General features: G+C 45.4%; 5 protein-coding genes across 9 annotated transcripts; 1 reads left to right on the top strand and 4 right to left on the bottom strand.

Moving 5' to 3' along the window:
* Positions 1-29,566: 29,566 nt before the first annotated feature.
* On the bottom strand, positions 29,567-39,303 carry vrk1 (VRK serine/threonine kinase 1). Of its 2 annotated transcripts, none has more exons than XM_076978216.1 (13): positions 39,174-39,303; positions 38,227-38,386; positions 38,081-38,136; positions 36,503-36,572; positions 35,776-35,863; positions 35,573-35,681; positions 35,275-35,367; positions 34,568-34,700; positions 34,374-34,494; positions 34,072-34,130; positions 32,555-32,718; positions 30,299-30,425; positions 29,567-29,823 (listed from the first exon to the last, which is right to left on the bottom strand). In XM_076978216.1, exons 2-13 carry the CDS (start codon positions 38,384-38,386, stop codon positions 29,693-29,695), a joined length of 1,311 nt encoding a protein of 436 aa, XP_076834331.1. In that variant the 5' UTR covers positions 39,174-39,303; the 3' UTR covers positions 29,567-29,692. The 2 variants fall into 2 exon arrangements, with proteins under 2 accessions (XP_076834331.1, XP_076834332.1); XM_076978217.1 differs by having other exon boundaries at positions 29,568-29,823; positions 30,332-30,425.
* LOC143480489 (protein phosphatase 1 regulatory subunit 37) lies at positions 38,622-69,644 on the top strand. Of its 3 annotated transcripts, none has more exons than XM_076978215.1 (12): positions 38,622-38,737; positions 40,424-40,708; positions 41,555-41,652; positions 45,896-45,941; positions 47,769-47,869; positions 48,325-48,444; positions 49,553-49,700; positions 51,329-51,484; positions 51,627-51,739; positions 53,672-53,813; positions 54,243-54,409; positions 68,615-69,644. In XM_076978215.1, the coding sequence occupies exons 2-12, from the start codon at positions 40,576-40,578 to the stop codon at positions 68,804-68,806; spliced, it is 1,416 nt and encodes a 471-aa protein (XP_076834330.1). In that variant the 5' UTR covers positions 38,622-38,737; positions 40,424-40,575; the 3' UTR covers positions 68,807-69,644. The 3 variants fall into 3 exon arrangements, with proteins under 3 accessions (XP_076834330.1, XP_076834329.1, XP_076834328.1); XM_076978214.1 differs by lacking the exon at positions 38,622-38,737 and adding an exon at positions 39,397-39,956; XM_076978213.1 differs by lacking the exon at positions 38,622-38,737 and having other exon boundaries at positions 40,036-40,708.
* On the bottom strand, positions 56,600-80,527 carry ak7b (adenylate kinase 7b). 2 transcript variants are annotated; one of them, XR_013121837.1, is made up of 20 exons: positions 80,351-80,527; positions 80,102-80,263; positions 79,748-79,856; positions 79,547-79,641; positions 79,351-79,461; positions 78,922-79,005; positions 78,712-78,800; positions 78,532-78,622; positions 78,365-78,442; positions 78,062-78,211; positions 76,911-77,039; positions 76,530-76,629; positions 75,777-75,905; positions 75,626-75,691; positions 75,276-75,473; positions 74,465-74,685; positions 73,481-73,639; positions 73,265-73,344; positions 57,784-58,025; positions 56,600-56,616 (listed from the first exon to the last, which is right to left on the bottom strand). XR_013121837.1 is itself a non-coding variant. In XM_076978212.1 (19 exons), exons 1-18 carry the CDS (start codon positions 80,438-80,440, stop codon positions 73,309-73,311), a joined length of 2,097 nt encoding a protein of 698 aa, XP_076834327.1. In that variant the 5' UTR covers positions 80,441-80,527; the 3' UTR covers positions 69,464-71,122; positions 73,265-73,308. The 2 variants fall into 2 exon arrangements, 1 of the variants encoding a protein (XP_076834327.1); XM_076978212.1 differs by lacking the exons at positions 56,600-56,616; positions 57,784-58,025 and adding an exon at positions 69,464-71,122.
* Positions 80,528-81,271: 744 nt separating this feature from the next.
* Positions 81,272-86,853, bottom strand: galcb (galactosylceramidase b). Its single transcript, XM_076978762.1, has 17 exons — positions 86,654-86,853; positions 86,380-86,448; positions 86,185-86,248; positions 85,968-86,081; positions 85,689-85,828; positions 85,544-85,582; positions 84,912-85,042; positions 84,482-84,637; positions 84,179-84,303; positions 83,966-84,093; positions 83,784-83,873; positions 83,619-83,708; positions 83,217-83,361; positions 82,895-83,075; positions 82,539-82,699; positions 82,033-82,109; positions 81,272-81,916 (listed from the first exon to the last, which is right to left on the bottom strand). Exons 1-17 carry the CDS (start codon positions 86,792-86,794, stop codon positions 81,776-81,778), a joined length of 1,992 nt encoding a protein of 663 aa, XP_076834877.1. The 5' UTR covers positions 86,795-86,853; the 3' UTR covers positions 81,272-81,775.
* A 39,835-nt stretch (positions 86,854-126,688) lies between these two features.
* On the bottom strand, positions 126,689-132,321 carry LOC143480941 (leucine-rich repeat transmembrane protein FLRT2). Its single transcript, XM_076978807.1, has 2 exons — positions 131,793-132,321; positions 126,689-130,176 (listed from the first exon to the last, which is right to left on the bottom strand). The coding sequence occupies exon 2, from the start codon at positions 129,754-129,756 to the stop codon at positions 127,753-127,755; it is 2,004 nt and encodes a 667-aa protein (XP_076834922.1). The 5' UTR covers positions 129,757-130,176; positions 131,793-132,321; the 3' UTR covers positions 126,689-127,752.
* Positions 132,322-143,466: the final 11,145 nt, after the last annotated feature.

The raw sequence follows: 143,466 nt of genomic DNA, 5'->3' as shown, positions 1-143,466 counted from the left end.
TCCCGAAACGTTCTTAGCGCTAAGTACTTCTTAACCTCATACGTTTCATACGAGGTTACGAACGTTTCGGGAAACCCACACAAGATCTCCAACATAAGCAGTCTAACACCCCTGTTCTAATCCAATCCATTTTGTATTTTTTGTGCAAATTTCAGTACCATAACCTGTCGTGTAAGGTGCAAAATTTGTCTAAAGACAATGAAATGATAGGAATAGTCTTAACGTTGGCTAGAGCACAGCTCTCTTCCCCTTCTGTTCAAGGTGAGCTCAGAGACATTGTACTGGGTTTTTTTTCCCTGTCAACCTGGACATAGGCCAAGTCAGCCTGAAAAGAGGATATTTTGGAAACGGATCAGCAGTGGCCATTGAAAGTGGATCGATTTGGAGGATGAGAAATCCTACAGGCAGCAGAGCCACACTTACTCAGAACATTTCGCTAGACTTCTGCAGCAAACAACAACAAATGGCCGACCCTGACGAAGAATGGAGCGGCAGTACAAAATATGCAATACAATACAATTATTTGCATAAATAGGCGAAGCGTATGCAAAATGGGTATTTCACTCGCAGGACAGAACGCGTGTTTTTATCTGCCGACAAAACGCCGCTTGTCCACCGCTGCGGTGTTACAGGTTCGAAACGGCTCCTTCTGAACGTGCACGAGTTTGCCTCGCGGCCGCCGGCACCTTTCCACACCAACACGCGGGCCCTGCAAACCCGCCCCACTTCCCTGGGATCCGAGATCCAAGATTATCCTGAGGGCATTCAATTCCATGCCACTGACCTTAACCCGGCCCCTGTACGAGAGGCCGCCTGCCATTAGCGCGGGGGAAAGGCTTTTAAACGAAATCTAATCTCGTCTGCATCTGATCTGTCCACTTCAGAGCGGGGGGGTGGGGGTGGGGGGGGGGGGGGACCAAGGATGGGTATAACAGCAAACATCCTCTGCTGCTGTATCCTTTTCTTCATCGTTCAATATCCTCCTCCAATGAAAGGGCCATTTCTGTAACAAACTCCCCGCAACAGGTATGACGGGCGGCTGTAATTTCACTCAGAGCAGTTGCCCTCCTAACCCACTGTAGCGGTGTCGCCGTGCCGCACCCGTACACGCGCCGGTGCTTAACGCCAGCGCCAGTGTTTCAGAACGTTTCTCTTCACCACCCACGGTTTACTCCGTTTTTATTTTGGGTAATTGTGGGTGTAGCATATCTGTGACAGGTTGTGGGTTAGTTGTATCGTTTGCGGTCATTTCTCATTCCTACCACGTATGGATCAAAGTTTGGACAGAGGCAACTCACGGCGGTGTAGATGCTTAGACATGTAGTAAAGCCTAAAACACTTTGGCACCAGCATACAGTAAAATGGTCTTAGCCAGACACAATATGTATGTATCCCTTTGACTATTCGGGAGCCTATACCTTACATTTTGAGGAAGGACTCCTGATCGGTGTCCTAATTAAGAGTTATTAATTAAGACTGACCACAATCAGCAATCAGATGAGAGAGGGGCATGTAGACTGAGCACCTTGACAGAAGACACTGGTCACCTCTGGACTCAGAGTGGCCAGGAAGCTCCTGCTACACATCTCAATGTCTCAATAACGCTTTTGGCTTTTGCAGTTTCAGACAGCACAGAAATAGACTCTCATAGACATGCACGGTGCAGTTTTATATCCAAGAAACTGATGTTTTCAACCACGAGCATAAATACAGAGCGGTAGTCTCAGGATCAGTAAAGTAATCCCAGGAGAAGGACAGTAGCCCCAGGAGCAGTAAAATAATCCCAGGAGGACAGGAGTCCCAGGAGCAGTAAAATAATCCCAGAAGGAAAGTCCCTTAAGAAGCAACATAATCCCAGATAAACTAAGATACCTAAGACTTTCTGTGTAAACGTAATATAAATTGTAATTAGCATTCCAAATGCTATGTTGCTACATAAGTTGTATGTTGAGTGTTTTCTTGAGATTTTGAAATTGTGCCACCTACTCATTTGATAGATGATGGTTTGATGTTTTTTGAGGTTTAGCACTGGAATGTGAAAATGGTTTGGTCAACTGTCATTATGCAATACAGTAACATCTCTCTGTTTGTTTCTTTTTTGCAAGCTGCCAAAGATGGCAAGACAGCATCTCAGCCCGAGGCAGAGAAGCTGGTGGCGGTGTTCTCTGCCTGGTTTTTCCCCCCATCATTCCTGTTTCCAGACGGTTAGCTTGGGAATCGTTTATGTTGCCGGCTCCTTGTCCTGCAGACGGCTGTACCTTCACCTCAAAGCCCCTCCTGTGCCAACAGCCCTAATTTACAAGCCATTATTCAGTTCTGCTCAGATGAAGCATATCCATATATTCTTTAAGGCCTGGTTAAGCTTAATCATTAGGTTAGCAAGCTTGCTTCCTTCCAAATAATGATCCTCTGAATTTGGAGGATTTGCTCTGGGAGGTGAACCAATAACTGCTTGGGAACAATAAGAAAGAGCCTACAAATTAGCACAAAATAATCACCAAAAAATTGCTTTGCATATTCAATCACTTTGAAGGCTGCCAAAGTAAACAAATGTGCACACAAACACACTTTCACGCACACGCTGTGAGAGGAGAGAGAGAGAGAGAGAGAGAGAGAGAGAGAGAAACTTTTAAATGAACTTACATCTCATCAAATTTCTTATCAAGGAAACAATCAGCTGAATATGAAAACAGCCTGACATCATCAGAGCAAATGTTCCTGAGCCCTGACACTTGAACAAAACTCTCACCTTCACACCCCGAGTCCAGTTCACACCGGCACTTTACCGCCTGCCTCTTCACCACATTCTGACCAACAACAACAAAGGACAAAAGCCAAGCTAATTTGGCAATGTTTAATTAAAATGTTTTGGGTACTATATCAAGCACATACCTTTTAAGGTCTTTCTGTTCTTCCTGTATGACCTGCATCAAAATGCATGTTTAAGCTAATTAATGACAAAAACTGAAGAGGCAATTAAATGCCACTGTTTTCTCGAGTCAATGGCACTTGAGCACACTTCATTAGCTTTGATGTGTGAGGATGTGCTCGGATTCCATGAGCTGTCAATCCACATCTGTTCATACTGAGACTAGGGTTTAGCGTAGCACAGCGCCGACATCCACACTGTCAATGCTGCACTCTGTGCTGTGGTGTTTAAGACATTAGTGTCAACGGTCCTTCCCCACGAACCTTTACTACAGACTTGGGCAAACTACGGCCCGCGGGCCACATCTGGCCCGTTGTGCGTCCCTGTCCGGCCCGTGAGAGGCCAATCATAAATGAAACAAATATCTATGTCGTGCGTGCAAGACAACTGAGTCGATTTTATTTTGAAAGCGCTACGTTTGTGTTAATTCCGTGTGGACGTACCTGCGTGTATGTGAGCTGTGCGAGAAACACTGTAGGTGATCAGCGACAAGTTAAGGCTGAATTTATACTTGCGGGAGTGAACCTCGCGCGAACCTCCGCAAACGGCGGAAAATTTACGTGACGAATTTTAATTGTGCATTGTGTTCCAGGTTTGAAAAGTGCTGGAATTACTTGAAAATTCTTGAAGTGCTGGCAAAGTACTTGAAAATGCTTGAAATTGAAACTGTATTTCGATTCACAACAAATAGCTGACTGAACAGGGGGTATTCCAGAAAGCGGGTAAGTAAACTCAGAGTTAACGAAAGCTCAGGTTTTCCGTTCCAGAAACCGAGCTTAGAGAGAACCTGAGTCAGCTGGGAAATATTGAAATGGACCTTGAAAGTGCTGTAGAAGTGCTTTAAAGCTAGGTTTAAGCCAGGTTTATACCTGACGCGGTGCGAGGGTCCGCGCGGCGAAAATTATGTAATCGCGGTGGCGGAGGGCCTCACGCGCTGTTGATTCGCAAGGTCGTGCACCTCTCGAATTTTGTAACTTCGCGCGCGCGCCGCGCCGCGCCTCGGCGCAATGAACAAAGTCATGTTTGCAGGGTTCATACACCTTTACAAGGTGGAATTAAAGCACTTGTACGTCACTTTCAAGGTCCATTTCAATATTTCCCAGCACGTTAAACTTAATTAAGTTAAATATTTATACATATATTCTAAATGATCCGAAATAATTCGCTTTTTTATCACATTATTTAATTGTTGTTTATTTTCAAAACGCCCAATCTTAACGTCTTCACGTTATCTCATGTTTCGTCCTGGAATTACAAGAGGCTCGTATTTGTTAACGTAATACAAGAAAACTGTTCATTCAGATGGCTATTTGTTGTGAAACGAAGTAGTTACAAACATTTTCAAGTATTTAGCCTAAATTCCAGCACTTTTCAAATCTGAAACAAAAAGCAACATTAAAATTGGTCAGGTAAATGTTCCTTCCCCTGTTTTTGAGGGGTGTTTCTTTATACCAACACACATCGTTTCGGAGAACAATGCACAGAATGTGACGGCAAGTATAAACGCCTCCGCCGTTCGCGGAAGTTTGCGTGAGGTGGGCGGAGCCACTGTGATGACGTCATTATTGTTTGTGTGGCCCTCTGACACAATTCAGGTTTCTCATGTGGCCCCTTGTAAAAATTAATTGCCCACCCCTGCTTTACTAGATGGGACTGTCACAGGAACTGAACCATGCTGTGTCTGTAAGTGGACATTAGGAATGTGTTGCAAACATTATATTACAAGCAGTGATATTCGAATCTGTCCAGCTCTTTCAAGTTGTTTGTTAAATTTTTTTAAATATAAAACGGTTGTCATAAGGGAACTAAAATTAACAGCACGAGGTTCCCAGCAACATCATAGTGAACTTTAAATACAACCTGGCAATGTAAAAAAAAACGTTGAACTAAAATCTGTTGAAGTGATAGTAGCTCAGAAAGAACTTTCTGGCTCTATCGGACCATGTGATATAGCCTCTGTCTGCTCCACTAGTTGTTTAGGGCCCCAGAAGTGTATATGACTTTGTGTGATGTGTGTGTGTGTGTGTGTGTGATTGGATGCATGCGCAGGGTGAGCGCGGGCTTCAGAAAACACACAGACCTTCTGCTCCGTTATTTCCTTCGGTGACCGCGCAGCTGAATAAACAATGGCACATTTTAATGTGGTACCTTTCCTTCCCTGCATGCATATTCATGAGGTGGGCGACGTCTGCCACTGACACGGGGGTGCGGCGGGGATGAGGCGTGCTTGTCGGAGTGTGTCACGTTTCCAGACCAGCGAATTTTTTTGATTAAAGTCCCTTATCCGTTTTATCATGCATATCCTCTCCCTGATTAAAGTGATCTGAGGCTGACACTCACAATGTCAGAGAGCTGCGGTGGCGTCCCCCCTCCCAGACATGCTCGGAATCCCTAATCCCGGCCCCCACATGATTCCGGCCCATACATGCTAGAACTCTTTCCCCCGTTCAGCTATACGTACCCTTACGTCATCTGCGGACGCTAGCGCACGCACGCGCGCGCACCTAAGCACACCCGTTAGGGACCGTTTGTAGGATAGTGTTTATCTTTATGGGCTACAGTGTGAGATATTTGAAGTAAATTCTGCGGTTTCACCTGCCGTGGGCGAACCCCTGATCCATAGCACCGCTCGGCATTGTGGGAGCAGGGTGACGACTGGGCAGTAACGCAGTGCGTGCAAAAATACTGCACGTGCTCTGTAGCAGTTTCTGGGTCTGGCGCTTTGGGTTGGGGTGTGTGTGTGTGTGGGGGGGAGGGTGTTGTGGTTTGGGGGTTTGGGGTTGGGGGTGGGGGGGGGTATGATGGTGGAAAATAAGAGATGCATCGATAGTCACAGAAAGAGCAAGTGTCTCCCAGTGAAACACTGCCCTAATGAAACAGCTGGGCAAGACACAGTTGAAACTATCCAATTGGAAATGATAATTAATGACATTAGGACAGCCCACAGTTCAGAGCCAGCAAGGAACAGATTACTTTACACTCACTAAATTCTCAGACTTATCGGCCTCACGCGGCTCCCCCGAACCGTGCGTGCATTTGCGTGCGTCAGCCGCCTGGTCTTATTGCCGCCGAAGCACAGTTCCCATGACACAACAGAACCGTTGGTGAGCGAGCCGCCACGGGTCAACATTAAGAACATCTCTCCCCGTCTTCTTTTGGATTCCGATGAAATTTCAATGTCAATGTCTGTACTCGTGTTTATGAACAGACATGAATTATGTGCTAACTTCACATTAAAACCAACAATTTGTCCTGTTTCAGAGGCTGTGTGTGTGTGTGTGTGTGTGTGTGTGTGTGTGTGTGTGTGTGTGTGTGTGTGTGTGTGTGTGTTTTTAATCTCTAACACAGGCAGAAAACAGTGTCCAGAACACATCCAGTTGGAGGCTACAAAACCATGCTAGCAGGCTGAGTATAAGTTGTCAACCAATGATCAAATAGCACAGACACGGGGCGGCTACAGCGCGCCTTGCTGGCAAAGAAATATAAAGTCCAGATTTAATTCTGATACCAAGAAATAGAATTTCAAAGCTGGATGTCTTATCGTTGGCGTGTCCCTTTGCTGGACTGATTTCCCTAGCAAAAGCCTGTCACTGCTATTATGTTGAACATGGAACCAATTTACTGCAGCAGCTAAACAGGGTTACTGGTGCTCTTGTACCCCCTAAATGTTTGAAGTTATCACAGAACGAGTGGGGGGAAAAAATACCATTTTGAATGTTTGGGGGGAAGGGGGTTAGGTTGGAGAGACTGTAATTGAAAAGTATCAATCAAAAACAAGGCAAGGGGCCAGGGTGGAGGCTATTATGTTAACCCACTCCATGGAGCACAGAAACCAAAATGCATTTCCTTTGTATAGGTAATTCGTTTACCCTCTGCAGATCTTAAGCTTTAAAACCGGGCCCTGGGAAAATAAATAAAGAAGTAAGCGGAACCTATCTCCGGACAGGGCTCCGGAATTATCAGACGAACCATGTGGCCATTACGGGGAGAGGGGGGAGGGGGCTCTTTTCCGCGATGCTATCTGGCCGCAGAGATAAGGGGCGGGCGGTCATACGTTTACACTTTCTATACATGAGAAATGAAGACCTTGTCGTGCAGGTGCAACTCGTCCCTCCCGCCTTTTCACGGTTGCCTTTGGAGCGTCGCGCCCGCGCCGTATATTACAATCGCCCTTTCAGGAACTCTATATGCGCCGTGACCTCCCTCTGCGGCCGGCGTTCCCGAGCGCTCGGTGACTCCGCGCGCTCCTCGTTCGGGGGAGGAGGTGCAAGGCTGCTCATAAAACGCTCTCCTCTTAACCCTCGCCGACTCGCCGTACACGACTCACACACGTCCGTCCCTTCCGACCGACGCACAGACCAAGGCCAACTCCTCATCAATATTCCTGCGCTTAAAAAGGCTGTGGATTATAAATAAAGGAGGACAAATAATATTTTTAAAAGTTTCTTAAAAGGTCAAAGAAATCTGCCATTCTCTAACCTCTTAATGCTACGTGAATAACCACCAATCCCCAGCTACAGTTCATCTCCACCATCCACTTAAAGGCCAGTGTGTGTTGTGTTTCTTCTATTCACACAGCAGGAGTGTGTGATTCTGTCTGGGCCTTCCAATAAATTCAGAACGCATTAACATAAGGGTGAAATGGCACTGCACTGGTCCCTCAGTCTACAGGCACTCCTGCACCAAGGTCAAACCACCGGCCTCCAAATTATGCAGGCTCAGACACTCCAAGAGGCTGAGGACCTCCATACATTAAAATAAACTGTTGGGAGTTTTTATTCAACTGGAAATTGGCCACAACTGAGAGTTGTTAAGCAATTCCCTTTGATATACAGTAGTGATTATACACCATATGGAAAATCAATGGGGTTTTTCAGAATTCCATTAGGAAACAAAATTCACAAACTGTGTGTGCAGTAAAACGCTCAAACACACTGCAGCACAGGATGATAGAGTGAAAGGATAAAAACAGAGTTTGAAACACCGTGACCATGACATGAGAGTTTAAAGTCATTTGGACGTAGTAAGAAAAAAAAAAAGGAGGAAGTGACATATCGGGAAATGTTACAGCTAGCTTAGCGGTTAGCGTTAGCCTCATCGGGAGACCTGCTGTTCGTCTACACAAATCCCCGACATGCTCCTGACGGGAGACCCCAGGTCTGGACCGGAGGATGCGACTCATCGCTGCCTCGTTCTTGTTAGGACGCACCGCGTGACTCCGCCGAAGCCGTGCGGCCCCTTTACGGGACGCGGCGGGAGTCCGACGCTCCCCTCTGTCCACTCATTCATGTCCCTGTCCCCGCAGCCCAGCTATCTGTCTCCCTGCCCAGTGCATCCACACCTCAACCCCCACCCCTGCCCCTAAAAGCCCCACTGCCCCCCCCCCCCCCCCCCCCCACCCACCACATTGCACATGAGAAAAACAGCACAGGCAAGGTTTTTAATTCAAATTTCATCTCCAGCTCTGCGGCCCGTAAGCTCACTCAGCAGTCACTGGAGTCTAAAGTGGCTCTGGGGAGGCCTCTCACAGTTCTATATGCAAATAGCTCCGCACCTGGGCAGTGGAGCAGGCCTGCTGAGAGCTTACTTATGCAAATCTGATTGAGTGAGAGCGCAGTGCCACAGCGCAAGCACACGGGCCTCAGACGCCGCACGTTATATTTCACCACGGCTGCAGCCACCATGTTCCGACGGGGTGGGTGGGGGAGAGAGAGAGAGAGAGAGAGAGAGAGAGAGAGAGAGAGAGGGGGGGGGGGGGGGGGGGGAGAAATAAGAGAAAGGCAGGGGAAAACCAAAGGGAACGAGTGAAAAAGGGAGAGATGCCAGGCATTTTAAGAACGGTAGGCAGCCAGACTGGTGATGAACATTCTCTCTCTCTTTCTCTCTCGGTTTCCTCGGCCGAATTCCCCCACGCGCCCGATTTTATAGCGTCAGGGGGCAGATGGAGTATAAATGACACAGGACCTCTGTAATTTCCTATGCACACTTTGCAAATGGGTTGAAATCTCAATGTGTCCAGCCTACCACTTCTTCCATGAGAATGGCATTAACCCTGTGATTAAGTGGTGAAGGTTGGCTGCAGTTCCACCTCCATGATGCAGGACCTTGATAGAGACAAATGGGAAGGACAAAATCAACCAAATGACATATTAGACTACGTAAGTAATTGAATAAAAGCAGCTGATTTAATGCATTATTATGATTAAGACTATTACTGTAAATTTATTTTTACATCTGCATTGTAAATTCAGGACGTATAAAATCGTGGGAAAGGAACGAAGAGCGCTGAGAAGTTGCGAAGAACCATTTAAAAACTGACAAGACTAGGCACAACGGCAGTGTTTGCTGGCCCGCTGTTTATATAAACCGTAAATATGGACTAATAAAATTGTGATAGTTCGCACTCGTGTTAAAAAATCACATTTGCATTCACACAGAGATTCATTCAAATATATATTGGTTCCATAAAGTGCATTAGAGGAGAGAACTGTCTTACCAGTGTACTCCCAACACGAAATACACCGACAGAGTATCTCTGTCATCTATGACAGAGGCTCTAAACATCTCTGTTGAGTGAACATGAATATGCTTGTGTTTTCATATGGCCAAATATGGATAGATTCTCATGTTGATTTACGAGCCTACAGAGATCTAATATCTCTGTAACTACAGCTAACCTGCGGTGGCCAATGACCACACTTGTCATCAGTGCTCCAATATCACTGTAAACACAACACAGAATATATCAGGGAACTGCCACTCCCATTAGAACCACTAGAGTTTATCCATCCACAGCGCTCATTCAGATTCAATTCTGAATTGACGACTTCTGAATACTGTTTCGTTGGTTAAAGGTTAAAGTTTGGACGTTGATTGAAAAAGTTCTGTTTAGGATTTCTGTAATATTATTTTCTAATGGCAATTTTAAAACCATAATGTATTTAATGTTATGTAATATAATTAATGAAAATGATACAAGTGTATACACAAAAGTCAAATGGACCAGGTTCTGCAGCTAGCAGTAATACCAGTATACACAGGTATGGTTCCCATAGGCAGTATACTGGCAGCACTGGAAACAGCACACTTGCATTTATCTCCATGTTAATATAGTGCTGTCACATGGTGGCTCAGACTTACTTGTGCTTGAGCTAATTCGAGTAGTGCATGTCATTATGGATGGCATTAGACTGTAATTGCACAAAAATGTAGTGGTGTGCAGCTATCTGCTGAATAAACATGTGCGCTAACCTGTCATCCCCGTCTTTAGAACTGTATGCCGTGCTGGATCAAATACCAAATTTGGACAAATGATTTAATTTGATATGCTGTAATTATTTGGGATTAAACTCAAGCGCGGTTGCTCTCAGAAGCGTATTATGAGTCCTACGTAATAAATTCATTAGTGGGAACGGACTCAGGGGACGGCAGGTTGTCCAGCCTTGACTGCAGAGACTGGGAGATCATGGCAGGGGAACAGTGTCATGGGAAGAGAAGGTGTGTGGTTTGCTTGGCTTGTGTTGAACTATGGGCCTTGCTACAACATCACCATGCATGATACGTGCGGCCCGCAAAAAAGTTCGGTTGCTCTACCAAAGCCAAAGATGCAGAGGAATCAAAGTGAAACGAACGAGCTTTTCTCAAAATAAGATACTCTCGACATTTATCTCTGCCCCCCCCCCCCCCCACCGCACTTCTAATGGCCCAATTAAGGAAGGAAAACACCTGCTTTCGTTAGGTGTGTCATAAATTGATTATCTCACCATGTGCAGACACCCCAATGCTCTAAGATTATTGGCGCTACGCAAAAAATCAGAGCCTTTCTTCACACCGTTGAGGACTCTCTGGCTCTAAAATGACTCTAATAAGTGATCATTTTCACACTTGTTTAGCTTTTAAAGTGCGTATGCACAATACAATAAAAGGCAGCGTGCGGGGCGTTGGGGTGGAGTTCTGGGCCGAGGCTGTGGAGAGTTTGCAGCTGTTCTTTTTAATAAGGCCGCGCGTGTCATTCATGACAGTCGTGTCTCTGAGGGGGTTCTGTTCACACGTGCCCATACAGGCCCGCCACTGCTTTCATATCAGTTATAGAGATATCAGTTATAGAGATTAGCAGATGTGTCTCTCACCGCCACCTCGTGACGCGACAGCTGACCCCAGTCCTCTAACGACGGGAATACGCGAGATAGGGCAAGGGGGGGGTGGGGTGGGGGGGGGGGGGGGGGGGGGATTATGGCATAGCCGAAGGGTCACATGTGCATGACCCTGGGGCAGGTCACGTCTAATCCCACCCTGTTCTGCCCCGCCCTGCACCACAGCCAGTGACAGCTGAGAGGCAAAAGGATCTGTGGCTCTGTGACCTGACCAGCTTCTCTAATTGCATCCACTCATTCATGACAATTTGATTAAAATATTACGGCAAAGTCTCGCCCCCTGTTTGTTCCATTGCTCCAAATCTAATTCTGATTTAAAAAGAGAGACTTTCCTTCACAAGCATGACTGAGGATGCCATTACTTCCACTTAATCTTTATTACCGCTCTGGTTTTAACATATGTATAGCTTTCCGTTTCGCTACTATTGTTTTTCCTCATGTTTTCACCAATGAAATGTTAACCGAGATATGGATTAAAAGAGCATAAATACATAAACAGTTATTATAAATACACACATCTCCCCGGGTTGGGTTTATATGTATTTTCTGGGATTTTGTTTCCTTTGGTTGCTCTCCAGAGGGAACGTGTCATTATGATCCGTGATGTATTGCTTTACATTAGCATATCGGGATTATGATCATACGGAGTCAATATATTGTCTGGGGACATTCGGCGGCAGTGACGTTTACCGAGGGTGTAACTAAAATATGAGCACCTGAATGATCTTTTATCTAGAAGATCTGAATAATCAAATGAGTAGTAATAATTAAAAAAAGAGAAACAGAAAAAGACCATTTGTCATAATCCCTCTCATCCACATCAGAAGTAATTAGGTTTATATAGATGTGATGTAGTAAATACGGAATATAACAGGAGCCCTGGAGCATCAAAGCCTGCGAGATCATTCACTCGACATTTCAAAGCTTCGCTTCGACCCCGAGCATTATCTGGTGAAACATCCAATGAAATACGGCACCCCGTCTTTTTTTTCGAGTTCCTACGATGATCATCAGTAAATCTGAGATCGCTTGTCCTTGTTTTAGGTCATCAATTCAATTAGTTCATCCACCTCAAAGACCACAATAAATCCGAGCGATTCAACCTCTTCCTCCGGCTGGAACACCTCCCGCCGCCACGCCTGAGACCCTCCTGGCTCCAGGCCTCGCCTAGAACGAAAAATAAATCCATTGTAATATGATAGCGGTGAGCAGATGGTGAGGTGGGGTGGGGGTGGGGTTTGGGGGGGGGGGGGGGGGCTCACAGCTCAGAGGATTTGAAAAAAAAAACATACATGTATCATTCACCTGATTTGAATTGTAGCTCCTTTTTTTTTGAACCCCTGCCAATTCATTTTGTACATTAAAAATTGGTCAGGGTTGATAAGATTCCATTTTCACGGTTGGCAATGCAGAACTGGCGAAGAATAACAATACAGACCCCAGAGTAAACTCTCCCGAATGTCAACTTGATGTAATGATCAAGAGTAGGGGCACAAAAGAACAGGCTTCAACTTCAACATCCCCCCCTCACCCCCCAGCTCTCTCTCTCTCTCTCTCTCTCCATCTCTCTCATCTCTCCTCCTCTCCATCTCTCTCTCTCTCTCTCTCTCTCTCTACACCTCTTTTGTGGAACCCTTTCACCTCAGTAAGCCTGCTCACAGCAGTCCGTTATGTAAACTGAAACTCTGGTGTCTACATTGGTGAAGAGGTTATCCGACTCCGCGTTTCTGAACTGGGCTGGATGTCTTCGTAAATGCCGCCCTGCCACACAAACCACACGCTCCCAATTCTCAGTGGCTTCAGCACCAACTCTTTCCTTGAAGCATGAGCTTCGGGGCATAAATCATCAGCACCATCGGACTGTTTTTGCGAGCAGATGTTCCACATCTGTCCATGATGTGTTGTAATGTATTTCGATCAAATATCCACACAATGTTACCATGCAGAGGTGAGTGTGACTTGTATAACCACTAGTCTTCTATATGATCACATCAGTACTTAGCTGAACCGTAGGACAATAAAACCAGCATGGATTTTTACAGTGGCTGCCTTTGGTAAGCTTTAATCACTTTAAGCCCAACAGCTGTGTCAAAGTAATGCATGCTCCCTGTGTGTCTTGCATTCTGGAAGAATAGAGTGAACGGCAAACCCCGGGTGTTGTGGGTAATATGCAAATATCCCCAGGCCTGTTAGGATTCAGATGTCAGCCCCTTTGGACTCCTGTGGAAATTAGTTGTTCTCAGTGGAGAAACCCGTGAGCCGTGTGTCCCGAACGGCGTCTCGCCCTCAGCCCAGACAGGACGCGTGGCGAGGCCCACCCGTAATCAGAGTGGCGTGATGGTGCCGCATCATCGGGTGATATACCCCCCCCCCCCCCCCCCCCCCCCCCCCCCCCCCCCACGCTCCGACGTCCGCTGCCCTCGTTACCCCTGGCACGTCTCGACGCCTCCAACTCCACGTGCGTCAGCGAACGGAGGGGCTAGTGGGAGAACAGGAAGAGAGAGGGAGGTGGGGGGGGATCACGGAGGCGAGGGTAGCTAGCGTTAGCAGAGGCGACAGGTCAGATTGAATGCATGCAAGAAAAGGGGAACAATGCATAAAGGTTCAGAGTCGCAGTCATAAGGTTAATAAGGCATATTGTTCATTGGAACACATTATACTATTTGTTGCTTTAAAGAAGGCATTCCGGATGTATAAAGGACATTCTGCATATGGCAAACCCGTTTACACTTATTTGTGTTGCAATTAGCTATTTACCCTTTAACAGCTATCTAATTATCCAGCCTATGCAATACAATTCGAGAGCGAAATAGACTTTTTCGCTATTTGCATTAAGAGTAGCCGTGTGGACACAAACAGCGTGTTGCGACGGCAAACAGGGTCGAGAATCCCCCTGCGGACGCGCCATCAAAGGCGCGGGGAAACTAGATTAGAGGGAGTAGATTCTGTATCTGTTCGAGTGCAGTACACGCGGCAGAGAGGGGAGATATACACGGCGAAAATGGGAATATGTGGAGGGCGGAGAGACAGCGGGAGCATGGTGTAAACACCGGCTCCCGCTCCCAGTTTCCGCCTTTCCCCCGCTGCGGTATCGCCGCATCGCAGTGGTGCTGGCGCCCCGTGCACCCTGCTCGCAGACGAAACGGAAAACGCCGCAATAGGAGATAAATCTTGTTCCCTGATGGGGATGTGTGTGTTGGGGGGGGGACGTGGGGGTGAGAGAGTGCGAAGCGTCTAGAGGCTTTTGCCCATGCAGAGGGGAGCACGGAGGCGCTCTGGCCGGCCGGCGGTCAAGCTCCACGCGAGCGCAACCGGATTAGCGACTCTGGGGCCCCCAGAGTACTTTCGACCTCCGCTTCGCAGATTCAGACGGCGGGAGAGTGTCACCTGAAAGAGCGTGATCAACTCAAACGGGGTGAGAGGGCTGTGCTGGGGAAAACGAATCCTAAACAAGCGGGAGGTTGTTGAGTGATGCAGTGCGCGCCTGCTCTTTGATGTGTTTTAAATGGGTTAACATTTTTCAAGCGTAACACCCTGCTTTCATGATGCTAAGAGTACATCAGTGTTTTATTCCGTCATGACCTGCCCCCGTCAAGTACGCGGAGGCTAATGGTGAGCGTTTTCCTCGCCGCGCCACCTGTTTACAGGATCCGGGCGCGTCGGCGGGATGTTTGTATCAGATCAGCGCCTGAACTCGGCCCTACAGCGCGGGTGTGGCATCTGCTCTGGAGGGGCACGGATGCGCACGGTATTGATGGGGGTCGTGGGTGGTGGTGTTGAGAGGTGGTGTTGGGGGGGGGACATCACGGAAACGGGAGCCGATGCCATTGGCAGACTCAAAACGAGGTCGCGAAATGAACCGGGCCGGGACGAACGCCAGAGAGCCCCTGATCTCTCGCCGTCCCCGCCGCCGTCCCCGATGACCTCGCGGTCGTCTCCGGGAGCCAAAGAAACGCGCACCGACAGCCGTGTGACGTGAGGGCTTGGGCCGCAGTGCAGCAGGGAGAAGGAAATGGATCGGAAGGGGTTACTTCATTATGCAGCAAATTAGAAAAATTCATAATTTATCATTACACCCAGCCGAAATGCCACCCAACAGAGCCTCACCCTGTGAAAAACATCACGCTGGAAAAAAAAAAAGTACTGTCAGAGGCCTGCAGCAGCCAACGGGCAAAATTAATATGCAAATGTATGCAAGAAATTAAAAAGCAGAATTACACAGGCAAATGAGGTAGCTACACTTGAATTGTTAGGATTATGAATAATTACTGCAAATTTCCTGCTCCTAATATAACTTGTTTTTTGATAAACAAAGACTTAATTATCGAGATGCGCTGGAGAATTTCCGCGGCACTCATTAATCTTGCAGAAAAAACAAGTCCCCGGTGGCCGGCGGTAATGAAGAGTGCGTGCCCTGAATCTGCAGAAAGATCAGAAGCACCAGGGTAGCAGGGTAGAAGGAACGCAGCGACAGTGCCACTGTCCCTCACGCATACCCAAGAGTGTCATAACTTCTTCCGCTAACTATCAAAGGGACTTATTTATGCTGGCAACCGAGCCATAAGTCCAATTTTACGAGTCCTGGAGCGCTTGAGGGATGATGTGTTGACGCGCTTCGGAAAATGCCACTTTCGTCGACCCACACCTCACCCCCCTCAGCGTGGGCCCCACTGATAGCAAGCAGTAATGGACCTGAAGGGGCCTGGCAGAGAGCAGGAGCTTGGCACAACGTGGTGCCAACCCACGGGGGGCCCGGCCCCTCGGGGACCCGCACCTTAGGTCCTGGGAAGAAGCCGGAGTCCAGCGATCCTCGCAGGGGTGGGGGCAGGTGGGGGCGGGTGGAGGCTCCCGACGGAGCAGAGAGCAGATAAACAAGGACGCATGCTACAGATGGCTTTAATGGGGCCTGCAGGTACCGTTAGTTCTACAGGGAAATCAGTAATCTTCCAACCTTTCCAACCAGCCGGAGACAGACAGGATGTCCACACCGAGTCTAGAGATGATAAACAATAGAGAGAAAGAGGGGGGAGAGAGAGAAAGACAGAGAGAGAGAGAGAGAGAGAGAGAGAGAGAGGTGGGGCACACACACAAAGGCCCATTGCCTTTTGGCTCAGAAGTGTCATCTGATCAGCAATGATGGTCTCAAAAGTGAAACATGAACCCTAAGAGGAACGACTGGGCCCTTCGCCATACAAATCAAACACTCACATCACTGGACATGATGAGAACAAAGACGGGGACTTAAGGCCAAAATTAATGAAACAAATATAAAAAGAGCAGCTATCGTATGCATGCGCCCACTATAAATAAATAAATCAAGAGGATTCTACTACAGCCAACCTATATCTACTTTACATGTGCTAATTTATTATTGAAATGTGAAATATTAGGGTTTCATCTACTCAGTACAGGAACAAGCATGTGGTTGGATGTTGGAAAAGGTCAGTTACAAGAGGTCAACGTGTTTCTACATATAATACAAATACTTTTTTCTTTTTGAAAGTAGAACACTGAGGGGTTTTTTTTCCCCAGTTATTATGGTGATATGTTGATGTAAATTTTAGGTCAAGAACATGCACTTTTCTCTTAATTAGACGAGCTGCCAGCTCCTGTCAGTTGCTTCACAAAACAAAACTCTGCGTTCCCCAACAATGTCTGCCTTTAAGCTGACAGGAGGCTTTGATGCTGAGATCAACTCTTCTGGGGGAGCGCGAGCCGTGGCCGCTCCCCTCTCCCGCGCCCCCCACGCCGTCTGAAGAGGGCCCAATCGACATGAAACGGCAGACTTTTAGGAAGCTTCTGCCGTGCGGGGCCCTTCCGCAGCCGAGACGCACAATAGGCTCGAGCGAGGGTGACCTGCTGACCTACACGGGCGTGGAGGAGAGCGAAGGTGGCGTGGCCATTACTCCACCACCTCTTCAATGCGCGCTCTAGCGCCGAGTGGTGCCGAAGAGAACGTCAACACACACGATCGAGAGCGGTGGACAATAAACGGACTCGATCGCCACGTGTCTCCCCCCCCGTCCCCGGTGAAAATAATGGCCATCAAGCCAGCAAAGGCCCTAACGCACACTGCAAGGAGAGCAAACGAATCCCTCTTGTTTTGCCCCGCCCGGTGTGCACTACCAGTTTAGTGCTTGCAAAGTGGCTGCAAAGTGGCCACAGGAGGTCACGGAGCCTCCGACATCAACAGGGCTACCAAGACCCAATTAAAGGCAGGTGACCCAGAGGAACCAGGTAAACCCCCTCCCCATCAGCCCTCTATGGGGATTCATTAAAGAGCAGATGCAGGAGACTGATCTCCGAGGACATCACGGACACAGCGGCAAACGGCCCTCCTGGCACACGCGCAGCCACACAAACACGACAATTATGGCGGGGACAACACAAACAGCGGGCGAAAAAAGGCCGGGCTGGAGAAACGGCGAGCGCGCGTGCAATTAAAGCCGAGAGCGGGAAAAACTACGGGCGGCGCGCTAAATCTGCCGCGACCCGGTCACGACACGAATACGGTGGAATCAGCACTGCCGGGCGGGACTGCATGAGGAGTCTAAATTAAGTGCTGACTTGCGGTGTCTGTGGGACTGCCCCTTACCGATCTGCTTTCCTTTAAACAAAGAAGCAAAAGAGGGACCCAGGAAGTCCAATTACCCTTAACGTGACAATATTTTGCGATAGTGTCTAAGCTACCTAGTCAGATGCTTTAGTACAGCAGTCGGGGTCGAGTGGGTTCGGGCTCCTGGACAAGTTGCTCATGCCCAGACTCTTTATTGTCCATTATTCCCTTGGCACTTGACAGAAAGGGTCTCCTTGGACCCCCTGAAGACATGCCTCTGGGTATCTTGGCACTGGTAGCCTATGGCAGTTAATGGGTCTGACCAAGGATTTGGGACTCACAAGCTGGGGGTAATGTAGTTTTAATTGAGGCCCGGCCCTCAGCAAAGCAGCAGGTTTTCAAACACATGGTCTGGGTACGTGGGAGATGCTCACTGAGTTATAATTGGGATTGATGGTGATCACGTGTCCCGCCTGACGGCTAAAGGCTGTGATCTGCAGTCACGGAGCAGTGATGGCCATCCATCTCCCGGGTTTGCTTCGAATATGATGCCAACGGCTCTGCTTCCTTCCTACTTTGCTTGGTTTTGTTTCGTTTTTTTTTTTCGGAAAAGGCGCATTCTGCTGGGTCTGAGCCAGGTTCCGGGTGCCTGGAGAGTCGAGCGTGGCTGCTACGGCGGATGTGATCACGCTGCCAGTCGAGCTAGGCGCACGCGCACACGTGTGAAGAGCTGATTAACAGATGTGGGAGATCACACGTGTACGTGTCATCAAGCAGAGCTGTTGATGTTAGCCCGGGGACCGCAGGGACTGGCTTCCGAGCTCGAAGAGCACGGGTGCACGTGCCCACTCGCATGTTCGCAACAGAGCCTGACAAAAGTAAAGAGAAAAGCGCCAATTCAGGCTAATTCTACATTCAACGCTAGGGGTTAGCTTGGAAGACACAGGCTTGCTTATGACCACCATAAACCTGCAAGGAAACATGCTTCCGGGCTTTAGACGATCCAAAGTGAATTAATGAACAGCGCCAAACAGAAAATGAGCGAATAAAGAAGTGATACTGTGCAGCAGACTGTCAGGTGTTCAGCGACACTTGGCCCTGATTGGCTGGTGCCGGGTGAAGAGGACGGGGAGACTCTCGTGGTCTCGTGTGAGACATCTTCCCTCAGGGCTGTCCACAGGCAAGCTTCGGGACGGCCTGGCACCGCTGCCATGCAGATGAACCCAACACCAACGCTACTCCTATCCACAGCCAGGAGTCTCCCTTATTGCAAATTTATGCCGCCATTAAAAGTTAACGTTACGCCCGTAATTATGACCATGCTGAGCACACGGCCTTGTTTTTCTGTCCTCCACGCAAACCGAAAGCGACCAACCACATTCTTCCTTCACCGTTTAACGTCAGCGCACCTTTTAATACTTGTTCTTCCTCGGGGGGGTGCCTCCCGGACCAGCCGGTGAGCAGTGGGTCTCTGTTTTCATACATACTCGTCACAAACGCGGCTCCCAGTCAAAATAAAGGCCGAGTGATTAGAGGCTGGGCCGGGCGACATGATTGCAGCACCTTTTATTCTGTGTGGCGGCGGCATTAAAAAAAATCAACTCCATTATCAAACGCTTTCACGCCAGTGTCTGCGTCTCTAAAATGAAAAGAGTTGCGAGTCACAAATTGTTATGTGCAGACCTCGGGGCTGATGAGTGAACTACAGCCCGCGCTCTGTCAGGGGGGTGGTGCGGGGTGGGGGCCGGGTGGAGACGGGCAGTGGGGTGGTGCGGGGTAGGGGGTAGGCGGAGATGGGCAGAGCATGCCCAGGCTACATTTCCATCCGCAGAGGGCAAATATGACATGCGTTTAACAGTGCAACACACATCCTCCACAGCTCAGTATGAATGTCATATCATTTGAAATGCATATTGATTCTACTAATTAATTCCAAATATTTCACAAGAGTGGAAAGGAAAACACACACACACACCACACACATTCACACCCACTGCGTGTAATTAACTTTTCTCTCCTTTAACTCTCCATGCCACAGCCCCTGCGTCTGGGCTCTGACACTGGGCTGTTGTCTTTGAGCATGTGTGTGTGTGTGTGTGTGTGTGTACCACTGTCCTCCCTCCCATAGGAAGCTCCTGGACTAGCCACTTAATGAAGTCCCACGGAAGGGGGGAAACCTGTCTTGTTTTTTTTTTTTTTTTGTTTTTTTAAGGTTGCCTTTTGGGCCAAGAACGTAATTGGGGCCTGAGTATCCAATTAATGTTGAACGATTGAGGGGCTCATGTGGAGAGCATAAGGTGACTCTACTAATATTGTTTGGCTGGTGCCTGGTAATGGAGGCGTGAGACTATGGGGAGGATTGCTAAGAGGAGGAACCATAAACGGAAGCATCGTTTAGCCCGGCGGCCGGAGGGACGTCCGTTACCGAGGGACGCCGTCCGTTTACTGCGAGTGGCCCCGCCTCCCCGGCCGCCCCTGTCCGGCCGCCCGCGCGATAAACACATTAGAGTGTTTATGAGCGAGGGAGCGGCGGCCCAGCCCGGAGCCCCGCCCCGACGAGGCCGGACGGCCCTTCCTGTACGAAGGCAACTAGGTCACAAACAAATACGGTGAGGAGAGGTGTCTACAGAGAGGCGAAATCACATTAATGCCACGGGGACGTGGAGTCCCTCAATCCCTTCTTCATTAAAACTAAATAAAAAAAACGGCGGGTCATTCATCTCTTTCCCTCTAAAGCCATAATCACAAATAGGTTCACTCTCCTATTTTTCTTTCACTCAGCACTACAGCATAGATCACTGGCAATAAAAGTCTAACCGTGATGATTCACTGTGCTAAATCGGAATGTAAAAGGAATAGGAGGTTAGGGATGTAATTGGAAGAAATATGGTGTGTATTACGTAATAATGCCAGCAGGGTTACCATCGCCGTGTCCCCTTTGAAAAGACACACACAGCACAGAAGAGAAGGCTGTCGGAAACGAGGATCAGGAAGCCGCTTGTCAATCTGTGGAGCCCTTACGTTTAGATAACAGCTACCTATGCATAGGACACACACTGATGATTAAATGATCACTCCATGGGATGGGGAGTGTGTTTGGGGAAGCCATGAGAAAGGGGGAGTGTATGTGTGTGTGTGTGTTTGGGGGAAGGGGGTGTGGAGAGGGGGGGGGGGGGGTTCTGAAAACAAGCAGGCGCTAGATCATTGTGTCTGTTATTAATTGGATTACAATTAGCCAGATTTAACCCTTATTAATGAAGTCCCCGTTAGGATGACACTGCGCTCTGTGGGCACGTGCCATCCGGAAAAGGGGGCGGAGCCTGGAGGGTGACAGTGACGGATCAGCCGTATATCACAATAAGCACCAGGCCAGGTAGAGAAGAACATGAGCACATCTGGAGGTTCCTGTCCCACAGAGGATCAGGGTGGGCTTTAAAGCCTGTTTATTGATGTAGTAGATGGATCAAGGGGTGGGGGTGGGGGGGGGGGGGGGGGGTGATAGGAGAAAATTACACAAATGGGAAAAAGAGAGATCATAGTGTGAAGAAAAAGTATATTAATGAGTACAAGAAAAGGCAGGATTCCCTGGGAACACCTTATAATTACTCAGTTAAAAAATGCTTATTCACACATTTACAATTGACTCTGAATACAAACCTAGAGGCCATGGGTCTCCTAATTTTATTAATAAACACAGACGTTTATTTCTTAGACAGAGCCTGAACAGCGAGATATCGGAGTGCTTTGCTGCCTTATTCAAGAATGGGATGATAATTTAAAGCGTGTATTTAAGGCTCTGTGTACATATCACCAAGGGGACAGTAACCAGGACGGTGTCACCAGGGCCAAGAGAGAGGGAACGTGATTATCATGGCTTCAGCTCTGCGCACCACAGGAGGCCAGCACACCACACGCAGGCAGACTTATCATCGTAAGCGTTTAAAATGTCTGCCATTACGTTCGGTGATGGGACTAGTCGATCAGGCAAACCAATTCTTCATTTTCACACCATGCAGAGCTGCCAGGCCATGTGACTAAGGACATGTGCGACATCTGAGCGGCTTCGTGCCATGAGCTTTCGATGCACTTTAGTCCCACGTCGCAATGGAAACCTCGGAATCTGCCGCTGTTCAATGACTCGGCGCACGCCCTAGAAGCAAGCTGACCCCCCGAGCCCCCCCACCCCCCTCTGTTGGCCACACGGTGCGTCTAAATGAGTCACCGTGGGAAACTCGGGCTGCGCTTCGTGCGTATTAGCGCCGCTTCTTACGCTGCTCGACCACCACGGTGACATCTACGTACCGCTGGGACGTCCCACTTGAATGACACCTCTGTTACAGCCACGGAGAGAGGGACGGCGCAGACCTTCGCTCCAACTTCAACTTGACCTCCGAGCCTGGATCGGATATCAAAACACGGTCCCATCTGGCCTCGGGCCTGCCCCAGTCTGGGCTCGGGAGCGCGAGGTTAATATCATACAGTTAGGCGGCGGAATAGAGACTGCAATTATCGTCAATTCCAGGACAGAAAATCCTATTATTTGATCCTCACTCTGACAGATGGAGGTACTGCCTCATCCTCTCCCATTCCTGAGCTAGCCAATCTGGTGGCTGGAGCTTCGGATACGTGGAAGTTACAGGATGGTGGGAGAGGTCAGGGGGCCGGCAAGGTTAGCTCTCTTTTTGTACTGGGGGTGCGGTGCGTCGTGAAACCTGAGCCCGGCCCGGTCGCTCCTTCTCCTCCCCGCCGCCCGGTCTCCACAATGGAACCTGCAGGGGCCGTTTGAAGCCCTCCTACCGCAGCCGATAGGGTGGGGCGACAGACGAAGACATCCCATGAGAACTAGTTTTCTTAGGGGCTAAATAGAGCTAACATGGGATAAGGGTAAATACAAAGGATTATACACAAAACAAGTCGAAATTAGACTAAATATGAGGCGCATGCCTGAGTAAACGCTCCATAAACATGATACAACAAGCTTCCAACAAGCTTCGGTTTCCATGCGCCGAGGGCGATACAATCGTGGGTTTCCCAGGCACCAAGAAGCTACTTACCAAAGTTCTGCACACCCGAGAGAGCAGCTTTACAAAGCAAGAACCAGACCAAGTTCATTTAAACACAGCACTTCAGATACACCAAACGTTGTTTTCAAAGCATGGGGGATGAATTAAGGGTGGAAAAATGAATACATGAAGCTAAATGGTGTGAGATTTCTTTTAAGAGTCTTTACTAAACTCAGTTAATCAGGACAGAATATTAAATCTGCCTTTATCTCCACATTCAGTGAACTAAGACAGTTGCAGGTACAAAAATATCCACCTTTGGAAAACATTCACTGAGCTTAATATATTCTGAAGACTTTATTGACTGCAGGAGTGAAGTGAACTAAAATATGATAATATATGCATGAACCAATCTTTTAACAGAAACCTTGATTGGTGTGTTTCTAGTATCCGAGCAGCCATGAATCTTTACTTTCACTTCAGGTGAGTTCAGTAGCTATGAACGCTAAACAAAAGACATTTGAATTCCCTTTACAAACCAATGGTAAAGTGACCTTAATGGTAGTGTTCTAGACCTCAAAAACCTCAATGTCACAGCAGGTTTGATGTGCCCAGGTCCATGTTGGGTAGGCGCTCCCCACCAGACAACTTCACCAATGGTTACAGTGTAACTTCAGAGGACCATTTTCCAAAATAGAATTTAGAGAGTTAGTAGGACAATTAAAATCAGGCCTGGGATTCCCTACAGTCTGTGTTCTGGCTAACCATAAACATCAGGTTCCATGAAATACCACGACTCCATCCTTGCAAGGGACTTGGTTGGCCAGAGCCCACGTTTGCCCTGGAGGACAAAGCAACAGACCTCTGCCCCATGGAAGCTCTCTAAGTAGCTATAGACACTGGGCCAGGAAAGAACCACACTGTCAGAACAGTGTTAAAAGCTCTTTATCAAAAACATAATTGATTCATGGCTCACTAAATTAGTTAATAAATATGTCCAGTTTTTTTTCCCCCTCCTTTCTTAATGGCACTCCCAGTATGAAGTCCATTAGACAGTGTGACCTCATTTAAGACCCATCGCTCACGGACGAAGCACCCAAGTCGAGCAGCGCCATTGTGATGTCACAAAGACAATGATCAAGGGGTAACGGGCTGGAACGAAAGTTTGAACATCCTCTTTAGGACCCCTTCAGAGTTCATTAGAACATCCACCAGCATACCACATTAGAAATCTTCGTGTGTGTAGAAGATACGTGTCAGTGTCACATTAATTAAGACCGCTGCCGCCTCTGCCGTCTCCAGGATGTTGCCGGGGTCGTGTTTGGCAGTCGTCACTTGTCCGAGAAACAGAGAGGTTGTCAGGGACGGGACAGGGCTTGGTGGGGGGATGAGACTGGCTTGCCAAGGGAAGCATGAGTGAATGGGATGTTGGCCGTGGACGTCTCAGAGTAAAAGAAGCTGTCTCACACTGATGAGCCCATCTTTTTGATGACCACCAAACCCTCTTCACGCTGCTGCCAAAGGCAAATCGAATCAAAGCCTTTCAATTTGGTCCTTAATCTCAAGTTTAGCACTTTCATAGAGTCCTACGCCTGAATCAGAAGGCATTAGAAGGCAAGACTCTTTCTCCCTTCCTGAAATTACACACACAAAACCTAACTGCGTACAATAAACTCTCACGGCACCCCGTGGGAGAAAAACCAAAGAATAAGAGTCTACCTTCTTATTTCTGTGGAGTTTCTCCATCGTTGCACCCAAAAACAGAAATTAAACGTGTATCTACATTTTATCATGTCTGGTATCGCCTTTGGAAATTGCAGGTAGTGGAGTGTTTAACATTCTCTTGTCAAGCATACCCCTGCTGAGACAATAAATGCTTGTCCAGTTTTGCTCACAGTGGCAGCAGCAGATTAGAAACAGCAGGAGGATGGTGTAGTGTGAACACAATACCGATAAGAACGCGTATCGTAGCCCCACTGCTACGCCTCGCTTCCACGAATGTGAGAACCTGCTGTTTTCTAATATTTACACACAACTAGAATCACAAATGTACCGTAACTGCATTGAAAGAGCGTTTTTCTCTCTACCACCTAAAATAAGTCTATATATTTTTCCATGCATGGGTGTTTTGGGATGGAGAACACAGGGGGACAACAATAAATAGGAATACAATGAGAGTGAAATTTATTTTCATCTAAAAGAGAGTGAGGAACAGAAGGGGGAAAAGAAGAAAATAGAAAGACAAGATGGCAGAGGGAAAGAATTTGGATGAGAAGGTATTACTTCTTCTCAGCACACAATGCAGATATAAGTTGGATTAATTCAGCTGAACATTTTTCAAAGATATAATTTTACACTGCAAATGGTAGAAAGTTACAAAAGCCAACCTGAGACGGCAGTCGAAAAACCCTCATATTCTGAAGGATTTTGTCCACCGTTCAGATTAGATTTGCTGTTGAGTTGAAACTGCCTGTGATCAGTGTGGCCACATGCTCCCATATCTGAACAAGTCAACGGCGTCGTTTATCACCGCCATACGTTTGAATGGGGAACCTGTGGTCCCACAAACCAGTGGCTGGAATAGCGTTACGTTGTGAAACCCATCTGGCTTTATGCGGTATCGTAGGCAATAGCTTCAGGGCTGCTGTGGAAACCGTTCTTCCATGCTGACCAGACCAGTTGTCATTGTTTTGTATCCATCAGAGGTTTTGCCCATGTTTTCAGGAGTCCCTCTGGAGTCTTTCAGATATTCTTGATTTCACACTGCTCCAGTGTCCCCCCCACACACACAATGTAATGTGTAATTACTAGTATGATGACACTTTCTCAGTCAGGTTTAAATAGGACTAAAGAAATGAGAGAGACTTCACATTGTCTTCATCACCCGTTACCTGTGGGCTGGACAGCTACAGTGGCGCCAGTGTGTGTGTGTGTGTGTGTCTGTGTTGGGGATAAATAAATGGCATTTTGTCTTATTCCTTGATTATTTAATTAATTAGACTCTCAAATTCCAATTTCTGTGCATCACCACTGAAATCAAGAGTGTGCATCTTTGATTCAATTCAATCTACTGTAACTGTGCAAAGTTATTAAAAGGGCATTTTCGGTATGGACACAAACAAATGTGTTCAGAGACTCCAAACACCCAATTACTGACCAAACACAAAAGAGCTGCAAATGTAACACCAAAAACAGAAACATTTTTCAGTAAATATCTGAGCAATCAGGCAGTAAACATACCAACATGCTAAGGTGTTTATTATACTGTTCAACCAAAAATGTGTTTAGTATGACAAGTACTTAGGACTTGTTTAATGTACTTGACATGTTCTTCTTGACTCCTTTAAGGAGCAGTCATTTTTACAAAGTATCAAACAGTATTCATGAAAGCGATTTTTTTTTTCTGTAAAGTGCAGCTCACATGACGAACTGGATTGCTCTGTAGTCTCTGAATGAACCAGTTAATGGTTCCGTTTTCCGGTGGACAAACTTTCTGCAGTGTTAGTCATAGTCGTGGTGCTCACAGCACGGATAGGTTAAAAAGGGCAACATTTCTAAAACACTAATTTTACAAAAAAGGAATGCAGCTCACAGGTCACCAAACACACACACAGCAGTAAACAACAGATTAGTAACATTAGCTAGCTACATTTACGAACACGATTGGAAATACGATTTTGGGGGCGGAGTTTGTTGGTGGATACTCACCTCCTCGCTTTAGGGCGCTACTGGACAACTGCAACACCTGCCTATATATGGACTCCAGTCACTATTCAGACACAGTGGTATTAATCTGCTCTTTGGGCGCTTATTTCCTTGGTGTGTAGATCTTGTGGTGCAGATCCGAGACTTCCTGTAGGGGCCCGTGCAGTTACACCAGACACACTGCCCTGCTGGACAGGCGCTCCTATTTCCAGTCTACCCACTGCTGTTTGTCGTAGTGACCTGCTCCTCCGGCTCTCTGGATCAGAGCGGCTTGGTGGCTTTGTAACCATCTGTGTGTGCTGCTCAGTTTCCTGATGCACTGATTACCAGCCGCCAATAACACTTGATGTAATTTTTTTCCATAAGCAGTAATCCAAGCAGCAGACTTGGATGTCTGTTAAGCTGCTTTGTGACAGTAGCTGGTGGGAAAAAGTGCTATTTACATAAATTTGACTTTGGCTTGTTTTCCATCGGTCATGACGTTCCTCACCAGCCTGAAGCAACGTCAGGTTTGGACGTACGACCTGCCTTAAGAAGGCCACCGTTCCCCATGGACTCCTCTTCTGTAGGATCGGATTCTCCCCTCAAAAGTTAGATTTATCACACGCAACTATGGTTCGTCTTCGGGACTTGACGTTAACTTCACTATCCTGAGCCGCTCAAAGGAACAGGAGGTTCCTCCCAGGGTTCTTTCCTCAGGCCATCCTCAGGCACTCTGGGCCAAGCAGGAGTCACGAGTTTCTCTAAAGCTTCCTTCTGACTATGTCCATTACAAAAAGTACCACACACTCACAAAGTTGAATGAACAGAGGAAAATATAATAAAGTGGATTATATATAAGACACTAAAGAATAAAAATCTAATACAAATAAGGAATAAAAACTGTTTACTTTGTTGTACCAGCAGTGTGGTTTGCTCACTCTAGGCAGAACAATATGATACAGCTACAAGCCAGGAGTGAAGCAGTCGGGTAGATCAGAAGGCCTGGGGTGTCTCGCTCCCTTATACAGCACATCAACCCGGCTATTCTACTGGTTCTCTTTACAGTTATGCATTAATACTAATTACCTATAAATCAGAAAGAAATTTGCAATAATTTTCTCTCCGAGCCACAAAAGGCTCAAAATTAGATGCAGAACACAAACTACAAAAGTAAAACTACAATCACTACACAATCCTTCTTCGGTCTTTCTTCAAAACGTATTCTTGCTGGTCTGAACTGAGACAGAGGCCTAACTAATGACATAATCTGCTTTTGCTACGCAAGATGTACTCGTGCATGCACATCTGTCATGGACTCCACTCCTCTGGTTTAAAAAACAAAACAAACCTAAACCTTTTGGCCTCTCCACTGGGAAACGTGTGCGACATACAGCTCAAGTTGGAAAACAAGATACTGTCACTGGACCGGACATGAGCGAAGCTGACATCCATATTACGGCGGGTACAAGGGGGTCCGATGCACAGTTTGAAACTCGTGCTGAGAGAGATTCAAGGTTCGGCATGTAACCCTCCTCCAAACCCCATGAGTATAGAGAAACAGAGGACCAGGGACTGGGTATAAATACAGGTCAATCAATGGCCACAGCCAGGCCCATCAAAGCTACGCCTCTCCTCCAGCGTGCAGCCGGTGGGGGGAACAGGTGGCAATGTTGTGTTTAAGCGCCGTGTCCCCCCCCCACCCTAACACACACACACACGAGCCACCCACCCCCCTGGCTGTGCCATCATTATGTGCTACTGCCCCCTACTGCGAAGCAATAGCTGTGCGCCCCCAAGGTCAGTGGCAAAGAAGGGGAAGAGAGCACACAGGGGTGCACTTGACTCCACACTGCTAGAGCGATCGATGGCAGCATCAACAGTGGGGTCCTGCAGCTCAGCTCCAAAAACAAACATCAGGAGGAACGTCTCGGCAGCCCCCACCCACCCCGCCACCACACCCCCACCTCTTTGCTGTGCTCACAGGCCCAACTTGGTGGCTAACCAGTTAACAAGGCAAGCAGGACAGTGGTTTCCTGCTGCTTCAAGACCACAAGTTCTGCAGAGCAGACCGGAGGATGGGATGGATACAGAGGTGAGGAGGAAACGGCAGAACTCCCGAAGCCATTTCTGAGACGACATCTACATCTGGCCAATGAGGGAGCGGCGGAGGGCGGGGCGCTTCACAAATAAACAATAAACATTTTCGCAGTTAATACATCATTTGAAACATTTACAGTTCAGGCTTGTCTTGCCAGTTTGCAGTCATTTTGTAATCCTGTTGATCATTCCGAACGACTTCCATCGGAGTGCAGGGGATGTGTGGCCACCCCTTAAGTCACTTTAATCCCATCACGCAGACAGCCATGACACAGAGACCCGTTCTCCACTTCATGTTCGACACCCCCTATCAGTGTCGCCGAATAAGTGGGCCTACCTATATTTATAAAGCAGTTTTACAAGTGTCTATACTTTCGAATAATTGTAATCTCAATACATAGTGACAAACTCTGGAGACGTACCCTCTTTGTAACCCTAGTACAGAGTATAGCACTTTTGCCTGGTGTACGGTTCATCTGTTCTCATCTATCTCCAAGTTATTCTTGCCCTCTCAATGTCACAGCACACAGCACAGGTAGGAAATGTCTAAGACGACGCCTGGACCTATAAATACGCCTGCAAAAGCTGTCTGCCTGCTATCAAGACCAATAACAAAGTTATAATACACGATAGCAAGTGTTACACCCGCAGCCAACTTTTAATGATAGCTCTGTGAAGCTGCTTCCTGGCGGAGAGGTGCCGGGCGAGGACGACTCCAGTTGGAGTGACACAAAGAGGGACCCGAGCGTTCGTTTTTTTTTTTTATGCTTTTTTTTTTTTGTCTTGCCCTGATCAAATGGCGTAAGAGCGGAGAGGTAAAGGCACACATCGGCGCGCGGAACCGTCCCGCACGGCGTCGGGATCAAAGACCAGCTCGCCTCTCCCGCAGACGAGAGAGAGAGAGAGAGAGAGAGAGAGAGACGTGCCACGCCTTTCATTGCACAACAAGAGAGGGAGGCGGGTGGGGAGCGAGTCGGGACTCTGTGAGCTCCTTCGGGGATTTCCTTATCGAGGGCAAAGCAATCCCCTCCGGACCTCATGCGCTCAGGCTCGATTATTCAAGCCATTACAAAGAGGATGAAAATAACCCACTACTCAAAGCAACCACACTTTTTTTTTTGTGTGTGCGCGCACACGTTATTTATTATTTTACCGACAATGTGCCCAACATTCTGCAAAAGTTTAAAAGAAAAAAAAAATGTACAGCCACGAAACAAATACAGACCATAGAAAAGGAGAAAAAAAAAAGGAAAAGTTAAAAAAGAAGTTATGCGATCTTCTTGGGCCTGCCGCGACCTCTCTTTCCTCTGGCTGCAGGGGACGTCGGAGTACCCGCGTCCACCAAGGGTTTCTTCAGGCTGGCCTTCCTCGCAGTGGTCTTCCTCGCCCCGTTCACTTCTGCACAGCGTTAAACACACAATTTTGAGAAGGCCCTTTAAAAGCCTGCCGCCCCTGTCGATATAAGCTACGTATCTGTATAGATGCAATTAGACACACCAAGCACAAGGGGCACAGAGGCTGAGAGTTCTTTTGCACGGATTACTGCTCCTCATGTCGGCACGTTGAAATAATCTGCCGATGACCTAAACGTGTAATCCTATAATGGGTAGTTACGGGATGACGGCGTGCTCTCTTTGCTGCTGTTACAGTTAAACAGCTTTTCACCACTCAGTTCCTATCTTCCCCCACAGTGCGATCTGTCTTCCACCAACTGCATGATTTCAGGACAACTGAACCAGGCCAAAGCGACACGAGTTCAGAACAAATAAAACGCTATGGCATCATTTCACAACAGCGCTTCTTAAAAACCCTCTTACGACGCGCCAAACTATGGATGCTAAAACGTGCAAATGTTCAAACGTTCCTGTCTTGCCTGCGGTCAGCGGGAGGAAGGGGTTACGCCTACCCTTCTTCGCCGGAAGACGACTCTTCTTTGCAGGGGAGCCGTCTAACTCGTCGTTAGATGGCAGCTTCGCCGGTGCTTTCTTCCGCTTAGCAGTCTGAGAGAGAGAGAGAGAGAGAGAGAGAGAGAGAGAGAACGAGAGAGAGAGAGAGAGACAGAGAGAGATGGTCAAATCACTGCCCTCCAGCAACCTTAGAGGGAGTTCAAATCAAATATTAAAAAGGGACCTTTCTCTGTCAAACACAAGGAGACGATTACATACGCCTTAAGCCTTTCGAGTGTGAGCGTGTAGTCTGAGCAAATCTAATTATGACTCTGAGATCCAGCAGGATTATAAATCCAGCACGGAGGGGAAAAAACTCTGAATTGTCATACACAATAGTTCTATTTTAACTCTGTTTGGAATAGTCCTGATTTTCAAGGCTATATCGAGATTCGACATTACGAGGCCAATTTAATGCCTACTAATGTCATACTTTATATTTGCAAACAATCGATATTTCGAGTTAATTTAATATAAATTTCAAATCCTAAGCCACGCCCCCCCCCCCCCCCCCCACACACACACACACACGTTAATTTGTGCACGGGATGAAGGAGAGAAGTGAATCCGGAAGAGATCGTCCAAACTAAACCTGGGGGTGTGGGGGTGTTACAAAGAAGATGCACTTAACGACAGCAATCAGGCCCCCCCTCCCTGTTACTCAGACTCCATAATGAATGCTCGCCCCTCTCTCGGACTTGAGCTATCACCCCCCCTCCCCCTGTCCTCACATTTCCCTTCCATTTTGCCAATTGCTGCCTCATGATTACCATCCAGACCCTGCTGGGCTGAACAGATTGGCTCCATAATTACATACAATAACGGCAGTGGGCAGGTAACCCTCAGCTGGCCCAGGCCAGCTCCCCGGTGACGCCCTCCATATGCAAACTGCATTGTGGGAAGCGAGGAGAGTCCGACGCCTAGACCCGAACGCGAGCGTGCACACGCGCCGGGCTCGCGCCCGCTCTGGGGTCGCGGAGTCGGGAGATCTGCGAGACATTAGCAGGGAATAAACCCAAGCACTCAGGGCCTGCCAGAGGGAGGGCAGAGGCTCTCGGGAGGAACCCCCACACGCTGGAGGGGCAGCCAGCCATCGCTGGGGCTGATTACGGACCGGACACGGCGGCTGCCGCCAAACAGAACATTTGCAGTCGGCTCAGAGCTACAGTTGTGTGCTGCTGGGCAGAGTTGTTTGGAGGATGGGGGGGGGGGGGGGGGGGGAGTGTTAGTAGTACCGAGAGCTTACAATGTTTTTGTTTCTTTATTTTTTTTGTTTGGGTTTTTTTTTATTTTTTATTTTTTTAGAACGACTAGACTTCAGGTTATTGGCAGTTACGCACGGTGATTGTATAATGCATAGCAGCAGGCTGATGCAATCTACAGGTTTGTGTGAAGCAAGATCTCCTGCCTGCTGACACCTGCAGGCCTCTGCTGTAATTTTAAAAGTACCACCACGATTTACTGCCAGAACCTCCATACGACATGCACACCAGCTCTAAGCCACGAGTTTACTATACAAAACAGAAAATTCTATATATATATATATATTTTTTTTCCTTCTCTTTCTCAAAATTGTAGTAAAGTACACAAGGATTCCAGAGAAACAGGACGATTCAGACAGAGGTCCAACTGTACAAGCCTTCAAACATACAGACATGCATGCATATATATATATTGTGTGTGTATGTATATGTGTATATATATATATATATATATATATATATATATTATATATATATATATATATATATATATATATATATATATATATATATAAATAAACACACATGCACACACAGACAGAGTGTATGGCAGAAACAGACTGACACTGGTGGGTCAGTGGTCTGCTGGGGGGTTGGGGGGTGTGTGGATTAGTCAAGCAGAGGCCGGGACTCATCTGGTCAACGCCGTCCCATCTTAATCTGATTAGGAGATCAATGTGCTCAGCAGCACGTCCCCGCTAACCTGCCCAATTACACCCTCATCCTGATCCAGCAGTCGTCCCCCCCCCCCCCCCCAATTTCTTTTTTTTTACTGGAAACCTCTTTCAACAGGTAAACAAATTACGGGAGGCTAAGATGGGCCAGGTCTCCACAGGCTTCGGAACCGTGGAGGCTCGAGAGGGTGGAGGACCACACCACGCAGCCCACCACGTCTTGTGACGCTCTGTAGCCGGTGCTCACCGTAGCGCCGGCCGCGCCGCTGCCCGCCGGCAGGAAGTCCAGCGAGTCTCCGTCGCCGCCCGCACCCTTCAGGCCCTGCTGCAAAAACCCTCGCAGCTTCTGGTAGTCAGGCTTATCCGTGTAGCCCAGTGACTTCACTTCCTCCATGAACTTTGTCATTTCCCCTGTCACACACACACACACACACACACAGCCAACGGTTATGATCCAGTACAAAGATCTTCTTGTAGCATATGTGAATGGGTTTGATTACTCCATCTGACGGCTCTCCTGCTGTCTTGTGGACAATCCGCCGCAAAACAAACTACAGGGGTGTCTGTGTGACGGAAGCAAAGACAAGATCTTTGTCCCCGCATACTCATTTACGCAGGGGGCTCGTCAGCCTCCTCCATAAATGTCCATGTGTAAATTCGTAGTCAAATAAGAAGAGATCCGTGTTCCTTTAAACCATTGCTGGCACCCTCCTCTCAGCAGACACCGACGCTCTGACCTTGAGGCGAAGTTTGGTGGGTGACGGGGGCGACAGCACATCACACGTCGTTTCTTTTACTTCGCTATTCACAAACTGTTGTTTACCGTCGGCTGCCGAAGGAGTCGCAACCAAACGGAATTAGCCATGATGGCCTCGCTAACCGCGCCTCCTCCCGTCACCTCGGCGACGGGACGCGTCGGGCGCGCACAAGACAACAGCCCGAGGACGGATCTCTCCGTCTGCCGCGCGCCTGTCACCAGCCTTCAGAAGTGCCATCACATCAGCCGGCAAGCAAAGGAGTCCTCTGACGTCTCTGATTCTTCAACGACAAAACGGGAGACGGGGCCCAGAAGTTGTGCAAAAGTACGACGTGCCACCCAGTGACTACCAAACTAGGCAACACAGAGGTCGACCATAAAAGGGGAAAAACACACACACACACACACACACACACACACACACACACACACACACACACACACACACACACACACACACACACACACACACACACACACACACACACACACACACACACACACACACACACACACACACAGCTCCACTTCCTATACCTAAATGACAGACACAGTAGGCCTGTAGAAACTATTGAAAGGCAGGATGCAACATTAGGTATGAGGCAGTGGTGCGGGTACACTGCTGTGATCTCCTCGTCCATCACTGGCCGGTCACGCTCCCTTTCAAAAGTTCGAGGGAGAGGTGGAGGTGAATTACCCCTGGTCTGATACATCAGTCCTCATTATGAAATCAGCAGGTCCACACTAGTTTCGGCGAGCACAGGCTCTAGTGCTCACGTTCATGCACGGGGAGCAGGAAGCGCTTCACACCAATTACGACTTGGCTGACACACAAAACCCCCGTTTTTCGTTTTTGCGGAATTCACAGGTGCTTTTAAGGACTTTGGCGTCGCAAACAGGGAGTTCTGGTCAGGTGACCGCGAGTTTGTCTTTAGATATCAAAGGCCATGAATGTTGGAGAATCGGCCGCATGTCGGGGGGGTTACATCACACAGATGCTCCCTCACCTGGTTCATTTTCTGGGGCGAAACAGCTCTTCATAAAATCTCTGATACTTTCGCGACATCTGTGGGGAGGTGGGAGAGAAGCCAACGTGAGCTTGAATGGTACTGAGCTTTTATTTCTTACATTCATTATCATTCATTATATTTAGTCATCCGGCCTGAACCTCGACGTCAGTGTAATTTGTTGAAAGTCAATTAGTCCTACAACAAAACATGAAAATGCTTAATTACTTATGCTGAACTAACAAGTGTGTTTGGTCTTGTCTGATGTGCTAACCCGTCTCTGGGGGAAAGCCCAGACGAACCTTAGCTTGGCGTCCCTGACGTAGAGCGGGTCCTGGAGCCGGTCCTCCCAGGGCAGGCGGCCGCACATCCACTGGATCATGCAGTAGCCCATGATTTCAAGGTCGGCCCGTCTCGACGGAGCTGTGAACGACTCGGTTAATGCGTAACAGCGCGACTCCTGTGAGAGTGTAACGGGCGTGTCCGATTTACTCACAAACTCCGTGGTGTGCGTCGATGCTGGTGAACTCGATGGTACCGTCGTGGCATCTCTTCGGGTCCTCTTTGTATTCCTTTGGAACACCGTCGGGCGAGTATCTATAGGCCAGCCCGTAATCCACCAAGTAAACCTGATAAACAAAGCCCCAACCTCATTCTCCTAATTCAAATAAACACAAAAATTCAATGAAATCTTCTGAGAGAAAAGCGGAGGGGAACGTATCTCAGTGCAGCCGCTAATCCCGAGAGGCCACTTTTGAAATCGCGAGTTTAAAAATAGCAGTTTAATAATACACCACTGATACATTATTAATCTCAAAATTAAATGTTTGTCCCTGCCTCAACCCCCACCTTATTTGCTTCAGACACATCTCTGAAGTCATCTAATCTCTCTTGTTTACAAGCCAAGCATGAAAAGCTTAAATTATATCTCATTAAGCGATGACACACACTCAGACACGGGAAAAGACGCAAGTAGTCTTTTTAAATTGATCTATAGCATTCCCATTTAAACATCAGAGGGGAATAAAGGTTCAAACATGCTGATGATTCTTTAGCATCGAATACGGCGTTCGCGTTCGGAGATTACGACTGCCGACCCCCCCCCCCCCCCCCCCCCCTCTAAAGCCCTTCCCACATATGCACGAGTGGCCATAGCAACAGTCGCCAGATTGACAGCAAACAAGAAGGAGTCGCAGCACCGACCTGATTGGGGTTCTTGTAGGAGAGCAGCAGGTTGGAGGCTTTGATGTCGGCGTGTACGTATTCGTGCTCGTGGATGTACTCGAGGATGTCGAGCTAGACGGGACAGAGGCACGCAGTGAGATTCAGGGATTCACACGGAGCAGCGGGAGTTCAGCGAGGCTCACAGCACAAGCGGGGACGGGAAAATCGCCAAGGCCGACGCTCTTGTGTGTGAAAACACAGACCTTGATGAACACGCTTCGGCTAACGCAGCGCAGCTAACTTATTTACTCCTCGTTTGCTCTTAGGCTGAACTCACAAGTTTCAAGCCGAGCTGAAGAACCAACTTCCTAGGAAATCTTCTACCTCCTTCTTCGAACTTCTTTTGTAGATCGCATCCCAGCCTGTCCATGACCATGAACCTGTACCTGAAGGGTCACACGCGTCACACACTTCAGTCGTCTGGCGTCTGCGACACCGTCTTCCCTGAAAGGCGGCGTGGTGCTGGCCCGATTAACTCACCTCTTTCCCCCTTTCTCATGAAGTCCTGAGCCCCAGTATTTGGGAACCCCTAGATACTTCAATTTCCGTGACTTTATCCAGGCTCCAACTGAAGCAAAGGTTTAAAAAAATAATAATTTTAAAGGCATTCGTTCATCACGTTATAACATATCTGAGATATTGTGCAAAACTGAGAGGGTATAAGGGTAAAAAAAAGGAAAAACAAGGAGAAACAAACAAATAAATAAATGTTGAGCAGAGAGGATTCAAATGAGACCATCATTCTGGGGTTACATTAAGGTATATTGCATACCAAAACAGATAATAATGCAGTAAATAAAGTCAGTGAATTATTCCAGACATATTTTCTTAAACTTGTTACTCAAAGTAATATAATAGTATAATTCCTGAGGGACAACAGTGTGGAAGCCGCAAGCTAATCTGCTGGTGGGACAAATATTTACCAACATCACGATATCCTAATGAATAAACCATGAGCATTCCTTAGTAATATAACAGTTAATTGTCAAGGGAGACTGACATTTGGATTGTTATTAAATAAAATGCATTCCTGTGGCCTTGGGGCAAGCACAGGAACAACCAAAGACCTCCAGTCAGTGTTTGTGTGACTCCATAATGCCCACGTGTTGAGTCCGGAACTTTCTTTAATTAAGGGAGTTGCTCTTCCCCTTATTCCAATGCAGATCACAAGGCGTACGAGGGCGTGTTTGTAGTCAGGAGAACGTACGTAGATCGGGTTTGGCGGCTCGCATGTAAAACTTCAGCTCTGAGAAGAGGGGGCCGTTATCACTCGGTTCCTGCACAGAGAGGAGAAAACACCCGTGACCTAACAATGGATGCAGTCAATGGCAAGAACCGGCTTCTGCTATTTCAGGATAAAACCTGAAGATACAAAAATGGAGGGGGGAAAAGGGGGGGGGGGGGGGAGAGGAGCCCAAATGGAACAGTGGAATTACTGCACCATTTTTTAGAGAAAATTAAAAAGCACTTTCTGCGTGTGCTGTCTGTTTCAGAGACACTTTCTGCTTGAGCAGGTGGTTCATTATTTTGTATCCTGTGTCTGTCTTTGTGAAGCTCTCACATCATTTTGTTTTCCACCAAATTTAGTCACCTACCAGTCATAATCCAGCAGGACTAATGTAAATTAGTCACCTACCAGTCATAATCCCTCAATTTGAACGGCAGGACTAATGATCTTCAAGGGGGAGACTCGTGAATGGGTCGAAAACAAAGAAATATCTCTTTTTGGACCATGAACCTGTATGCATCTGGAGGGCAATGCTACACAGATAACCTGTCAGGCTGAAAGAATTGTGTTAGCAACGCACTCTGGCCTGAGGACGACTCCATGGTCACAAACAGCCCCAATATTTTAAGATCTACCTACAGCATCATGGAAATCAGAATCTCATCTTTCAGTACGACCTGGATTACCACAATTCCTTGGTACTTTGCCCTGTCAGGTGGGATCACGTGGTTTACATAATACATTTTGGTTTTAGCACATTTAACAGTCCAAAAAAATAGGAAGACCTGTCTCAAATCACATTTCTAACAATCTCTACATATAGAATATGATCACATGATTATGTGTTTCCAGACAACATATGGCACAGCTGAGACTTAGTCCCAGGCCTCAGGGAGAGCTCGGCTATTCATACCATGTGCTAAACAGTTATATACAAAACTTAAATCTACCGATGATGCTCTCTATGTCATAAAAACAGAAGTGTCGTACTTCCTTCGTAGTTCTTCCTGCAGTTATTGTAGTTTAAATATACCCATCCAGCTTATTCCTTCAGAAACAGTCACTAGTAAATATTTAGTGAAATTTAATTGCAGTTCTAAACATTGCAGTTAAAATATTTTTTTGACTCCACACTAGACCTAAAAATATTAAGCGCTGCCCAACTATGATGAGCTTTTTCTGTTTAATATATGCAACTCTTTGCTCCTCATAACCCAGGACATCAAGGGGTGAAAAATTCATACCCACAGTAAAAATTCATACCCACACATGGACACAGTATGCATTCATAATTAATAATATATGGACAGTCTGAACTGTGCTACCAGAAATTACAGTTGCAATATCTGTCCAGAGCCTACTGATAGTAATATACCTGAAATGTTTTTGGCATCAGTGTCTATTTAAAAAGCCGGCACACAAAACGTTGTTGCTTAAACTTTAAAAGACTGCACTTTACACTTGCACAGAAGGAAAATAAAGAATCAGTGCAGATAAAGAGTCAACACTCCACTACAGATCTGGCAAAACGGGGAAAAAAAAACTGTCCTGGCTTACCACTTTGATGACATATGGTGCATCGGCTCCAACAGCTTTCGATATATCATCACTTGCTGAAGAGAGAAATTGCAAGGTAAATACTGGTGTCACATGGAGTAAAAAAAAAAAAAAAAAAAAAAGGTGAATATTTCACTGATTCTTACCGAGGTACAAGAGGCCAAACCCCCCCTGGCCAACAGGAGCTCCAATTTTCCAGCTTTTCTTTCCTGTGTCTGTCAGCACTTCTCCAGGTGGGAATTCCTCTGCCAGTTTCCTTTTAGCTGGCCCCTTTCCCTTTCCAGCTGACCTGGCCTTGGGAGGCATCTGATCAGCCAGTCAAAGCAGATTACATATTTGCGAGCATCATGATTCACTTTCAAAACAATTAGCTATGTAATATATCTATCATCTTTATGTCCCAATACAAAAACTACCAGTGAATAAGAAATCAAGAGTAAACTCACAAAGCAATATGAGATTTAATTTAGCAGCCAGTAATGCAGTTAAACAGGCTAACTAGATAACTAGTACTCAGGAAATGACATGGACTTGTGTGGGATGGGGGCCCTGCGTCAAAATGGATAAATATCGTGGGTAAAAAAGCATTAAGATTAACTAATTTTCATTAAAAAACTATTTTAGTGCCAGAACAACATTTCTGACTGTCCCAGTAAGGTTAGCTGCTCATCTCTTCTACCCCTGCACTAATACAGAGGTTACAGTAGACTAGTCTGTACTGAGGCGACTCACTGGCTACACTAGCCGTGTAGTTCTAGCACGTTAGCTCTGCTACACTACTGAGACAGAGGACAAACCCGGCGAGCTGAGAACAAGAAACCGTACTGGTGCAAAACCATGGCTACCTTGCTCTCTATTTCTGATATAAACGTTAAGGTAAAGGTTCGTCAGCTGGCTGTCTGACGTTTCTGCGCGGCTAGCTTAGCTTAGCTTAGCTTAGCTGGCTGACTTTCAGACGCTGGGGATTCTACAGGCTCGCGCGACAGGTCCAACATGACCGTTTAAAACGCGACTTTCGCGACAACGTTTTTGTCGTATAGACTTTAGTATTTTGCAGGTATGTACTGAGGGACAGCCACAAAATCTTACAGACCTCAATACGGAGGATGTTATGAAATCCAAAAACAAACGGTAGCTCAACACCTCCAAAGTTCCCGCAAAACTCTTTAACAGGAAGTACAGCGACGAACGTGATTGGCTAGGGCGGAAAACGCGGTCCTGCGATACCGCACAGACCCCTGGGATTAGGAGTTCTTTAGGCTTAATTTACAAAGACCTTGATTTAAAATAAAAAGTAGGACATATAAATGCTTCAACAAAGGCTTAATATGTTGTCAACGAAAATTCGGTTTAATTTACTAACGGCTAACCCTAGCTATAGTTTATTTCCTTTTATATTTTTCATTCGTATGTTTGTATAACTACATGGACCGGTGTAGGGTGACATGCAGTTTGCGAATGTTTTATGACATTATAGACAATTGATGTATTAGGTTGTATTCCCATTTCAAGTGTCGTCTTTTTATATGTCACGTATGTTTGCTATCCTCTTGATATTTCAGTGATATCTATTGCTATGACAGGTATCTAGACGAGACTAAGATGGAGGTAGGCTGCGGAAGGGATGTAGCTTCTGGCTGCAGTGTCGCTCTACCTCAGGACAGCATACACTGAAACCAAATCATGCTGCAAAATTATTTGTACTTTATATATTGTGTAAGTGTAGAGTATCTAAGACCTTGCAGCTGAAATGATGGCGTTAGGTCGTCTCATTTTGAAGACAAACACTACACACAGAGGAGTTTGGTTTTCCTCAGGGATGTGGCTTTTTATGTTGGTTTTTTGGAACACCACTTGCATATCTTGCTTATCAAAGGTGACAGAATCATACATTGTACAGGGTATGAACAGTGTAACTGATAAGACAGTCTTAATTTAAGAAGTATTGGCTATTATCCATGTTTTGGTTAGACTGTGTGTAAGTAAAAATTATTGTCTTTACAGGCTACCTTTCGCTCTGATTCTCTGTGATGCTTGTACATTCATTGTTACACAGAAACAGCTTTCAAAAATGTATTTTCATCAGAGTATTTTATTTCTTACACAGCATATCCTTGTGTGCATATTTGATGTTGAAATACATGGAGTTCCACTAGCGTGGAGAGGCACAGGTTTATTAATAATTGATGGTGTGGTATCCTGTAACTGCTTTGTAAAAGTGTTAAGCAGAGGGCTTGAGTTTCCAACTGCCATCTGACTATTTTCGACCTGCAACAGAACGGTTCATACAAGTGGATTCTGGAGTTTACGGGCTGGTTTGTTGTCTGCTGTTCTGAAAATCAGATGATGTTACCACACCTGCTGGCATGGGTAGAGCCGAGACAACCACCTGTTTCCTTCAGCGAGCGTTCTTGAATATCATCGACCGAGCTCCTGATCTTCATGATAGATGGCCTAAATAGCGTGAACCTTCCGAAAGCCTCTCCGCCTCACCGATGACGGGCCACCCAGAAGAAGAGACAGCATGGCCACTGGGGAAGAAGAGACGAGGGGAAAAGCGTGTGACCTTCCCTCCAGACGAGGAGATGGTGTCGGCCTTCTCAGAGAGCAGGAAGCCGGGGCAGGCAGGTGAGCTTCTCTTCTCTTCCTCACGCTTCTGCCGGACTTTCTTCTCCTCTGATAATGCTGTTCAACATTTAAACCTTCTGGACTTTCATTAGCTACAGTTAGAGCTTTCATGATTTTTGTGTTCATAGTATATACTGAGGAAACTCCTGCTTCAGATGGGATTGCTAGTCCCAGATGTCTATGTTTATTTGTCTTTTGTTTTGATTATCTCTTTGTTTGTTTCTGTATGATTTGTTCATTGTTTAATGAATCTTAATTCAGTTCTAAGTTTCTATTGCAAGTTCTTTTCTACTTTAAGTTCTATATATCTGGAGTTTATCCCAAACAAAACATCAACGTAATACATCAGCCGGCCCCCAATGGCCTATATCTTTTGAAAGTGATGACTTCATTACATTAATATTAATTAGATTAATATTCATTAATGACTGCTGTCATCATAGGGAGACTTTGGATGGTTTAATTTTATATCCTCATACTTGAGAGCTTTTATTATGCATATATGTTAAATAACTCTTTGTTTATGTATATAATTGGAGAGATCCTTATATACATTCTCCTGTTATATTATTTTGCTTTTTTATTGTTTGTCATTGTTCTATGAAAAGTGAAATATTTCACAAACTTGTACTTGTGATTGATGCCACTTCATGGCCCAAAATGCATTTACCTTGCTTTAATGAAGCAAAGCAGAGTGTATTAAGAAAAAGGGAGCATTTCTGGCATAATTTCCATCATTTCCAGAGCTAATTGTACACACAGTGTTAAGACCCAGTAAACACCAGATTAGTGGATAAGGAACGCAAGGTTTCTGTTGAGGCTTTTATTTGTGCTGTTCTATTTTAGGGAAAAATCTAACCTTGACAGACATCATTCTGGCCTACAAGCAGAGCTGCATCAAACATGAGGTGGAACCCAGTCCAAAGACCCTGGATCAAATACAGGTAACATACACACACATTGCTAACACACAACACACAAGCATTTCTTTATTGCTTTGAAGCTATAATATACAAATGTTGCTTAAAACATCTAATGCACAAACGCTGGATTAGAGGAATGATACACAAACACTGGATTAAAGGAATCATACATATTCTGGATTAGAGGTATAATGCACAAACATTACTGTAAAAATAACAGACAAGTATTGCTTTAAATCTATAATAAGCAAATGTTGCTCAAGACATCTAATAACACAAACACTGGTTTAGAGGAACACTACACAAACACTGGATTAGAGGAATGATATACACACTGGATTAGAGGAATGAGACACAATGGATTAGGGGAATGATACACAAACACTGGATTAGAGGAATGATATACACACTGGATTAGATGAATGATACACAAACACTGGATTACAGGAATGATACACACTGGATTAGAGGTAAAATGCACAAGCATTGCTTAAAAAAAATAACAGACAAGTATTGCTTTAAATATATAATATCCAAATGCTGCTTAAAACAACTAATACACAAACACTGGTTTAGAGGAATGATACACAAACACTGGATTAGAAGAACGATACACAAACACTGAGGTATAATGCACAAGCACAAGTATAATGCACTGTATTGTATTAAAGGTACAATACACTAACATTGCTTTAAAACACACTGTTTTGTTTGATTTATGGGCCTATTTTTCAAAGTCACACAAATTCAAAGCAAATGTTTGATTTAAGCATAGAGAAATCGTAGCTTAAATTGTATCACTTAAAAAACTAAAAAGAATGTGAAATTTAAAAATATGAAGAGGAGAAAGCCATTAAACCTGGCTGTGCAGCACAATAATTACTCTAATGCATTCTTATTGAACTAATACAACAAGGCAATAATAGTACTGAATAGTGAAAGTAAATGAGAATCAAATACACTTAGCAATGAACACAAACACACACACACACACACACACACACACACACACACACACACACACACTTTCACTAACAGACATACACACAGGCATGCATGCATAATTCAGACTGTGAACTCACTTATTTTACTTTGACCAGCAATGTTAAGAGCATCGGTTTCCCCTCTGCATAAATTTACGATTAGATCAAGGAGAATTATTTGTTGAAAATTAGAGACTTAGCAGTGCTTACATTACCCAGAATCTCAGTATTATCTCTGAGGTGCTAATGAGACCAATTGCATTTGAAGTAATGTAGGTGGTCCCCCCCCCCCCTAAAACAGTAAAATATGTATGGATAAGCATCAGCTTAAAGGAGAGATATTTAGTAGAAGACTGAATGTGAATTCATAATATGCAAAATGGAACTCACTCCTTAAGGAGCGTATTTATCAAATTAGGTATTTTCAGTCAGGGTAGTCCCTTGAGTGTGGCTGAGCAGGACTATTTAAAGCTTTTATTGTACCCATGGGCTTACAGTTTTCTTTGAAATGTTTTAAGTGGATAAAGCAGCATTGCTTTTAGTTACATCTTCATAAGATTGTGGTTATTAACAATGACTTCGTGCAATGCACCTTGGGTCTCTAAAGCTTAACACACAACATGTATATTTATTTATTTATTTATTTATTTATTATTTATTCACAACAGTGTGCTTACTCTCAGATTTTCCAGTTCATTTCTGAGGTTGACAATTTTTTTTATGAATAGTTGCCACATCAATATATTAGCTGGCTGTGTAAGAATCAGCTGTTTATTTTAGTCATTCTATGATGAATAAGAATAACATTGTAATATATTTAAATGAAATCCAGCGATGTGGTATTTTTGTATGCTCTGTGCTAAGTCCCTGTGTATTTTTGCAGTAGCATTCATGACCAGTTACTGCTACTGAGCTTTTAATTCCAGACAGTATCAGCACATAGCAGAGCAAACTCTAGACGGGCTGTTATTCATGAGGAAAGAAAACCATCACAAAGCAAAAGAACTAAGGAGTGGTTCTGCCGTACGACTGGTCCTCACAGAAGTTGCCAGCGCATCATCAGAAGTTTCAACAAGTGCTGAATGAGATGTAGGTTTTGTGAAGAGTTTGTATTTCAAACCGAGCAGATTTCCCACCGGACTAGAGCCGACTGCGGTTCCTCCCTCTTGAGGTGAAAACTCACCACGTTCCTGCTCTCTTCAGAAAGCCATTCCTCCTCTGATATGGAAGCCTTCCAGCGCGGAGGGTAAAGTCACTCATATCTAAATACCATCAAGTATAAATAACTTCCACACTTTTAAACTTTAATGTGCATCACACCCTCTGGACCGTACTGATTCACTGATTAAAGTTTTCTGCAGTATGGAGGAGACATGTTTATTTCTCATACCCATCCTTTTGCAAATAACTCATCTTTAGATTTTCTATTATATTAACATTATACTAAACAAATTTCTTTTCTAAATTGACATTTTGCTAAATTTTACACAGTTAAAGACAAAAAAGTCATGGGAAATATTTTTAAAAGTCAATTAAAATTTTGTGTATGTTTTAATTTTTTAATGACAAATTAAGTTACTAATTTTGTCCATGCTCTTGCTAGACACTGCAGGTTTAATTGCTAATTGTTAACTGGGAATGAATATATTTGCATATTAATTAGCACCTCAATTTACATTTTTAATTTGCTGCCTTCAAAGGGTGTGAGATAAAAGGTCGTGTTATTTTAAATAATTTATCCTTTATTGCAGAAAAGATGCTGAAAGGAAAATGTGTGGCTGATTTTAACCCCTGAGAGCTTTTCTCAGTATAAAATGTTCTGAAATAATTTTTTCCAACTAATTAAATGGGCAAAGAATGTTTTAAAACAGTCGTTAATACAAAGCCACCCAGACAGAGACGCATTGGAGTGGGTCTCCAGGACTCATTGAGGGATGAATGAGAAATGCACTGGAGATCTCTTCTGTCAAAGCTGAGTTTGTAAACCGGGCTCCGCTCTGCCTGAAGGAGGCATGCTTTTCTTTTTATCACTTCGTTTTGTCCGCTCCCTCATGACGCATCAATACCTTTGGCAGTTATTTGTCTCGTTCTGTGCAGTACACGGTGCAGAACATTGCTCGGGTGCAGAGGGTCTCAGAAATTTCCACATGCATTAAGATGAAAAAAAAACATCAAACAAAAGGGAAAAGGTTCCGTTATGTGGCCGCGAGTCATTGCTGTTAAGACTTTTCATGTGGTTGTGAAACTCTGGGCGTTCACGGGCTCTAGTGCCTAATTTGTTTTCTGTTAAACGCGCAGTCCCATTTGACATCTTGTTAATGTTTATAGCAGACTGATCAAGAACCTTGATCAGTCTGATACCTACTGTTATGTACCATCTGCTGTAGTCTGTGAGATTGTCATATTGGACATTACATATTTCTTAAGCAGTTTATTTTACCCAGCCTCAGTATAATTAGTGTTTATACTTTGTAAAATTATTTTAAATCTCTACTGCTGCTAAAATGAGTAGTAGTAGTAGTCATATCTAAAAGCAAACTATGGATTTTACGAAGCATTCCTTAATACACTGAGTTATTAAAATTGGCAATCACTCAGAAAATTCTTTTAGCTTGACTCTAATGTTCCTTAAAAAAAATACTTTAAATGTGAGGTATCTGAATAAATATGTAAATAAAAAATCAGGCAGTATTCAAAAAGATGCCAGTGTCCTCCTTACACACTGGTGTTTGCCCAAATGGAGCCAGTCTGACATCACATTTAAAGACACACGACAATCACATCCAAACTGGGATGAGGAGCTGGCTATAGATTCTGTCCCCCATGGTTGCTATAGGAGATGCTTGCCTCTTTCCACTCCGAGGTATTTATGTCACTACTCAGAGTGATGCAGTCAAATTATATCCATGTAAAGCAGGCAACAGACAAATTAATTCATCAACAGATGACCAGCTGTTTCTAATTAATATACCCGGGTTAATTAAAAGGGAACATTTGCAGCAACGGTAAACTGAGTGGAATCCATAATTCATAGTTTTAGTATAGGGGAAAATATCGACTGGATGCTTTATTTTATTTATGTGGAATAATGCCTCTCTCTTTTTATCTATCTATCTATCTATCTATCTATCTATCTATCTATCTATCTATCTATCTATCTATCTATCTATCTATCTATCTATCTATCTATCTATCTCTCTCTCTCTCTCTCTCTCTCTCTCTCTCTCTCTCTCTCTCTCTCTCTCTCTCTCTCTCTCTCTCTCTCTCTCTCTTCCCCACAGAAAATTACCTGCCTGAATAATAGAGCCAGGTGTCTTGATCTGAAGGGTGAGTAAACAGATATTTTTATGATGTGAACCTTGTACTTCCCAAAAAGCCTTAGGTGTTTTGATTTGAGGGCTTACCTCTTTAGCATCCTTCTGTCAGCTTCTTTTGTGTATTGAGTTTCTTTTGTCTATTTTGATCATACTCACGTTCCACAACCTAGCCAAACACATATTTCCTACCTCCAGTTTTATCACCTTCCTATGTGTAGTGACTCCTACAGTCATTCACAAGGATGTTTCCGCTGTTGTTATTAGCACTGAGCTAGTGTACTTAGCATTTCCTGTTTGTGCTTGGGCTGGGCTTTAACCTCACAAATCACTTTTTTTTAACAAACATACTTTCACTCAATGTCTACTTTAGTAGCTGTGTCTTATTAGCTGTGTCTTAGGCACATTTTACAGGTGCTTTACAGGTATTTTACAGTTTCTGTAAAATAACTGTAAACACTTGCTGTAAAATCAGTTGCCACAAACGATTAGTCAGTTGCTCCCTACTCCATTCGTGATTGGTCGGTTTCAGCCACCACTGTCCAGATATTATTCAGGTGGTGGGCCATTCTCAGCACAGCAGTAGCACTGACATGTGTTAGAAACCCAGCAACGCTGAGCTCGATACGCATGTTACAGCTTCACACCAGCCCTGCCACAAGCCTCCTGCTGCACTGCTGTGCTGAGAGTGGTCCACTAGCCACAACGTGTCCTTCCTGCTGTAGTGGCTAGACACAGACGATCGATGAAACATTAGTAGCTACCACAGATTGCGTACAGCCCCTGGTGAGTGTATATCAGCAGTGATTTTTTTCCCCACAAACAAAATTAATATTAAAAACAAGTACCAAGCTCTCAAGTATTAAGCCTTATAAAACCAGAATAAAGCTGGGGACATAAACCTTTATCTCTATGGTTTATCCCTATGGTTTACTATAACAAACTATGAACTAGATTTATTTGTTATGCTTATTCATCAAATTAAATGTTATTTCATTGGTAATTCTGGGATCTCCGGCATATGAAAGCTGATTTCAAATGTGGAACTTGACCCAAACATTGCAATCTTCCATACTGAGATAATATCTGAAACTTTGTCAAGCCTCTTAATTGAAATCTATGCCCAGATCCTCTGGGGTTTGGATTAAACTGCCGTCCCTTTGATGAGTAGAGCAGTTAGTTATTGATACGAGCGAAGAGGAGATTTAAATGCAGGTCAGCGACTTCCAGATAGCTGCTCCCTGTACATGCTGATGACATCAGACTCCAAGCTTCTCTGTCATTATCTGAGAATGGCAGAGGGGATTAGGAATATGGGGTTTTGTTGCCCTCCCCGATATAGTACAGTTAAGTGATTATTATAAAAAAAAAGAAGAAATTACAAATGATTATGCTAATGATGAATAAATTATCATCTCCAACACACGGCTGTGAGCGATCTGGCTTCTCCCCGAGCATGAAGATAAGAGTTTATGTGGAGAAGAGGTCATGTGCAACACAGGCCTAATAAAGACACACTGCTGTGGCCATCAAAGTGTTTCTCTAGGCTTTGTTTAAAAACTCGTCTGTTCCTGAATAATCACGGGCTCTTTGATTTTCCTCTCCGCGGAGGGAAGAGCGCCGGACGTGATCGCGTTCAAGCCCCATTCTTTCCCACTTTAATGAACGCCAACCACCGGGCCGCGTCTGCGGAGAGACGCGGAACTCAAAGTCGGTGCGGTTGGATTTGGGAGGGGTCTGTGCTGTCATGGCGCGGGGCTGATTTTGTGACTTTGATTCCTGCCCGCAGGACAGACCGTTTGGCGTCTAACGCTTCTGCCCGTTTTGATTTCTGTCCCAGGTATTCATTTAGATTACCGTTCCTGTGAATCTCTTGAAGAGATTCTGAAATCTGTGCAATTTAATCTGATCAACCTGCAGGGGGCAGAGTTGGAGGAAAATGTAAGTTCATATAGTATATATCAATATATATAAGAAAAGATTACAATAAGATTATTCACTGCTTTTCAGCAAAATATGTATTAGTAAAACTACAAATTGCTGTAGTTTGAGGGTTCTGCGGGCTCAAGGGTATCTTGAACTTTGACCTATCTACGCTAATATCTGCATTCTGTGAACAGAAGCACTTTGTGAGTCACTCTGTATAAGAGCGTCTGTGAAATGCCCTAAATGTAAATGTTAAAGAAGTATTTGTGAATGAAGCGAACTCTTAATTCAGAAAAAGTGAACAGAGCAAACACCTCCCCAGCATCTCATTCCACTTGAGCTGCTTTTATGAATTATTTCAAGTCATTATGAAGAATTATTATATAACTCAGTAATGTACAAATCCTATCGTGATTTTGTATTTGGTATTTTATACCTCTGCTCTCTGTAAGTTCTGCCTTCTTCTGCAGGGCGCTACGTCACTGATGGATATGATTTTGTACTACGAGTCCGCTACACACCTGGACGTCTCCGCCAACACGAGCATGGGCGTGTCTGGTTGGCAGGCCCTCTCCCGTTTGCTGAAACAGGTGGAGAGCAGACGTCTGAGACTGTGGCTTTGGGTTTACAGTTTCTGAAACTCGGTTTTGGCCATTTTAGGAGCAATAAGTTCCGCTTTTCCAGTTCTCTCACTGCTGGGCAGGTGACATACCACAGGTGCAATGGTTTGTCATGGCAGTCGAACGAGGTGCACGTTTGATTCATGGTAGATAAAAGAGGCATTTCCCATAATGCTGTGGGCTTCTTTGTCTATTCACATCTGACATTCCGTCCCCTGCTACATTTAACCTTTAACCCATGCTACATTTAACATTTCCATTTAATAAGTAATATTTATTTAGTAATGTTTATTTTTCTAAATATTTAATTACATTTTAAGGAAAATCTTTTACTTATTGCTCCATGAAATACAAGTCTACAAATGTAAAGACTTTGCATTCATTTATGAGATGGAGGCCACAGAACCAGTTTCTAGTACAGGATATGTCCCTCCTATCTTCTCAGGTTTGATCCACCTTTTGATTTGTATTCAAAGTGCACTGAAAGTAATGAATTATCATGCATCAGAGATGAAAATATTCACACCACAGGATATTGCTGTATTCACACTTTGATTTTAATGGATATCATTACAGTTCACTTAAGTCCCCGATGATATTATGTTCAATTAGCAGCATCTCCAGATGAAAGTCCGTCTAGTTGAACTACCCCTCATGGCTCTGTGGACTTCAATGGTCAAACCAAAGCCGTCGTCCTCTTAGGCGGCATTATGAGAGATCAATCACAGTCTCACTCGCAACAAGAGGAAGGAATAAAAAAAATAAATCTGGACACTTTTGAAGCTGGACGAGGGGTGGAAACCTAACAACAGCCTCCAGATCTATGACAGCCTCCCATCACAGTTGGGTTTTTGTTTCAGTTTTGACATCCAGGCTCCTACAGATAGGCTACTGTTTGATAGGAGATGAGAAGGTAGAGAGGCTAGATCCACAGTAAGGGCAGATTCAGGCCTCTCTCTCTCTCATTCTCTCTCCCTCTCGCCCCCTGTTTCTCTCTCTCTCTCCCTCTCTCTCTCTCTCTCCCGCTCTCTCCCACTCATTCATGTTAAACCTCTGCCTTGCTCTCCGTTCTCTTCAGAGCGAGTGCCTGTGGAGGCTGGATGCCAGTAACATTCCCCTGCAGGATTACCCTGCACAGGCCCTGTCCAAAGCCCTCCACACCAGCAGACTGACTGTGCTGCACCTGCAAAGCACCTGCCTGAGTGGCAGACCCCTCTTCACCCTCGGTAAGCTCCCCACTCTCCACAGCTGAAAGTGAAGGAGATGACCAGCAGCTGGATAACGCCATGCGCTTTAACATAGAGGCTTCAATGACCCATAATGCTCTTGGGTTTGCATGTTTTGTTGTTTCTTTTCTTCTTTCTACTCTTTGACATGAGGTATGCTCAGTCACTGCCCAATGTGCCTGCTGTTGTCTTTGAATCCTCACAGTGAAGGATAAAAATCCAACTATTATATATTTGCAATATTTGCAAAACAGAAACAGTTGTAAGAATCTAAGTGTTCAAATTACGATCAAACGAGTCTGTATTGTGTGTACTTTTGCCTATGTTGACTGAGAGCTGTGTGTGTGTGTGTGTGTGTGTGTGTGAGAGAGAGAGAGAGAGAGAGAGAGAGAGAGAGAGAGAGAGAGAGAGAGAGAGAGAGAGAGAGAGAGAGAGAGAGAGAATAAGCATTGTCCGTGCATGGCCCCGGCCAGCAGGAACAGATGACGAAGGACAGTGAGAGGAGTGGCAGATTTTGGCCCGGCGACCCTAACAGTCAGACTCGGCCAGGATTAGATGTCCTAATCTTCTGCCTGTCACTTTACACGCTGTTGCACCGATCCGTGAGAGACAGTGCGGCCAGCTCGCTGCGAGCGAGACTCGCCGTCGCCCTCCCCTGCGTGGCGTCTCCTCCGAGAGCACGACTCCTCAGCCGCCGCCCGGCTGGCCAAGCCCCCCAACATCACGGGGGGAGGCGTGGCTAATTAACGCAAGCGCATTAGTCAAATTGCGTTACTCCTCCCTGGCTCTCCGTCGCGCGAGGGGCTTCGTCGGGCCTCCGTCCGTCTGGTTTAACGTCCGGATTGAGCCGGGCTTCAGCTGTTTGACGGCGCTAATGTCCCGGCGGACGGGAGCGCGCGCCGGACCGGCCGCGGGCCATTAAGCGAGAGCAGCGCGAGAGGACCTTAAATGAGCGGGAGGACTCGAGTGGCACATCCAGCTCGCGCCGGGCTCTGTTCCTTTAAGCACCGCCTGGATCCGTTTGATATTTTGGGGCCGCGCGGGCAGCCCCCTATGCTTCTCGGCGGGACGCCCAGCTGCTGATCATTGCTATCGACCGGCAGGGCCCTGATTGCAGGACTTGCTAGCTCGCACAGTGGAGTCCCTCCAATCAATCCAACGACCTCCCCCTCCCCTCCCACCGCCCGGCTCCCAGCCGAGCGTGATGGTGATGTTGGCATTCGGCATGGAACCAAAAGGGTCTGATCAAATCTGCCGCATTGATCCAGACTGGCGGCTATGTGAGGCCACAGACAAACAGCCCATGAAAGGGTCCCCGTTCTGAAAGGACACGTAATGATGTTGTCGATTACAATGATGACCACAGTAATCACCATGATGTAAATAGTAAGGACCCTAATAATAAAGTTAGACCAATAAAACTTCTGGAGCTTGTGTTTGAAACGGCTGCCCACGAGGGTGCTTATATGCGAAGCTCGTATTTAGTTTTTTAATATTTTGCTTGTTTTTGAACGTTTTCTTTTTGACTCCCTATAATTTTATAATGATACGCTCTTGTCACTCTGCAGTGGAGTAATGTCAGCTAGCAGATCTGGGTGTTGAGATGACTTCTTCTTTGTTCTCCCAAGTTGGTGGCTTGAAGAAGAACACTGCTCTCCGGGAACTTTATCTGTGTGACAATGATCTCAACAGCTACCAGGACTCCATGCAGCTGGGACTCCTCCTCAAGTACAACCGCACACTCCAAACCCTCGACCTCAGCAATAACGCAATATCCGACTCTGGTGCGCTCGTGGTTTTGATCCTCCGTCCTCATCCCAAAGTGAACATATCCACTCACCCTGGTGCATATGCAGTTCTTTGCTTTGGTTTTTGGAGTTATTTTAAGTTTGACGGCCTGGTGGTGTCTCCTCTCTCGCTGCGCAGGCCTGGAGGAGCTCTGTGAGGGTCTGAGAGCTCAGAAGTATGGCTTGAAGGCGTTAGTGCTGCGTAACAACCAAATCACCTACCGAGGGATGACTCATCTAGAAAGTGTTCTGGTGAGTTGCGGTGCATATTCATTAACTCTGATGTAAAACGAGTGTAAGAGCACGGTTATGCGGCACTGTTTACTAATTAGTCTGATGACATTCGTAATATGGTAATACATTAAGACCCAATTTTCAAGACACGAAATGAAGACTAAAAAACAAACAAAAATATGCATTGGAGGGCAAGATCTGCAATAAAAGCTCCAGTGAAAAAATCAATGCCATTAAGTTCATAAGAAATATTAACAGTAAATGCTTTATAGTAAGACTGGCACGTGCCATTGCTTGAAGAGATTGAGTGACTGTGACATGGTCTAAACAATGACGGGCATAAGAATCCATGCAATGAAACATGCTCAGTAAATCTATATGACTTAATGCCTGGTTGTTGCAACTACTAGTTCGATCCAGTAGTCTTTGCCACTCGTATCACTGTAAGTGTAAAGTTTCTTTCATCCGATATTTATATGAACAACTTTGTGACCCCAAGGGTCGTTCTTCCGTCTGCTAATAATAGATCAGTTATTTTTGTAGCTGAAGTTGAGCGACCATAATAAGTTGAAATTGGGGCCCAAATGGGGCCCACAAACCATTCTTATAGAGGAAGTGTCTACACGTCTTCATGACAGCTGCTGGATTCTTTTGTCTCAATTGAGTTTGACAGACTAGGAGAAAAGAAAGAGAATACAAAAGACCCGTCTGTCTTATCCTTGGGTAGATAGCTTATATGTAATCCCTAATAATATCCATTCCTCTTTGGTAGCTCTGATTGTCAGAATAAACTGTACCTTTCTGTCATTTGAATGGCGATCTAAATCAAAAGGGTACAAATTAAAGGCCTGTTTTTTTGTCTCTGCTTGGCCGCTGGCATACAGACAGAGAATTCATCCAGGCCAGAAATAAAGCTAGCTCACCCCTTTTCGCCCGCACCAAATAAGAACAGTTTGATTAAATAATAGATATGTGTTTAGAGGGCTTTTTCATGCACTCTGTCATTAAGAAGGATAAGTAGACATCCATGCGGCCATAATGAATATAATTAGTGCAGTGGCTGGTCGTGTCGAATATGACACAGGAAGGGCTGTTATTAACCTCTCTGGTTTTTTTTTTTTTTTGTTGTATTTCTTTATTCTGGGGTGCCTTTCAAGGAAGGCAGGGGCAGGAGGGATGAATAGGTTATTCGGTCCGAGGAGGAAGCCCCCTCTTGTCAGAGGAAGCGAATTAAATCATGATATTCTTCATATTTGTTGTGGTGACGTTTGTGGAATTCCGCCGTGCATCAGGAGGACGTTCTGGGTGACGTCACGCTTGTGTTGACTGTGCACCAGTGTTTAACCGTGAACAGAACAGGTGTATGTAAAAGGCCGAGCTAAGTACGCCACGCGATGTCAGATGTCTCTGTCTCATTGCTTATTTTGTGTGTATTGTTATGTTTACAGTGGGTGCAGGGCCGTCATTTTACACACACCAACAAAGCAAGTAGAAGGTGCTAATGAGCTAGTACCCATGCGTAACCGACCACCATTGCTACATTACTGATGCGTACGTGGTGTGTCGTCCCTGTGTAGCAAGCGAAAAAACCATAATTGCACCGGGTTCACCGGTTTTTTGTCGTTCAGCCGAGTAAAAGGGTTTGACCACATGAGTGTAATGGGAGTAGAGAGAACTAGCGTGGTGTCCGTACTGTTCTGCAATGAGCCGCCTGCCTGGTGTGCACTGCTGTGAGCTGCTTCCTCCGGATGCTAATCGGGCTTCAGAAAACACGCTGCTGTTTGGAGACACGGTCTGCTGCGTCTGGGATTTGCAGGATCACACGTACATCGCCACCTGTAACTGCGTCCGCGGCTTCCAATAAGTCAGGAGAGGATCCTGCCGGTTTGCATGCGAGACGCTGAGATTGCGAGTCGTGTTTTGCTTGAGATCCCTTCGATTCCGTTGCAGCCCGTCTCACGGACCCTGGAGACGTTGGACCTCGGCAGGAACTACCTGGAGAACCAGGGCATCCACATTCTGAAGGAGGCGCTCATAAGCAACCGCTCCCTGACCCAGCTCATCCTGGCCTCGGTTGGGATTACGTGTGAGGGTAGGGATCGCCCGGCCCACTCCGCATCACCGACACTCCCTCCTCCCCTCTGTCCTCTTCCTCCTCTCCTCTGTCTCTCTGTCCTCCTCCCCTCTGTCTTTCTGTCCTCTTCCTCCTCCCCTCTGTCCCTCTGTCTCCTCCCCTGTCCCTCTGTCCTCTTCCTCCTCCCCTCTGTCTCTCTGTCCTCTTCCTCCTCCCCTCTGTCTCTCTGTCTCTCTGTCCTCTTCCTCCTCCTCTCTGTCCTCCTCCCCTCTGTCTTTCTGTCCTCTGTCTCCTCCCCTCTGTTTCTCTGTCCTCCTCCCCTCTGTCTCTCTGGCCTCCTCCCCTCTGTCTCTCTGTCCTCTTCCTCCTCCCCTCTGTCCTACTCGGCACCGCCCTCTTTTTTGACCTTCGCGTCAGGTCAAACACGGCGTCCGCTCCTCCCAACAGGTGCCGTGCTGTTGGCCGAGTTCCTCGCCGAGAGCCGCCTGCTCCAGACCCTGGACCTGAGGTACAACCACGTGCTCACCGGAGGCTTGATGGCGTTCGCCCTGGCCCTGAGGATCAATCGCTCTCTCCTCCAGCTGGACCTGGACCACAACCCCACAGAAGAGACGGTGAGTGAGCGCCCCCTACACTCCGTCTGCCGAACAGACACATGAAACACCTCTAACACTCTCTGCGTGCTTATTGGAGCCATTTCAGTGGAGTCTCATTTCACCCTCGCAATGCGTACCTGAGGAAATGAGGTTAATAAGATTTTTCTCCAGCTGCCTTTAAAAGAACAGTTAGCCAACGATTCTATTAAATGCTTATAGAAGAATGAACATGGGACTTAACAGCATTGTGCGGAAGGTTAAAGGAGCCTTACGATTGGTTGAGAGGCCTTTTCGATTGGGACCGGTCAAGCAAGCACGTTACTTACTCGAGTCGAACGCGCGATGCTCTGCAAACCAGAAAAGCATTAGTTCTTAAAGTACACCACCTGCACCAGCTCCAGGCAAATTCACCTGCTGCCAAAGTCTGCGAGCCAAACTTAGTACCAGAGAGACGCCCAGACATTCGAGCTGCTGCTGGATTTTCAAGGTGCCACTTCCAGCACAACTGCGAAAACCCCTGAAAAAAACACAGTGCGGCTGCCTTAGCGCAGTGCCCCTGCACGATTAGAGAGGGGGGAAAAATAATGAAGCTATGTTGCCATCTGTTTGTCGTGATTTTATCTTCTCGAACTTATTTGCATATTAAAGCATTAATTAAATTCTCTGAGGAAAGTAATGCTCATTTTAAAACGCTCTCCAGAGCTTCTCATGTTTGGAGCCGAAGTTTGATTTATTTTTGATTTTCCGACGCATTTGCTTCCCTCTTTTTTTATGCCTTCCTGTCCTGTCAGTCTGTCTGAAAATGTTTTATTTTCCAGTTTTCATTGATTAACATTCAACAAAGACCTTTTGAGAACACGCTGTATTTAAACACAGCTAAAACGCAAGGCCGTATTAACATGTCTCCTGTGCAAAAACGAGGTGATATTTAAACGATTCAAATAGGGGATGTTTCGCTGCAGCTATGCACAGACACTGTTGGGATTCATCTGGGCCAGTCACAATGTGGCAGAAGGAGTGACAATTGTATTAGAAAGAAAATCTTCCCATCAGAAATCAGCGGGTGGTCAGATCAAATGTTGAGATTCAGTCTTGTGGAATTCCCTGGGCCTGAAAAAAAGTGAAAATTTCTTTTTTTTTCTTTCAAAAAAAAGTGTGTGTGCATGCGTGCATGTGTGTGTGTGTTTTACAATTTGGCATGCGCATATTGAACAGGGAAGAAGGTAGCAGGGAGAAAATGTCAGTCCTTGGGTCTTTGTTTACAGCGCCTGACTTGGCATATCTGTTGATGCCGTTTCATTTGATCATTGGCCTATTTGCTGTTAATTATTAATTATTTACCCGTTTTAAATATTCATAGAAGGAGCCATACGCAACACAGGATTCCAAGGACGAGCTATCAGTGGTCGTAGCAAGGTAGCTATGTTGATTTTACTTATCAGAGTACTTTGTCAGTCTAACAAATAAGCAACATTCATCGCCAACATCCTGAACTTCAGATCAGTTTAAGGTTGTGATTTTTAGTTTTCCTGCATTGCACGTATTTTCTTGTTTGCTCCTTCAATATTGGCTCTAAGCTGGCCAATGTCAAATCCCGCCATGGAAAACATAGCGAACACAGATGCAATCGAAACCCTCCACCCCCAACGCGAATCTAACGGAGCAGTTCGCTTACAGACGTGGTCACTGGGCAGAACGCTATCGGGTTGCCGTGAGACCATCCTAAAGTGTCGGTAAATGCAGGTGGAACTATGGAAGCGCAGTGGGTCTTGTGGGAGAGGTGCTGTTTGGAGTTGAGAGATGTTTAGGGACTTTGAGGGAGTTTGAGCTCGGTCATGCTGTCTGGCTGTCTGATGGCGGGAGCTCGATGGTGTGCAGAGATAGAGAGAGGGAGAGAGAGAGGGAGGCAGAGGGAGAGAGGGGGAAGAGGGTGAGAGGGAGGGGAGAGAGAGGGAGGAAGAGAGAGGAGCTCCCTCAGTTCATGGCACTGATGACAGATCAGCTCAGCCAGGGCGAGTCAGAGGCTAAGACTCGTACACGTGCGGGCACACACACACACACACACACACACACACACACACACACACACACACACACACACACACACACACACAAATGGATTTACATGTACGCAAATATGTACTTACACAAACAGATCACTTGCTTGTATGCACATGATTATTGCCGATGATATGGACATCACATGCATATCACCTGGACATCTCCTGCAGAGAGCGTGGACAGTGAGTGCTTAATCTGGCCTTTCCCACACAAAAAGTTACAACTGAACGGTAGACATAAGACACACTATTGCTGATGACATCAGGTGGGTAGAATGTAGCTAAAATTACTGCTTATGCAAAACGCAAACCTGGAAACACGGCTTTTGATTTGTTTTATTTATTTATTTCCCCCCATTCCATGCCGGGCGTGCTCGGTTACAGGCACCATGTTTAGCGGGTATCAGCGGGCTGACAGCATGCACCATATCATAGTGATACTTTCACGAAACCTTCCCTTGTCACGTTCACAACGTTTTGGGGCATGAAGACAACGGCCCGATTTAGAAAACGGGCGTTCGGCTTCACACGAAGCGTTCATCAGAGCTAGCCCTCCATGGCTGCTGTCGCATCTTCTCCGCTGCTCGGCGTTCGTTAGCTTGCGGTGCGCGGACCCTCTACCTCGAGACGGCTGCCTGTCTGGGGGGGCCGACGTCTAGAACCTTCGAGCACCTAGACGCCGTTTCAGCCACTGACCGAGCGGATCGCTGGCCTTTTCTGGTATGACCAAATCGCAAACAGCCCCGCACGCTGAGATGCGGCCGTACGTTGGCGTCGGTGTTCGACAGCCGCCGCCCTAAAACTTCGAAATTTTGTCTTCTTTTTTGAAAGCTGTACGTACCTCTCAACCTCTCTCCACATCTCTCCATCCAAACAGTCTTGCTGGATTCCTGATGTATTTTCGAGGGCAAAACAGGCATATTTGCCAGCTGTGTAATTTACTGTGGCGCTCATTTGCATATTAAAGCATTAATTAGCCCCTCTGAGTGCCGGAGTGCATATAGTGCAGTGGTTGGACGTGCGGTCGCGAGGGACGGCGCGGTGTTTGGGTCTGGGGGGCCTGCCGGGGGGAGCGCGCCCGAGTCTCTGGGTGCTCGTGTTGACCATGCGACGCGAGCTTGTCGGCTTTGTCACCCCCACCCCCGCCCCGCCAGAGAGTGGGAGGAGGCGGGCTTGCGTCTTTCCGTTTTCTGTCTTTTCCCCGGCTCTTTGATGTGTCACACTCGATCTGTCTCCCTGTCATTTTAATAGTTTGACTTTCCAAACACCCCCACCACCACCACCACCCCACACACACACACACACACGAGTGCAGTAAGAGGTGTGACCTACCGTTTCGCAGGAAGGTGGTTCCTTTTCGTTCTTTCTTTTGGTTTTTCGTTTGATGGAGATGGAGGGCGGGCAACGGGGAATGAAGGGAGGAAAGGAAGGAGAGAGGGAGGTGTTGGGGAAAGGAGGTGGAGGAAATGGTGGAGTAAGAGTGGAGGCTCCAGCGTGCCGTCTCGGGTATACATGCCACAAAGGACATCAGTCTCCAGCAAATACTCCACAGAACACAGGCATATCTTGATAATCTAGAAATATCACAAAAGAGGATTTTTGACAATGCATTTCGATCCTCTGCACTTTGAATGTGATTATAAGAATAAACAGACAGTGTCTTCAAATACAGTATATGCAAGGAAAAGTAACCTAAACTCTTGCTTCAACAGTTACTGTTGGAGTGTTTCAGGAGGCTGAGGGTGGAATATGTTAGCTCAGATTTGATATAAGTGAATTCTGGCTTTCTCTTCCTCTCCACTGCTGGAAATGGCCCGTTGGATGAGCTGGCCCATCAGACTTTTTGCATTTCCCTTTGGGCATGTCCTCCAACGCCACGCTCAAGAGCTCCGAGTCGCCAGCCACCCGCACTCGGGCTCATCTGAATATCATGAAGCCCTTGAGTCAGTGCCTTTATCAGGGGGCTTCATCCACCAAGAAGCTTCCTTTCCCTTTCAAATGGCAGCGGTGGAGGCAGGCGGAGGCAGGCACACCGGCTCTCCGCTCGTCTTATGAATATGGATGTTTTATTAAGCGCTGGGCCGCCTCTGTCATCCGGGGGAGACGGGCGGGCACCTGCCTTCCCGGCCCGACGCTCCCGCTGCCGCGTTCGGGATGACTCGGACCGCGAGGAGCCCGGCCGGGGCCTCTCGCGTCCTCGCTCCGCATTTGCTGACGGCCCAGGAGATCCGCCGTGTCTTGAGTCGGGTGGAGGCGGTGGACGTTTGGTGTGGCTGAGAGGCGTTCCGGACCCGCGTCTCTCTCTGCCCCTCGGAGGTGAAGAAAGATTTCTAAACGCTGATAAATAATCAATACTGCATTAAATACATGCAGTTTAACCCCCCTCTCTCAGGCATCAGATACCAGCTCATTCGGTATGTGGAGATTAAACTGAATTATAGGTTAATCTATGGCGTGAGTGTGAGGTTTGCATTGCACATACATTAGGACAATATCTTTGCTAATAGCACATACAGTTTGCATACCAGGCTTACGAACGTGTAGAATGGTTTGTTTATTGGAAAAAGACCCTGATTTAGGAGTAATGCTACTCTTGATAAGATTTCTGCCTCTGCAGACATATAATTTTTCAAGGCTCAAACTTGCCTTGCGTCACAGTAAGGGAACAGATCGACGGTAGGGCAGAAGTTGAGCTCGAAGAATTTCAGAACCTCTCTTTCCCATTTCTCGCCAGAGCAGAGCACGCCTCTGGCTCGCCCGATTCAGAGGCCTAAACACTGTCTGGAAAGAGCACACCTGCTATGAATTAGCACCATCACCTTTCAGCAAACACCATTCTCAGTGTGACTTTGAAAGATTTTTTTTTTTTTCTGCTGTCAGGACTCTGCTCGCTGTCTCTCTCTCTCTCTCGCTCTCTCGCTCTGTGACTCTGACTGTGGAGCTCCGGAGTGCCCGTGTTTGTTCCACTGTCCCTCTGACTTCTCCAGCCGGCCGGTGGCGTGTGAGCGGGCCAGCGGAGGGGAGACGGGGAGGGGGGGGTGGGGGCGGTTGGTGAGGGCTGGGTAGGGCACTGCCTGTCTCCATCCCCGTCCCTGTCACACCGGCCCGGGCTGCCTGGGCACCATGGAGGGGAGATAATTGGATTTGTTGTCACCTCCAGTGGCTGCCAGGAGCGGGCGTCTGCTCTGGTTAGCGATGAAGACATCAGCGTGACAGGGACCCTGAGAGAGGATCAGCTGGTGCAGTGGGCACCACTAATAAATCCGCAGGCACGCCGTGGCCAGGAGCGGGCCAGCTGTTCAGGCGCCCGCGTCCCCGGGCCAGGCCGGCGAGCCAGCCAGGAGCCGCGCTCCAGACTCACGGAGGCGGGAGGGGTCGACCTCTGGCCCTCGTCCCCACACTAGCGGAGCCGGCTACCGCAGCCGGCCCATCGCGAGGTCCCCCCCCCTCCCCTCCCCCGGCGTCGGGGCCGGGGGCCCAGGCCGGGGCCGGGTGCCACCACAGACGAGCGTGGCGGACACGCGGGGGTGGCACCTGTTTGGCGGAGGGGCGGGCTAATGACGGGCTCACAGGTGAGCAGCCCCGGTGGTAATCAGTTGCTCGCTCTCCACCGCTCCATCACCGCGAGTCTGGAGCTGATCTCAGCACCGCGTGCCATGTCCTACAGCGAGGAGCTCGCTCGCCCTCCAAACACCACACACCCGCCTCCGCGCCTGCCTTCTCTTCCAGGAGTTCAGGGAGGACTGACATTCGTCACGCTGGAGGCGAGCGAGCGTTCCTCCTGCCTGCGAGGACTTCCGTGCTCCCCGCTCAACAAGAAGTGTCAAACTGTACCGATAATGGAGTTTTTTGATATAGTTTTTCAATTAAAGTCAAAATCAAGAGATAGGGAGCTTTAGCAAGAAACTGTCTGATCTGACATCAGCACCAAGGTGCTCATATTCACACGTTATCTACCGTAACCATGTAATGTGAAAAATCAACCCCAGATCTGACATCAGTGCACAAGGTGCACATATCTCATCGGGCAGCAAAACTGAACTTTCTGTTTGTTTGTTTCCCAACCTGAAATAGGTTGATGGTGACGTTTATAATTGTACTTTTTAAGCGGAATTCAAATTTTTCAAAATCAAATGTTTTTAGAATTCTTCTATATTGTATTTAGGTGACAGCAAATCAGTTTTACATGAATTATATATTACTTAAAAATGGCTATTACTCCACCTAAAACATTTACAGATATACATTCACAGGTGTGTGATTTTAGTCTATATATGCTCTCAGTAACACCCTCCTTCAGTGTCCAGCAGTAGTCTGACCACACAGAGAGGATCCACCATCATTGTTGCTGCCCATAATGACATATGAAAACACTGGAACAAAACCACGACTGATGGAGACATTCTGAAAACATGTCAGCATGCAGAAATACATAAGCAGGTTTGCAGGAAGCAAAACCCTCGCTGACCAGTGTAAACTATTGTAGAACACGGTAATGTGAACAGGGGAGGTAAATGTAACTCGTGCTCACTGATCTGGAGTCAGCGTGCGGGCGCGCTCTTCCCCGATACAGCACTGAACACCTGATCAGGGGACTGCTGCAGGTCAGCATCACTCAGGCTGTCGCCATGGCGCTGTGCCCTGCCTCCCCCTAGCAGAGGGGAGGGAGGGAGACCCAGCGTTGGTAATTGGGGGAAGCGTGTGGGTTTGCTGAGGCCTCGTTCTCCGGGGATCAATTCGAGAAGCATTCATTCAACTAGTTCATTCAAATGAACGCTGAAGTATGCACACCTGTGCACGACCCATAAAAGTGTGTGTGTTACAGGATAAGCACTAATCCAATAAGGATATCACCAGCAGTAACTTGTCCGCTTTTAACCAGACCATCAGATTTTGCCCTCTTATCCCTGATCTTTGCAGGGGTGAACACATGCAATCACGTAGCGTCAAAGATCCTCCCCTTCGTTCATAGCCCCTCTGGGTTTGGGAAGTGGTGACTGAAATAACGGGAGGATCTCCCGCGAGTTCGCCTGCAGGGTTAAGCCAAAGCTCGTGGCTGCGTCGCGAATAGGAAATGGACCAAAAATCGCGTCTCCGTCCGAGACCCACTTCCCACCACGTGCAACCCGAGCTCCGTTCACCGCAAGTCGCACGTGTTCCATTCACACGCTAACCGTTCAGGGCCTGCATCGGCCGTTAAGGCCGTATTTGCCCTTGTGAAGATAATGAGAAGAAGCAACATTTTTCACTGAACGATTCACTCTGTATAATTTGCTGCCAAACCCAAGGTGTGCTCCTAGCTTCGCAGTTTGGTTTGAGATATTTGACACCACTTGGCACCCGATAAACACCTCGATATGCACACCGAAGACGGTTCAGGTGCAAAAATCTTGTACGAGAATCCACAATGTGGCTAGAGAAACCAACGAATTTTTTGTCCGTCCGTGCTGTAATTTTTGATCGACTGTCCCCCCGTGCACCTCTGCAAAAAGTCTTGAGTGCAGAACGTTTCTGGCCAGGCTGCTCATTATGACATGAATCAGACTTGCAACCAGCAAATGCATCTCAGGCCAGCCCGTTCCACCAGAGATCGCCTTGTCGAAGTGCGGAAAGGTATTTTGGTGGTGCAGGTTTGCCTTCCGCGTGTCCCGCTGCTGCGGTGAGCCCCGCACCCACGGTGACCTTGCCATGCCACGGCTCCGGCGGCCAGCGGGGGGGGGAGGGGATTACTGTGACCGCTCGGCTACCTTACAGATGGTGCGTTGCCGTCACTCTCTCCTAATCTTCGTGGGGCGAGGCGAAGTGAGTCATTAAAATCAGAGCCAACCACGCGGCCAAGAGCACGGCCATCATTTCCTTATTCACCGTAGATGACATGCACTCTTTTTTTTCTCTCTCTCTCACGCTTCTTCATCATTCTGTGATTTTGTCTGTCTTTCCCCATTCTCTCTCTCTCTTCTCTGATACAGATACTTTCCTCTCTGATGATTTCAGTACTTCATCATTGAGTGATTGTGTGTTACTGTCAAATTAAAGCAAAAGAAAATGCATTCCAGATTACGTTTAGCATCACGTATGATTTTAGAAGCAGATCACATTGCACATTCCTGGGCCTGCACCTCGTCGGGCCTGTCATGCTGGATTTTTTAAAAAATTCAAGCTCTCAGAAAGCACCAAGCTCAACTGTGGCCACCTCACCTGCAAAGCTTGCCCTGTGCGTTCAGTTCCGAACACCAATAACGCCTTTGCGTTTAAAACCTACACGCACATTCACTTGCTGTAAGAAACAGTTGCTGCGTAAAGAGCTCAGAACTCAGGCTGGCGTTCACTAAATGGCGCGGGTCGCAAACAACAGCGCTTCACGAGGAGGAGCCGGGAGACCCATCGGGTCAGATCTGCACGGAGAATGAGCTCCCCTCGGAACAAAACGCCGAACCGCGGTGATATTCCGCCACAAAGCTGTGCAGATCAATTAAGTACACAGCGTCGACAGCCTGTAGTACTTCACTCTGCCCGAGAGGTCACAGCGGTGTGGTGTTCAGCCCTCGCGCCTGATAATCGCTGCAAATCAAGTCCTTTTTAAGCGCCAGGGCTCACCTTAATTACTGGTACGGGCGTGAGATTTCACACCACCTGTAAAGCGCAGATAAAAACAAAATTGATAATAAACGCTTGAAAGATACGTTTTGGAGTTAATCGGGGGGTGGAGGCGCACCCAACAGACCGCTGGCCGCTGCAGGTGAGGGAGCGTGCGGCGCTGGTGCACACGCGTTCACACGGTTCGTTCAGCGCGCGCGAGTGTGTGTGCGCGCGCCCGCGCGTGTGTCTCTAACCGTGAATGTATTGGTGTGTGTGTGTGTCTGTGTGTGAGTGTGAGAGAGAAAGAGTGTGTGTGTGTGTGTGTGTGTGTGAGTGTGAGTGTGAGAGAGAGTGTGTGTGAGTGTGTGAGAGAGAGAAAGAGTGTGTGTGTGTGTGTGTGTGTGTGTGTGTGTGTGTGTGTGTGTGTGTGTGTGAGAGAGAGAGAGAGAGAGAGAGAGAGAGAGAGAGAGTGAAAATATGCTGTGAAAATATGAGTAAGGTTGTTTTAGGAATGAAGTGGTTGTTTTCAGTGCAGTAACTTTATTTTGACATCATGTCACACTTCTCTGCCACTCTTCAAAAGAGTGTCCTCATTACGGTTATCAGACGGCGCTTCTGTTGTCTATGAACAATATGTTAATGTGCTAATTATTAAAAATCGTTGATGAAACACTGGAAAACTGAAATAATTATCCATCCGGTTCAACTAAATATTAAAAGCATTCTGTAGAAGCATCATATTGTTTTTTTTTTCTTTTCTTCTGAATATTTATAAAAATGTTTTGCCCCACAAAAGCAGTTGTACATCTGTGGAACTACTAGTTATTTAAACATTAAATCACACAGGTATATAATATATTATAAATATTTTTAGTAAGAAAACGTAATGTAAACTGGAAGAGTTTCTTAAACCGTTTTAACGAGCCTGCAGATCTCGTTTTGGGTTTTATATCTGACGAGAAGTCCCTGGCATACATTCTGAACGGCGAGCGCATCGCAAGAACCGGAGAGGGAGAGGATGGCAGGTCCATTTAGTATACAATAGTGACATCTACAGTTGAAGACGGAGGGGGAATCTCCAGAAACTCAGAGGAATTCGGTGTTGAGAGGCAGGTCGGGCTCGACGGATAGAGGTGACAGTGTGCTTACGAGGGGGACAGCATATATCAGGTGGGTAAAGTAGACGGATGGAGAGAGTTTGTAATTACAGCTAGTTGTGTTCAAATGTAATAGGACCACTTGCAGGTTAAGGCCGTTTATTTATATGTTTCAGTGTTAAAGTCGTTCTTGTAATAGCCAGAATAATGTTGGCAGCCACGAAACACACACAAAGCAGAAACACGTTTAATTGCAAAGTGTGTTGTGGGTGACAAATGCAGTCTGACTGTATGTGAGTGAAATATGCTCGACACAGGCAATGTCGGCATTTCACATTTTAGTGCCAAACCAAAATAAAGTCTATAAGAAATAAAGTCTATAAGAAATAACCAGTGGGTACTTTGGGGTGCAAGCTTAAATTGCTAAATTTATATTCGGCCATACTTTTGTTTCACTGAATAATACATTTTAATAACACAGTAGACATGTAAGATTTAGAATGGTAGCACTTGATAATGATACAATATATTCATGTAAGTGGAAATAAAATGGTATATGTGTATACTTGTTACTGGCATCTGAAATGTTTGGTCATTTACATATATTAGCATATAAAGTAATTGGCACAGATGCCAAGAAAACAGTGGAAAACAGATTAATTGTCATCCACCAGCCATGGTGACACAGTTAAAAATGAGCCTCTTTTAAGGAGCCAATTATCAGAGAGTTTCCAAAGTAGCCTTTTACATCAGTGGATTTTGTGCTACAATAAAATCCTCTCAGAGATTCATCTCTCTCTCTTTCACTGTCTCTTTTTCTATTTGTGACTCTCTCTCCGTCTGTGTACCTCGCTAACTCATAACACACAGCCGCACAAATTTAGATTTAGACACACACTGAGCATAGCAGATCGGTACATGACAGAGCAGTACGTTCAGCATTGTATGTGTTTAAGAGACGGATGTATACGTTTTGATTCGTCTAAATACGAGAGCTTTAAAGCTTATAAGGTCAAGCTTGCGTATACACACGTGGCTAATTGCTCTGCGTCCTGAACCTAGGTAGCTCCTCTTCTAGCTTCATTTGCACACAAAATTCACAACCGTGCCATAAAGCGTGAGTGAGGGAAATGTTCAGTGTGGTGTGACAGGTCCACCTGACTCTCATTCTGTGTCCTGTGCTTGCACAAGGCAGAGGAGTAGTACTGAACACTCATGATCTCAGCCACTGTTATACGTCATCATTCCTGGACTGTTCAAGGGAATGTGTTTGAGACAGCACTGCTTCTCTCTCTCACACACACACACACACACACACACATACAGACACACTGGTAATAGATTGTGCTATGGCTTGCCCGAGCTCTAGTTTTAGCCCTTGTAATAATTGGATAGTGCCTCCATTTATAAGGCTGTCTAAGCGAATGTAGAGCTAACAAATGAGCTAGTTTAGTTGCCAAGCGCAGGGATCTGTGCGAGAGACTTAAACCACTCCTATTCTCTCTGCCATTGTGTCTCGGATACCTTAAATAACGCAGAGATTACACGTGAGATTACAGATCTCCCGGGGACGACGAGATACCGAAGATCAGCTGTGCAGATTAAAAGGAAGACAGAATGAGGGGGGAAAAAATATGAAAAAATCATAAGGAAATTCATTTTCATAACTAAATGACGTGCACAGTATGACAGTCGGTGGTGTGGGGGGGGGGGGGGGAATACTCTGACGCCAGAGTGAATAACTTAGGTTTATCGTTTTTTTTTTTTTGCAGGAATAAATATATATGGTTCATAATGGCCCAGTGTGCGCACACAATCAGGGCCAGCGGTGTTTGATTGGCGCTGGCTGGGCTGTTTATGCGAAGTAGAAGGGGACTTGTTCAGGCCCCGACGACCACCGCCAGGGGCCTCTCTCGGAAACGGGCCGGGCCAGGCCGGGATCGTCTGGGCGCTCTAGGCCTACACGCACCGCCTTATTTGTATTCGTTAATGACTTTATAATTCGGGGCCAGCAGGAACCTGCTTTTATCTCTATTAGTTTAGTAGTCTGGCAAACACAGAGAGTCTGGGTTTGGCAGGCACGGTGCCAGAAGAAACCCACTCCGTGAAGCTTCTCGTCCATCTGCGACGGTGCGGTGTTCCTCCGCGTGGCACTTCCTCTCCCACCGCCGCCGCGTTCACTCGCCTCCTCCTCCTCCTCCCGCATCGTACCGAAGAAAGTCGTCTTCCCCTCCGCCGACGGTCCTCTCCACGCAACCGGTGTTGAGCCCCGCAAAGCTCGGCTAGGTGCGTAAAGGAAGGAAACGACAGCAAAATCCCCCACCGCTCCTGTCTGAGGAAGCACACATCTTAAACCACTGTAGGCATCCGGGGTCACGTTTTAAACAGATGTTTCCCACTCTGGCCTGAGTCTGTATTAAGTAGTGGAGCGGAGGTCTGATTGCCGGCCGTGAACACCTTAAGACGCTCCGTTCTGAAAGTCCAACATCGTCTGCGCGCTGCCTGCATTGTCCTCCGCGCCTCCATTCACAGATTAAACACGTCTTTCTCTGAATCCTCTGCAGAGGTTCTCTCTCACTCTCAGCGTATCACCGATAGGTAAAGATCTGTTCAGCCGGGCTTTAATTTGACATTTGTAACGTGCGTAAGACATGGCATGAATGCATTCATAAGGCCCAGAGACGTCTCTCGGAGCGGCACGGTGCAAACTGCGCCCTCTCTCCCTCTCCCGTTCTCCTCGTCTCTGTCGTTCTCTCCAACATGTCAGGGAGACGGCTCCCCCCTCTAAGCTGTGATGCTGGACAGATCAGGAGACCCTTCCTTGTATATTTTACCTGAAAGTTGTTTTGATCTTGCTCAAGACGTGGCATGGCGGGGTTTTTTTTTTTGTCTTGTTTTTTTTTTTGTTCTTCTCTCCCCCAATCACTACTGCCCCCCCCCCATCCATGTCTTTTGCATGCATTGTCTTTGAACGATGCACTGTTTGAACAATGCGTTCACAGGAAACAGCCATGCTCGGCGAATCCCTTTTATCACCTGTTTCTCCCGGTGACGCGATTAACACTTAGGTTTCATTAAAATAAAGAAAGGGGGGGGGGGGGGTGTGGGGTGGGGGGGTTGCGTGGCCAACAGATACGAGTGTCACCGCGGAGACAGACGAGCGTGACTTCAAACAAAGTGAACCAGCATGCCACCATGGTTCGCAGTCAGCTTCGCAGTCTAGGGGACAGGAGACCAGTGCAAACACAAAAGTGTGTGCGTGTGTGCATGCACAAGTGTGTACCTGTGAGGTGTTAAATCATTAATTAGGAGGATTTTAAACACCTCCCTACCATTTTTATTTCTTTATTATGTACTGCTGCTAATCCATATGGTCCCACAGCCCAGCAATCCAGGAGACTCCTTCTTTTCAGCTGAATGTGTGAATAAAGGTCAGAAAACATCAGACATTCAAAAACTGTTAAATAAATCAGTCCTCACAACAGTGCTACATTTCCCAGGAAAAAAAGTTCAGCTCTCAACATTCCTCCTTTCAGGAACCGACTCCAGACGATGATGATTCGCTGTGAAAAGCAGACAGGGCCTGCCCCAAACCCGAGACGGGTGTGTGAGCGTGTGTGTCTATTTTTAAGTGAACTCCACACTCAGCATCAGAGACGAGCTACAGCGCTGGCGAACTCTGACCCCGTCCACTGCGGCGTGTTCGGTCGGGAGGGGCTTGTTCCGTTCCAGACGGCGGTGGCTGGGCTCATGGCGGGGCCCCTCCCCTTTCGCCTGCTCCGCCCCCCTGGCCCCTCCCCCCGCAGCCTTGCTGGCAGCGCGGGGGTGCCGGTGGCACGGGCGCTCTTGGCTGCTGTGAGCCGAGCGTGCCCCCTGTCACTCACGGGGAGCGGCCCTGTCCAACTGTCACTTCCTGACAGGCTGATAATCAATCTCTTTATTAACTGCTCTGCTGCAGACGGCCCGCGCGGCGGGGAGGGCGGGCAGCCCGCACGCCTCGCATCGCCTTGGCGGCAGCCGCGCCGCTCCGCCGGGGTCGGGAGGTTGGCACCGTGGGACAGCACCACTTCCAGGCGGGGTCCATCCCCGCCGCCGACCGAAATCACACCGGTGGATCCCAAGGCCTCATCTTCCCTAGCGATAATTTATGAGGAAGGAGCAGTGTGTTGCTAATGCTGTCCGCACGCCAGCTACCCGCCCACCTTCTTCCCCACAGTTTTTTATTTTTTATTTTTTTATAGCAACCCCCCCCCCCCACCCACCCCGCCCTCTCCTGTTCAAATTGAACAAGCATGCCAGAAGCATCTGTGTTTGTGCTCTTGTACTCTGCGTTCACGTATGAATCCCCCCCCCCCCCCCCCCCCCCCGAGGTGTAGTCAGAGAAGAACGTCGGTGAATAGACGAGGGAAAACGAACAGAACGGTTATGGAGAGGAGACGGCGTTTAAACGTGTTTGTTCTTCCTCTGCCCCCTTTGCTCGCCGACAGGACGAGTTCCTCATGGAGACACAGAAGAGTCTTCTGGGCAGGATCTCGGATTTGTGTGTGGCGAACTCCATGGCGACCTCTGAGATGGACCTCCGGCCCGCCTCCCCTCCGCCGAACGACGATGACGACGACGACGACGACGACTCGGCGACGGTCCCCCTCATCCCTGCTCCCGCCCATACGGCTGACTAGCGGATATATAAGCACGATAATTCTACTGCAAATAACCATAACCATAAAGCTCCCCGGATCGGCGTGATAACGCGGGAGCTTCTCTCCCTAATGAACCGCCGGCCTCCCCGCTGCTTCCAGACTAATGCGCCCGCCGAGACTTTCAACCCTTTCCGTAAAGCAATTTTGCGAGCCTGCTCCAAACATGAATCACCTAGAAACGAAGAGAACTGTTTCAAAACCATCTCATTTCTGTCCCTCTTTCCCTCCGTGTATCGCTCCAGACACCCCCCCCCCTTCCTGAGGGTGACGCGGGGCTAAATCTGTGTTGATACTGTGGCGTGTGGTAAATCCTGTTTGCCCGGGCGACGGCTTCCCGTCACACTTCGAGGCCTTCTCCCTACGCCCCTCGTGCCTCCGCGCGCTAATGTAGCGGAACGCCGCCCCGGCCGACGGAGCCGCGTTCCGGAGCGCCTCCGAGCTCTGCTCGCGCGACCGAGGCGGGAAAACACGATGCGTGGGAAGAGGGAACATATGGGAAGACGAACGGGGCGAGATTTACCTCTGTTCACTCGACTCGTATCTGATGCTGCAGTTAGCGTATTGCACTGTACATTTAAGCCCACGTTCAACTTATATTGCAATGTTACATTTAGGGTATAATGTGAAGCATATGGGTGCATTTAAGAGCCATTTATTAGTACAGAGAATAACAGTTGCTGTACCACCATTTAAATGCGCAGGAAGTAACAATACAGGTGTTGCAGGTCTTCCCTGAACCTTTCAAAAGGAGGGCAGAGTATGTCTAGATCCTGCCATAAAACTCTCGCTTATTGCACAACAGAGTCATGTTTACAACGTATAGGAGGGAAAAAAAATGTTACTTCCGTATAAAAAGGGGGCAAAGAGGTTATACGTTTAATTTAAATCATTGGCCTTTAACAGACAATATTAATTACTGTGCTTTTTTTTTCCATTCTCTCAAAACATATGCTATTAAATTAGTATGACTAAGTGTCATCTTCCCTATATTTATTTAGTTACTAATTGAAGACATTGAATTTGTTGCTGAGCAACACACATTTCTTAATAGATCTTTAATTATTTGGAAATAAAATCAAAGCCAGAGCAGAACGCAGTGGTGAACCTTTGCCGTCGTCTCCCACCCGAGGTCCTGCACACCATGCACATTAGCACCCGGCTCTCTCCAGTTCCACGCTCAAACACTCTCCTTTGATGAAGCCCAAATTGCTCAGACGCGTCCTGATTGACAGCGGAGAGGAGAGACGCTGTGTTGAGTGGGAGACGATCTCTCCCTTTCGTTCGTCTGGTGTGATTTGGGTTTCACGCAGGATTGCGCCCCTGGTATCCCCCCCCTCCACACACACACACACACACACACACACACACACACCCGCCCTCGGCACAGGGCAGGGGCAGATTGACAGAGCAGCAGGGGACCAGGCTCCGCTGTGCCAACACCCGCACCTCCACCCACCTCCACCCAGCCAGCCACCGCCGTGCTGTACCTGATGTTTTTAACAAAGGCTTCCATCTCTCCAGAGGGGTTGCCAACAGGCCAGGCTGCCACTGCCTTAGCCCACCACAGCACCGGGCACGGCGGGCTCCCAAACCCGATCGCACCGATGGAGGGAACAGATGCCCAGACAGTGGGAGCAGTACAGCGGGCGGCTCCACTAAGGGGGATCAAATCTCCAACATTATTTATTTCAGAGTCCGGGGGAATCAGACGGCTACGGTAGTTGTGCCGATTGTTAGTGACGGGAGGATTCCTCATGTCCAATATCAGCAAGTGTTTTTATTGTGTGGAGTGACCAATGGTCCCCTGTGGTCCAACGAGGGCAGGCTGTTGTCTGCAGAAGTCAAAGGAAGTGTATATTTCGCCTTGGCGTGACATCAAGGTAACCAATCAGGGAAGGGCTCCCGATCCCTTAATGAGCGACGTCACGTGCTACCCACGTTGCAAAACTATCATCAATCACCAGAAAATCCCGCACACTTTCCAAAGAGACGGCTCGCGAGGCGCACGGTCTGTGTGACGCTTCTTGGAGGTGTTCTCCGCCTGCGATGAGCTTCCGGGACCCGGTAGCCCTCCTCCCCGCGCGCCAAGCCCGTCCCCGCGCGAGATCCGTCTCGTGGCGGCCGGCGCTCCCCGCGCCGTTCCTCTCCTCGCCGCATCCCCTGGCCCCGCCCCAACCCCTGGCCCCGCCCCAACCCTCGCTCCCGGGAGTCCCGCCGGCCCGGGACGCACACTCCCGGCTGGAGGCCGGTTGGCCAGCCAGCACCACGGACCCCAGCCAGCTCCGGTTCTGCTGGCTGGTGGAGTGAAGAGGAATGAAAACTCAAAGAAAGGAAGAGAGAAAAAGGAACTCTCATGCTAGCGGGTTATTTTAAGCATTTCAGTCAAAGACAACCAAAACAGTTGCTGTTCAAAGTCCAACAGTAAACATTTGAGTATTTATAATAATAACAACAATAATAACAATTATTATAATTACTGCTCTTTAATCTGTGTGGATTTTGTCCAAAATTCCCGATGGACAAAAAAAAAACAACATAGAACACAGAGCAGAAAGTTTACTTATCAGAACTTTGAGTTTGTTCACTAAAGCTTTCTCCATCATAAAAGATAAGCATTATTTGGAAACTGCATTATTTTGATACAAAGACAGTCATCATCTGCAGGCGTCTCTGTCCTCCGAACAATGCAAGCGTTTTTCAGGCCACTAGAGAGAGCACAGCCAATGACAAATATTGGCAGTCAAAGAAAATGTGTTTTCTGTCGATTGAAGAGAAAATAATGATATTCACAAGGAGACCCCCTGCTGAGACAGAGAGACAACTGTTCCCAAGCAACAAAACACATTGTTCTGTTTACTGGAGGCAAAAGGAACTGCTGACTGTCCACGGCCAGTGGGGGACTTGGGCGAGCCAGGAAAGAGACGTTAAGGTCATACTGGCACCAGAGGTTCACTGATCCCAGTAAACTCTATACACACCCATCTTCATAAGTAACGGAGATGAGCCAAGCACACCCGATCTGTAGTGTCAATGTTGTTGATCTGCCAGTGAATTATTGTAGACCTGGTGAATGATGAATGTGTGCAGGTTTGATATTGTCTCTCATGGTACATTTTACAAAGCCTTTTCAGCCGAGACTAGGGTTAGGGTTTCGATTTCTCTTATGGCTTTGAGAAGACTGCCATCTAGTGTTGGAGACATCCTGAAGCTCATGTATATAAGTTGCCTGGTATCTCAAGGCTGGTATTTCAAGATTTTACATTTCTCATCATTTGAGACTTACATAAGTGACACATGCATAATTAATGCAAATATATAATTATTAATTTTAATTACTGCTGAAATTGCTGAAAGTCTCACTGAAATTGTACGAGCAATTTTTTAAATCCCTCGTTTACTTAACAAGAGTAGTTTGCATGGGCCTATTTAATTCTACTAATAGTAAAAAAAAAATTTAATGTCATATCATATATCAAATAAACGGGAGAAAATGTTGGTTCTGAAGCGCAACAATATTCTCTGTCATCGGCGTTATAGATGTTAGGCTGTCAAATCTGTCCTCTAGTGGTCAATATTGGTACTATATTAGTCTCATGTATTTTTGAAAGTACAGTAAGTTTACCAGAAAGATCTCATTATCGAAAGCAACCCCAATCACAGTAGAATAAACCCAAGTACCTATAATGAAACTCTGTAAATGCTATACATTTAGGTTAGGTAAACCGAACCTGTGTTGATTTGCCACTGATCCTTTCTAAGGACTCTGACTAATGCTCCACTCTAACATATCTAATATGAACACTGTCTTCTTGAATGAGGACTTTCATCACAATAAACCAAACCAACACGACGAAGGTCACTTTTGGTGGCGAGGAATGAAAACGCAGGGGAGGGTCTTCAACAAGACGTCCATTAATGAATGTGCTTGATTCTTGCTGATAAAAGAGCTCCTGAGAGACATAAACCTACACTTATCCGTGTAAAACAATCATTTACTAAAACAATGAACTGAATGAACTGTAGTTGCGGCAGAAATGGGATTATTTTGTTTACCGATGTAATTAATTACGTGCACTCAGAGTTGTGTATGAAAATATGACGTAGCCATTTAATTATTTGCCATTTGTAATATTTATCCTTTGAAAGCATGAGGCAAATCAAAGTAATTATGGAATGACATGTCTACTTTTCAACTCACAAAGCACTCCCAAGTACATTACATTAATGAACTTTTAATTAGCGCCTGGCTTTTATCGCACATCTAAAGCTTTCAGATGCACAGGTACACAAACAACGAGGTCCGAAACGAGGAGCCCTCACAATCGGGTTCCTCTAAATATAATGAAGAAGCAACTGGAGCACTAACGTCTATTATCTATCAATGACAGAATGGCTTGAATAGACGTCTGAAAAGAACATGAGCGGGATGAACAGGACCTTTTATCCGGACCCGGGAGTGCGGGGGCGGTGCTGGAGTTTCACTACACTTGTGGATTGTTTTTGAACAGATATTCAGCCTGAAACACAGCAGATAATTAGATTGTTCTGAATGAGGAAATGCTTTCACAGTGATTCAAATGAAACAGACCGCCCTGCCTGAATAGAGTTGACACTACTGCCACAACCTCAAGGGGAAAAGATAGAGCGGCGTACCAAGAAGTCGACAGGGTCGCTGGGCCGGGCCTTGCAGCAGTCGATAAGGCCCTGGGTGAGGGTGGGTACCACGGTGTCTGTCAGGTAGTGCTGCAGGGGCTTGGACTGAGCCTGCAGTAGCTCCTCTTCCTGTTTCTTTATCTCCTCCAGCTGTTGGCTCTGAGCACACACACACACACACACACACACACGGTGCAGCAGTTACTGGGTAAAACATCTGTTAAGATGACGCTGATCGTGAGTGAGTCGCAGTGCATTAACGAAGGGAGATAAATGGAAAGTTGGAGTGCAGGCGAACACCAAAACATCAACGGCCCACTGAAGCTGTGCATCGCCATACGTCCCCACCCGTACGTCCCCGCCTATATGTCCCCACCCATTCGTCCCCAATCGTACGTCCCCACCCGTACATCCCCACCCATACATCTCTGCCTGTACGTCCCCGCCCGTACGTTCCCACCATACGTCCCCACTCGTACGTCCCCACCTATACATCTCCCCCTGTACGTATCCACCCGTACGTCCCCACCCATACATCTCCGCCTGTACGTCCCCGCCCGTACGTTCCCACCATACGTCCCCACTCGTACGTCCCCACCTATACATCTCCCCCTGTACGTATCCACCCGTACGTCCCCACCCATACATCTCCGCCTGTACGTCCCCGCCCGTACGTTCCCACCATACGTCCCCACTCGTACGTCCCCACCTATACATCTCCGCCTGTACGTATCCACCCGTACGTCCCCACCTATACATCTACGCCTGTAAGTCCCCACTTGTACATTCCAGCCTGTACACCCCCGCCTATACATTCTCACCCGTATGTCCCCGCCCATATGTCTCCATCTATACGTCCCCGCCTTTACGTCCCCACCTGTACACCGCCCCCCCCACCCCCCACCACCTCATACGCAACCACCCATTCGCCTCTCTGCCTGCGGGGTCTGTGGGGGCGTGGCCTGTAGTACACTCCGCCCCTACCCACGCCTTCCACCGACGGGCTCTCTCCGCCGCCTCCTCCGCCTCCCTCAGCTCCACCTCGGCCCTCCGCGCCTCCTCCAGCCTCAGCTGCCGCTCCACCCGCCTGCGCTCCTCCTCCTGGGCCTCCTCCACACTGGGGCCGTAGTTACGTGGCTCGCCCACGGCCTCCGTGACCTTCTCCATCACCAGCATATAGTCCGGGTCATCCAGCGCTGTGATCTCTAATGAACAGACAAGAGAAGAGAAAGAGAAGCTCCCGGTAACATCTAATGTGCATAAAAACACAGTGACTTATTCATTCTGTTTTATACTTTTCTCAGATTTCCCCTGTTACAAGCTACAATAAACAATATTTACAATAGCTAGGCCGCTTCATCAGAAATGTGTTTGCATGTTAAAATGTTAATTTTATGTAAAATGTAAATGTGCCATATTTGTCAGTTGTGATTTTCACCCCAATCAGAATTTGTCCTCTGCATTTACCCATCTGTGCAGTGAGAACACACAAACCCACACATGCCCACGTGCCCAAAGCGGTGGCCAACCCAGGACCTGGGGAGCAGTTGGGGTTACGTGACTTGCTCAAGGGTGCTTCAGTCATGGCCTAGGGCCTGGGAATTGAACCTATGACCCTCTGGTCACAAGACCAGATCCCTAACCACCAGACCACGACTGCCCCCATTTTATTTTCTTGACCCAAACACAAGTGGAATTTTCCTTTAAGAATCTGATGAGAAAATGAATTGTGCTGTGTGTCGACATTTATCTGTAAATGCGTGTGTGTGTGTGTGAATGGCCGATGAAGGCCTACCTATATGTCTGGGGTGAAGCTCCAGCTCATCAAAGTAGTTGAGCACAGTTACGTCCTCCAAATTGCACTCTCGGAAGCGGGCCAGGCGCTGCGGAAACTTCTCGTAGGAGAAGGACGTTTCCTGCACGACGCTCTCAGGCAGGTTCAGCACCCGCTCCGTCAGGAACACATCGGTAGCGTCCAGGGCAAACACGAACTCTGCGCACACACACACACACACACACACACACAGAGCGAGCGAAGGGAGCGGTCAGGACGTCTGCCGTTTTCCACACCGTCGACCGTACGTAGCGCCTGGAGCCGTGCGGCCACCGCGCTCTCTCTACAGGCGCCCTGGCAAGCGCGCGCACCTGGGACGATCCTCTTGTTGTGCGGAGGGAACGGCGTCCGCGCGTCATCGGGTCCGTCGTCGTCAGCTGGACAAAACAGTGAACGCTGTTCACGCTGCGTGGACTTGAAAACGAACGAAAGAGTGAATCAAGGAGTGAATGAGTCACCCACCACTAAACAGCTCTCCGGCTTGCTCGTACGTCTTCGGGAAGCCGTCCAAAACGAAGCCTTGATTGACGCATGGTTTGGACATCAGCTTGTCCTTCATGAGCTGGATGATGTACTGCTCGTCCAAGCAACCTGAATGAAGAGGTAACACGTACAGTTCCCCCACAGGCTTCCTGCTTCCAGCGTTAAAGTGTCCTTGGAAATCTTTTTAAAAACTTATTTGCGCCTCTGTCTCTTTGCAGCACGGGCCTTTTAAGTTAAAGTCAAATTTATTTATATAGCGCTTTTTACAACAGCCACAAAGCAGCTTTACAGACGTCCGTGGCTGAAAAAGGGGACGTCGGCGAGGGAAACCTCTCTAAGAGCATGAGGAAGAACCTTGGGAGGACGAGAGACTGAAGGGGGAAGACCGGTCTCCACTGACAACACCTGCCAGTGCAGGAGCAAAATGAGCAATTAAGAAGATACATAACGGGAACACGTGACAGGAGTCTGATCTGTTGTACGTGTCGGATGTAGGACACACACTTAGAGATGAGCAGTGTTTGGCTTCTCAGTTTGTGACAGTGTAGTGTGTGTCCGCCCCTTGACTGGTTAGCACTGATCCCACCTGACGGAGGGCAGGCTGGGGCAGGAGCCCCGGCACTGGGCTTGGATGGGAACACAGGAGTCGAAGGCTCATGCTCGTCCAGTAATTTTCTTAAAGTTGGACATGTGTACACATCCCTGGATGAGAAGACGGGCGGATCACATCACCTTTGTTCTGTTCCATGTTGTGTTTCAGTGTCTCCAAGAACCCGGCGCTTGGTGACTCGCCGTTCTCGCTCTCGTCGTCTCCCGTGTGGCCGAACGACTCCTGCAACATGGGCAACCCGTCTGAGGCAAAGCCAGCACTGGGCCCTGCTTAACTAATGCACTGGACCCTGCTTAGCTAATGCACTGGGAATTTCTTCTGCACACAGCAGCGGTGTCACAGCAAAGCTTACAATAGGAGTATTACATAAGGTGTATAGAATAAAAGATGTATAGTATAAGAGGTGTATAAGAGGTGTATGAAAGGTGTATAGTATGAGAGGTGTATGAGGTGTATGTATAATAACTTTCTATTTTGAAAGCAATAGAAGGCTTGTCACATACTAGGTAAGCAAGAGTCTCAGTGATGGTGTCTTTGAGTTTCACATGGTGTAATTTGTAATGTTTGCATATCTTTTCGGCCACAGTGCTTTTCCCCACAGCAGGAGGCCCCAGGACACATATACGCAGAGGCTGGAGAAACACAATAAAACTCTTAATGCAAATGCAGCATTATCATCCCAGTCACGCTAACCCCAGTCACACTAACATCAGTCACACTTACCCCACGCTAACCCCAGTCACACTAACCCCAGTCACGCTAACCCCAGTCACACTAACATCAGTCACGCTAACCCCAGTCACGCTAACCCCAGTCACATTAGCATCAGTCACGCTAACCCCAGTCACACAAACCCCAGTCACGCTAACCCCAGTCGCACTAACATCAGTCACGCTAACATCAGTCACGCTAACCCCAGTCACATTTACCCCAGCCACACTAACCCTACTCACACTAACCCCAGTCACACTAACATCAGTCAAGCTAACCCCAGTCACGCTAACCCGTCACACTAACATCAGTCATGCTAACCCCAGTCACGCTAACTCCAGTCACATTAGCATCAATCACGCTAACCCCAGTCACACGAACCCCAGTCACGCTAACCCCAGTCACGCTAACCCCAGTCACACTAACATCAGTCACACTAACATCAGTCACGCTAACCCCAGTCACGCTAACATCAGTCACACGAACCCCAGTCACGCTAACCGCAGTCACGCTAACCCCAGTCACGCTAACATCAGTCACGCTAACATCAGTCACGCTAACATCAGTCACGCTAACCCCAGTCACGCTAACCCCAGTCACATTAACCCCAGTCACATTAACCCCAGTCACGCTAACCCCAGGGTTGCCAACTTCTCAAGATCACTTGGAGTGAGATCTGAACCGGGGGAGTGGCGAGTGTAAATTGTTGACGGGGGGGTTGGTGTAAAATGGACACAAATTAAGTATTGTATCGTGATAGTCACTCATTGAATCATAGATATGGATCACAGGTTTCTTTCGTCGTGAAAAATCGGAAGTGTGGCGTGTGAAGACAGTCAAATGCTCAATGTGTGAGAGTTGGCAACCCTGTAACTCAGTCACACAAACTCAGTCACACTAACATCAGTCATGCTAACCCCAGACTCTTGTGACCGTCACCTACCAGTAGCCCTCTCGTGAGCTTATATTCCTCCGTGACTTGTTCAATGTTTTCAACAATCCCTGCCTCAGAAACCCATGATATGTTGAAATTCTCTTTCAAAAACACTGTTTCCATTCGAAGGTTGATGAACAAACAATCAATATGTGCTTGCTGGGGAAAAAAGAACAAAGTTTTGGAATAGCAGTGATAAAAGGTCAATGACTGTAGGTCCATATCAGAAACCAAGCAAGGACAAGATTACTGCAGTGACCAGGACGGACAACAGAAGTTTAAGATGTAGTAAAGTTTCCAGACTAAAGTCACCGTCAGCTCCTTTATCAAATACACATCTTCTTTTGGAACTTCTTGAGTTTTTCCGGGACCAAGCACAAGCGCTATTGCCTAGAGTAAATATGGAATAAAAGGCTTGTTTAATATGAGAACAATTTCCTCATACCAAAATAAAAAGCATGTTTTTTAAAAAACCTCACCCTGACTATGTCGTTAATGGTATTTTTGGAGTCATCAACGGCAAGAAAATACTGTTGCTTAGGTTTATGGTCAATTACATTCTGGACAATCCTTCAGAGAAACAAAAATGAACCAACATTTCAACGACAGTGAACCATACGGAATTCCAAAATCCATAGAACTTTCACAACTCTACTGACCCTGCCAGATCATTGATGTGAATCACGGGAATGCTGTTAGAGCCTTCTCCAAAGACAGGGACTCTTGGAACCTCTCCCAACCATGCCGTCTAAAGAGAGCAGCGATCAAAACGCGTAGCAGTCGGTTTCAAACACATCCTGATCCAATACAAAAATGAGCAAACCATTGATGGAGTGAAGGAGAAGAGATGTAATGGTACTGCCCTGTACCTTGAAGAAGAAATGAAACACGTGCTCTCCCATCCCATACTGTAGTCCTGACGCAATTACATAAGTGGAAAACAGGCGCTGGTTCTGTAGATCGTGAGAAATATGATCCACATCAGGGGCGATTTTAGGATCTGGTCTTTAGGGGTGCCCAGCCCCCAGTGCTCACAGAGGCACAATACCAAAGTATTGCGCAGGTGCAGAGCAAGGTTTTTGCATAATATAATATTTAAAAAATGTGTTGAGCCAGGGGGTGCTGAGCAACTTCACGGTGGTGCTCTAGCACCACTAAAAATACCCTAGCCTCGCCCCTGATCCACATCAAACAACATGAAAAACAGAAACCGTGATCCTAGAATAAAATGATGTGAAACCGTGTGAGGGCCATGAGCACAGTAACTGCCTCTTCATCCCACAAAATCAAGAACTCACGTTTTTTCCAAGTTTGACCACGAGCTTTTCCACGGCTATATGTTCTTTAAAGTTGGGATGAGGTTTTCTTCTCCTGTAGTCTTCTTCCATGAAAGGAATTTCTGGATCGTCCTACAACGGAGGGAAGACATTTACTGTGGACAGAAGAGATTTTCCGGTTATCTGGCAGAGAAGCTGTGTTCACTTCAGTCCTTACCGGATCGACGGGCTTGCTCATAGCCCACGTCATGACCGTTGAGATCAGGATGAACATCTTTGATCCAGCAAACACATCCATTTCCTTGTGAAGAGCTGTGAAGGAACAACGCTGTAAGTGAATGTGCTCTCGAGATAAGGCCAGAGAATCAGACTTCAGAATTTACTAGAATTTACACTGCGACAGACAGGTCAGGGATACCTGAGACGGCCCAAGAAGCTTCCTCTATCTGATCAGTGTGTTCGGTTATGTTGTAAATGATGACATCAGACTCCATCAAATGGTGAAAAAGTTCTTCACGCTTTAAGTTCTACAAAATGAAAACTTAAGATTTTAACACTAGAATTACAAAACCACTGCCTTAAATACTTAATTAATGAAACACTTTACCCTAAATACTTAAATAATACTTTAAACTCAAATTTGATTGAATTATTTATTTGTTTATTTTATTCATTTAAGCAACAGCCTACACTCAACCCAACTGCCCAGCTAGCACCTAGGTTGCGATAATAGGTGGATTATGATTTTCTTTTCTTTTCTTTTTTTATTTACATTATATTCTTCAGCAATGCAACTGGGTTTGTCCTCTGGTTTTGTTGTGGTTCCGACCACCTGGAGAGCTCCTTCACCGTATCTCTTCTGCGCATCTTGCCTGCCTCCCTCCTCGTCCGTCTCCTGCGCCAGAGACGCTCCAGCGACACACGACGCCAAGAACTGCGAGAGTTAGACAGGGCGACATCAAAAGTGAATTACCAAGTTTTTTGTTTATTATTTTATTAAAGAAACTTAAAAACAACTTACCTTTGCAATATGTTTTGATGCATACGAGTCAACATTATTGATAAAAACACGCTTAGAGGGTCGTTTCACTGTAGTCGGTGCTTCTGCCATGCTGAGTCGCTTTGACGTTTCTACGCAACGAGCGCTCTAATGCAGGCGAAGGCTGCAACGATGCTGCGCGTTAGAGCTTTTATCATGTTTGAAAAACGGAAACGGGACATTTATTTTGTTCTTCCGTACTGATACCGTACGCGCTGCCTGTGAGCATCATCGCCGGGCCGTGACCGGGATCAAAATATTAGGACCATATCGTAGTGAAGCACCCTCTATATGTGTAGGCTTCGGTTCCCTTTTACTCATTTAACTTTTTAACGTTGAAGACAAATTATGAAAGCCTACCTATTTTCATTTATTTCCCACCATTATTCCATAAGCAATTATACTTTTCCGTTTTTTTTGCGTCATTGTAATTAATTATAGTGAATACGTATCAATGTATTTTCACATGAAACGCACACGGACTATAACATAAAAATAAACAACACCGTTACAAAAATATATATTTAGCCGTATTCCTTTAGTCTAGTTGAGCATCCAGCGGTTACTGCCAGCCAGCCCACTGGACGCTGAGCCGACACTAGTGTGTCAACATTCGACAGCCGGTATCTGATTTATGAACTCGCCAGAAAGTTATTAAAACATCACTGTTTTCACATTCCATTTTATAACTGCAAATATGTGGGGCCAAATACCAAAGTTACCGTGGTCCAGATCTTGGTGTGCAATTCTTTAATTTACATTTACAGCATTTAGCAGACGCTCTTATCCAGAGCGACTTACAAAGTGCTTTTCATCGTAATGGTGTACATACATGCATTATATAATAATGGCAGAACACCCCCCCCACACACACATAAACAGAAAGTTAGAAATGATAATAGACACTTTGAATAAATATGTTTATGTATCAAACATTCATTTTTACATTGTACATGCAGTGCTCAACATCAGTAATCCACCTTTTATAATCCACAATAGTGCATGTCTGCCAGGTCAAAGGTTAATGACTAACTGCTGTCAAAAGCCCTTCAGACCAGCTTTTTATTTATTTAAGTAACCTCATCATACTCTTAAGCATTGCACAGGAATACAAAACATATCCATTATTGTTATTGCAACATACTGACCAATTTTTTTATTATGAATGTTATTGACGACGTTCTGAACTTTGGAATGTGCAGATCATAATCAAGTTCATGAGGTCACCATGAGTACTATCACAAAAAAAATCTACACGCACTCACACACAAATGCTCAATTAAACATTATTATTGTACCAGTGAATCATGACTCAGTTATGCAGAAGTGAGATCTTAAAAAGAAAACCCTGAGTATCTGTCAATATCTACAAAACTTAGTTTCTGCGGGCAAAATGTATAATACCAATCAGGGCCCAATAACAAAGTTATCAAACTGGGCCAATTCAAACGTGCTTGTTCCTATAGCGCCCCAGCCATTTTTCGGCTTCAGGAAAACCACACTGTTCCAGAGCTCATAACCATCGAGTTTTCCAGAGGCAAAATTACCCTGGAAACAGAGAACAAGACATTATTCAGTTATTCCACTATCCAATAAGCAACGAAAAGATATAGAAAGTTCTGATAAAAAATATGGACCTCTGAATATTACAAGATTCAACAAACCTTTACAGACAGGGACAGGCTGTACCAAACATGTGCTCTGGTTGGAGATAGTCCCTCAACCAAAATAACTTTTCCACCTATTGAATAAACATAATAATAAAAAATAATAACAGAAATTGGGTCTCTACTTTAAAAACAAACAGTTTAACAATTGTATAAAAGTAGTAAGAAGGAACGCTCTCAATATAACATTATATAACATTAGTGTTATATTAGCAATCTTAAATTTATAACTAATTACATTCTCACTTCAATTTGGGTTGGGGCCTCAAAGACCAGAGGACTCTTATTACTGACATAATAGTAATGTTTTTTGATCCTGGCAGTAAAAGTGATCCAAGCATCAAGAAATCTGAGACATGTAGCGTGACAAGCTACATGTAAAATGGGTGAACCTCAGAATTGACCAGTAATTATCAATAAAAATGCATGATAATTGCGGTCCTAAACAGATTGTTAGTTTGACACCAATTCTGAGCTCAAAGTAAAACTCTTGCTTTACTTACTTAGATCATTCGTGACTTGGAATGTGCCATCCGCAAATACCCAGAAGAAGATCCCCTTGGTGCTCCTGACTGAACCCCCACCTTTATTCACCCGAGCTGCCACAAACACACCTCCATTCTTCTTCTCCATGTACACATCACACGAGACATCCACGTCGTGCCTGTGAAGTGTTTCAGGACATCAAAGGCTGTTTTGTGGATCCTTCCCCCCCCCATTTTAAAATCCCCTCTTCTGCCCATTTATCATCATAAAATATTAATAAGAACAAAAGGAAGGTGTGTCTACAATCAACAGACTAGACCAGACCTTATTCTTCAGCACAACAACAGCTCAACTCAAAACTCCCTGTACATACCAGTTGTAATCTCCAATAATGCTGATGGTTTGATCAGCATCTGCAACCCAAGTGACGGGCCTCTGAGTCACCACCTGCCGCAGGGTGTAGACGTGTGGACCCGGATCGGTCAGGTTAACAAAGTACTCAAACACCCCGGTCTGATCGGCGAAGTTAGGCGCCTCAGAGAAAACAGGGGTTTCTTTTGGAAAGATAAAGTGTGAAAAGAAACTTGATATTACTCACCACTCATCTCACCACATGACAAAATTAATCCAAAGTATTTGAAGGTTTGACACTGTGTGAGAGACCTTTGTATACCAAGTGAAGATAGAACACTTACGGACATTGAAATCATCTTTATAGGTTTTAGGGAAGGGCGCTGATGGAGGGGGTTCTGGGTAACTGCCCTTTAGCCCTGTGGTTATTGTAGTTACTGTGTAAACTTCATCAACATCGAGGTCCAAGGTAAATGATCCATTAGACACCTGGAATTCATATTTCACACGGCCGTACCCCATTATACCTTTACATCATGTTCATATCTATAGTACGAAGCAAAAAATACCACTAGTTCAGATGAAATGTCAAAAAAAAACCCACATACTGAAAAAGTGCAAAGAAAGTGTAAGATCTTAAAAGACTATACCCAAACAGTTTTGGTTGTGAATATTCAAACATTATCCATTGAACTAAAATGTTACCATTTGTAATGAAATAATTACTGGTTTCGAGGGTAATTTACCTTGATGGGATTCAGTTTTTGGAAGAAGACCGGCTTCTTCGTTTCAAAATTGAACTTTGAGTGCCATACCTGCAGCTCTTTGATTAAAGCCTGCAACAAGGACTTCCAGTAAGGGCCAGTCTCATTAAGGAGCTCGACAACAGTCTGAACTTCAACAATACTTACAAACGATCCCTTCAGGGAGAACACAGCTGTCTGAGGAGTGACTTTATAAGGACGCAAAGGAGGTCGTATACACACAGAGTGATTGTGGCTCTGGGATGAAACAAACAACAACATCTGTAGTGATTCATAACGGCTCCATTACTACACGAGAAGCAAATCATGCTAATAATCACAGATCTTACCATGGTCTCAATTACTATAGTGAGATTTCCTTCCTGGTCAGTCAAAGCGACATAACTCCCCCCGTGGTTCAGGTGTCCTACGGTCCGCAGATACTTCCAGCCAGGTTGAGTAAACTGGGTGGTATGTGCTAGATGACAAGAATTCACTGTTAAGTGCTTCATCACTGGAGAGGCATTTTAGGGCAAGTTCTTCAAATTAAATGTCCGAGTTACCAGTTATCCAAATGGGGGACTCCACAACATAATTGTTGCTCCATGGTTCTTCAGCGGTCATCAGGCCATCTCTTCCAAAGGGAAGATCCTGATAATAGCTGGCGATCAGGTTCCAGGCAATGGTGCTAAGAACACGCATACGATATTAACACGTTTTATTAACATTACAACACCGACACATTTAATTGACAACTTCACCTTCCTAGCCAGAAACATTTTTAATCCGACACACCCCCATTATCGTGGAGCAAAAACAGACGCCTGATTTAGCATGTTGTCTGTGAAAAAGCGAAGCATTCGTACGCGGTCATCCTGCCATTGACGTAGTTCTGGTTGATGATGCGAGCCCAGCAGCCTCCGCCCACGTCATCGTTGAAAGTGCTGTAGTCCTCAGAGGCCCACAGTGTCTTGCCCGTCTTCAGCGCCTCTGGTAACGTGGTGGTTCCTGGGTAATGTGCCCTGTAAAACAGACCAGAGGAAATGGCTCCTTGCATTTCCTGTAAGAATGATTTTAAGCCTTCCGATTATGAAACAGGATGCGGATTGACTGTGTTGCTCAGTTCTGTAAAGCTGCTTTGTGAGAACAGGTTTATAAAAAAAATAAAAAATAAAAAAAAAACCCCACATAATACACATAAATTTGACTTGAAATGTAGAAGTTTCAGAATACACTTGTTCTCCTGTGTATTTGCTTTGGCTGGGAGGCCAAGGTGGTTGCATCAGGATACACTACCCAATAACATCCACAGCGTCACGCAACTCTTTATCCAGAAGCATAACAAAGGTTATTGGCTCCCATTGGTTGTCACTGGCAATGATTCTGACCCTCTCCAGACCAATCTTGTCCAGGGTGTATCGCAAAAGCTGAAAACAGAGGTCACAGGGTGGAAGTCACACTCAAAGCCAAGAAAGATACAGTGTTGCATAAAGACCTAATATATAATAAACAGGAAGGCATGCGATTCTAACTACATGCACCTGACAAGATTATGGCACAAATTACCTTTTTAGAACAAAGTATCTTATAGTCAAGGGACAAAGTTCAGCTAGAGTCCTGTTACACAAGTGCTCTGGGAAACAGATTATTCAGCTGGGTTGGGATTAACTGCCTCATTGTCAGATGAGGGGAACCCAGAGCAAAAAAACCCCACTGATACTAAGACTACAGTTAAGTCAGGACCCTTAAGACTGAATGTTTTTTCAGTCCTTCGGGTCAAGCCCTAACAGAGCACTAGTCTCTGAGACAGCTACAGACATCCAAAATACAGCCATGTGATGTGTAATAAAAGCTTCATTATGCTGTATGTTTTATTTTAATAATTTTTTTTTAAGCAACAATCAATTTCAATTTGGTGCTTGGGTTACCTTTATATATTTGCTGTTAAAATTCCTTTCATTCCATATCTGCATAAAAAGCCAAATGATCCACTTAGAGTTTAAAATGACCTTAAAATTACACTTAAAATGATCAATAATAATTATGAAATGATGAAAAAGAAGCTGTAATTACCCCCACATAATCAATGTCAAGGTCATGGTTCTGCTTAGCTCCAGTAATCCAGGAGACAACGTAAGAAACGGTAATATCAGGGAAGTCAAAGGGCCAGTTCTCCCCATGCCCTACCCATCCTGGAAATGCCCACGGCAAACCTAGAAAACACCAAAGCCCAAACCTGCTAATTAAAGTTCTCCTCGGGTAATGTGCAGGCTAGACAAAGATTAAATGCAAATGCAGGTACAATGTCATGCATTAAAGTATGTTTGATTTCAATGAATGAATGCAAGAGACCGATCAGTGTGATGTTGGGGTTCCTCTTCTTGGCCTCCTTCATCAGCCACCACTCGTATCCCCTGAAGAAGTTCTCGTCGTTCTCGTAGTGCATGTGAGAGGGCTCAGTGCCATCTGCAGCAGTGCAATGTCCATTTAGTGGTTAGTATTCCCGTGTGAGCAGTTTTAGTACTTTTCCAGAACAGTTCAGTACAGCCCGGTGTTCGGGATCACCCACCTGTTGTCTGTGCATCGCCTCCAATTTCAACTTTCAGGATTTGTAAAGAAGCCCCAAAGTTGGGCTAAAATGACAGGTATAAGAGAATGGACGTTATTTATTTGCACATTTACCTACTTATTTATCTAGATACTTACATATCATATATAATTCGACATCCTCATACGGTTAAATTCACTTACAAATCTCAGTTACCTTAAAAAGGTAATCCAGAATTTGACTCCTGTATGGCTCATCATAATTCACAAGTAAGCGAGATGTTGCCTGCACGTAGAACAAGGAAGACACAATAAATGGCTTCATTTGGTTTTAATAAATCCTCAGTGTCCCTTTTCTAACCCCCCAATCTGGAACAGTGGTTGGTGTATATATGAGATTATATATGAGATTATCCCATACACGTTCGCCTTTCTGTGTCGATACCTAGAAGTAAACAAGCAAACCATTTCAGACCCAGCCTCAGACTTACTCCTCCACCGCTTAATCCACCAACACCATCAAACGCTCGTCCTAATCCTACGGTGTCATCTATAACGTACTTGTCCCCTGAAATGACATTGAACAACACGGCAAAGATATAAAGTGCTGGAAGGACTGTTTGTGTGCCCATTCTAGCACGCGACGCTCTCAAACAGTGACTTCCGCGAAGAGGCGTGGCCTAGCGCTGTAATCCCGCCTCTTCCTCTCACGCGGGCGGACACGTTTATTTATTATGATTATGGAGGTGAGACCTATATTCACCAACATGAACTTGTTTCCTTTGCAAACACATCTTTTAAATGAAAGAGTACAACCAGAGAAACGGATCAATTTTGCAGTGGTTTCTTTTTTTTCCCAGAGATTAATGTCATTGGAGCAACTGCTCTTGTGTAAAAAATATGTACAAGTTTTATAGCTTTTGTAGCCTAATGGAGATATTTTTTATATATTTTTTCCAGCCGAAACACACCCATTGTAACCACATTAAGCATTTGTGAAGTGTTTAAATTTGCAATGCCATGGTAAATAATTGGGTGTGGAGAAGACTCATGCCTGTATTTCTGTGGGATCCATCTTCTCTGGCTGGTTTTAAGCATTTAGAAGATACATAATAATAGCCAACTCATTGTGGTGTGGATTTCGCCGCAGAAATGTGTTTTGCTTGTGTGCTGTTTCGATTTGCTTGATTACTTGATATTTCTTATCAACTAAGGATAAAATGTCTTGTTTGAGGTAAAGAGAAGATATAATTACGATATTGCTCGCATGACTGACTGTGACCACTAGATGGCAGACACGACTCATGATTGAAGAACGAAAGAGCTTTTATCATTTGTTTAGAATCACATGTACTGCCAACGATTTCCTCTCATTAGCAGGTTCATTTTTCAATCCCAGACAAGTAGGCTCCAATATTAGATCACGGATCTTATTTATTATACTATCACCAGCCACTTTATTAGAGACGCCTTCTGCACACTGGCCACGGTATATGGTACATGTGTCATTGAAAAGCATTGCATAAACACGCAGTTGCTTCTGGCTTATGCTGTTAAACGTGTTAACCGTCCTCCGCTCAGTTCATCACTGCCACTGTCTGACCTCAAGATCGTTGATTGGCCAAATATTATGGATGTGAATTATTATTATTATTATTATTATTATTATTATTATTATTATTATTATTATTATTATTATCTTTAATCCAGTTGCTTATGCACCACGACCACAGGCACACACATAGAGATAATAAACCAGACCTGCATGGTTTTACATGCATCCTACAAGCTTCAAGTCAATTTGCCATTCAAGTTCTTTCAAAATTATTTAAGTGCAATAGTCATTGGGGAATTACTTGTGCCTATTTTGCATATATATGAATCATGTAACACTCGAAGTACTGATTAACTACAACAACCTTTTACTAAACAAGCACAATTAGTCAAAACTTGTTGTTCATTTCCCAGATTTAAAAACTGGGTCACAGTAGAAGAAACCATCAGGACTCCGATTCCCGAATGCATTATCATGTTAAGATCATCTTTAAAAAAGGGGAGAGAGAGAGAGAGAGAGAGAGAGAGAGAGAGATAGATAGATAGATAGAGAGAGAGAGAGAGAGAGAGAGCAAGATAGATAGATAGATAGATAGATAGAGAGAGAGAGAGAGAGCAAGATAGATAGATAGATAGAGAGAGAGAGAGAGAGAGAGAGAGAGAGAGAGAGAGAGAGAGAGAGAGCATGGACAGTGGGATACTTCCACTTAATGATGCTCTTTGTGATACAGAGCTTTGAGAATTGTTCCAGAATATCCTGGACTGAGAAGTAGGAGTAAATCTGGACTTTTGGCTCCCAAGACAATAAGATGACAGTGTGTGTGAGCTGTTTGTTTGTACGGATGTGAGTAGACCAGGGACTGGTGGGTGAAACTAACTGTACATCCCACTATAAGAGATGCACTTGTCAAGATGGTGTAGGCCATAAGATATCCAGAACCATATATTCCAGAGGATAATGAGATGCTTCTGAACATGCACCACTCTTCTGTATTTCCCATCAATCACTTGCTGAGAAGGCACCTGATATCCAGGAGGAAGATATATCACGTGCCATTTCAGAGAAACAGCCGATGTATAAGGGAGATGTGGTAATCATGCATGTAGGAGGATCTGATTCTCCATGCTGGACCACAGTATAATGACCATACTTGTCGTACACAAAGGTGTAAGGAGTATCACAAAGAAAGCTTCAGTATCTTTCTAACTCTTCCTAGTAATTTCATTTTTTTAAATTCACATCCAGACCTTGATACAAATGGCATCCCAGCTGTGTTCCTCCGAGCTGATCGGGCAGGACTCCGTTAGTCCACAACGTAGTGATGAACGAACATCGCAGGATGCAGAGGAATGGTGGAGATGCTGGGCCACAGCTGGAGAAACATCACGCCGCATGCTGCAATTCATCAGCGAGGGGTTGTCCATGGGCCTCGAAGCCCAGCACATCTGCTGGTATTTGCTGATGCACGGCATGACTGATTGCTGCAGTTCAGGGTAGCACTCAGCACTGTTTATTTTGTCATATGGGGTGATGTAAGCTTTCAAGAGACTGGCCAACCACCGGTCCTCAAACCCAAGTTATCTTCTCACTGCTATGTTTCCTGTTCCAATCGGTTTCCATCCAATCAGAATGGTAAGAGAAGGTATGAGAGTGTAAGCCCTATGAGGATGCCAGTGTACTTCTGGTAGTGGTAAAGTCCTGTGACGAAACTGATGTAGACGCTTACCAAGCACGAGTTTGACATGCTAGGAGCTTTTCCTCTGTGACTTTTTGTTTTTAGACTCTCAGTTATTTTATGGTGCTTTGCAGGAGTGAGACAGGAGACTGCGTCCTACCCTGACAGTTTCTTTCTGATGTCTGTGTCTGTGTACGATTTCAGAGATGTGGTATGTTACAGCGGTGTCAATAATTTTGTTATATTACCACATAAGGTAAATAATATATATAATTGAGGGGAAAACGAAATGAATAGCAAATACTATGTGCATTGATGATACTGATTTTTCATTTAAATGTGTAAAAGAGGAAGACTTGTGATTCATCACTTGGACCAGGAAAGTATGAAGGTTGTTTCAGGTTTGACTGGACTGTCACTCTGATTGGCATTCTGCTGTCATCTGCATGACTGTCTGTGACTCTGAAACAAAACACAGTGCACTTGTTGGCTACTAAAGGCTTTTGAACTATTTCATCTGGCTTCTTTAGACAGTGGAAGAAAAAATGACTTGTATGCTATTGGTATGGTTATTTATATTATGGAATATTTGTGGTTAGCAGTAGTTATGAGTGTTCTTCAGAGTAAGTACTGTTGAAAGTTATTATAAGGTCCAATTTAATCATACGGTCAAGCCTTATCATTCATTTTATACTGTATAACCATTGATTGGCATGTTGCACACGGGTGACCAATGAGAAGACAGGGAACTAACTGCATTAACTACATTAACGGTTCATTCGTCAACTCACTTCACCCTGCACATTTGAACACTTGAAGATGGACAGTCTATCAGGATGTGCAAATTTTTGGAATGAGCTATATGCCACATTTTGTTTTTGTAGATTATCATCATTCTCTTGGTTGTTTATCATTATGCTAATGATATTTATAACATCTCTTGCATAAGAGTTTATAATAGTGTCCTATATATGAATTAATTTGTATGTGTAATCAGTGACTGCGAAAGTAATCTGTAAGGAGCCAGCATGTGATCTTTGTATTAAAATTGTGCATGGTTTAAGCATGCACAGAATGCTTTCGGAACTTCCTAAACAGCTGACAGAATTCATAGTTCATTATTAAGAAAAAAAGAGTTCCAAGTTCATTTAAATTATTGTAATACAGAGTCATCATGGGAATACAGAATATTTATATCTAGTTAAGTTATTATTTATTACGCTCCCGTTCTCTGTAACCAATTGCAAATAGGGAGAGTTTTAATGGAAAAGCAATTTTGTTCCCATTTTTTCTTTTGACTATGAAAAGGAAAGTGGAGTTAAGACACACACAGAGAGAGAGAGAGAGAGAGAAGACAAAGGGAGAGAAAGTTCAAGAGAGAGTGGGTAAAAATTGAGAGATTTTACAAATACTTTGAGGGGGTCTCCAATCTTCTATATGGCGGCATTGACAGGAGTAATCTGTCTGGGCTCTGCTGTGAAATGACTGAATGCAGGAGGGTGTGGTGTGGGCTCACACATCATCACTGGCCTGCAGTAAAAGTCTTGCTCATCACCAGTCACGTTGCGGGCCCAGCGAGTCGGGCAGCGCTGATACGTCTCGCCTCCGCTCCGGCAGGCCGGTCCGTCTGCCGGCCCTGCAGATCGCTACGGCAGCTTGGAAGAGTCCCGCTGCTGCAGGATTATTTCTTTCTTCTCATACAGGGTGGTGGAGATTTGACATCGAACTCCGGCGTGGCCCGGCGGTGGGGTGGGTTTGGTGGGATTAGCCTCCCGCAAGGAGCGGTCGAGCGGACGGAGGCGCTTTTGTAAGCTCCTGCTTATGCTTCTTGCGAAAGAGCTGCAGTGGTATCTGCAAGGAACAACAATATCCATGCGGGAACCTTGAGGAACGTGTCAGGAGAAGCACTCAGGTGTTTGTAGAAGCACCGCACTCCGTCCGTTTCCAGAAGCAATCACCGACAAAGGGGGCCACGCATTTCACCCGGACCGATCCAAACACACTGGAGAGAAAAGTCATCACCATTCATCTTGATTAAAAATACGTTGGCACTGGGTCAGGACTGAATAAAAGATTTGGAATTAAACTGTTCTGCTTCAGAAATTAATTTGATAGTTTCTGGTGTGTGTGTGTGTGTGTGTGTGTGTGTGTGTGTGTCCTGGTCTAGAATAGTCATTCTTTTTTCCATTAGGGAAGTGGATGTGACTACATTCATCACCAGCTAAGACTGACTACAGCCACACTGTTTACAGTTGAGGAATGCAATCTGTAGGCCACGCCCACAACAACCGCCTCCTTTTCATGAGACTTTAGGTTCCTGTAACTCTGTTTACTCCTGCTAGTGTGATTAGCGTCAAGGGGGATCTTACGGTGTTTGCACAGAGGTTTGCGAGGAGACTCGCTTCTACTGAACCATGCATGGCCGGTGTAGCGAGGAGGCTTAAATTGTAATCAAAAACGGAATGTTAATCAATGAATATTAATTAATCTTTTTTTGTTTTTGTTGTTGTTCCGACTGCAGTGTTGTCATTTTCATAAATCCACAGAAAATGCAGATGGCCAGATGCACAAGCCCAGGGAGACTGGCCACGTTTGTGAAGTTCCTGCCAAAGTACACAAATAATTTACAAAGGTGTTCATTTGTGCCCTGTTCATAATGCTTCCATACAGATAGAAACTGTTTACTGTGAGTGCCGTTTAATTAACATAGTTGAACCCTTGATCCTGATTGGCTAATGATAAATTTATGGCCTATTTGGCTTGAACATATCCATCGCCCATATTCCTATGCAATTGATTTCCTCTTCCTCCGCCCAGGGCATTAGACAGCATTCCCATTGGGCGTGTGTGAGGTCTGTGATGGATGTTGGCCTGCGCTGCCGGGAATGAGTATTTCCTCTCCAGAATATCCATCTCCCATCTTAAATAACGAATCTTTTAGTTAAACAGCAACATTGCAAACGATCAATGGAAAAACAAAACATTCTAAGTTAATTAAAGTGATGGTAAAAAAAGTTGCATCGCTCTGGTTGTTGTTTTGTAGAAACATTTTGTTTTCTTAACGGTATTTAAGTCTAACCCTTACAGTATGTTTTAGACGGGCCTGATGGAGGACTGTCTGTAATATGAAACACTAATCATTGCATCTGTGTTTAGGGCTTCTGAAGTGGGCCTGAAGTACCCTCCTACCACGCCTGAGTGAGCCCCGTGGAATGGACCGAATAATATTCCTATCAACTCATCGTTTTATGAGGGACTGCCTTCCAATTTAAAAACGGCTTATGGGGAACTGGTCTGAACTGTTCTATCAGTTGTAAAGCCAGTAAGGACCAATAGGCAAGCGTAGGTCGGATTGCTTCAGATGTAGCCCTGGGAAGGATTAACATACTATTGAAAGTCATTTACGGTTCTCATTGCCTCTCAGATCCCTGAAAAGATGGTTTTGCGGCGGAACGCCGGGAATTTCCGCGGCCGCGCGTCGCGTTTCCTCGTCTGCGTGTATGCCGCGCGCGCTTATCTTTTCTCTCGCGTGTCGTGCCGTCTTTCCGCCGTGCGCGTGCATGTTTTTGTGACCCTGACATGCCAAGAATCTGAACGAGCTGCATTGACCAGTTGTACAAAGTGCGCGCAGCTGTGTTTCCCAATCAGGGTGACCTTGAACGAATAGGGTATGTTCAACCCCAACCCCCCTCCCCTTAGGATTTCACATTGCTAACACTGGTATATATATATGTGTCAGAAATGCCGAAGAACATTTCTGGTTTCCAATTTTGATTGTGTTGACTTCTCGAGTGCCTTGTTGTTATTGTTGCAGTGCAGTGCTTGATGATATGAGAGAAAGGGCTGGTGAGAGGGCTGTGTAGGTTGTAGAACACGTGGTGCCCTTCACACACCCCAGGGATGTGGAGATCAACTGAAAGCTGGTTTGCACTCAATAGTCAGGAGCATGGACAAGAAATCTGATCTGCAATGCTCACGCGCCCTTGGTTGCATGTTAGGGTTAAAGCGTAGGCAGGAACCGTGCCACAGGACGGCTGGGTCAGACGGATGACGGACAGTTCGCCGACAGACATTTTATCGGGGCGTGTTGTGATTTATCGCGGAAGCAGAGCCAAACAGCACATCTTGTCTAAAATCAGACAAACGAGCTGATCAGCTGCTGAAATGTTTAATCTCAAGGTTGTGGGCGTCTGTTTGGCCCACTGCAGGGAAGTTGGAAACTTCATGTGTGAGTTTGGAAGTAATATTGTGGCATAATTGGTAGCATCATGGTGTGATGCCTTCTCTCCTGCTGCCCACTGAAATGTGCTAAGCCATATTACTACAATAGCAGTGATTGTAAATGACTGCTTAAGATCACAAGTCTCCAGGCTTTCTATCATTCTATAATGTGTGCTAAAGTGATATAAACAATTTGTACACCTGTCACCACATCTCAGGGTATTTTAATTGACTTTGTTTTGATAATGTTGTTAAAACTCAAAAAAACTATTACGCAAATACTAAAAGAGCTCATTTAACCCCTGACAAATCTGCCTCCTTGCAAAACCAATGTGCTACAGCAGTAAGGCAGGACATTGTGTTTTTACTCCACTTCTACAGATGGAGCTGGGATGGAGATACTTAAAATGATTTCCTTCTCTAAAGCTTCTGCTTGCTTTCGTGGTCCAATTCCTTTGAGGTAACTTAAAGAAATGGCACCTGAAATAGTCCGGCATCATTTAGCAATAGTCCACGCTTCTATTAGTCTAGGCTGTATGCCAAAAATACTTGTTTCAAATCCTCAAATTGCATTAAAGACTTTTGAGAAAGCTGTCAAACCACAACTAAGCTCACACTTGCCATAATGCAATCACATTTGTGAACAATTTTTGTCAGGATACAGGTTGTGTTACAGTTGAAAGACAGACAGTGAAGACCACTAAGATGATCTCTGGTTTCTCCCCAATGAATGTTCTACTTTTACTTTAGTAGCAGCATTCGACACTTTAGTAGCAGCATTCGACACAATAGATCTGATTACCCTGATAGGAAGGCTTGAAAACATTGCTGCAAAAGCCCTTAGGTCAGGTTTTACCTGACTGCTAGGAACTGCTTTGTGGATGTTAACAGTGAAGCATCCATTCATACCATACCTCAAGGTTCTGTGCATGGACCACTATATCCACATATGTTCATCAATAGCCTATATGTTACAATATGTAAATTCAATTCAATTCATTTATAGGTAATAATATTTATGGTATTCCTTCATCTTTCACATTTTTATTATGTTAACACTGGACTATTGTAACTAGTGTCTTGCTAATTGGATGTTTCTGGTAAATGTTTAAACAGACTTCAGTTGGAACTGAATAAGGCAGTTAGAATCCTTACCAAAGAACCAAAGTTTGACCATTTTGATCAAATATAATCAATACAACATTGTCTCCATGTTACATTCTGTATTGATTTCAAAATTATACTGCTGACATATAAAGCTTTAAATGGCTTAATCCAACGTATTTCCAACTATAACCCTATCATATTTATGTATTAGTACATAGAATAATGCAAGCTACGGCAGTGTAAAACCTTTTTTCATACAAATCCTCCCAGCTCTGAAATAACCTTGCCACCAATGTTGGGGACTCAAACCCGGTCTCAGTTTGAGCCTGGATTGTTAACTTTATTTCTTTGCTCAAGCTTTTGTAAATTAGTTTTGCTGTTAGACAAATGGCGCGGATCTTGGGGTTGGTGGACAAGCAGAATTAAGGTAAGGCGAGACGTCGTAGCTGTGGTCCCGCTGTTCTCATGCGCTCGCGCGGGTTTTTTTGATGGCGAAACAGAGGGGTGCTGGTGTCTCGGGGAGCCCACCTGCCTGTGCTACCTTCTGGCCTTCTTTTTCCAGCAAAGCAGTTACAGCTTTGTCTGCTGTTGTATCTCCTGCGTGCAATTAATCATCTATATACACATGTCATTATCCGGCGCGTGCCGAACTCAGCTAAACGTCTGAGTTTTTGTTTTTCTTTGCCGAGCTGTGCTCCCCAATTCTGTCCGCTCGGATGCGAGATCGACCCCGACGGATTATTCCTGCCCGTCTGCCCTCTGAATCGGCATGAGCGCCACGGAGTCACCAGCATGTGCAACTGACCCTCCAGCTCTGCCTGATAGGATCGTCTGCGTGTGCCACTTACCCTGCTGATGAGATTAAAGACTGTGCCTGGGTGTCATGGAGACCTTAGTGAATAGCCCATCACCACCTTCCTTAGCACACTGTGTTCAGGTGGTGCACGTACACACCCTGACTGGATCTGCTCAGTGGTTCTCCCTGATTCATCTCAACACTCCTGCCTACCAGCTTCTTCATCCAATGTTTGTTTCGTTAGTCATTTATTATAACATCACAAAGAAAGCAGCTTTGTTGATTTCGTGTTATTAGTTTGCCATCTGGTGTCAAACGGAGGAGTCTTGGTTCTCCTTCTGAGCGTTGTTTCCTCTCCCGTTTTCCTCCTCTAGCTCTTATGGAGATTTTCTCTGCCACTGTCACTTTTGACTTACTCATTAGCTGGCAGGGCCCAGATTTTCCTGTTAAGCTCATTTCTGCAAAGCTGCTTTTTCACAATACGTGTTGTAAAAAAAAAACGCTACAGAAATATATTTGAGTTTTAGAGGTTATGCGGCATTGAGGATGGTTTCCACGTGATGCTGAAACCACGGCTCTGTCCCACATCCCTGCGGGTGCTCGTGTGGTTGGTGCACGTAACAGAGGGACAGTGGAGGGAAGAACCCGCCCTAGAGAGGCAGCCTGCGAGTCCCGGCCTCAAAAGCTTCGAACAAATCTACGGCTTGACCTGAATGCGAAGGCAGCTCACGGCCTTCTCCACTGCTTTACGTTGACGCGCCCTCAAGAGCCTGAAATTGGAAAATAATACTGCTGTATGTCTCGTTTTGTCAGAACTCTCGCAACTGTTGGTTGGTTTTTAGACTACATACAGTTCTGAACCTCATGCAGACTGCAAGAACAGGAGATAAAAAAGACTTTTGAAATAGTGCTGCACCTGAGTAACTGAATACAAACACATGGTGTTTTTTTTTTTTTTTTCAAAGGTGTCTGTTCTTTGATATTCAACAAAACTGAAGATTTTTCTGGGCATCTTGTGAATGTTGTACAGAAAGGCAAGATTTTCCCATCATATAGTAATTTATTTAAATATGCCAGAGACAGGTAATATTACAGATGATAGAAATATATTCAAAGCAGAAGTGATGTGTAATCTCAATTTGTGACAACCTTACAAAAGCATATTATCTTAATATTTCTTTTGCATTGCATTATTTGTGCATATGCATGCGTGTGTGTGTGTGTGTGTGTGTGTGTGTGTGTGTGTGTGTGTGTGTGTGTGTGTGTGTGTGTGCGTGTGTGTAGTTCAATTTCTGAAATGAGTAATAAAGATTGGCAAGAAAGTGTATCACTAGTATAGATGCTGAGCTGTGTATAGTCTAAATGTATGCAAGTATGCATGTATTTAATTATTCGTTTGCATGTTGCATAATTCCTTTACTTATTAATTCATTCATTAATTCAAGTCATAACACAGGATGTAAGAGTAAAAGATGTGAAGATGGACCCATTCATTAAAAAATGTCTTCTTGTGGCCTCTTCCAGGATGTGAGATTAATCAAATGAAAATGACATGTTCGAATATGATGCTGTAAATTATGTATATACATTTTATTAAACTACAAACACAAAGTTTTGCCTTCACATGCTTTGTGTCAAACTAACACTCTTCTTCCTGGCCTACCAAAGAGCTCCATCTCTGTCCATCTACCCATCTCCATCTCTGTCCATCTACCCATCTCCATCTCTGTCCATCTACCCATCTCCATCTCTGTCCATCTACCCATCTCCATCTCTGTCCATCTACCCATCTCCATCTCTGTCCATCTACCCATCTCCATCTCTGTCCATCTACCCAACTCCATCTCTGTCCATCTACCCATCTCTATCTCTGTCCATCTACCCATCTCCATCTCTGTCCATCTACCCATCTCCATCTCTGTCCATCTACCCATCTCCATCTCTGTCCATCTACCCATCTCCATCTCTGTCCATCTACCCATCTCCATCTCTGTCCATCTACCCATCTCCATCTCTGTCCATCTACCCATCTCCATCTCTGTCCATCTACCCAACTCCATCTCTGTCCATCTACCCATCTCCATCTCTGTCCATCTACCCATCTCCATCTCTGTCCATCTACCCAACTCCATCTCTGTCCATCTACCCAACTCCATCTCTGTCCATCTACCCATCTCCATCTCTGTCCATCTACCCATCTCCATCTCTGTCCATCTACCCATCTCCATCTCTGTCCATCTACCCAACTCCATCTCTGTCCATCTACCCATCTCCATCTCTGTCTCCATTACTGCGGTGAGAACTGTGACATGCACACGAACGAGGCAGCGTCTTCCACCTCATCCCTCGTCAGGTGGACTGGACACCTGTGTCTTTCAGAATTCATTTGAAAATATTATTAATGGTCTTCAAATGCTTCATGGTCTCACTCCACAGAACCTCAATGAATTGATTATTAGGTATGTTCCCCAAAGCTCTCAGATCTACTGACAGAAACATTAATCATACCAACTACCCAACTATAGTGAGCTTAGGTCTTCCCTGCCTTCCCGAGTTCCCTATAGTGACATGAGGACTTTTTGATGATATACACACATATCATCACAGAGGGTTACAACCTTTTTGTTTAGATGAAACTTTAATTCCATTTTCATCATTTCTCAGACATTCTTATCCAAAGCGAATTCCACAGATCACTATTAGTGGTTGATCATTTGTTGTTGATTTCACTGTTCTGAGATCAGAAACATTGTCAATGTTTTTATCTTTTGGCTTGTTTTTACTAAGTTTGGACATTTGTGCACATTCTGTTGATACATTTCTATTTGGTTCATGCATTTTTAAATTAAATCAGTTATTATTTTTTAACTGTCACGGTGAGGCGGCCCCCTACCGGTCACCTCCGTCCACAGCGGCTGTTGTTGTTGTTTTGTGACGTCGTGTGCGTCCCTCAGGTGGGCGGAGCCCGTGATCCGTCTCACCTGAGGGTCGTTTGTTTGCCTATATATGTCTTGTCTTTGTACCAGTTGACCGCTGGTAATTATAATCCTTAGTTTGGATCTATTGCACGGGTTTTGGTTTGCACACTTTCTATTAAACCATCCTTTTTCCCTGAGACTTGGCGTGATCGCTTCCTTTTTAGTTCGCACACCCTGCCTGTCACATTAACAATATGTCTGCACTGCAGTGCACATCTACTTGTGCAAACAAACATTTTGCAAACAAACATTTATCAGTGTTATTATTACATTTTTGTATTTTTTTATGATGCAAAAAACCAACAGTATGACGTGTATTATAGTGTCTCAGCCACTACCCAGTATAACTTGTGTTTGTATTTCCTGGGACTCAAACCCATGACCTCAGCATTGTTAACACTTGCTCTACTTGACCTCCAAGATTGTATCTTTTACATTTATCTCCTGCTCTTTTTATTTCCTACTTTATCTCGATTTAATCAATATTATTCTATTCCTATCATGTCTAATCCCACCATGGCTATTCCTATCGTGTCCAAACACTTTCTACACATTGTAAAAAAAAATATTAGGATTATTATTATATATTGCTATTGTAGGATTATAAGCCTAATTACAATATTAATTCAAATCCTGTAAAAAAAAAACACTCCTGTATGTCTTATGTAAGACATTTAATGAGATTTTGCTGAAGTTCGAAAGTGTTATTAATGTGCATATTGGAGCACTGTTTATTTAGTGGAGTGATATCTATTACTAATTAAACTTCAGCCATATGTCTGCCAAAGATTCCTCTCAAGATTGTTTTAGAGAAAAGCTGCATGAGGGTATGAGGGGTTACATGACAGTATTAATTTGCCACTTACAGCAGTCAAAACAAATTGGAGACTGTTGGCTTGTAGTATCACATTTAACTGGAGTACCCACACAAGACATATAACACAGTTCGTACATAAGGCAGTTCAACGTGATTTACAAAGTAGACTTAGAAGACTGGGGAGACCAATCTTGAAGGACTCGGATGGTCTGTTTGCCACTACTTGTGGCCCTTAAGTTGATTTTCTCTGGTGTAATAGACTCTTACTCTCTCGTTTGAGGGTTGAGACCATCTCTGCCGGCTCTAGCAACGCTGGAGCCGAGGGGTCAAAGCAGGATGACTGGAGACCTCACAAACGAGCGGTCACAGAGTAAGCATGGGGCTGGCTGCGATGCATTTAATTAGCACTGTATCAGATAGCCTAACCACAAAGACAGCATTCAGAATTGTATTTCAAGATGTGCTGGATTTGGGGCAGGACTTCAGGGCCAAGTGCTTTTAGCCGTGGATGCTCTAATGAAAGATGAGTATCTGAGTCTCCCCAGGCGCTCTCTGTGGTAATAAGCATTTTCACTTAAAATAAAGTAGGGTATTAATCTTTTGCATGCTCCCTGACTGTTGGGATAAACATTATACATTACATATGCAAATTAGTTGTTTACCACAAACACATGTAATTTAACATGAAAAGTTTGGGGCAAAAAGTCATTCTGAGCAGTTAGAAAAAAATTTGGCATGGTACATCATACATTACCTTATGACAGAAAATACAAGTAATGCATTCACCTTATAATAAAATTGATCGATTGTTTGTGTTCACTATTACGTGCAAGGGTGTGATGAAAGAAATGTATATGAAAATAGGTCCATATGTGTTGAATCAAAGACTTCTCTGAACATTTGTTACAATGGGTTTTCACTGAATAAAATTTCCTGTGGTCCCCCATTCAATAACTGCATGGTTTATTACCATGATAAAGTATTCATGGTCCATGGATGGTTGTGCCCATGTTTCAGGATAGCCTCAGACATTTACCATTTCATTAATTTGAGAAATGAAACCAGATTAAAAGGCTGAATAGAGAGTTGTTAAGCAAGCTGCACAAATTGGGATCTTAACATGGGTGAGTAATTCAATGGTCTAACATGCTTACCTTAAATGAAGCCGCTCATTAGAATAGGTGTGTTTTGGGGAATGACATCTGCTGGACTCATGCAAAGCTGCTATTATGCGTAGTTGAATATTCATTAAAATTAGAGATTTTATTATGCATTTCTCTCCTTTTAATTTTTTAATGCTTGTTTGTACCTTCTCTCAGCAATTTTAAAACTAAGCAGAGGTTACGAGGTTACAACGAGGTTGCATCTACTAATGGATATTGATGAGATAAAATCATTAGACCTGCAATACAGGTATGAAAACAAATAAATAAATGGAACAAGACACTTTAAAGCTCCTTGCCTAAAACGGCACGCCTAAAGTTCCTTTACGTGTGGTAAACTCCCCATAACGAACAACCTCTCATGGGTTATTGCTTTGATAGACCCTTTAGTTGTGTTCGAATTTGTTTTACGTACATGTGAAACCCAAAAGCAGCTTTTGCAGTTCTAAATCTCATGCCTGTCTGTTTGACTTATCACATTCTTTCTAAACCATGGCACTACTGTCAAGTTCTTTGCAGGAACCCTGTTTCGGATCTGGAAGCCTGCATGTGAACTTCCATGTAAACTTCTTCTTTTTTTTTTTAATGTACACAAAGTTTGCTCAAAGCGGCTGGATATACGGTTTATGAAACATTTCGGACCAAATCAATCACTTTGCCAAAAAAAATAAGATAAAAAATTTCAGCATGAAGCCCTGTGGTCTAAATCTTTTCATGGCTAGAACTGTTCTCTTGTTTTACATCTTTATAATCAGCCCAAGGGCATCTTGGTCAATCAATATGAAAGCGGCGGTAGAGAGCCTTTGTGCATAGGAAAACCATATCCATAAACAAGGATGCAGAGGGGTGCGGGGGGGGGGGGGGGGGGGCATAAATCAAAGATGGAAGCTTTAGAAGTGTAAGGCAGTGAAGCAGAAAAGAGTTCTTTATTGCTGACTATCGTGCTGCATATCCTCACTACAGAGCTAACGGATGTGGATGAGGTCGGACGTGGCAGAGCGCTGCCTCGGGGCTTAAGAAATACGATATTCCACCGGGACCCGCAGAATAGCAATAAGAAAAGGTTTGATTCTGTCCAACAGTGTCAGCTCCCCCTGGAGGTGGAGATGCTTTTGTTGTTGTTTTGGGCCCCCTCCTCCCCCATCTTCGTTCAGGAGTTCAGTAGAGACAAGTGGACAGTGTGAACTGAAATTAGGTAGGCTATTTGTATTAATTTATTCAGCACTTTATGTACTAACTGATAAAGCGTTTGTTGAGCAAGCTTCAGAACAGAATTCCTGGGTTTATTTGAACTTCAGAGTGCATGAATGTGGAAAGGTGTCTGCTTCATTGACCTCTGAAGACTTGGTGGCCTGCCCTCCTATGCTGGGGATAAGAAGGAGAAGATCTCAGGGGTACACCTACACCTCTCCTCTGTACCTTCCATGGGCCCACAGATTTGCTAACACACAACATGTAGCGATGGCAAACACCTCCATGAGGCGTTTTGCTGACTGGCCTTTAAACGCTGGGCAGAAACCAAACGTGTTTGACAAATCACACTTCGTTGTCCTCCACACTTGGAATAAACATGATTCTTCTAAGAAGAAGTTAAAGGAGATTATGAAAATGGAGCAGCATTTGATAAAGAGTTTCTGATGTGGCATTAGAGGAATCAGTGTGGCCAACGTTGTGAATGTTGGAACAAAGAAACAAAACAGCTGTCTATTGAGTCTGCAGATTCAGAACTTTATGCTTGTTTATTCCCTACTTAAGGACATTTCTTAGGACCACAGTATGTTCCCACACTTATGTCGTGAGGTGTGAGTATTTTGACATCTTAGAAAATGTAATTTCCATTGAGCTGGGAAGAGTTACCAAGTTCCCCTTCACTCGATTTCTCCGGCAGGCTGTAATTCTTTTTGTGGCGCTTCACTGATTTACACCTTGAGGCTTTTTTCATAAGTATTGCTTTCCCACACATTCTGTAGCCTCTGTTTATCTACGTTTAGGAGGTGGATGTCATATTGCTTTCTGTTGTCTTAGATGGTTCAACTCTCTAATATTCCTCAGATGAAAATGCAGTAAATTTAGCAGCAGATGACCACAGTGCACTGCTTTCCGTTCGATCCAGAACGGGGCGTTCAAGATATTGGTGCATAGACATAGAAAAGTGACTTATAAGTGATCTCCGTTAGCCATTCTGTGGTTGGTTCAGTAGACAGAGCCTACTCACCTACACCCAGTGGATCATAGAGTCCTCTCCACCTATAGCTGTAGCATTACTGCAGGCCGCATCACTGGAACCAGGTGATGAGAGGAAAAAACATGTAAAAAACTAAACTAAAAAGAAGTCAATTCCGATATGTCCATTAGATGTCCTTAATTAAATGGAATCATGTAATTCATCAGTTTTTTAATGATTATTAATATGTGTATATATTTCTGACACATTTTCTTACAATGTGGACAGAAAAGCTGCCGGTCCTTTCACACATCCATTTTGACGCACTCAAGGAGAGTATGTCATTATCACGTGTGCCTGCATCAGTATTATTAAGGCTGTTCCCCACATTACATAAGCCAGAAATGGGTTTTGTGTAGAGTTTAGTGTTTCATAAAGACTTACTCATCTCCCTGTTCCAGGCTGCACTGTCTACATTAGCATTGTCCTAAGGGTTCATTTTCCTACTGTTGTAAAACTTTCCTTTTGTGTCAGTGATTTGACTGTTGGTCTGAATCGATTGCTGATATCCCCCGAGGTGTGGACCAGTTACCGCACACTTAACCCTGTTTCTACCTCTTAGCGGCTAAGTAAGGCCCATGAAGGTCAAAGGACAGAGAGTGAAGAATATTACTAATTCCAGGTCAAAATACTCGCCCTCGGGGGTTAGCCCTTAGTGCCAGCAACTGCCGAGTTGCTTAAAGACCTCAGTAATGTGGCTCTGTGCAGTGATGTAGAGACTGTGACCAAGTATGCTAAAAGTGACCCTGGGCTGTTTAGCTGCCCCCATGGACTCTCTGGCCAAACACAGCATACGCCAGCATTCATTCCGCTGCACGCTAATCAATGAGCGTTCACATTTAGAGGCAAGAGCATCAAGGAGATTAGCATAGTGGTCATTCGGTGCACTGGCCCACAGTAGCTGGCTCCTAAAAACCTAGCGAAGCCCCTGTAGGTCAGAGGAGTTTGTTCGACATTGTGGGTTTCTAAGATTACTAGGAACGGGGTCAAGAGTTCAAGTCCCCTGATGCTGGCTAGACTGGGCACGAATTTAACTAGACAGTGCTGCCTAAGCCTGAATATAAAGGTAGCAGGAACAGACAATAGAGTGGCTTCCAGGAATGCGCTGGTGTCATTAAAATAGCCTAGCCTGTGTCTCGTTAGCACACAAGTCTGCTCTTAATTGCTGAGCAATAGCCCTCCTCAGTGGCTCCCAGGAGAGCAGGACTGTGTTTTTGGATAGTAATGCGAGGTGATTGAGAGCTCCAACAAGTATAATTTTGCCTTCAGGCGTCTTCATCCGCCACTTTAATTCCCCAGCCGGACCTCGGCGGGGTAATTTGGAAGCGCCCCAGTGGAAGGCGGAGCTCATTACAGCAGCCTTGCCTGGTGGATGCGGCGAGCAGAGATGCGTGGTCAGGGGCAGGAGGAAGGAGATATTGATCCTCCGCCAAGACGTGTAATTCTAGACCCTATGGGTAAATTCCACAGCCAGAACCCCATCGTCCCTCACTCTTCTCCCATGTCTCCTGCTCTTCACAGCGACCTAACTAGAGGTATGTGGCCTTAGAATACATGAATAAATGTCCATATCAACACATTGCTTTTCCCCCCATCTCTCTTATCTTTGGGCAACAAATATACATTTGAAGTATAATTACTAAAATCAGAAAGTTGGCAGAATCCTCGTTATGGCCCAGGGGTGCAAAAAATTGCGACTGCACGTTTGTGTGTGCCAGCAAAATTTATGTCAAGAGCTGTTCTCTGGGTTTAGTGGTACACTCTTTGACTCCAGGATGTGTTCTGGTAATTAAGAGAAAATTACAGGGCTGTTACTCTGTGGTCTTTCTGTGCTGCTGTGTCCATGTTTCGCATGTTAATTGTAACAGAGGACCACAGATCCTGCACAGCATTATGTAAAAGGAATTTAAATTAAAATTTGAATGTTCTTTCATCTAATATGCTAGATTGTGAACTCCAAAGCCATTGAAGTATGTGTCAGAAAAAAATGCTGGTGCCAAATTCCGATTCCTTTGTTTCTCAAAGAAAAGGCCATTGTCTGAGTTTGGCCGGTAGAAAGGGGCGTCTTTGTCAGTAGCTACGGGCAGCGTTTCAGTTGTTAAAACTGTCCTCATCTCCCTCCTCTCTGAACAGATACATCAAGGGTTTAGTGTTCCTTGGCAGAATTACGCTTTCTCTGCCCGTGTGATTTCTCACTGCATCCATAGACCAAAGTAGTTCATCTCGTGAATGTAGGTCAGTTTTTGGAGTTTCTCTAATAAATGCCATGCAGGTTGTTTTTGAAAAGGTTAGGTGTATTAATGAACGAAGATATTTCAGTAAATTTTGCATGGTTTCCCAAGCTGCCTGGTCTTCTTTCATTTAAGTGTTGAATGTTTTTTTTTTTTATGTCAGCAGTGAAAGGGCACCGCATTCCGTCAAAAAAATACACGGTATATCAGAGCAAAAAAGGTCAGACCAATTTTTGTAGCAGTTTTAAGTACCTCATTCAGTTCTTCATTGCGGGACTAATCATTAAAGCAATTTCTGGCATGCGTTGTCTTGTTTTGTCTTACCTTGTGCAGTTGCTACTTTTCTGTAAACGTTACATGAGGTGACAAACCGCACTTGGTGCATCATTCACAAAAAAAAAAGCATAGTAACCATCGTAACCACAATGAGTACTCATGTGAAATAATTTCATGAGCAAAGCTGTCTCTTTGCCTGTCTGTAGTGAGCATGGTATTAATGAGGAAGTGTTCTCCCCCACTACTTCCTCTGTAAAGGGTACACTACTGGAATATGCCTTAGGGGTGGTTACCTGTTGCATAGACTCTGAAAACAAAACACAGAGGCTGATTGTCCTGAGTAAGCTGTTTTTATGGACAGATAGCAAATACTCAGACTCTTGAAGTCTGTGAACTTGGCATTTGCAAATGACCAGGCGCTCAAAGCCAAAAACAAGGCAATTTCACGGGAGACACATGGAACTGAGTCCAACGTTTCCTGTATTTGTTGATTTAATGCACTCTTTGCACATGCAAGACATACACAGACGAGCCGTTGGACTCCTCTAAAGTGAAGAGGGCAAGGCTCTCTGGCAAATTAGACGGACACATCTTGAAACACACATTTTCCATTTTCTGCTTCACTGAACTGCTAGGCGACAATAATGTGAAGAATTATTTGGTTATGCAGGCCAGCTTTGCCCTGAGTAGCTCAGCCATAGAAGCTGTCAGTTTGTGGAACACTTGATAATAGTTGCAAGGTCATCTAATTCACATATGCCAGTTTTATGCAGATATGCACTGTTGGATGTAATTTAGGGAATAGTTAAACAAATGTTTACATCAACATTAAGGGCCTTTGAAGTAACTTGGGGCCCAAGGTTTACAGAAGTTTAAACAGAATTCAGTAGTAATGTCATTATGTAAAATAATTCTAATTCTAATAATAACAGACTCTGTGTTTCCTTAAGGAAAGGTATGGCAGCGTATTGGTGTGTTATCTAGTTCAGCTCTTGGCAATTTGGCCAAAGGAATCACATTTTCTGAAAATTGCTGCATGCATATGGACCATTGAGTACCAGCCAAAACACCAACTAGCTGGTGATTAGAATTTATATTAGACACTCCATTCTTCTCTCGGAATTCCATCAAATTTTGTATTTAAAGATTTAGTATTTGTGTTTCCCAGGATCAATGAAAGCCTGCGATGAAAACAAAGCAAGCGTTTCGTCTTCCTGCTCCACTGCTCTCCTCCTGACCAGATGTTATTCCAGTCTCCTCCTGGATTTATGGGCTGCCTTACAAATCTCTCCATTTCGGCTTGGAACATGTGCAAGGTTTCAAATAAATGAACTGCCTCCGCCGTAACAATGAGAATTTCTGAAGCTCTGACAAAGATCAATCATGCCTGCGAGCTATGGAGTCGTGCTCTCCGCACCAGCAGAACCAGCTGCATCTGAGCCCACACGCATCTCTCTCCCTCACGCCTGCGACACTGCGTCCCTCAGACCTACTGAGTTTTCACATATCTAAAACCAGGACAAACAAACATGCCAGCATGCAGGCAAACAAATGACGAAATGACACATTCATTGATACATTCATACTGACTGACGTTCAGACGTGCGTAAAGACACGCAAATGAAGAGATATTTGGCAAACCATTACTTAGGATTAAAAGTTCGAGCATACTTATCCTCTTCTGTGAGAGATTTTACCTTAAAGCCCAGTGATACTGACATCAGCAGTAGCTAAACATAATGCCCTCTAGAAATATGACTGCACAGAACGGAAAGCAGTGTCTGTTCACATCAGAAATTATGCCAATCTGTTACCTTATTTATTGATTTGTTTGTTTTTTTTATCTACTTATTCATTTGTAACGTGGTTGTCTGTTGTCAATCACCTTTAAACAATGGCAAAACCATGAATATATTACCTTTCTGATACTCTTTACCATTCAGCATCACACAGTCCAAAATATCGGGCAGATCATGCAAAGATGAGATCGCCTGTCTCTTCCGCCGGGCGGTGGCCCGGTCATCCACTAACGCAGGCCGAGGCCGCGCTCTCCGGCGCCCACCTCCTCATCCCTGCATCCCTGCGACTCGCCCAACGGTTCACGTCAATCAGCCTCCCGTTGTTGCTGCTGCCTGTCACAGGAGTTTTTGGAGCGCGGCTTCCTGTACGAGCAGGAGGAAACGTCGCCGTCGATTTCTGGAGGGCTGTTTGCGCTCCTTTGAGATCGACCCCGTTTTTTAACCAGTGCGCCAAATTTAGATGATTCAAGAGGGTCCGTGTTTTTCTTTTCCTTTTCCTATCTCCGCTGGGAATGTGACACTGCATACTCGGTAACCATTAGAAGGTTTCATCACGTTGTGATGTTTTTGAATGTGTTTATTTATTTATATATTTTCCATTTCAACAGCAGATTAAGTGGCAGGTGACTTAGATGCAATTGGTTTGGCGAAGCATGAAATTCTTCAAGATAAAAAAAAAAAAGAAGAAACCTGTGGGCTAGCCTTTATTTGTTTATTTATCTATTTATTTATTTATTTAGAAACTAATTAAAAGATATGATCTCCCCTCCAGAGCCCTTATAAACTTTTACTGCACTGTGTCAGCAGGTTATCTCTTGAGGCAGCCAGTGAGAAGCTATACCAACGTGCACAGCTGTTCCAGATGAACCCGTTGCGTGGCTGTTCCGAGCTTTGGACCATGAACGCTGAACGGCTTCCCTTCTGCTCCCCCTTCAGCATTCTGCTTCTGGCTCTGAAGAAGCACTTGGACCTAATTTGATGACTCTGTGAAGTCAGATGTTTCTCAGGCCTTTATCCAGCCTGTCAATTTGGGAGCATTTAAAGACAACTGGACTGCGCATATTAGACGTATCGTTAAATCAATGATGACTACAATTTCTACAAAGAATGGGCCTTGGCCGCAGGCCCTAGAGAGTCTGATCTCCGCAAAGTCATAATTGTGTCTCAAAGGAAGAAGACGCATAAGGATGACACATATTTGCATGCCCTTCGGTTCGATAACAGGCCGAGAGCCAGGCTCCTTCAGACAAACAAGGTTATGAGAAGGACTTGCGTCTCAGATGCTCCTTAATTGCCCTTGCAATCAATGATTTGTGATCAAGACAAAAAATATTGATCACTTGTTGATTTATTGCTTCCCATTTTTGGGCTTTTTTTTAAGCCGCCATTTATAATGTGACATGAGTCTTGGCTTATAAGGACCTCAGTCACGAGTATTAATGAATATTACAAGAAATTCCCATTACATGTTTTAGTTCTGCTGTTGGTCCAGACTGAGGGCACTTAATGTTTAATGCTTCACTACTGTCTACGGGGTCAGTGACGGCAGGCTTTTTGAAAGACGAACACAAGCATCGGTTCTATAACTGGTAACACCGCCCAGAAACAAACATACAAACACACACACAAGCCATTTTGTACCGTCGGCGTATCTCTGTGATTCATAACCTCAGCACACTGAAGCAATCACGAATCACCCACTGACCTGGTATGACCTACATTCAAAATAAAGAAATAAGCATCAAGTAATCACAGTATAATTTCCCTTGAGTTGACTTTTTGCTTGGAGAAATTATATATGCCAGGTCAGCGAAGAGTAGAAAAGGCAGTTTGCAGACATGAGGTTAAGTTCCTGGGGTCCTAATGGCGCAAGCTGTCTTGCCATTTTCCTCTTTGCTGTATTTTTGACATTTCAGTTGCCCTTTATGAAGCTGCCGTCCTGCAAGGTTCAGAGTCTCTGCTGTTCTTTACCATATTTGTCAGCATGCTGAACACATTTTTTTGGACACTGTATTGGGATGTTTCTTTTAGGGGAATATTCTGGAAGCGTGCTCTTCCTTGATTGGAGGCATTAGACTCCAGGCAGGGCCTGACCTAATGAGTTCACATCGCACCTTTAAGATGCAGTACGCAACACTGGGACTTGTCCACCTGACATTCTGCAGTTCAATCCATGGTGGCATGCTTTCATATTATTGACACACCAGCAATACTGAGCTAATTAAATACATTAGTGCTTTATTGACAGGCAAAGGACATGATACGCGGGGGATTTTGAAAAGGTAATTAAACTGGTGTTATTATTTAAAAATAGAGAGCTCGTGCTCTAGAGAAATAAGGGGTTGGGCAGGCGTTTCTAGCATGACATTTAATTGCAAATAGCGTCGCTGCACTTGAGAAACGCCATCGCTGGTACGAGACTAAAGACATTCCACTGTAATACAGTGAAAGCCGTCTGCCTCCAAACACCTGCGTTTTAAAGTAATAACTGTTTTCAGCAGTGCATAGTCCTATACTTAGAAAAAGTCATTTCATAAGCTGAAGAAACCCTCAGATTTTAACTGCACGTCTTCCTATTTCAGGATGTTGAACGGAAGCTGATATTATGTAGCATCTGTAAGTGAATAAGTATAGTTCTGCATTAGAAACTCTCAAAATATGAAGACTGAAATAAGATGGCGCGTATCACTGCAGCCGAGACAGCTTACAGCTATGAAATCTCATCTGGTGCAGATACACACAGCTTCGCATTACTGTTGGCTGGTTAACATGACAGGTTTGCACCTCCAGCCCCACACCCTGTATCCGTGGATACAGAGTAAAGATGCATCCAAACACACTCATGGCAAGAACCTCCTCTCTGTCTTTACTATGACTCATTCTATCTGTAGTCTGCATGGTGTGTGTGAGTCAAGTAATGCATGCAGAGACCTTTTGAAGATCCCTTTTAGACACCGAGCAGGAAGTGGAGCGACACACAAGGCTGCATCAGAGCAGGTGACGAGACAGGGTGATTTTTTTTATTTCTCCATCCTCCCAAACGTACAGACTGCAGCACTTTCCCAGCATGCTCTTTGGCAGCTGCTAGGTTCAGTTCTCGGTGGTCACATGACAAGGAGGCAAGAGCGGGAGAAAGCGGGAAGTTATTGCCGCTGTAGTCGGATGCTTTATTCACATGGATTGACAGAAAATCAACACCAAGGGAAATTGTTATGGGGAGTGTGTTTCCACCGTGCAGATGTATCACCCTGTTTACTCCATTTGTTTAGCTCATATTTAATGTAGTAACACTGTCTCTCCTAAAGCGTTTTTCTTTAAGGTTTTGACGTTTAATATGCGGGTAATGAAGTCTAATGAACTTGGAGGAAACTTTCATTGAACGTTAAATAAGCTTTAAATAATTGAGTCTGAGCTGAAGCTCTCTACTGACAATAGCAGTAATAGTGTGTGTGTGTGTGTGTGTGTGTGTGTGTGTGTGTGTGTGTGTGTGTGTGTGTGTGTGTGTGTGTGTGTGTGTGTAATGGTGGCTTAGTTTACAGACCTCACAGCTCACTGCACAATGAGTCTAGAGGAGAAGATGATTTTTGAAAAGATTCGTTTTGACAAGACTCACCTTTGCTACGGTTGTCATTATCCAAACGTGTTTATGCAGTTGCCCACAAACAGTAACAAACAAGTCTATAATTTAGGCTACCTGAAGATTTTTACAGCAGACTGGATTAAATTCATTAGTCAGTGTCGAAGAAGCTAAAAGGCAAATCTGTCAAGTTTCATACATTATAAGTAGGGTTGTTTCTCCGAAATCATTTTATTAATCGTGTTATTGTTTGAGAAGCACCACTTGTATAAGTCTCTTGACTAATAACTTACTTCTACTGCTCCCTTATTTCATTGCAAAATGCTTGAGCGATATGGTTGTTTGGCAAATTATGACAACTGGGTCCGTGGTTATAATTTGTTGCAGGCTGAGGGTTTTATCTGTTTCTCATCTGTATGAAACATATCGGCGAGGCGAAGACTATAAAAGGAAATGCAGCGGAAAGCCGTGATGATGCAACCAGAAAGGGTTTAGCGCCAACTGCTTCCGAGAGCAGAGAAGCTACGGAGGTGGAGCCTACGGGCACGGTGGCAGGGTGTGGACGTTCAGGCAGTTCAACAGCAGACATCTGCAGATCTGCGTCCGGGAAACACTTAAAAACAGCTGTAATATCAGTGAGAGAAGAGGAAAGCCTGAACATGTATGAATGTAATGAGCAGATGCTCTGGTTAGCTGCTTGGTGTGTTGGAAGAGGCAACTGGTAGTGAAATCATATGAGAATGAAGAGGGCATAATGAAAAAAGAACAATAATCAAATTGATTTACCTTGAAATGAGTGTTTATCCGAACTGCTATCTCTGGTTGAAATGAAATGTTTTACATGTGTTTAAATGATTTCTGCTGAGGGGGGATTTTATTGATGTTGATCTTAATGATTTATATTCCACATGTAAAGAAGTTTTCTTATTTCTGTTTATTCAGACAGATTCATTGCTGTCCATTGTGCTTAGCGCTAAAGAAAATCTTGTGTGGCTCACCACAGCTTTTATTACAATGACAGCCAGGGTCTTATTTTGGGCTTCTTATTCCAGTATGTACAGTATATTGCAGAACCTGAATACAGTTGCTATGGTTAACATCGAGCAAGCATGTTCTATCTGTCATCCCTCCTTCATGAAAGGATAGAACAGGCAGACCTGGGGCACAAACCACAGACTTAATCCACCTCTTCATCCACCTCCTCATCCACCTCTTCATCCACCTCCTCATCCACCTCTTCATTCTATTCAGCTTCTTTTACTTGGTGTGCCACTCCAGTGCTTTGCCCTTTGTGACTGTGGACTCACCGGTGCTCTGAATTCCTACTCTGAAATCATACGCCAGCCCCGTAATATGGACGCATGTACCCGTGGAATGTGCCTGAAATTGACAAATCAATATGCACTGTTTGCTTATAAACACAATTATGTTTATCAGTACATGGACGCTCTGATTCGTTTTTTTGAGAACGCCCCGACATAACACACAGTGACATCGACAATGTCTGCTTCCTATCTCGGGTCACTGAATTGAATTTTTGGTGACAGACCTCTAAAATTAAGCACAAAATTAAGCAGAAGTTAAGATCCTGAGATATGTGTACAACTCTATTTGCCCCAGAACCTCCTAAATTAGCATATAGTGGAAAATTGTTTTACTGGAGCAGCAAAATGAAAGTGCAAAGCCATCCTCTAACTTTTAGAAAGCTTCAGTGAATCTAGCCCTGAGGGTGAGGTGCAAATCTTCCCTTTTCTGATACCAGAGCCCAGATGAGAATCGGAGATAAAAGGCCAAGAGTCTCCGGGTGTTCTTACAAGGACACCATTGCCAACTTTCTTAGTGAAATTTAAAAATCAACAAAGGCAAACTGTTTAAAAAGAGGAACCTTCTTCAGAACAGGGGGACCCTACCTCCAAAACCCGTCCAATCCGTCAGGACTCTGTGGTGCCAGGAAGTTCTCATGGAAGGATGATTGATGATGGCGTAAATACGAGCGCAAAGCTCCTCACCTGAGAAACAGGCGTGTTTCCGCAGCACATATGAAGCTGGCGTCCCTTTCTCCGTCAGCCTTTTCATTTCCTCTCCGTAGCGAGGAGAAGACTACAGGAGAGGGGGGCGTGAAGGACAGCCTCAAGGTTGAGCTAGAGCTTCAGAATCAGAACGTATGGCGTGAAACGTCTACCATTCCGAGTTTGGGCGGCACGTTCAGGGGGAACAGGCACAGAGGCCTCCGGCCCGCATGCTGTGCTCACGTCACACCCCCAGCTGCGGCTCCGCCTGCCGCTCAACTTGGCCCCGCCTCACGCCAGCTCGCTCCGCCTCCCTGGAGTTACAGACAGCTGCTTATTTCACGTTTCTGCCAACCTTCCCCCATGTACTGACTGGAGTTTCGCGTCTTTGAGAACTCTTGCTAATGTAGTGCTACTGTGCTTAATGACTGCTGTCACAGTCTAATGTGCATTTCTACAGCAAACTTGTTGTCTGGTCTCTAAAACGATGTCTTTTCTATCTTTTTTTCACCATAATTGTTCTCACTTCATTTAATATGAATTGTGCTGGGTTGGCTTTTGACGTCAGAGAGACGGCCTGCCTCGGATTTTTGACCCGTCTGTCCCTCCATTAGCACTTGTGATAATTATGTTGAAAACGGAGACAGCGGGGGTGCCGTGGTTATTGATCAGACTGTTATGTAAGGGTGTTACCTTTCGGTCTGCAGTGATGAGACGACACTTAGACGTGGCACTCACGTCAGACACACTCACACTCCCTGCCAAATGGCTGACTTCCTCTATGCTGAAAATCTTCCAGTTTTCTTATTTAATGTTCTATAACTGAGATTCTGTGAAAAACTAATTCTGTGCCCATCACTGTTTGTCAACTTATTTATTTATGACATATTTATTATAACTTTGGATTTAAATCTAGTGAGTGCTCTGTATTTTATTTTCTCTATATGTAGGGTTTTTTTGTATTGACACATTGTATGTTGTTAGGGCTCCACAATAAATATAATATTTGAGAAGAATGAGCAATGTTTTAGAGAATCGATAAGTTTTGAACACCATTATTCTTATCTGGATGAGTGCTAGTGTTCAGTCAGCAGGTTTTACCTTGAATGATACAATGATGCACAAAATGTTTCAGCTCCCACCAGTCACAACTCTCCTGCCCTGCGCTCGGTGTGGTTGGTCCTTTTCTGCAGAGGTCATTACAACACCCTGCTTAACAGCAAAAGAGATTTGTCTTTGCACGTCCTGTTCATATCTTCTGATTATAACAGGTCTCAAAAGCTGTGAGGTCGTCACACTACTGTTCATCCCTGTCCTGTGAGCTGACTTTTAAACTGACGGTCCCTCTTAAGAACCAGTCCTCTGCTCTGAGAGCGTTTATTCACACCGGACTGGTCGATATATCTTCTCTTTCCTGGTGCAATTGAGATTCAGCCCATAAGTCAAACTGCCTCAGATTTTTTTCTAAGCTTTTTTTTTTAGATGATTTTTTTTGCTTGCTTTAGTGTTTGTTTTGCACTGTTCCCCACAACTGACCATTACATGGGATATAACAACAGAGCCGTGTGCCATTTTTAGCCATTCGATATACGTGGGACTCTTGGTAGCCGTGACCCGCACCCGTCTGGCCCTCAGGAGAGAAGCAAGTGTGCTTATCTTTAATTGTGCCGTGTGGACAAGCACTGAACCCCTGAGGCCTAAATAATGATTTCCAGTACGTGACATAGTGCTGACAGGGGCTTTCAGCAGCTCTGTGGCCCAGACAGTGCAACCTGAGGCGGGAGGGGTGTTGCCGGGACAAGTTCTAGCAGACAACCTGCCTGGAGCCGTCGGCAGTTGCCCTCATTGATCGAGACAGATGCAAAGGTGTGCAGAGGTCCGCTTTACAAATTGATGCTGATACTGAGCTTGTGAATGTCTCGTATATGTAACAAGTTCACACTAAAGGTATCAGTTGTGAGGCTCACCAAACACCAACACCCCCACCACACCACCACCACATGAAACATTAACATACACATTTAATCATACCCTCTCCCTCATCTTAGGCTGCGTCCAAATACGTCGGCACAGCAGTTGCGGCTCTCAGTGAACACTCTGCCAAACGTCCACCGTCTACACCTCCATCAAACTCTTTTGAAAGCCAAAGCCATTCAGAAGAAGACCATTTAGCTGGAAGTGCCACGTCTTCACCCACGCCACGCGTGTCCTCTCCGGCGTCACGACGACCCGGCGAAGACCCACTCAGAGTCCGCTACGCAGGTTCACCCGCACGGCACCACCACTGGGAAATTGCATCTATGTAAATATAAATGATTCTGGCAAGGGTGCGAGTAATTGAGAGTTATGGTAAACCCCTGGCCTCCACCCGGACCCCGCCTGCCCCCCTCCCACCACCTGCCAACTCCATCAGCAGCTCCGTCACGCCGCCTCGGTGTCTGCACTTGATCTCCGAGATACCAGCTCTCATTCTCCCTTTTGTAGCTTTCACGCCGGCCAAGATGGAGACATAAAGGACTCGACAGGCTTTGAAAGGAGAGAACTGCACCTTCGGTCGACATGGGATGTATCTTTTCTGGGTACAGTCCATGGATTTAATAGTGACATTTTACATCTGAGCTCCCCCATATATTCTTCATTGGACATGGCAAAGCACACTGTTAAATGGTTTTCTGACAGATGCTAAGTGAATCATTTTACACTCTGTGATTAGACTTTCAAGTGTCGGGCTCTTTGTTTTAACTCTCCTGCGTGTTAATTGGATGGCATTTTAATTGCATGCAAATGTCCGGATGCCATACAGTACGACTTTTTTTTCCATTGGGGAATAACAAGAACAACAACAAGAACAACAACAACAACAACAACAATAATAATAATAATAATAATAATAATAATAAAAGCTTCACGAATAGCAATTTGGTTTGATATTATTTCTGCATAACTAAGGAAATCTTTCAAATGAAAATAAATTCAATCAATGACATTTAATTCAATACAATTTATTACATGTATGGAGAAAACAACTACTGTACTGTAGATTTAAACTAATGATGCCAATGCTTTTGTTTCCTCACAGATGGACGTGGACTGTTTATAGAGGTTTTCTTTCATTGTAACACTGGTCAGGTCTAAATCCCAATGAAACCTATGACACATGCCGGTGAATAAATGTAATTGAAGAGCATATCAGTTCACCAAAACTCTTGTTGTACATCAGTATTTTTACCCAGTACACCCCATTCTCAGCATCCTTAGCTGATTTTATCTTTTCAGATCCATGGAGTAAACATATAGCAGCTTCACATATTGTAGATAATAGGATCTTTTGATGGTTTTACTACACATCTATGTGGAGAAATGCCAAAGCACCATGCAACCCATAGGGATAATAATGGACTCAGGATATTGGCACGATGTACTTTATCGTTACTTTTGATGGTGTTTACTGTGTGCTGACTGCTCACATTGTGCAGGGTTGCACTGAGCACACCTGTGAAGATCATGTGAAGAATTCAGTCCAATTCATTTACCCAGAGGAGGTAAACAGTCAATTACACTCTTTGTAGAAAGCAGTGGTCTTCCATTTCAGCACTCCACCATTTGTTTATTTGCTTTATAGAGAACCTTGAAGACCCCCCCCCCCCCCCCAGTTCACCTGTGGAAAATCTGAGAAATTCTACCTAAGTGTCCTATGGTGTGAAGCTTCCTGCAAACTTCAATGCTTGCTATTGCAGACCGAGACCCGATGAAGCCCAAAGAATGCGTTGGGAAAAAAATAACATGATCAATGCATCAGCTTTGTCAAGCCAACGTAATAAGAAGAAGATTAGGAAAATCAATTCTCTCGGCCTTCTGAAGCCAGCTTAATAAGGGGAACAGGGATTTCAATGCTGTTGGCGTTTTCAAGCAAACATAATTACGTTAAACACACTCGAATATTTGCCTGTCTGTCTTGAACGGAGGGGAAACAGCGTGGCCACGACCTCATACCTCTCGGTCTCCCTGCGCAGGTGTCTACGACGTCTGGGCCTGCCGTAAACACATTTCAGTCGCGCAGTGCTAAAACCGCGACTTAAGTTTGTTTTTAGCAGCATGGCCTTTACGTCTTTCTTCAGAAAAGGGCACCATGCATCAGAGAGCCGAAGTGGGCCACGCCATAACAATGCTTTAATTTACAAGATTTGTGTACTTGCCATGGCCTGAGACACAACCTATGCATCTTGGCTGGCGCATTAGCCGAGGACGGCCCCGGTGACAGGCGGGTTCTCTCCTGCGTTCAGCTCAAAATGAGTGAGGACGCCTCTGGTGCCAATCAATGGCAAACAGGAATCTGATAAACACGCGTGTCTCGCAGCGAGAGCTCCTACCTGGCAACTTACACGAAATAATAAGAGGTCTTATTATTTCCAGGGGGAAATTAAGGAGCAGTTTGATGGATGACATATTTCAATATTTGAGTGAATTATTGCATAGTTTCAACACAAAGCGGCCGTTTGACTGCCCGGTGTGGTACCACGCAAAGAATCATTCAGCACTGCTTTCAACCCACACCAAGAAACTCAGTTATAATAAGTTATAATATATATATATATATATATATATATATATATATATATATATATATATATATATATATATGTATATATATATATATATATATGTAACTAACATGGAAATTCTTATAGCAGAACTTTAACATGAAAAATGATCATAGTAATTCAAGTAAAAAGATAATTATCATTACCTAATTATGGCTTGGGTATTTCACTCCTCATGTTATGAAACTTTAGGAGAGACTAGCACAACCAAACTGGTTATGAATACATTACAGTATATGAATTGTATTTATTGCCAGTCTGATTATATAAAAGAGAAAAAAAAATCATATTTCATGCATGCGAGTTTAAGTGGAGTGGAAAACGTCTATCAGCAGTGCATCTACCGTGACTCTTTTCTTGATGTTGTTTAAAAAAGCAACATGTTTACACATTTGTTTACTCTGCTGAACTAAAGATTCTTTCTTCCTGTTCATCCTGATGCTGATGAGTCTAGTCCTCATATTCCCATTACAAATGCAATTAAGTCTTTGCTGCTCTGTTGGGGATTCGCAATCCACTGCCATAGAAACATAGTCACAAGTCTTTGTCTGTAAGATTAAAAACATTAGGCATGTTTTGATTCCTAAAATTGTAATGAGCGATGTTCAGTGCAATCCTCAAGCTGTCCACACAGTCTGAATGAGGTAAACGTGCGTTATTGCTTACTGTTGGTTGTTTGATGGCCTGTTTGGAAGTAGTTCTATGAATACACCAGCGTTACGTCTCCCTGGAGGAATGACTGACACAGAATCTAATATCGAGGGCCTCAGGGGAAATTAACGTCATGATGACAGTTGACAAGATCAACAGTTCTGAAGGAAAAAGGCTTTTTTTTCATCCAGGTCCTTTAATTATATGGATGTGGGTTGAGACACAGAGAAATATTTGCATTTATCTTTATACATAACTGAGGTAAAGGATTTTTCTGAATATTTTAGCTCCTATTTACATATACGGTCCAGTCTGAAAGGAAGAGTGAAGTCTTCTTTGCATCTGTGACCAGCCCCATTTTGGAGTACAGCTGTCATGCTGTATAGAAACTGTAATCCTTTATTTAAATGTTATTTTATTTGAAAATAGTTACCTACTTTAGAAAAATCTGCTGTGTGAAACTCACCCAGTTCACAAACATGCTCCCTGTTACGTTGGAGAAAGTGTCTGATGTGACTTCAGCTTGTGACGACCATTAATCAGACAGCTGTGAGTCTGTGCATGTCTTAAAGAAGCGCGCCACGCTTCCTGAAGCTTCTTCTACTTTGCCAGACTTGTTGACATCAAATTGATTTAAGCCTTCACTATTTCATTTCCTCTAAGGTCCTGAGGGAGGTATCCCTCCAATTTCTTTTGTTGTTCAACTTCATCTCTTATTTCTCATGGGGTGGGGAGGTTTAATTCTCCTTTTGATGTCTTCTAGAAAGATTTTTCTTTCTCTCTTAAGACTTAAGCACTTATAAGATGTTTAAATGGGCACCAAGGAAATGTATACTGATTAATTTATTATGTTTCAGATGTTACAGTTGGTGGGAATACAGCATATAAGAGAGGTGAGTCTGAAATATAAAGTCTAGAGTGACTGGGTGTGGGTAAGGGTGTGGACGGGTGTGAAGGTGTGGGTGGATGTGGAGATGGGGATGTAGAGGTAGGTGTTGAGGTGGGGGTGGGAAGGTGTGGGGATGGGTGTGTGGAGGTGGGGATGTGGGTAGATGTGGAGATGGGGATGTAGAGGTAGGTGTTGAGGTGGGGGTGGGGAGGTGTGGGGATGGGTGTGTGGAGGTGTGGTGGGGTAGTGGGTGTGGGTGTGGAGGTGAGGAGATGGGAGTGGAGGTGTGGTAGTGGGAGTGGGTGTGGAGGTGTGGTAGTGGGAGTGGGTGTGGGTGTGGAGGTGTGGTGGGGTAGTGGGTGTGGGTGTGGCGGTGTGGTGGGGTAGTGGGTGTGGGTGTGGAGGTGTGGTGGGGTAGTGGGTGTGGGTGTGGAGGTGTGGTGGGGTAGTGGGTGTGGGTGTGGAGGTGTGGTGGGGTAGTGGGTGTGGGTGTGGAGGTGTGGTGGGGTAGTGGGTGTGGGTGTGGAGGTGTGGTGGGGTAGTGGGTGTGGGTGTGGCGGTGTGGTGGGGGAGTGGGTGTGGGTGTGGAGGTGTGGTGGGGTAGTGGGTGTGGGTGTGGAGGTGAGGGGATGGGTATGTGGAGATGGGATGAGGGTGGGGGTGTGGGGAGCTGCCACTGGAGGTGCCAGTGAATCTATTTCATAACAGCAATGACACCATGACTAGAGTTTAACCGAGAGAGTAGATCTTCACAGCGGTTGGTGGTGCTCAACCGGCCGTCTCAGTAAGAGCTTAACTGCCATCTTTTTTTTTGGAGCTGACAGCCTGTCCAGCCCTAATTTGATCAGCTTCACGATTTATCTTATCAGAGCAGTTCAGACACATGTTCAATTCGTACGACAGCATTAATTTTTCTCTAAAGCAAACACAGCTGCACAAAGTCACGTTGCTAAGTTTCAGACACCACACAAAGCAATAAACAAACAAGCGAATAGGTCCAGCATCACATGAGCTGGTTCAGTACTAGATAAGGTCATCATTATCGTCATAGAATAACATCCAATTTCAAACCTTAACTATAATTACATATCTAAGATTACGCATAGTTTCACAAACCACTACAACAGACTGAATAGAAAAGAGGTGCACATTTGTTGGTACAGCTGCACATTTTTAATAGTTGCTAGTCATTTACTCACATCCTGCAGCGGTGTATGTTTTCACGTGTGTGTAAGGCCTGCAGGTCAACAGCATTTCGGAGGGGTTTATTTTGTCTGTGTCCAGATGGGTTTTCAGAACCTCGGGGTAGTGGAGCCAACAGCTGACCCTCCCACACGTACAAATCCCCCAGGGCGGGCTCTGCCACTCACATACTGCAGAGTCTACTGCCTAATGCCTCCTGACACCACGCAAGCTCTTTCTGAGGAAAATCAACTGCATTGCCCAAACGAGGTGTATCAGCGTAATCCACTGCAAATGCCATTTGCAGACTAAGCAGAGCTGGTCGCCACATACGCATGCCTGCCAGTCAAGCTCTGGAAACAGGTGATAAACAGTTTGCCATCAGAATGAAAAGAGATCAGATATTAACGGTGCAACTGCTCAGACTGCTCAGTGAGGGGAGTGGAAGAGCGTGTGGGCTAACAGAGTCTGGAGGTCATGCCGTTATTCCGAGGATTGTCGAATGAAAAAATCTAACCTTTATTGCATTTTATTCTGAAAAGGAATATTTGCCCATGATCCATTTGTGTGTGTGTGTGTGTGTTCAGAATCTTGACATAATCTTGTATTTACATTCCAGGCTTGGAAACATAACTGAGATTTCTCTCCCTCGTTAACATGCTGAAAGTATGCTCACTGTGACATGTCCCGAACCTGGGATTCTGGTTCGGATCGCGGCCAGATCGTGTGTCGTCTGTGTCCTGAAGCCCTTTGAGAATGCCACCAGCCATGTTCTCATTGTTCTAGAAGGACAGAAGGGTCTCGAAGCAATTTACCGGCCGGTCAGGCCGATCCTATGGCTGAACTGAGAATGATACAAGCATGTGCTTTGAAAAGCCGAGGTGTGAGACCTCATTGGAGGTGCCATGTGCTATTTTCTGGCAACAACCTTGCACATAAAGGTTTGAATAAGATTAAATTGGATGAAAAAAAACAAAAAAACGTTACACCATAGTTTGGTGCTGGTGACTGAGCCCTGCTTACCAGTGATAGAATGAGGTCCCCATCCAGTGGTCCACGTTGGCATGTAAGTTCCTCAGAACCCTGCTGATCTTGAGCTGCTGAAGATAACCTGATCCTTCTTAAAATGTTCCAGCCGTCTGTGGTGGTGCAGGGTTACAGACGTGTGGAGTGCACATCCGTGTATAAAATCCCCAAATCTCAAATCCTGTGTTCTTACATACAGAGTAGAATAGACATTCTGTAGGTTGCTACAGTGCCATATCATTCACTCCGAAGCTCCGTGCCGTGCATCCAATTTGTGATTATATTGCTTTCTGAATGTCAGGACCCAGGCCAAGTCTATATCCTATGAATGTTTTTGGGGAACGAATAAAAGTCTCCAACGGAGAACGAATAAAAGTCTCCGCGACAGCCGAAAACATTCGGAGCCATAACAATTTTTAACTTCGGGGTGTTGAGAAATCAACAGCGAGGCAGAACATGGCGTTATTTATTTTTTTCATTCGTTCTTTTATCGGAGCAGCTGCCTGCATAAGAATCAGAGGCCAGAACTGAGATGGAGCTGTCACTCCGCTCCTGTGGGGCGGGTACCGAACGCAGGGAACCGGACGGCTAATCCGATTGGGGAGATTGCACAGACGCACTCCTCAGCCTTTCATTTGGGCAGGAAGCAGACGGGAGGCTGAGCGCGGTGCTGTCGGGAAGATGCTGCGATCTCGCTTTCGCTCCCGCGGCTTTCAATATTCCAGGGAAATACGTGAAAGGTCAGCTTAATATTAAAATTGCACTCTGTGTTTGCTTGCGGAAACATCTTTGCAAGCTTGCAAGGTAGGGCATAATTTTAACAGGAACATTTTTTGGTGTTCCCTAAACTGAAGTCATGAGTAATTTCATGCTACAGAGCCCAGTTCAAATGTGTTTCAACCCCCCCCCCCCCCCCCATCCCAACCCCCCAGCAACACCGCTCTAGTCTGGAACCTACAGGCCTCTCTAGCACAAATATTTACTGCCTGTTTTTGAACCTTTGTTCACACACACTGTAGTGGAACTGGCAAACTGCAATAACTTGTGATCATCTAATCGTGAACCTTGTAGAGGCTATTCCTTCTCCACCTCCCCCTGTCTCTCTCTCCTGCCCGTCTCTCTCTCCTCCCCCTGTCTCTCTCTCCTCCCCCTGTCTCTCTCTCCTGCCCGTCTCTCTCTCCTCCCCCTGTCTGTCTCTCTTCCTCATGCTGCTCACTTACATTCCCTTGGTGTTCAGTTTGTATTTCAGTCACATTTTATCCTGGTTTTAATTCTTCCAGGTCTGTTTGAGGGTGCATTGCCTCAATCAATTCCTATCATTTAGATTAATCCTCAGCTTTCTTAATTCAGTATAGTCTTGGGATAAAATGGATTTAGGACCATCACGGGCATCACTGGTTCATTGAGCTGGTTCTTTTCAGTTTGATGACCCATTAAAACCTGTTCTCTGTGTGAATGCAAACAGGTGCAAGTTTTCAATTACTTATGAGAGGTTTTTGTTTGCTTGTTGTTTGTAGCCTATTATGTTTCTAAGTTTGGTCTTTCACACATGTATGTACACATATCCAATTCACCACTGAGTTAATCCAGAGTGTTATAGTATTGCATGTTGTGTCATGGTGTGCTTAATCTCAGTCATTTCCTATCTATCCTAGCTATCTTGGGTGCTAGTCTCTAAGTATCACTGGAACTTTTACATTAAACGTCTGCTGTCACTTTGTCATGCAAAAGGATAATGTGCTCAACCATAAAAGGATAATGTAAGCCTACACAGCATTTTTAAAACGCTGGTCATAACGTAGGCCTATATAAGAATTCAAAAATAACAACACAAAACAATTGATTTGATCTTTATAAATTACCCTTCTTAAATTCTCAAGAAATATGTGCCGTTTCTACAGAAAGGGGACGGGGGAAAGGGCCGAGGATCGCTAAAGGATGGCAGAGTTACGACAGTCCCCTGTCTACGCTAAACCTCTGAAGAAATCTTCTTGCTCCCTCGCAGCTGTGAGCTGCAGATTGAAAGGGGAAAAGGAGAGCGCGCGAGTGGGTCTCGCGGGGGTCTGCCGCGCGCGTGACCGCCGCGCGCGTGACCGCCGCTCGCGTGACCGCTCGCTCGCGTGACCGCCGCTCGCGTGACCGCTCGCTCGCGTGACCGCTCGCTCGCGTGACCGCCGCTCGCGTGACCGCTCGCTCGCGTGACCGCTCGCTCGCGTGACCAGCGCGCCTCTCACGTGACTGCCGCTCGCTCGCGAGACAGCGGTCTCACAGATAGTGGAGAAGCATGAAAGGCTGATCAATAGGTCGGTGCACACGTCTTGATAGCGTACTCGATACTTGAAAAAAAAAGCATTATTATTTTAATTTAAACTCAATGGCAGAAATGTAACAGTACATGGATTATTGTCATTTTTTGCATGTAGACATAAACAACCCATTTCCAAATAAATTAAGTCTTCAATGACCAACGCATACCTTACATAATTCATGTAACATACCGAATAACACAGATATTAAAGTTTTCTCAGAATTAAATTCTCGCTGCATGTCATACATTTCTAGCTAACATCTCCAAGAAAAATGAAGAAGGATAATTATAAGAAATGGGCGCCGTAGGCGAGAAACTCGTAGGCCCAGTAACTCCTGGGGGGCCGCCTGCAGCTTCCCGCAGAGGCAAATAATGAACTTCAAAACTTTATTAGTCAATTGTGGTGCTATTTGTAACATATATTGGTGAAAAGATTTCCAGGTCTAATATTTGCTTTGTAAGCGTGGAAGGATAATTATTGGCGATTGTGCGATCACTTGACTTCTCTCCCCCCATCTTCCAGTGCCAATAAAGTGGGTTACCCGAATCGTTGGTGTTGCTTAGCTAATTCACTGTCAATTAAACATGCATCAGCGATCATCAGAGAGAATTGCTCACATCTGGGCTTTGGGACAGCGTGTAAGCGTCTTATCATCACCTTCCTCTGAAATTACATGTCAGACAGCAGGCTAATGAATCAGTGAATATGCAGTTTTCTTGTGCAGGTCTATCGGACGGCCCTGTCAGCATCCCGGACCGAGTGCTGCTGGGTGGGGCGCATTTAAATAACCGTTCAATCGAACCGGCCCAGCGATTCATCCCTCTCGCGCCTGGCACAGTGCTAAGCACAGCGCATCAGGACCGTTCAGACCATCAGTTTCCCTTTTCCTCGGGCTGGTTCAGCTTAGTCCACTGAGCTCGTTGCCAGATAACTTTCCAGAGCATGCGCGGTTTGGCCTCTGGCCTGATTTGTTGATGTGTGCATTTGAGGGCAAGTTACGCCACAGAAATGACATCATCAGTAGGACATCTTGACATGTGAGATGCTTACACTGCATCTTTCCTTTCCACATGCTGCTGACAAAAGTCATGGTACATCTTAAAAATAAAAAATTAAAACGTACTCCTTCAGCGCAACAATAGCCGCTCTCAATCTGATTTATTATCTAGCCAGGACGCTGAGCTCAAGAAGGCCCTATAGGGTTTTATGCCATCTTGGTCCTGTAATTCCACTGATGTGATTGAGCCTGTATTTACTGCCTTTATCTTCACCTAGTCCATATCAGAAATGAAGGGATTACAACCACTTCAGAAATATGGCACTATTTGCCTTAATAGTGCTTTTTGTGAATCTCAGTGCCAGAGACAGAAATGCAGTCCGTCGTAAATTCAGTCCCTTTATAAGAGATTTGAGGAGTTTTGCTAAGCAGTACTTGACTGTGTGCAGCCACAACAACTGGACAACATCTGTTGCCGTGGCAATAGACGGTAGAGCTCCAGACCAAGGTGAGGCATGACAAGAGATCCGTGCTCTGCTATTGGTCAGCCTTATTTTTGAGCATGGGACCGAGGAGAAAAGTATCGGTATTAGCACTGGTCTCCACTGGTGCGAGTTGGAACACAACTACAATGACTAATTACTAGCCTTGACATTTATTGATGGCCTGCACTGCAAGTTCCAGCCATTTCTTTTGAGTTATACCTTCAGAGTATCACTCTGGTGAAAGACGCTAGGCTTAACGATCCACATCAAGGCATTTAAGGGATAAATGTTGTTTCCATGAGCACCAATGGAGCCTTTCACAATAGGGGAGTGGGCTACATTTTTCACATGGCTACATCTCCCCTACCAGCATGTTTTACAGTGCGTATTTTCAATTTAATACGGCACAACACTTCTGTCTCTTTCACCCAAGGGTGAGGCGCAGACCCACTATGACACAGATTTCATGTCTTACCCCACCATGCGCCTCCAGCGTTTTCAAATGAATATCCCGGCCTCCCACACACATCCATCTGCCACCACCGTATCCTTCTAAAAGCATGCCCTCCCCTCCCAGTCTTGCCCCTTCGGTGCTCTGTGTTCTGTCGGTGGAACACGAACTCTGGCACCAACAGCTACTCCTCGCCAATCTAAACTTTAATTGGTTATTCACGGAGACGCATCTGAAACAGCCCATACCTGAAAATAACAGAGATGCTGCAATAAAAAAAAAAAACGTGAAGGAAAAAAAAAATAGAAATTTGCCGTGAAGGGAATAAGTCCTCTGGTATGAAAATCTGCAGTCAAATTAGAATTCCAACTTTAATTGACTGAAATGAACAGGAGCACAGACGCCTGGCTCCACTGCTGCGTAGATCGTGATTACTAAAATGGATGTTTCTGTGAGCCCAGTGACGGAGCTAACTCGCCACTCCTACTCCCGTGGCCGTCTCGAGGTCTCTGGGGCAGCCTGGAGAGTGTAGTGGAACCGGGTTGGATTCTGTTGCTCATTTGAAGATGACCACACAGCTGGAGGGGCCAGATGTGCAGATTTAATAGCTAATTACTGTCTCTCGCAGATCCCATGAGATTTTAGTGAAAGGTCACAGCGAGGAGGACAGTGTGTGGGGTTATTGTGCTCAAGTTATTGTGTTTGAGTTATTAGCTGTGAAATCGTGCCACTCATACTTTGTGGAGCAAAACTAATAATGCAATCCGTCAAACAATAACCCGCCTCTATCTTGGTGATGAAACTGCAAAATTGCAACCTCCTTCGACTTTGTGTATTCGGGGAAGGTGAATGTGTGCAGCAGGGGTGACTTTGAACACGTCCAACAAAGCACAGAGCAACCACACATACTTCAGACCATAGCAAAGCACTTCATTCAAAAACTGAAAAAAAGCCAAAAAAAGCCTAAATGTAATAGTACTGAACTACAGTGATTATGCAATAAAATACTTGAAATATATGCAAATGCAGCCAGTTACAAATAAACAGGTGAGATACGTTTAGTCATCTCTACTATCAGAATTACTGAACATCGTCCTTATTCATAACGATGTCCGGAAAATGAACGAAACAAGCTAAAGTGTGATCATAAAACTGGTCAAAAGACATCAATTTCAAAGTCATCTTTACTGCACTATGTTCAATCAGCATTACAAAAAGACCTAATTTCAAGCTTGGTACAATGACCTAACGATCATTTATCAGAGAAAAGTGTGATATTAAACACCTTGAGGTCCAGACCAAGGTTAGAGGTGGTAGAAAAAAAGGTCCCCACTTTTAAAACACTCCCAATATTCAACACACAGCACTAAAGCATTTGCTTAGAGGGAAGTGAATGAACTAGAATAGCATCCTTACCCCTATGATTTATTGATGCTGTTGATATCCCTAATGTTCATTGAGACCCTTGGAAAGAAGTCATGGAAAATATGCAAAGAAACAATATCTGTTCAATTTTGGAATATTTATGTTTCACAGAGTTTAGCAATGCAGTGGCTGAAACAAGACAGTGAAAACAGATTGCGGAGCCTTAAACCAGTTCTGAGATGAATCTACCTGACCTGATGTACTAGGCTTCTGAACACGGTACCCTCACCAATTTAGAAAAAGGATTACACAAAATGATGTACATGATGGCATATGGGTGCCCAAAAGCACACCCATCAGTCTTACTTTACAGGAACTGTACGTGTGCCTGTTCTGGTTTAGCTAAAAGCTAAAAAATAAAATGCCAATTTACACTTGGCTGTTGCTGTGGTCATTTTAAGAGCTTTTAATTTTTACACTACGCTCATTCATTAATTTACATGGTAAGCATAGCTTAGTTCATCAACCTGTTACTTCCCCCTTAACAGATTTTCTGTCAACATTTTAATTAAGCTTCATAGTTTTGGCAGGTAGAAATGCTTCTGTACTTCAACTGCACAGCTGAACACTGAAGCTGTAAGCTGGATTAATGGATAAGCCTGAAGGTGCCAATTAATCATAAATTAGTAATAAATGAAAAAAGATGCCATCTTGTGGCATAACTATGAACCAGAGGAGTCCAGCATAAATAAAGTGGATGGCTTATTCTCTCATTCCCACATTCTCACTTCCACAAGCGCATCAACCAATGGGATTCTTACGCCTCATCGTTCATGTTTTCCTAAGTCTACATTTCTACATAAATATCCAAGTATTTCCGGGCACTTTCTGTGATTTTGTGCACAACAATGTAAACAATTATCGGCATACACACTCTAGGCTGATGAGAACACGATGCTCAGACATTTTCTACGTGGCTTTAAAAGCCATTTTTTTGTTTTATAAGACTGTCTCTGCAGCAGTAATACAACAGGAGAAACTAGTAAATCATAAATCATTTTTGCGTTTTACTCAGGGATATAAAAGAAGGCGATATCACTGGTAAGAGTATAAATTACATCATTTACAGTTCAGCATTGAAATATATACTATACAGTGTATTTAAGTTGAAATCTTAATACAAAGGATGATACCTTTTGAAAACCATCATGTATGGCAAGGGGTTGACTCAGGAACACTGTTCTTGCTGAAAGCTGTGCTGTTGTTCACCATTAAGCAGTCTCTGTAGCCAGTGCCTCCGTTAGGAGTGTAAATAGGCTGAATTCGAAAGTCTCCTTTAAGGAGTTGCTCATTGTTCAGAGCCACTATTTGAAAGCTAGTCTCGGTCATTTCCAGGATGGAGTTATCCTTCTTCGTGCCTGCTTCACAGTAGTCGTCTTTCCTCCTGCCCCGGTTGTATTTCCACTTGGACGAGGCGGCCCGCTCCTTCCGGTGCACGTGCCAACAGAAGACACTGAGGAACAGGATGAAGACCACGAGCACGGCCCCGCCCACCAGGCCGGCCAGCAAGAGCGACGAGCTCAGGTCCTGCTGGCTGGCCTGTTCGGGACCCGCCGCGTTGGCTCCGGAGTCGAAGGAGGCGGACTTCGTCATCACCTCCGAGCAGATAGTGTCATCCCCCGGGTGGTAGCTGTTGAAAGCGTCCAGCGGGTCCACGCAAATGCGGTAGACGGATTTGGGCTCCAGGCCGGCCAGATCGACGCCCTGCTGCAGGCCGTCGACCACGGTCTCCTGCACGGCGTCGCCCGTCAGGCTGTGGCCCAGCTTCACCCACGTCACTTTGTACGCCGTGACGGCGAACGTGGACTTCCAGTTCACACGCACACACGAGCTGTTCAGCACGACGAAAGACACGCGCAGCGACCCTTGCTCGGGCGCGGTGGGCGGACTGTCCGTGGCCTGACCCCCGGCGGTGAGCAGTGTCGGCAGGGGGAGCGCAGAGGGCAGGTCACTGGTAGAGTGGGCGGGGCCGAGGGGTGGGATGGCTGTGTGGACTGCTGAATCAGCAGTGGGGAGGGGCCACGACGGGACGGGGCGCGTGATTGGGTGCACAGTGGCCTTGCTGCCGGGACACTGGATCAGGTCCAGATTGAGCTCTCGGATTACCATGCCGCGCACACTTTCTGGCTTCTGGCACACGAAGCCGCGGACGTTGAGAGTGGCCGGCAGGGACTTCAGCCACAATATGACCCATTTAATGTCGCAGTCACAGTGCCAAAGGTTGTTCCGAACAGTGAGCTGTCTCAGGCTGAGGAGACCATCAAAGACCCCCTGTGTCAGAGACTGCAGCTGGTTGTTGGAAATGTCCAGTCTCTCGAGGTGGTGGAGGCCGTGGAAGGATGTCAAAGGGATCTCAGTCATCAGATTTTCCTGCAAGTTGAGCTTGACTAAACACTTAGTAGGGATGCTGGGGGGAGGAACCGTCAGAGAGTTGCGTGCCAGAGACAGTGTCTTCAGGTTAACCAGGCTCTGGAAGGCCCCCGACGCCAGGCCCTCGTCTGTGAGGAGGTTGCCGTCCAGCAGGAGGAGCTCCAATCCCGTCACGTTCTCGAACGCGTCGTCGGTGATGAGCGCGATTCGGTTTTCATCCAGGCGCAGTTCCCTGAGCTCCTCGGGGAGCCCCACGGGGACGCTGCTCAGGTGGTTCTTGGTGAGGAAGAGGATCTTGAGGCTGATAGCCTCCCTAAACGCCCCCTCCTCCACCCCCACGGTGGAGATGGAGTTGTCGTCCAGGTAGAGCTCCTCCAAGCGGAGCAGCTGCCCCAGCGCGGCCCGGGACACGGTCTGAACGTTGTTCTCCTGCAGATGGAGCACCCGTGTGTTTTTGGGCAGGTTGACCGGGAACTCGTCTAACTGGTTGCCATAGAGATACACGGTCTCCACCGAGGCAACGTTGTGCAGCTCCATCGGAAATCCAGCATTGTTGATTTGGTTGTTGTGAAGGTAGAGGGTCTTATAACCCTCCCCTATTCCCAGAGGCACTGAAGTTAAGCTCCTTTCGTTGCAGTACACGAAGGTCCTGTCACAGCGACACTCCTCCGGACACGTGGTGGCCCAGGAGAACTGCATGTGGAGACCCAGAAGTATGGGTATCCACGGCGCGATGAAGGTCGTCACATCTTTATTCCACATCCGCACCTGTAACTCCATCTTCGTGACGAAAAACGTAACGAGGAAACGCCGTGTATAGTCAAAACGAAAACATGAATAAATTCCACCGGGTCAAAGTTTTTAAGTGCTTCTGAAGTGTGCCGGTACTGTGCAGGAGAGGTCCGTGGATAATCCTCCTGTAATTGCCTCTTGTAAGCCCCCCCAATTCAAGAGCAATGGTCTCATTAACTTGTGTGACTCCCTCGTTTGTCTCCATCCATGCTTGGGTTAGGACCGATAGAGAAGTGCATCACATTTTCACTTGGGGGGGTTAGTGGGGAGGGAGGGGGGGTGGTTAACGCATGTGGGCAACACCAGTGCATACAGCGGTGTTATCAGTGACGTCCCCGTCTGTGGTCACAGGCCGCTGGTCTCTGAATGACACTGCCTCCCTCCGACGGGGCATTTGGGCCCATTTGGCTGTTTGAACAGAAAATAGATAAGTTTTCTCTTCCCAGACAACACCACAGCAGAACAGAAAAAAATTGCAGCAGAGAGTGTTAATAATTGATGTGCGTGTGTGCGTGTGTGTGTGTATGTATGTATGTGTGTGTCCTCCATGGTATAATATAGACAAACAGCCCTCCAACACTTATAACCTTTTCGTTTCCGTAAAGCAGAACAAAACGTGAAAAGCAAACCGCAGAATGACATTAAATGTGCTCATTAGCATACCCTCCACGTGCAGGGAAAGGGACTAGTGACATCACCATCCCTGTGCTCTTACGCTTGTAAAGGGCGCGGAGGTGTTTAATCTGTCAAATGCCACGGTGATGGACAGGCCTGTGCTCCAATGATCTGACGGTGAGCTCACTCTCGGTGGCAATGACTGCCGGCCCGAGGAGAGCAGGACTACCGCTGCTAAATCAATCCGCTGAGCATCCGGTTAAAGGGGCTGATAACTGCACCTCAGGTTCAGCACAAGCCCAACTTCACCGTCAATAAAACGCTGACAGCTATTTAAGTCATTACGTGCGCTACATCTGTCTAGTAAGAGAAAACCATTACAACTTCTTTAACATAAGCCCCTAGGATATTTCACTGCTGCCGGAGGGTTATGGAAAATAAACTGGGGGCAAATTAACAATGTAACCCAATGCATTAAACGATTATTAAATCTTATTATATTTCGCCTTGTCTCCAACACCCATGTCTTTTCGTTAATAGATTTTAAAATTCAGAGTACTTACTAAAATTGCTGTTTGCTCTTTTCTATGGCCTGCAACACAGCAGGACCCCTTAAGACCATTTAATTTATTCCTTGAAGCTTGATCTCCCGGCATTAAAAATGAGATTTCCCTGGGATTCCGTGTGTAATCAACATTTTAACTTTTCCTTCCCTGCGTATTACAGTGTAATGTAAATTTGCTTTATCAGAGCTGACATCGTGTAAATCCCACCATATTATCTTTATACTGAACAATCCTGAATGTAAAATAACCAGCCGTGACTCTTAAGAACAGTGAGGGCCAGGAGTGAATCCACTATGTAGGCCGATTTATGTCAAGTACGGTCATATGTGATCTACCGGTCCGTTGACCCGTTTTAAGTTGCCAGATCTCTAGCAGAGACACCAAGGAGCCTATTTAGAAGTTACATGTCATACTGGACGTGGTGTGGAGAAACTAAAGGGCGTTGTGGATCTTTTCAAGGGAGAAACTCAGTATACAGTGCAGATATGAGCTAGAGAGACCGCGGGGAGGATTGCGCCCACACTGTGGCTGTTTGAAAGGTGCTTCACTAGCACTGATACCATCATACATACAGTCGAAAACATGGCATAAACATCCAAAATATTTTATCACCCATTTTAAAAGTCATAATTCACAACCCGAACCGCTCGCCTGTAATAAGTTGGCAGTGGCCACAGAAAGCAGAACCGTTTTAAGAAGTTTGGGCTGCCGTCGCATCTTGACGCGCCGGTACCGAACACTGTTATATTTAGTTGAAAAGAAGAAGTCCACCTTCGTTTTACGGTCCGTTTAAACTGGATCGGTCCGAGTTAAAACGCGAGGATATCATTCGAGGCGGTTTACCTGTTTGGAAGAGGCTGGATGCCCCTCCGTGGCGCATCTAGACATCTTAAACGGCTCCAAGCTCGTCGCTCCGGTTTAAGGGTGTTTTGGACGGACTTTCCGATCAGGCGCAATAACGATTCCTCGGTTTTTGGACGGTACTCCCGAACCGCAGAGGGTCCGCTCGAGGATCCTGTGGCTCCGACGGAAAGACGAGCGACATACTGACGAGTAGGTCCAGATGATCACGGTGCTGCTCGACGATGCTGATGCTCCAGCCCGGCCACACGGACTTTAAGGGGCTGGAGGAGACGCGCTTCCTTCAGAAAAGATTAGAGAGATGGAGAGAATGTAGGAACTCGGGGTTTTTTCTTTTCTTTTTTTATTCGCAGAGAGAATTTCCAAAAGCGAAACACTTTCCTTCGCTATGGTCCGTTACTACAATACTACAATAGTATTTACATCGAATTGTTTATTCGTAACGTGTGAATCGGCGTTTCCCCTTGAAACCCATGGGAAGGATTGCAGTAATGAATTCTGTTGATAGCGATCTCTCTCTCTCTCTCTCTCTCTCTCTCTCTCTCTCTCTCTCTCTCTCTTTCTCTCTCTCTCTCTCTCTCTCTCTCTCTCTCTCTCTCCCCTCAAATACGCGCGCACGCACGCACACGCGTCTAAAAGCGAATAAGTGATTCATGAGCTATTCTTTACATAAGACTTTATTTTATTCTCAGTTTAGACTAAAATGTATTTGACCTATTACAGAAATGCTGTTTTTATTTCTCTGACTTCTTTTGAAAATGACCTATTCAGACCTTTTCGGTGAACGCCACTAACACTCTACTACAGCTAACCCTCTGGTCTTATTTCTTTGCTAATATGAACACTTGTTAAAATTTGACTGGAAAATAAGGAAATGCTTGTGAATTTATGATGTGAAAGTTCATTTAATCATAATCATTTCCTTCATCATAGGGAGAGAGATTACATTGCATTGTAAAGTTTTACATTGGGGTTACACTAGGGTAAAAAAGTGCTATCAAGTCCATGGTCATTCAAGAGAACCCGAGCTGGAGTTAGCTGACTACCACATGCAGAGATGAAACGTTCACATAATGAAGGGTTATGCTTCATCCATATGCTGTTATGATTTATTCAAACGCTACTGTGCCACCTTTCAAAGGAAATTTAAAGCCATTCAGTGACACTGAAAAGTAAGCTTGTTTTCACATTCAAACCATCAGGGTTGATCATTTCTGTAAAGATGGGTATTATAGTCAGCAATGAAATCTACATTCCTCTGGGTATTTATTAATACCTACCATGGCCTGAGTCTAGTCTAACCACCTTGACTTTAGGCTGTATAGCCCTGTGATTAACTATTTAGCTTATTCACTCAGATTTGTTATTATTTCATTGATTCATTTGCCACTGGAAAAATTCCAGACCAGATAAAAAAAACAGTTCTGAATACAAATACTTGCTTCCTACCGTGGATCATGTCAATGAAAAAATGTATCCACTCTTCTGGATACGATGGATACACCTTCCTGTTATGCGGATTTTAAGAGGCCATGTCAAGTGTAATAAGGTCATTAGTCCAACCCAATATTAGGAGGAGCTGATGTTGACTGTTGGTGTTTAGTTACGATTCTGTCCACTCAGTCATCGTAGATGTGGAGCTGATTGCGCATGTTAATGACAGATAGAGGAATAATGGATTACTTAAGGATGAACCCAGCAATAGGCCTGCTTAGTCAGTGCCCGATCGATCACTTATCAATTTAGGATCATTAGTCATAGATGGCAGGAGAGACTGTGGGACCTTAAAGTGATAACGATCCTCAAATGAAACAGCCTTTTGGTGACAAATGGAATATTAGAGGACACTCTCTCTCACACACACGCATACAAATACACCCACACACGCGCGCACACAGATAATTATACCACATCTGTTGACTGGTGTGACTTGGTCTCCTTCTACGAAAATGTGAAATTGATTTTTTTTTTTTATTTAAAGAGGTACAAAATTAATTAAATGATCACTTGTAATAAGGATTGGCAAATTAATTAATTAAGTTTATTATCATCTTGACAAAGCTGTTGTGTGTAGCATTTATATCAGATAATGTCGTTTTGATGAAAGTTTTCCGAGACAGCAGCTGCCTTGCAAAAGGATGCGATACTTCTTGCTATTGAGGGTTTTTATGTTGAATACAAGACACGAGACTCTTATTAGTTGGTTTTCTTACTAAAATAAATTCTTCCCAGGACACTACACAAGGACAATACCTTTTGATTTATAGTGGAAATAAACAACAAGATGAATTCACCTCCATCTGATGCTGATGTCTAATCAAAACTTTATTCCTGTGTGGTTAGAGGACAGACAGAAGTAACAGGGACTCTTCATTTGAGGTGTTGGCTTTTTCCTGGCAGGGTCTCATACTATATCGAGGTGCAGGTGGGCCATGGTTCTTGATTAATGGATGGAGGTCTGTTTGCATGACCTGAGTGTGTTCATCTCTGCAGGCATTCGATTGACAGCACATGTGTGTTTCTGGTTTGTGACCCTTCTGTACCACCTGGGCTGAGGTTGGTTCAGACTGCACCGTGAGTCTCCGAAAACCTGCAAGTCTGTTCGTTTCTGCTGTGGTTCCAGTTGAATTTGGTGGTCTATAAGAAACAGAATTAGAATCTGAGTTGAAGTTTCATATTGGACAATATTAGTTGCCGTGTAGCTTGTAATAGTTTCAATTAATCATTACTTTGCGGGGTCTGTGAAACTAAAATTATTTTAATGAGAATTTTGATGGATTTACAAATTCTGAATTCACGCATGATTATGCCACATAATCATATATTCATAGAGAGGGCAAATATCCCACCAATACTGGCAGTACTATATGGGGGCAGTAAGTCTGTAGGGCCAGAGGTCTCTCCGCACATCTCTCCAGTAATAGTGAGGAGACATTCAGGACCCCATCAAGTTTCTCGAGCCGAGAACAACAAACATGTTTGTCGAAGCCCACAGGGCCAGGAAATGTGCGGCAAAGAGAAAAGCGAGGGGAAAAAAAGTGTTTTCTACCACCCCCTGATTTATTTAATCAGCACTTCTCTCAGTTCGAAGTGAATTAGTGGTGTGCCAAAAAAGGTTCTCCGCGTCGCACCCCCCTCATCGGACAGCCCTTGTTATGTGTCTCCCGCTGTTACCGCATCGACTGGTAACAAAACAGTGTTTTTAGTGAGAGGCAGGCTGGTCGCGGGCAGCAGAGAGAGGTTACGGGCGGCCGAGCACTTTTTAACATGTTCCCCTCGTATTCCCCTCTCTGACTTCTACAGCGACGCAGCGGTAGTCCGTCTTCTGAGCAGCAGGCATCTGCCCAGCTCCATTTTAGCCGGGCAACCACCCACAATCCCCTACAACGCCTCCCCACCCCCACCCGCTCCTGCGATCATCGTGTCGCCTTACATCTAACGGGTGACGTCAAAGTGGAGTGGCCATTTCACTAGCTCCAGGTATGGCGTGGCGTTCCGGGTTCGGGCGTTAGCCGGCGAGTCGCTGTGTCAGAGGAGCGGCGAGGGCGCGGGGCTCCTCCCCCCCGCCAGGCCCCCGCCACGCCTCCCCGGATGCCCTTCTGCGGCGCAGCCGGTGTGGTGTGGGAAGGGAGCTCCAGATGGTCAGTGCCAGTGTCTGATCCACGCCAGAGGGCCTGAGACGACACCGGCTGCGCTAGAGCCCGGAGGAAATGTGGGCGGAGCCTCGATGCGCTCCGTCGCATCAGGCGTGGGACGCTGTCCGGTCTTTGCCCCGCCCCCTGCAGATATCCACGGGGGAGGCAGGCACGTAATGTGCCCATTCCTCCCGACTGCCCTTCCTCCCGAGTCCATCCCCACCCTCACACACACACACACACACACACACACACTGAAAATCCCAAACGTGCACGATGTGTTTAATTGTTTTTGAACTCCGTAGAGGAAGTCCACTTGACGCTGTGAAGCACTGTAATGTTTACCCCCTTATAATTGTGATAATCTGTCATCATCACCTTTGCTTAGCTCAGAGGAGTTCATTTGCGGTAAGAAGGGACTTCCACTTCATCATCGGTGTCGAAGGGCCACACACCTGCTCATTTTTGTGTAACTTTTTCATGATTCCATATGGCCTCACTGAAGCAGAAAAGTACCTCTCAGTCTGCAGGTCCATCTGGCTACCAGGGTGCAACATTCTACGCTCTGACCCTTTGCTCTCCCGCACGTAGCCGTGGCCAACCAGGAAACATACACGATCTGTTGCGTTTCATCGGCGCCGGATGCGGTCGTCGGCGGCAACGCGAGAAACCCATCCCGCTTGACAACAGATGCGGCCATCTCCTCCCAACTCGCCTCTTGAGTCTCACACCTCTGGCTGCCAGAGTAACTAGGCCAGTGAATGATGCTAATGCAAGCTATATTAATGAGGAGGATCGCGTTCCGCTCTAATTATTTACCAGCAGGTCAGAGCGGAGCAGATAATTCTTCGTCAGGTGGCACCGGGCCGAACGGCGACGTCTGCCACCCAGTCCTGATTAATCGAATCACGCCCCCACAAATGAATCACATATGGACAATATCCTTCCACGCCACTTCACCGGCGAGCACAAACGTCTCGTCCCCTCTGCAGGTTTCGCTCCTTTGATGTCTCGCTTTGTCCTGAGTTCCGCCGGACACGCAGGACAAAAGGGGGAAGATCCTGAGGCCACCGGCCCCCGGGCTTTTGAATTCTTAAAGCCTGATTTAATGTGTTGTATTATTCAGGCATTTTGGGTTCCAAGTTCTGTGCCCAGGTTCGTCAGATGACACTTTAGATTAATTGCGGCGGTCTACTGCAGCCAGATCCCCTGCATCTCCCTGCAGCAATGCATCAGCATTAAGGGATCTGAGGCCCTGTGGCCGTTATTAGTCCGTCCTGTTAAACACTCCTGAAGTCCTGCCCGGCCTGTGCAGGGCACCTGGAGTGTGGCCCCTGAATGTGAAACTTTAGCCTCAGGTCCTGGGCCACCGCAAACAGGGGGCCGTTCGTCCCCTACAGGGATATTTAAGTACTTTTGGTGTTGCGTCATTCACATTAGTCCTTCTGTGGTGTAAAATCAGGCCACTTCTGTTCACCTGCACATGCTGAGAATTTATTTAAGAGGTGCTAAAAGTGGTATTATGAGGGAGAAGGTTCTGGAAATAAACCGGCTATAAGATATCGCAATGCGGTTTCTACGCATCGCTGACAAATAGTAGCCGCCATGGACAAACAAGCAGTTTGACACTATTTACTTTTATTTACTGCGCTTTTTCCCTGAATAAAGAATGTACTAAGTTCAGTTTAAGGTCAAAAGGTGATTTTGAGCCTGTTATTGCACCAATATTTTAGCAGCAAAATTGCTAAACTGCAGGAATGTAGATCTGGTGTTGTCTGGAACACATCATTTGACAGGCCAGAAAGTTCCTGAGAAATTTCAAAAGGTTCAATGTTTCTGTCAAAAATATGTGTCCTGTGTTTTTGTCTCCAAACCTGGCCGGTTTCTCGAAGAGCACAGCATTTCAAGGCCAAGAGGTGAAAGACCCCACCTCAATAACGCTTCAACCTTATTTTCCTGAGGCAGGACAGTATTGATTGAGTCTGATAAATCAGGCTCTATGACACACCTCATTCATTAAACTTGGCACTTTTTCAGCAAACTGCCTGTCACGGCCAACGCAGATATACATCCAGGAGACATCTTCTCATTGATACGGCCATGGAATTTATGTTTTGTAGAGCCCGCTGTGCGAATTCCATTCCAGAGGAGACGTCTTGGGGAACACGTCCTCCAGTGTGAGCTGTGTGACCTGAAGGTCAGGGATTGGCTGGTGTCCAGCCGGACCGATATGGCCGCAACAAGCCTGATTTGTTTTAATGAATGCTCCTTTTCTGACATGAGTGCACGCGGGGTGGGGAGGGTCATAGTTGGGGTTGCATGGACAGTCTCGTGGGGCTGAGGACACCCCGTCTCAAACGTCTCTCGTCCTGTGGCGGGGGACTGTCCCAGCTGTGCGTGCATTGCTACTGTTGCTCTGGGTAACAGGAATTTGAGCACGATAAACAAGTATGAAGATCACGGTTGGAGAGAGAAGGAAATGAAAATACTAGAGAGGGAAGTAGCATTTATGAATATTCATGAATATTCAAATATTTGTGATTATTCGATCATCTTTCAGCGATGGCCACTAATAAACTGTTCATTTATGGCAGTATTTACAGGCAAGCCCCAACAATGAACACCACCCCCTCCAACCTGCCCTTTTTGAATTTTGAGGAGTTGTTTTTTAAAAAACTTTTCCGAACAAAGCTTTTTTCTGTTTTCCTCTATTTTCCTAATTGCTTCTCAAACTCACAAAAACTCACCTATTGGATTAGTCAAGCATAATGGTCACTTATCGCCAAACGCTGTGTGCTCATCTTAACATCAAACAAAGCTGGAATGATTTTCTGTTGCAAAATATTCCTAAAAGCTATATGTGTATAATTTACCTATGGAACAGTCATCATATGCATGTTTTCGGCTCCCTTTAGAGCGGCGAGAAAGCACTCACCCGCTTTCATATCCTCCACGTGCTATTTGCCGGGACCATTTGGCCCGTTGCGGTTCAGACAGCGGCTGGATAATCACGGTGTTTATGGGGCATCAGAAAATGTCTGATGACTCTGCAGCAGAGAAGGCCTCAGATGGTTTCGCGGCCTAACGCCAAGGCTCGCGAGCGGGTGCTTCTCATCGGTATTCCGTGGAGCAGCGTGGACGAAAAGGTTTCATCTCGATGCAGAGAACGTACTCTCGCTTGCGCGACGTTTGTCCAGACGCAAGATTCTGATCTCGCCCAGATAGAACATGGAGCGTCAGCCACATTAGGGAGCGTGGGTGACATTTTACAACAGCTCATGCGTTTGCTCTGACCTTTCATAGAAAGCATTTGTTTTTGTTTTTTTGTTTAAAAAAAAAACAAAACAGTTTGTGGTGTCCCTCCTGTCCCTCGATATTTGGGTAAAGAGTCTCTAGGCTGCATTTTTTATCCTGTCTGTTCAATCGAAATTTCAATCAAATTAAATCGTTGCTAATTAGGTAAACTACTTTTGTTGTTGTGAACTATTTTTTGTTCACAACTGCACTTATTCAACGTATTCATTCATGCTGGTTTTCATCCATTTTAGTCCAGTTTGGGACTTTTATTGTGTATTTATTTGGCTCCTGTATAAGCAGGCGGGCCTGTTCCTGGGGCTCATTTGGGAGAGTGTACATTACCTGTTGGTAAATTGAGAGTGCTTAACCCCTTTGTCATAATTTATGACACGGTCTGTAAAGTCTGGCTAATGGGCTTTCTCCCTGAAAAAGCGCAGGTCTTAAAGGGTGGCAGTATATCACGCCACAGCGGCCCGGCCTCAGTCCACTCATTCTATCAAATGGAGACGCAGTGCCAGAAACGCTAATGTCATTAGCAGGATTGACTCTCCTTTTGTTGAATAAAAAACATGCTCTTCTGTTTCAAAGCCTATGCTCATTGTTCTTTTATGATGAAAGACTCGCAGTAAGTTTCACCAATGAAAGCTTTAAAATATCTATATATATGAGTGTGTGTGTGTGTGTATAGATATTTATATATATATATATATATATATATATATATATATATACACACACACACACACACAATGTTGGGTTTGTGGATGTAAACAAAGCTGGGTCTTGCTTTGCTGTCATGTCAACCTGTGACTGAGGTTTAAAATGTTTTGAAGTGGTGCAAGAGTAAACAACAGAGAGATGCCCAAAGTTTTAGAAACATTCTGCTTGTGTAAGACTTTCTCTCTGTGTAAGACTCTGCCTGTCTAAGGCTGTCGGTGTAAGACTGTATAAGACTCTGTCTGTGTAAGACTCTGTAAAATATTCTGCCTGTATGAGATTATGTCTGTGTAAGACTCTGCCTGTGTAAGACTCTATAAAAGATTCTGCCTGTATAAGATTATGTCTGTGTAAGACTCTGCCTGTGTAAGACTGTCTGTATAAGATTGTCTCTGTGTAAGACTGTGTAAGACTCTGTCTGTGTAAGATTGTTCCTGTGTAAGACTATGTAAGACTCTGTCTGTGTAAGATTGTCTCTGTGAAAGACTGTGTAAGATTCTGTGTAATATTGTCTCTGTTTAAGACTGTAAGACTCTGCCTGTGTAAGACTCTGTCTGTATAAGATTGTCTCTGTGTAAAACTGTGTAAGACTGTATAAGATTGTCTCTGTGTAAGACTGTGTAAGACTGCCTGTGTAAGACTCTGTCTGTGTAAGATTGTCTCTGTGTAAGACTGTGTAAGACACTGCCTGTGTAAGAGTCTGTCTGTATAAGATTGTCTCTGTGTAAGACTCTGCCTGTGTAAGACTCTGTCTGTGTAAGATTGTCTCTGTGTAAGACTGTGTAAGACACTGCCTGTGTAAGACTCTGTCTGTATAAGATTGTCTCTTTGAAAGACTGTGTAATATTCTGCTTGTGTAAGACTGGATTTATTCCAGAGCTCCTTCAAGCACATAGCATTTCTCAATGATAAGAAGCACCAGTCCACCATCTTCAGACAATTAAAAAGTAAGCCAAAGGCGGTGTTCTCTTCAGCACTGATCACTTACGCTCTACAGGCCAGCCCTGGTGCTGTGGTTAGTGGACACCGGGAGTGTAGAGTTTCCATTTTGTCCTGCTGCATAATATTCTCATTAATTAGTGCTGTTTCAGTGGCAGGCACGAGTGAGCTTCACGAGCCTGCTTCGTTTAAATGACACCTGAATACGGTCCAGATTCTCTTGGTGCTGCTTGTAACCGGTCCGATCTTTTGCCCCGCCAACACAAACAGACTCCCTCTTCGGGATCTGTCGATTCGCAGCTATAAATCAGCGTAGGAAGCCACGTGGGGGGAGGGGGGTGACATTAGGAGAGGCCGGAAAACCGAAGCGCGTCTCTGGGGAGCTGACGAAGGGGACACGTCCAGGGGGTGGAGCTGGACAAAGACGGGCGCCTCCCTGGGACATATCTCCAGCACTTAATCACGCCTCCCACCAGCTGAACAAATGGAGATAGATGTTGTCTGTTCCTGCAGCCTTATCTCCACGAGTGGTGGATAAAAGACCGAGAGCACAGATTCCAACGTGTGTGTGTCACAAGATGTATGAAGTGACAGAAGTATTAAATACCAGAATGAGCTTAGCAGTTCAGACTGCATAGTAACACACACACGCGCGCGCACGCACGCCTGCACAGGCAGGATTTCGCTGAGGTCTTTCCATCTGTCTCATGTCTTCCCAATGTTTCCAGTTCGCCATGTTGAATTTAATGTTCTGTGTTTTCCCGGTGTTAAATGTCATGCTATATAATATTGAATATTAGGCGTTTAATGGTTTGTTAAAAGGCAGTGGACTAGGTTGGCCTAACTTACCGCTTCAAAAGTGACCCAGACACATTACGACTACCCGGGGAGTTATTATTCAAACTTTTATTGACTGTGCTTATTGATGAAGGACAAAGTCTTTGCTGTTTGAACAATAAAATCTTGAGCTGTTTAGATGGATCGGTTTCTTTCTGCACAGAGGGGCATATTTTTCTGCGGACATTCAAAGTCAGAATCACAAAGGCAGCTCACAATAAATCTCAATTAAGCTTTTTTTTATCCCAAACTGTAAATGTTTTGCATTAGGCAGACAAAGGCAAAATTACAGTAAGGACATTTGAGTTGCAGATAGCCTACTGCAGGAGTTGCTTAGGTGTGTGTGTGTGTGTGTGTGTGTGTGTGTGTGTGTGTGTGTGTGTGTGTACCAGCCTTTTTTTACATTAAAATTACTAAGTAAACTATTGATAAACAAACTTAGAATTAGAATTCTTAGAATTCACTGCAAGTAAAAACCCTATTTAAATGGTAGCAGCACACGCGATGATAATGGAATCGAAGCTGTGTCCACAGTCCCAGAGAGTGAAATTAGCTTGTTTTGCTCTACTTGGCTCTAGAAACATCGCTGTGTCCAGACGCCGCCGACTGACGCCTTTAACTCTTGCTTGCGCTTTTCGGGATTGATTGGCAATGTGTTGCGTTTCGCGCCGTGTTTGCAGAGCGCCCTCGCGCTCCCACCCCTCCCTCGCGCCCCCGCCCCCCCTCCTCCCACCGCCGCTGTGGAGCGGAGCGCAACAGGCGCGCGCCAAGCGGAACGCCCGTTTTTAGCAGCAGCACCGCGCCACGCTGTTCACCACGAGCCAGCGCGCACTCTGGCCGGCCCGAGTGTGAATTATGCAGGACTATAGGCCATTATTTGCCTCGTCGTGCACATTAGAGACAGCTTTAATCAGCCCCTCGTCCTGCCAAGACTTGTACAGAACAATTCTTACACGCTTTGACTCTTACCCCAGTAATGGGCAAAAACCATTTGTGTGTGTGTGTGTGTGTGAGAGCTATAGGGACGTAAATTCCGAGCCCAGAAGCACCAGCTGAACATTGTTTTCGCTGCGGGTTTGTTCAGTCCCGTCTGTTAATACCTTCTAAGCACGAAGCCTCTTAATGTGTGAGATGGGAGGTTAGTATATCCACTTTCCAGCCAGCCTGTCTCAGACATGTAATTAACGGAGCATGCCAATGCGGTTTCCCCAGGTCAGCAGCCTGTAAAACACGATGCCTGTGATTCGCCGTGTTCGTCAGCAGTCTTCTGCTGGGCCACTCATCTAAATTTTCTGCTGGGCTTTTTTTTTTTTGTTTGTTTTTTTTTGTTTTTTTTACTGTGTACCAAATGACTCCTTTCTCATTAGAGGATTGTTAGGGTCATGTCTATTGATTATTGATTCAAGGTAAATAAACAGATACACCAACATTGGACCCGAAGTGGCGTGACTGGAGCGTCAGGTACAAACAGGGCGGAGCTTCAGTGCATCTGACGAACATTTCTTACAGATTCGGTACCCGGAGAGGTTTATCTTGACAGTTTGCTTTCCACACTTCATTAGGTACAGAGTGAGAACCAGTGTTCCCCCTCCTCTCCTCGCTCTAAAACAACATTAATGTATTTCTCCTGCCAAGTATTTTGAGGGTACACACATTCCCTAAGAGCAGTTTATCATATTGGCAGGCTTTCTGCACGCATGCACATGAAAATGTGAAATGCATGAGCCTTCATTAATGATGCAAAATTGTGGAGACTTTTTATGCTCTTACTTAATGCATGCAACAATTGCACTGGTTCTTTGGCTTTCCCATCTCTCTCTCTCTCTCTCTCTCTCTCTCTCTCTCTATCGCTCTCTATCTCTCTCTGCTTCTCCTCCCCCTCTCTGTCTCTCCTCCCCTGTCTGTCTGTCTCTCTCTCTCCCTCATTCACTCTCATTCTCTCCCCGTCTCTCTGTGTCTCTCTTCCTCTCTCTCTATCTCTTTCTCTCCCTCTCTCAGTCCCCCACTTTCTCTCTCCCTCTCTAAAGCCTAGTTTATACTCGACGCGCCGCGAGCGGCGCGAGGGTCCGCGCGGCGAAAATGACGTAATCACTGTGGCTCCGCCCGTGCGCGAGGGCCTAGCGCGCTGTCGCGGCGCGAGGTCGTGCACCTCTCGAATTTTGTAACTTCGCGCGCGCGCCGCGCTTCAGCGCGATGGACAGTCATGTTTGCCGGGCGGAGCCACAGCGATT

Source organism: Brachyhypopomus gauderio, chromosome 17, assembly GCF_052324685.1.
Source record: "Brachyhypopomus gauderio isolate BG-103 chromosome 17, BGAUD_0.2, whole genome shotgun sequence".
NCBI lineage: Eukaryota > Metazoa > Chordata > Actinopteri > Gymnotiformes > Hypopomidae > Brachyhypopomus > Brachyhypopomus gauderio.
The sequence above is the reverse complement of the archived record's forward strand: the minus strand, read 5'-3'. Positions and strand labels throughout refer to the sequence as shown.

Excerpts from the sequence above, each read along its gene's own strand:
- vrk1 (XM_076978216.1), bottom strand. The coding sequence starts at position 38,386 with ATGCCTCCCAAGGCCAGGTCAGCTGGAAAGGGAAAGGGGCCAGCTAAA. Across the intron at positions 32,719-34,071 it reads CGCCCCAGAAAATGAACCAG|GGGAAATGACAAAGTTCATG; the intron begins GTGAGGGAGCAT and ends TGTGTGTGACAG. Across the intron at positions 29,824-30,298 it reads CTTCCTCCCGCTGACCGCAG|AAGTGAACGGGGCGAGGAAG; the intron begins GCAAGACAGGAA and ends AACGCTGTGCAG.
- LOC143480489 (XM_076978215.1), top strand. The coding sequence starts at position 40,576 with ATGACGGGCCACCCAGAAGAAGAGACAGCATGGCCACTGGGGAAGAAG. Across the intron at positions 47,870-48,324 it reads GGGCAGAGTTGGAGGAAAAT|GGCGCTACGTCACTGATGGA; the intron begins GTAAGTTCATAT and ends CTTCTTCTGCAG. Across the intron at positions 49,701-51,328 it reads CAGACCCCTCTTCACCCTCG|TTGGTGGCTTGAAGAAGAAC; the intron begins GTAAGCTCCCCA and ends TGTTCTCCCAAG.
- ak7b (XM_076978212.1), bottom strand. The coding sequence starts at position 80,440 with ATGGCAGAAGCACCGACTACAGTGAAACGACCCTCTAAGCGTGTTTTT. Across the intron at positions 79,462-79,546 it reads TGAGCAAGCCCGTCGATCCG|GACGATCCAGAAATTCCTTT; the intron begins GTAAGGACTGAA and ends CCTCCGTTGTAG. Across the intron at positions 73,345-73,480 it reads GCGACCCTGTCGACTTCTTG|GCTGAATATCTGTTCAAAAA; the intron begins GTACGCCGCTCT and ends GCTGTGTTTCAG.
- galcb (XM_076978762.1), bottom strand. The coding sequence starts at position 86,794 with ATGGGCACACAAACAGTCCTTCCAGCACTTTATATCTTTGCCGTGTTG. Across the intron at positions 84,094-84,178 it reads GTCCCCCATTTGGATAACTG|CACATACCACCCAGTTTACT; the intron begins GTAACTCGGACA and ends CTTGTCATCTAG. Across the intron at positions 83,362-83,618 it reads AAAAACTGAATCCCATCAAG|GTGTCTAATGGATCATTTAC; the intron begins GTAAATTACCCT and ends TATGAATTCCAG.
- LOC143480941 (XM_076978807.1), bottom strand. The coding sequence starts at position 129,756 with ATGGAGTTACAGGTGCGGATGTGGAATAAAGATGTGACGACCTTCATC.